At 45.1% G+C, this 143873-nt stretch overlaps 5 protein-coding genes, 1 long non-coding RNA gene and 1 pseudogene across 13 annotated transcripts; 4 read left to right on the top strand and 3 right to left on the bottom strand.

Moving 5' to 3' along the window:
- Positions 1 to 11990: 11990 nt before the first annotated feature.
- Positions 11991 to 13179, bottom strand: LOC133160869 (uncharacterized). Its single transcript, XR_009715962.1, has 2 exons — positions 12814 to 13179; positions 11991 to 12732 (listed from the first exon to the last, which is right to left on the bottom strand). It is a non-coding gene; the product is annotated as an uncharacterized LOC133160869 (long non-coding RNA).
- Positions 13180 to 15155: 1976 nt separating this feature from the next.
- On the top strand, positions 15156 to 20387 carry LOC133160868 (metaxin-1-like). The gene is made up of 8 exons (XM_061288943.1): positions 15156 to 15287; positions 16278 to 16347; positions 16419 to 16498; positions 18571 to 18663; positions 18746 to 18928; positions 19220 to 19296; positions 19458 to 19603; positions 19691 to 20387. The coding sequence occupies exons 1-8, from the start codon at positions 15207 to 15209 to the stop codon at positions 19909 to 19911; spliced, it is 951 nt and encodes a 316-aa protein (XP_061144927.1). The 5' UTR covers positions 15156 to 15206; the 3' UTR covers positions 19912 to 20387.
- A 189-nt stretch (positions 20388 to 20576) lies between these two features.
- Positions 20577 to 31422, top strand: thbs3a (thrombospondin 3a). The gene is made up of 23 exons (XM_061288942.1): positions 20577 to 20796; positions 25088 to 25285; positions 25415 to 25671; positions 26248 to 26347; positions 26417 to 26443; positions 26512 to 26594; positions 26755 to 26806; positions 26885 to 27033; positions 27100 to 27237; positions 27479 to 27553; positions 27630 to 27782; positions 27870 to 27980; positions 28047 to 28154; positions 28265 to 28424; positions 28501 to 28619; positions 28690 to 28742; positions 28811 to 28992; positions 29078 to 29256; positions 29363 to 29411; positions 29490 to 29686; positions 29915 to 30087; positions 30242 to 30381; positions 31207 to 31422. The coding sequence occupies exons 1-23, from the start codon at positions 20592 to 20594 to the stop codon at positions 31266 to 31268; spliced, it is 2970 nt and encodes a 989-aa protein (XP_061144926.1). The 5' UTR covers positions 20577 to 20591; the 3' UTR covers positions 31269 to 31422.
- Positions 31423 to 49055: 17633 nt separating this feature from the next.
- Positions 49056 to 105213, top strand: LOC133160418 (acidic leucine-rich nuclear phosphoprotein 32 family member E-like). 8 transcript variants are annotated; one of them, XR_009715887.1, is made up of 8 exons: positions 49056 to 49247; positions 50377 to 50526; positions 51212 to 51334; positions 51405 to 51558; positions 51911 to 52002; positions 52083 to 52176; positions 52916 to 52985; positions 53046 to 53125. XR_009715887.1 is itself a non-coding variant. In XM_061288042.1 (7 exons), the coding sequence occupies exons 1-7, from the start codon at positions 49194 to 49196 to the stop codon at positions 53120 to 53122; spliced, it is 720 nt and encodes a 239-aa protein (XP_061144026.1). In that variant the 5' UTR covers positions 49057 to 49193; the 3' UTR covers positions 53123 to 53365. The 8 variants fall into 8 exon arrangements, 2 of the variants coding, with proteins under 2 accessions (XP_061144025.1, XP_061144026.1); XR_009715886.1 differs by lacking the exon at positions 52083 to 52176 and adding an exon at positions 92691 to 103481 and having other exon boundaries at positions 49057 to 49247; positions 53046 to 53181; XR_009715885.1 differs by lacking the exon at positions 52083 to 52176 and adding an exon at positions 62631 to 62771 and having other exon boundaries at positions 49057 to 49247; positions 53046 to 53181.
- LOC133160414 (uncharacterized) lies at positions 56295 to 60676 on the bottom strand. The gene is made up of 2 exons (XM_061288035.1): positions 60371 to 60676; positions 56295 to 60074 (listed from the first exon to the last, which is right to left on the bottom strand). Exon 2 carries the CDS (start codon positions 58040 to 58042, stop codon positions 56405 to 56407), a length of 1638 nt encoding a protein of 545 aa, XP_061144019.1. The 5' UTR covers positions 58043 to 60074; positions 60371 to 60676; the 3' UTR covers positions 56295 to 56404.
- si:dkey-23o4.6 (retinol dehydrogenase 13) lies at positions 87694 to 111168 on the bottom strand. Its single transcript, XM_061288043.1, has 7 exons — positions 111030 to 111168; positions 107791 to 107982; positions 107529 to 107690; positions 107329 to 107448; positions 106547 to 106751; positions 106109 to 106254; positions 87694 to 88205 (listed from the first exon to the last, which is right to left on the bottom strand). The coding sequence occupies exons 1-6, from the start codon at positions 111160 to 111162 to the stop codon at positions 106149 to 106151; spliced, it is 918 nt and encodes a 305-aa protein (XP_061144027.1). The 5' UTR covers positions 111163 to 111168; the 3' UTR covers positions 87694 to 88205; positions 106109 to 106148.
- Positions 111169 to 114671: 3503 nt separating this feature from the next.
- LOC133161614 (5S ribosomal RNA) lies at positions 114672 to 114790 on the top strand (annotated as a pseudogene).
- Positions 114791 to 143873: the final 29083 nt, after the last annotated feature.

The following is a 143873-nucleotide window of genomic DNA, read 5'->3' as shown; positions in this document are numbered from 1 at the left end:
ATTATTGCGATTCGGATCCCACAGGGGAACCGTCGCAATTCGGACAGCTTGTGCGGCAGCCCACGCTCGCACTTAGAAAATATTCTGAAATTCTCACCAACTTCCGTGGTGGAGAGGCCGAATTTTCGCGATTCGGATCCCACAGGGGAACCGTCGCAATTCGGACAGCTTGTGCAGCAGCCCATGCTGGCACTTAGACAATATTCTGAAATTCTCACCAACTTCCGTGGTGGATAGGCCGAATTTTCGCGATTCGGATCCCACAGGGGAACCGTCGCAATTCGGACAGCTTGTGCGGCAGCCCACGCTGGCACTTAGAAAATATTCTGAAATTCTCACCGACTTCCGTGGTGGAGAGGCCGGATTATCGCGATTCGGATCCCACAGGGGAACCGTCGCAATTCGGACAGCTTGTGCGGCAGCCCACGCTCGCACTTAGAAAATATTCTGAAATTCTCACCAATTTCCGTGGTGGAGAGGCCGAATCTTCGCGATTCGGATCCCACAGGGGAACCGTCGCAATTCGGACAGCTTGTGCGGCAGCCCACGCTGGCACTTAGAAAATATTCTGAAATTCTCACCGACTTCCATGGTGGAGAGGCCGAATTTTCGACATTCGGGGCCGACCGGGGAACCGTCGGCACTCGGACAGCTTGTGCGGCAGCTCACGCTGGCACTTGGAAAATATTCTGAAATTCTCACCGACTTCCGTGGTGGAGAGGCCGAATTATCGCGATTCGGATCCCACAGGGGAACCGTCGCAATTCGGGCAACTTGTGCGGCAGCCGACGCTGGCACTTAGAAAATATTCTGAAATTCTCACCGACTTCCGTGGTGGAGAGGCTGAATTTTCGACATTCGGGGCCGACCGGGGAACCGTCGGCACTCGGACAGCTTGTGCGGCAGCCCACGCTGGCACTTGGAAAATATTCTGAAATTCTCACCGACTTCCGTGGTGGAGAGGCCGAATTATCGCGATTCGGATCCCACAGGGGAACCGTCGGCACTCGGAAAGCTTGTGCGTCAGCCCACGCTCGCACTTAGAAAATATTCTGAAATCCTCACCGACCTCCGTGGTGGAGAGGCCGAATTTTCGACATTCGGGGCCGACCGGGGAACCGTCGGCACTCGGACAGCTTGTGCGGCAGCCCACGCTCGCACTTAGAAAATATTCTGAAATTCTCACCGACTTCCGTGGTGGAGAGGCCGAATTATCGCGATTCGGATCCCACAGGGGAACGGTCGCAATTCGGACAGCTTGTGCGGCAGCCCACGCTGGCACTTAGAAAATATTCTGAAATTCTCACCAACTTCCATGGTGGAGAGGCCGAATTTTCGCGATTCGGATCCCACAGGGGAACCGTCGCAATTCGGGCAGCTTGTGCGGCAGCCCACGCTGGCACTTAGAAAATATTCTGAAATTCTCACCGACCTCCGTGGTGGAGAGGCTGAATTATCGCGATTCGGATCCCACAGGGGAACCGTCGCAATTCGGACAGCTTGTGCGGCAGCCCACGCTCGCACTTAGAAAATATTCTGAAATTCTCACCAACTTCCGTGGTGGAGAGGCCGAATTTTCGCGATTCGGATCCCACAGGGGAACGGTCGCAATTCGGGCAGCTTGTGTGGCAGCCCACGCTCGCACTTAGAAAATATTCTGAAATTCTCACCGACTTCCGTGGTGGAGAGGCCGAATTATCGCGATTCGGATCCCACAGGGGAACCGTCGCAATTCGGACAGCTTGTGCGGCAGCCCACGCTCGCACTTAGAAAATATTCTGAAATTATCACCAACTTCCGTGGTGGAGAGGCCGAATTTTCGCGATTCTTGTGCGGCAGCCCACGCTGGCACTTAGAAAATATTCAGAAATTCTCACCGACTTCCGTGGTGGAGAGGCCGAATTTTCGGAATTCGGGGCCGACCGGGGAACCGTCGGCACTCGGACAGCTTGTGCGGCAGCCAACGCTCGCACTTAGAAAATATTCTGAAATTCTCACCGACTTCCGTGGTGGAGAGGCCGAATTTTCGACATTCGGGGCCGACCGGGGAACCGTTAGCACTCGGACAGCTTGTGCGGCAGCCCACGCTCGCACTTAGAAAATATTCTGAAATTCTCACCGACCTCCGTGGTGGAGGGGCCGAATTTTCGACATTCGGGGCCGACCGGGGAACCATCGGCACTCGGACAGCTTGTGCGGCAGCCCACGCTCGCACTTAGAAAATATTCCGAAATTCTCACCGACCTCCGTGTTGGAGAGGCCGAATTTTCGCCATTCGGATCCGACAAGGGAACCAGCGCGCCTTGGATAGATTGCGTGTCAGCCCTCGGTGACACTTAGAAAATATTCGCAAAATTTGATTGGACCTCCAGGACCGCTTTTTCACCGTCGCTGTCCGACCGGGGAACCGTCGTAGCTCGGACAGTTCGTGTTCCAGCATCCGCTGGCACTTAGAACAATTTTAAAAAAGAAAATAAAGTCTTCTGCATATACGTGCCGACCATATATTGCGATTAGGGGGTGTTGTAACTTTAAGTTGCTCATCATACATTTATTGATTTGCAGGATTGGAATTTATGTGATTTTATTTTGACACACCGGAAGTGTTTTATTTCGAAGGTGTTTTTTGCGGAAATGTTTGCATTCCAATTTGTCTATTGTTATCTGAGAACATCGTGTCTTCCCTTTTCGTTCCATACAATAAAAAGAACAGTAAAACGAACAAAAAAGTTTATCAGAGCCTCCGTCATCATTGAAGAAGCCGTCACTACGTAACATTTTGGTGCCGAAACCCGGGAAGTAAGGAATTAACCTGTGCGTCGAACGAAGTGAACAGCTAACGGCTCTGTAGAGTAGTAGCCGTGATGACGGAGGGAATGGAGCGATTGAAGAGGAAGCGAGCGACTATCCGCGCCGCTACAACGAAGCTGTTTACCCGTCTCGAAGAGGAGATGGGAAAGGAAATACCAGATACTAACAAGCTGCGTGAGCTACTGGCAGTTTTATCATCGAAAGAGGAATGTTTACTGGACTTGGACAAGGGCATAGAAAATGAAACGCCCACAGACGATCTGGACACTGAGATTGCAAACACGATGGATTACATGGACCGGGTTCTCACGTGGAAAGTCCGCGGCACCTCCTTCATCGGGTCGCAGGAGAACATCAGAGATGTCCCGAGGATGCGTGTTAGCGATGTAAGCACGGGCTCATTTGCGTCACACTCCAGACAGACTGTTAAACTTCCGAAGCTCATGATAGACAAGTACGATGGTGAAATAAGCCAATGGCAGGAATTCTGGTCACAGTATGAAACAGCTATTCACAAGAATGATGCACTATGCAAGACAGATAAATTTACCTATCTCAGATCCTACCTGACTGGAGCAGCTGCAAGAACTATTGCAGGGCTCACAATAACAGAAGCTAACTATGATGCTGCAATAGAGCTACTCCAAAGCCGTTTTGGGAGAACGGACATTGTTATAAGTGCCCACATGTCCAAATTACTGAACTTGACACCTGTTAGAAAATCCTCTGATGTTGCTGCTCTGAGACATTTATATGATGAATGTGAGATCCAGATACGCAGCTTGGAGTCTCTGGGAGTACAGAGTGACACCTACGGCTGCTTGCTTTGTCCAGTGCTTTTACAGCTTGTACCAGAGGACATTGCACTTGCCTACACTCGCCAACCAAACTCCACCAACGACTGGAAGGTACAAGAGTTGATTCAGTTTCTGCAAAATGAAGTGCAAAGCAGAGAACGGGCGCTTCAGCTTACAAGACCTGGCCAAAGCTCCAAAGACTCTAGCCCACAACACAAACATGTGGGCAAGTCATCCTACGCCGACAAACCCAGAAAGTGGAGCATTCCGTCAGCAACCGCTTTGCATACAGCCAACACCGTGCCCCGGACCTGCATGTATTGTGACAGTAGCGAACACAAGCCAGAGAACTGTCCTGAATATACTGTAAGTGCACGTAGGGATAAGCTGAAAAAACTTGGACGGTGTTATGTCTGTTTAGGCCCAAAACACATCGCAAAATACTGCAGAGTGAAAGTTTTGTGTAGCCTATGCAACCGTAAACACCACTTGTCAGTGTGTGAGCAGACTGAATCCAAGACCGATATTGATACTAACAAAGGTAATGAAAATACGGAAGCTGTGTTGTCTTCAGTGGCGAGTCCTGTAAAGGTCAAGACAAATACTGTACTGCTTCAGACTGTTAAAACATGGACTGTAGGGCCAAAAGAGAGAAAGATAACTCGTTGTCTGTTAGATGGAGGCAGTCAGCGTAGTTTCATTCACAGAAGTGTCGTCAGAGCTCTGGGACTGCCAGTTATAAGACAAGAGACACTAACCCTCCATGTCTTCGGTTCCACTACTCCAGTAACGGAGAAACGTAATGTTGTAAAGGTTGAGCTAGAGAATATGTGGAACACTGAACGGAGACTTGAGATTGAAGCTGTAGAGACTGCTCAGGTGTGTACTGCGGTGATAAAGGTTCCGAGTGAGCCCATTCAAGAAGAAATAAAGAAAGGAGGATTGCAACTTGCAGACTTCCTTCTAGAGGGCGCAAACGACCAAGAGTTGCAAGTGTTAATAGGAGCAGACTACTACTGGCAAGCAGTTACTGGTAAAGTCCAAAGAGTCACAAATAAACTGGTGGCGGTTGAAAGCATTTTTGGATGGGCTTTACAGGGACCAGTGACTACCTCCAGTGTTACAGATGCCACTTGCATGCACATTAGTTTGTCTGAAGACACCCAGATCTCAAAGCAGTTGCATGCATTCTGGGAAGTGGAGTCCTTGGGCATTATAGACAAACCTGCAGAAAGCCCAGAGGACACAGATGTCCGACAAAACTTTGAACAGACAACAACATTTGACAATGGACGCTACCAGGTTGAGTTACCGTGGCGATCTGACAAAGACCGACTTCCAGATAACTTCAGGGTAGCTACGAGACGCTTTGAGAGTCTTAAGAGAAAACTGAAAATGGATTTAACCTTGTATTCTAGGTACAACAATGTAATACAAGACTATCTAGAGCAAGGGATCTGTGAAGAGGTTGACAAGGAGAAGGTAGATAACAAAGAGACTGTAAAATATTACATGCCACATCACGCTGTTTTGCGAGAGGACAAGTCCACGACAAAACTTAGAGTGGTATTTGATGCTTCCTCACATGACGGAGACAGCCCTTCTCTTAATGACTGTTTGCACACTGGGCCTAACCTAAACCCAAACCTGCTGGATGTGCTCATCAAGTTCAGATTATATGAGATAGCCTTCACTGCAGACATAACCAAGGCTTTTCTTCAGATTTCTCTTGCGGAAAAGGATAAGGATGCTGTTAGGTTCCTGTGGATGCACGGACCTCCAACCAAGGACTGCAAAGACGAAGTTCGCATCCTGAGAATGAACAGAGTTGTTTTTGGCGTGTCTCCCAGCCCATTCCTGCTTGCTGCCACCATTAGGAAACATCTCCAAGGGTTTGAAGCAGAGCAACCAAAGGCAGTACAAACAATCAGTGACTGTCTGTATGTGGATGATTTTATTTCAAGCGCACCCACTGTACAGGAAGCTCTATATGTGACAACTGCAGCAAAGGACATTCTTTCTCAGGCAGGCATGAATCTTTGCAAATGGGTCACCAACTCACCTGATTTGAGTGCTATGTGGAAGGAGACTGGAGCAGAGTTCACTGGAGATGCAGAGTCCTGTGGAAATGTGCTCAAGGTACTAGGTCTTGTTTGGAGACCTGAGAATGATGATTTTGTTTTTGATCAAAGAGGACTAATGGACATTTTGAAAAACAGGCAAGACACAAAGAGAGGCGTCCTACAGACATCAGCCCGTATATTTGACCCCATCGGGTTTCTCACTCCATTTACTGTCAGAGTTAAGTGCCTTTTTCAAGAAATGTGGGAGAGAGGGCTCAGTTGGGATGAACCATTGCCTAATGATCTTACTGAGAAATGGGAACAGTGGTGTTCAGAGCTACCACTTCTCCACCTGTTGGCTGTTCCCAGGTGGTACCATATTGAGAAACACCAAGAGTCACACACTGTAAAGCTGTACGTTTATTGTGATGCAAGTGAAAAGGCTTACAGTGCCGTGGCATATCTACATGGACGAAACAAACAAGGAGAAACTGTTACCAGTTTGTGGCTTCTAAGTCACGAGTTGCACCACTGAAGAAAATGACACTGCCTCGTTTGGAGCTGATGGGTGCACTTATTGGAGCAAGACTGGGACACAGTCTTCTCAATCCGCTGAACATGGAGAAGAACCAGCTCAACATGAAGACTGACTCAATGATCGCTCTTCACTGGATCCGCAGCCCAGCTCAGCGATGGAAGCCGTTTGTCGCCAACAGAGTGACTGAAATACAAGAGCTCACTAACCCGGAGTCGTGGTCCCACTGTGCTGGCAAAATGAATCCAGCTGACTTGCCAACACGAGGTCAGCATGCGAAGAGCCTCATTGAGAGCCAGCTGTGGTGGAGTGGACCCACTTCACTGCATGCAGCTGACACAGCCCAGGACATTGACAATGAGCACGTGGTAGATGAGGTGAACACTGAACTGAAATCTAAGCATCAAGCTGTTGTCCAACTTACCAGTGCTGAACAGACTGAAACTTTGTTAAACTTAGAGAAGTACAGCAGGCTCAAAACTGTGTTAAGAATCACTGCATGGGTAAAACGATTTGTTACCAACCTAAGGTCCAGTCAGAAGGTTCAGGGAGCATTAACTGCAGAAGAGCTAATTGCAGCTGAAACCCAGTACTAGGGAAAGCATCCCTGAACTTTGAAGAGCTCACAACTGTACTTTCTGAGGTTGAAGCAGTGTTGAATTCTAGGCCTCTGTCCTATGTACATAGTGATGCTTCAGAACCCCAGCCACTTACTCCTTCACACTTCCTGGTTGGTAAACGCCTGACTTCCTTGCCACCAAAGACTGTTTCTGTACCAGCCCATGTGAGTACTGCCAATCGAGAGGAGCTCGGTAAAAGGTGGAAATATCGGCAGAGACTTTTGACCAGCTTTTGGAACAGCTGGCGCAGGGACTATTTGATGAACTTAAGATCAGCTCACAAGGTGGACACTCCTACCCCAACAACCCTTAAAGTAGGAGATGTGGTTTTGATCGGAGAGGATAAAATACCCAGACAGATTTGGAAGATGGGAAGAATTGTTGATGTTTTTCCAGGCAGAGATGGTCTTGTACGTTCATGCAATGTTCGCACTTCAACAGGCAGTTTATTAAGAAGACCTGTTCAGTTATTGTATCCCTTAGAAGTGTGTTAAAGATTAGCCCAAATTGATGAACATTTGTTCATCGGGCGGGAGGATGTTGTAACTTTAAGTTGCTCATCATACATTTATTGATTTGCAGGATTGGAATTTATGTGATTTTATTTTGACACACCGGAAGTGTTTTATTTCGAAGGTGTTTTTTGCGGAAATGTTTGCATTCCAATTTGTCTATTGTTATCTGAGAACATCGTGTCTTCCCTTTTCGTTCCATACAATAAAAAGAACAGTAAAACGTACACAAAAGATTTTAGAGCCTCCGTCATCATTGAAGAAGCCGTCACTACGTAACAGGGGGTAAAGGGGATGAGTACAGTAACTAGGGGGACCAACTCATCGTACTCTGGCGCACCAACAGACCAAAGCTGGTACTGAGCTTACCCCTGGTACCTGAACGCTCGCCCCTGGTACCTGAGCGCTCTCCCCTGGTACCTAAGAGCTACCCCGGCTGCCGCGAGCGATGCCCGGCGAGGCTTCCAGAGCCTCGGCTAAGCATTTTTAACAGATTATGGAGCTTTTTTGGGACCTCCAGGTGGAGCTCCAGGGCCGCTCCGCCTAACTTTTTACGCCCGATTAGGCTTCCAGGGACGCGGCTAAGCATTTTTAACCGATTATGGAGCTTTTTTGGGACCTCCAGGTGGAGCTCCAGGGCCGTTCCGCCTAGCTTTTTACGACCGATTACGCTTCCAGGGACGCGGCTAAGCAATTTTAACCGATTATGGAGCTTTTTTGGGACCTCCAGGGCCGTTCCGCCTAACCTTTTACGCCCGATTGGGCTTCCAGGGACCCGGCTAAGCATTTTTAACAAATTATGGAGCTTTTTGAGGACTTCCATGTGGAGCTCCAGGGCCGTTCCGCCTAACTTTTTACGCCCGATTGGGCTTCCAGGGATGCGGCTAAGCATTTTCAACAGATTATGGAGCTTTTTTGGGACCTCCAGGTGGAGCTCCAGGGCCGTTCCGCCTAGCTTTTTACGACCGATTAGGCTTCCACGGACGCGGCTAAGCATTTTTAACAGATTATGGAGCTTTTTTGGGACCTCCAGGTGGAGCTCCAGGGCCGTTCCGCCTAACTTTTTACGCCCGATTAGGCTTCCAGGGACGCGGCTAAGCATTTTTAACCGTTTATGGAGCTTTTTTGGGACCTCCAGGTGGAGCTCCAGGGCCGTTCCGCCTAGCTTTTTACGCCCGATTAGGCTTCCATGGACGCGGCTAAGCATTTTTACCGTTTTTTTCCGTGTATAGTGCGCCCCCATGTATAGTACGCACCCCTAACAATGGCATGCTGATGCTGGAAAAAAGCTTGTACCCATGTATAATACGCACCCAATTTTTATGAATTTTTTAAAAAAAAATTTAAATTTTTTTTTTTTTTTTTTTTAAAGTCCCAAAGATCGTCACACACGCAGGGAGGCAATGGGTCCCATTTTTAAAGTCTTTGGTATGGTCTTAACTAGGCTGGATGTCATTTTTTTTGTTGGCGTTGATTTCTCCGACTGCCCCTAAACGCACCACCGCGCTCCGTGCGCAGGGGAATGAGGCGGCTCTGTATGGGAGATACGTTGAAGAGGAATAAAAACAACCTTGGAAACCAAAACTTGCCCCTCGTCGTGACTCGGAGCCGCAACAAATATTTCGGATTTGTGTAGGGTACATTGTGACAGACGGCAAACTAGCAGGTGATCGAGCGAGCGTCTGATACAAGAGCATTGCGGTCGTATGGAGCGTGTTTGAAATGAACAGCAGAGACGAAAGGAACAAGGCAAAGTGTTGTGAAATAAAATATTACCTGTAATACGCATTTTGTTATTTGCTGATTGAAACTGCTAATTAAACTGTGAATTGAAACTAATAGGTGGAGAACTGAACTCTCGCTCTTTATATAGCTGACGTGTCTTGCGCAACCGTTCTGCGCATCTGTAATGGCGGCCTCCGTATGACGTCCGGTCCGCGATGGAGATTAAAAAACAAACAATATTTGACAATAACACACCATCGAGGACTGCACCATCGCATCAAACGATGTGTCGTCAATTATGAATTTTACTAAGTGTGTTGGGCAGGATGGCTGAATGCGATGCGCGATTGACAACAAACAAGAAGAAAGGTGAGTTTTATTTCGGGGGAGATTTGTCATGTCTCGTCCCCAGTTTTGCTATGTGTCTAGGTTGCCATAGTTTCTGTTCGTGTCACCCCGCTCTTCCTGTGTCACCTCAATCGATGTAACGTGTTTTGTATTTAAGTCCTGTCTGCCCCTCGCTCACCGTTGGATCATTGCATGTGTTACTGTCATTCTATTCCTGTCTTTGGTAATGTCACCCTGTCTTTTTGTTCCACGACTTTGTCGGTCAGTCCTGTTGTTGGTTTTGTTGTACCATGACTTTATTTAAAAAAAAAAAAAAAAAAAAAAAATTAAAACATTTTTTCTTTGTACCCATGTATAATACGCACCCCAGATTTTAGGACAATAAATTAGTAAAATATTGCGCACTATACACGGAAAAAAACGGTAACCAATTATGGAGCTTTTTTGGGACCTCCAGGTGGAGCTCCAGGGCCGTTCCGCCTAACCTTTTACGCCCGATTAGGCTTCCAGGGACGCGGCTAAGCATTTTTAACCGATTATGGAGCTTTTTTGGGACCTCCAGGTGGAGCTCCAGGGCCGTTCCGCCTAGCTTTTTACGCCCGATTACGCTTCCAGGGACCCGGCTAAGCATTTTTAACCGATTATGGAGCTTTTTGCGGACCTCCAGGGCCGTTTCGCCTAACCTTTTACGCCCGATTGGGCTTCCAGTGACCCGGCTAAGCATTTTTAACCAATTATGGAGCTTTTTGAGGACTTCCATGTGGAGCTCCAGGGCCGTTCCGCCTAACTTTTTACGCCCGATTGGGCTTCCAGGGCCGCGGCTAAGCATTTTTAACCAATTATGGAGCTTTTTGAGGACTTCCAGCTGGAGCTCCAGGGCCGTTCCGCCTAACTTTTTACGCCCGATTAGGCTTCCAGGGACGCGGCTAAGCATTTTTAACAGATTATGGAGCTTTTTTGGGACCTCCAGGTGGAGCTCCAGGGCCGTTCCGCCTAACTTTTTACGCCCGATTACGCTTCCAGGGACGCGGCTAAGCATTTTTAACAGATTATGGAGCTTTTTTTGGGACCTCCAGGTGGAGCTCCAGGGCCGCTCCGCCTAACTTTTTACGCCCGATTAGGCTTCCAGGGTCGCGGCTAAGCATTTTTAACCGATTATGGAGCTTTTTGCGGACCTCCAGGTGGAGCTCCAGGGCCGTTCCGCCTAACTTTTTACGCCCGATTAGGCTTCCAGGGACGCGGCTAAGCATTTTTAACCGATTATGGAACTTTTTTGGGACCTCCAGGTGGAGCTCCAGGGCCGTTCCGCCTAACTTTTTACGCCCGATTACGCTTCCAGGGACGCGGCTAAGCATTTTTAACAGATTATGGAGCTTTTTTGGGACATCCAGGTGGAGCTCCAGGGCCGTTCCGCCTAACTTTTTACGCCTGATTAGGCTTCCAGGGACGCGGCTAGGCGTTTTTAACCGATTATGGAGCTTTTTGCGGACCTCCAGGTGGAGCTCCAGGGCCGTTCCGCCTAACTTTTTACGCCTGATTAGGCTTCCAGGGACGCGGCTTAGCATTTTTAACCGATTATGGAGCTTTTTGCGGAACCTCCAGCTGGAGCTCATTCGCGCGAGACCGAAAGAAAAAAAACGGCATGAAAATGAAGAATCGAAAAAGCTCGATTTTTTTCAACTGGGGCGCAGGGAGTCCTAACCGGGGCGCCGCCCCGGCTCGCCCCGGCTTGGCTATGCCTCTGGAAAGAAGAAATTACGACGTTGCGGGAAAGATACACATCGTACATAAATCAAGCAAATTAGATCCAGAGACGCACCAAAAATTCACATTGCAGAACCTGCACTAACGTCAGAAACTTAAGTTTTAGAGTAATTACCGTTTTTTTCCGTGTATAGTGCGCCCCCATGTATAGTACGCACCCTAAGAATGGCATGCTGATGCTGGAAAAAAGCTTGTACCCATGTATAATACGCACCCAATTTTTATGAATTTTGTAAAAAAAAAATTTTAATTTATTATTATTATTTTTTTTTAAGTCCCAATGATCGTCACACACGCAGGGAGGCAATGGGTCCCATTTTTATAGTCTTTGGTATGGTCTTAACTAGGCTGGATGTAATTCTTTTTGTTGGAGTTGATTTCTCCGACTGCCCCTAAACGCACCACCGCGCTCCGTGCGCGCATGGGCTGCGGACGTGAAAAAGGCGGCTCTGTATGGGAGAGACGTTGAAGAGGAATAAAAACACCCTTGGAAACCAAAACTTGCCCCTCGTCGTGACTCGGAGCCGCAACAAATGTTTCGGATTTGTGTAGGGTACATTGTGACAGACAGCAAACTAGCAGGTGATTGAGCGAGCGTCTGATACAAGAGCATTGCGGTCGTATGGAGCGTGTTTGAAGTGAACAGCAGAGACGAAAGGAACAAGGCAAAGTGTTGTGAAATAAAATATTACCTGTAATACGCATTTTGTTATTTGCTGATTGAAACTGCTAATTAAACTGTGAATTGAAACTAATAGGAAGAAAACATATCTTGCTCTTAATATAGCTGGCGTGTCTTGCGCATACGTTCTACGCATCTGTAATGGCGGCCTCCGTATGACGTCCGGTCCGCGATGGAGATTAAAAACAAACAATATTTGACAATAACACACCATCAAGGATTGCACCATCGCATCAAACGATGTGTCGTCAATTATGGATTTTTTTGACTAAGTGTGTTGGGCAGGATGGCTGAATGCGATGCGCGATTGACAACAAACAAGAAGAAAGGTGAGTTTTATTTCGGGGGAGATTTGTCATGTCTCGTCCCCAGTTTTGCTATGTGTCTAGGTTGCCATAGTTTCTGTTCGCGTCGCCCCTCTCTTCCTGTGTCACCTCAATCGATGTAACGTGTTTTGTATTTAAGTCCTGTCTGCCCCTCGCTCACCGTTGGATCATTGCATGTGTTACTGTCATTCTGTTCCTGTCTTTGGTAATGTCACCCTATCTTTTTGTTCCACGACTTTGTCGGTCAGTTCTGTTGTTGGTTTTGTTGTACCATGACTTTCTTTAAAAAAAATAAAATGAAAAAAAATTAAAGAAAAAAAAATTAAACATTTTTTTTTTTGTACCTATGTATAATACGCACCCCAGATTTTAGGACAATAAATTTGTTAAATTTTGCGCACTATACACGGAAAAAATGGTAATTAACAATCCATGGAGTAAGGATTTGACATCTCTAGAAAATAAAAGTAGTAGTATTAAATAAATGACAAATTGAATGATTCACTGAACGCCAAAAATCCTTCCCGGTGTCCGTCTTCATTCAAAACTCTGGACAACAATACAGGCAAGGCTCTGTGTTCAGGTAATGTTACTCACAGCTACAATCTGGGAGAGTTTGTGTGGACTGACCTTGGTAGCAGTTGCAAGGAAGTTGCCTTGCTTGAATTTCCCTCCAGTCTGGAGCTAAAAGAGAAGACCTTTACTTTGAGAGCAGTCATTGGCTTTGAACCAGGACTGACCCAGGATTCTCTCGGGCATTATGTGGCATACTGCAGGAGGACTGCATATGCCTGGGAGATCTATAATGACCTGGGAAGTGGAGTGAAAGCAGCATCAGTAAATACTAAGATCTTCCCACATGCTGTGTTCTACACAGTGCAGTGATGCATTGTTTGAATTGTTGGAAAAAAATGTTGATAATGTTCCCTTTGACAAAGAAAGTTATTTTTTCACGTTTTCAAGTTTCTTTTTCTGGCTGTCATCAACTTCACATACATGTATTAATTGTTGCATTAATTAATGTTTTGGAGCAGACATAGACTCATCAGGGTATTAAGTTGCGGTGAACCTTTTGCATGTCAGATGTAATTGAAAAAAAATGATCACATAGGCTTATTGAAAACAAGGAAATTAATCAATGAGCACGATACAAACATAATTACAGAAATATCCTCGTACTAAAAGCCATTCCCCGCAGTGAAAGTTTTCTGTAAGATAAAAAGAAAAGAAAAAAAGGCTAAGAACATATTTACCTTGTATTTGTCCTGCATCAGGAGCATTCCAGGAGCTTGAAATTCGCGACAAAATACAGTGACGTGGGGCTGGGTGACGTCTTCGCTATGAATTAAATGTGTAATATCTGCAAAGCCGTAGCAGCCGGCACAATCGGTACAACTTTTGCAGCACAAACCAGCACAAACGAACGAACGGCACTATTTTGGGTCGTTTGGAAGTAAACAAGGGTGCGGGGCTACCAGACGTCATCGCTATAAAATAAATGTGTAATATCTCCGAAACGGAAGCAGCAAAAACGAAACCTGCACAAACGAAGCACAAACGAACGGTACCATTTTGGGTCCATTTGGAGACAGGTGGGGGGCTGGGTGACGTCATCGCTATAAAATAAATGTCTAATATCTCCGAAACGGAAGCAGCACAAACGAAACTTTTTGCTGCACAAACCAGCACTAACGAAGCACAAACGAACGGTACCATTTTGGGTCCATTTTGAGCAGATGGGGGGCTGGGTGAACTCTGGATGACCTATAAAAGAATCGTTCATAACTAAAAAACCATCGCAGCACAAACGAAAATATTTGCTGCACAAACCTGCACAAACGAAGCACAAACGAACGGTACCATTTTGGGTCCATTTGGAGACAGGTGGGGGGCTGGGTGACGTCATCGCTATAAAATAAATGTCTAATATCTCCGAAACGGAAGTAGCACAAACGAAATTTTTTGCTGCACAAACCTGCACAAACGAAGCACAAACGAACGGTACCATTTTGGGTCCATTTGGAGACAGGTGGGGGGCTGGGTGACGTCATCGCTATAAAATAAATGTCTAATATCTCCGAAACGGAAGTAGCACAAACGAAACTTTTTGCTGCACAAACCAGCACTAACGAAGCACAAACGAACGGTACCATTTTGGGTCCATTTTGAGCAGATGGGGGGCTGGGTGAACTCTGGATGACCTATAAAAGAATCGTTCATAACTAAAAAACCATAGCAGCACAAACGAAAATTTTTGCTGCACAAACCAGCACAAACGAAGCACAAACGAAACAGACTATTTTGCTTAAATTTTGCGGGGGGTGGGGGGCCAAGTTCACGCAGGTGTGCTGACGCCGTACGACATCGGGTTTTGCTTTCCAAATAAGGCGTGCGCGCTCCCGCGGCAGGGGGAACAAAATCTCACGGAGGAACCAAATCAAGCACAACACCTGTTGCCGCCCTCTTGCCTGCTCAGAGCAGGCGAAAGGAGAGGGCTGCTCTTCTGACACGCACGTACGCACGAAGAACCCAGACACAACACGACTCTCAGCAGAAAATTGACATCACGTGACAATAAGGGCGCCCCAGTGCCCACTGGAAAGGTTTGAGATGAAACTGACTGAGCAAGAAAGCTGGCGATATTTTTTTTCTTGAGAGCGCTAGTGCTCCCGTGGATTGCGCCCTGGGCGCTCGCCCATATTGCCCATAGCAAAAATCGGCCCTGCAACTCTCATTTTTCACCGAGCCTGTTGTGAATCAAAGCACTTTCAGAATGACCAAAGTATTTGGACTTTCTTCCTTAGTCATAAAGTTCGTTATTACCAGATTTACCCGATTGTGTTACTAGTTACTTCATATTTATTTGATCAACGCATAGCTTTGTTTTCAATATTTTATGTCTCATCAACAAATAAAGTCAACACAAACGGGCAAAAAAACCGTTGCCAAACAGGACACAAAACGCGATCGATCAATCGACGTTGACAGTGACGATTTGCTCGTCACTTCCGGCGGTGGGCAAGATGGCGGCGCCCGAAGAGCTGTTCGTGTGGGAAGGAGACTGGGGGCTGCCGTCCGTCAATAGCGATTGTTTGGTAGTTTTGGTCGGTTGCATTTTGTCTCGTTTTATGTAGCAGCAGTCACGATGAGAGTTCAGCATGCTTGCGAGTAGAGGCAGAATCAAAGCGCCAGTGCGATCGGGAACAAACAAGTAACGATCACGTCAGGATCTTGCATCAGAGGTGTACCTGAAATCATCCACAGTTTACTAGAGCTGCTATTTTTTTTTAATTGAGCGTTTATTTATTATTATTAAGGGCATCAACAAATTCAAATTTGCAATGGCGACCTCGCTGCAAACAGCGGAGTGAACCAAATCAAAACAATCTTCTGTACAACAGTGTTTCCGAAGCAAGCGCACGTAAGCAAGCACATTGCTGAGCGGGGGTTGTAACATTTCATAATTGACTTCCCGTGTCGTGTGTCAGTTCAAGCAAGTGTCCCCAAAAAGCGTAGATGACAATGTATTTCTGGGATTTCATGTTTAAATGCCCGTGTGGTGTCCTCGATAAGACGTCAGGCCTCGCTAAGACGTCACAATTCTCTGAGACGTCCTGACACTTGATAGGAGCTTTTATTGTCAAAGTTTGGCTTTAGTGTTCGGCAGAGCGGAGTCAAAGCTACCTTTAGTTCTTGTTCTCAAGTTCTTCGTCGCGCAGCGCATATATCACTCGAGCCCCAACCATACTTCCCGCTTTGAATTGCTCGCGCCAAAATAAAAGCATGGTTTTCAAAATAAGCCCTACCCGTTTGTGGTTTCAAAGTGGGGTCCCCACACGGCAGCAAAGCGAGCCAAAATTGGAACTTACCCGAAAGTGGTTACTCGTCTCCGTTGTCTTCCCTCTGCTCTTTTTGATTCCAATGTTGTTGTCACGTCACCGTGTCTGCTTTTGTCTTTAATGAAATTTTAAAAACGCTGGTTGCGGAGGCTGACAGAAGCTGATACAACTTAGGAGTGCCAGCAGTCTCTGTTCGGAGGCAGCAAACAAACCGAAAACGCCTTTCAATGTTTGCCAAACATGTGTTCGTGGCAGGCGTACGCTCAATTTTCCGGTGCTCCTCTCAAAGTCCACAAGTTAAGCAACCCGTGGAGATGTCCAGGAGGTGAGAAAAACCCTTCGCGATTCCCGCACCCGCCTGCAGGGGGCGCCTCCTCACCTCTCCTTTGCATTCAGGTACCATTCCCGCACTGAGGACTGCCCACAAGGAGGCGCTGTGGCGACCCTCTGACATCATCGTCCACCTCCAAAAACAGGTACCGTGTTTTTCCATGCATAATGCGCCCCCGTGCATAATACGCACCCTAAAAATGGCATGTCGATGCTGGAAAAAAGCCTGTACCCATGTATAATACGCACCCAAATTTTGACTCTTACTTAAGTCCATAAACGTAAAATTATTTCAGAAAAAAGATCATCTTTGGGAACAACCGGATGTTATTCTGCCGGTCAGTATCACTGCGCATGCGCTAGCAAACTCGATAGCAAAGAAATGTTTCGGATTTGTGTAGGGTACATTGTGACAGCAAACGGGCAGGTGATCGAGCAAGCGTCTGATACGAGAGCATTGTGTTCGTATGGAGCGTGTTGTGAAATAAAATATTACCTGTAATACGCATTTAGGTAGAGAACTGAAGTCTCGCTCTTTATATAGCTGACGTGTCTTGCGCATCCGTTCTGCGCATCTGTAATGGCAGCTTCCATATGATATCCGGTTTGCGATGGAGATTAAAAAACAAACAATATTTGACAATAACACACCATCAAGGATTGCACCATCACATCAAACGATGTCGTCAATTATGAATTTTACTGATGACTAAGTGTGTTGGGGAGGATGGCTGAATGTGATGCGCAATTGACAACAAACAAGAAGAAAGGTGTGATTTCAAGTTTTATTTCGAGGGAGATTTTCTTCAAAAATTGTTGTACCCATGCATAATGCGCACCCCAGATTTTAGGACAATAAATTACCGTTTTTTTCCGTGTATAGTGCGCCCCCATGTATAATACGCACCCTAAAAATGGCATGCTGATGCTGGAAAAAAGCCTGTACCCATGTATAATACGCACCCAATTTTTATGAATTTTGTTTTATGAATTTTTTTTTTTTTTTTTTAAGTCCCAATGATCGTCACACACGCAGGGAGGCAATGGGTCCCATTTTTATAGTCTTTGGTATGGTCTTAACTAGGCTGGATGTAATTTTTTTTGTTGGCGTTGATTTCTCCGACTGCCCGTAAACGCACCACCGCGCTCCGTGCGCGCACGGGAAAGAGGCGTGCGGACGTGAAAAAGGCGAGAGACGTTGAAGAGGAATAAAAACACCCTTGGAAATCAAAACTTGGTGATTTCAAGTTTCATTTCGAGGGACATTTGTCACGTCTCGTCCCCAGTTTTGCTATGTGTCTAGGTTGCCATAGTTTCTGTTCGCGTCGCCCCTCTCTTCCTGTGTCACCTCAATCGATGTAACGTGTTTTGTATTTAAGTCCTGTCTGCCCCTCGCTCACCGTCGGATCATTGCATGTGTTACTGTCATGATGTCTGTTTGCTTTCTGTTTCTGTCTTTGGTAATGTCACCCTGTCTTTTTGTTCCACGACTTTGTCGGTCAGTCCTGTTGTTGGTTTTGTTTTCTAAAAAAAAAAAATTTTTTTGTACCCATGTATAATGCGCACCCCAGATTTTAGGACAATAAATTCGTTAAATTTTGCGCACTATACACGGAAAAAAACGGTAGTTAAATTTTGCGCATTATGCATGGAAAAACACGGTAAGCAACACAAGGCTCGGTCAGATGCGGCGCGTCGACGGTCAGCAGCAAGTCGACCGTCATTTGTCAATAGGTCAGGGCTGTGGCCAACGACACGCCGCATGTGCAGAAGCAAAACGCTTGTCCACGCTTGTCACATCATCAAACACAGTAAATATGGAAAGCAAGAAGTTGCGAGGACTTTGTCGCCATTTTATTATCGGAATTTCTCGCAACGGCAAATTAGGCTTTTTGTCCAAAATGGCTTTTGAGCATTTTTTTTCTTTCAAGAATGTCTTGCAAGAGGATTGCTGAGATTTTCCTGTCGTCTCCTTTCTGCTTTGCTGTGGTTCTGACCCACATTTTCCGCATCAGAACCCCGACCCTTTCCCGGCAGCTGGAAGTCATTAGCTCTCGCATGCTGTGCGGCCTGAGGCTGGTCATAGCCATGGGGTGCAGGCGGGGGTTTGTTCGTCTGGCAGAAGCGCATGTGGGCGGGTGGTCGTAGTGCCGAGGAGCTGCTTGTGTATTCCTTGTTGCCGGTGTTGTCATGACAACCCAATTTCTTCCTCTTCCAGAAGTACAACGCCGACTTTGACCTGTCGCCCAAGGAGGCCGCAGACAGCCTGGCTTTCGTCGCGCTGGTCCAAGAGAAACTCTCGCCGGCCGTGGTGTGTATGCACGTGTGCGCCTGTGTCCGTCTGCATGTGTCAATGCGTGTACCCGCTCGCTGGTGCCATTTTCCACTTGTAGCTGTATGCGCTGTGGGTGGAGCCCAAGAACTTTGCGGAGGTGACGCGGCGCTGGTACGCCGAGCATGTGTCTTTCCCGCTCGGCCTGGTCTTGCCGGGCCGCATGCGGCGCCAAGAGCTGGACAAATTGCGCCTGCTGCGAGGAGACTCCAGCCTGGAGCCCGGCGACGAGCTGGAGAAGGAGGTGAGCGGCCGGCGCTTTTCAGCTTCTTGGCTTTTTTGGGGGAAACATCGTGACATCCTCCTCACCAAGAGCCCGGGCTGGCCTGTCAGCATGTATTTCAGTGCCACTTCAAGTCAAGCTCAAAGGGGTTCATTCTCCCTGCGCAATTTGTTGAAGGCTTTGCTAATGGATGAAGCGTTGCGAGTCGATGCGCTCGTTTGCAAATCGTTCCCAGGCTCTCCAAGCAAACTGGTAGACAAGAGCTTTTGAAAACTGACCCTTATTACGAAGGCGGCCCTACTTTTCTTCCAGTTGTACGACGACGCCACCAACTGCATGGACCTGCTGGCGCAGCGACTCGGAATGCAAAAGTTCTTCTTTGGAGACTCGTGAGTCCTTTGCCGTTCGGCGCGTCGCTCGCCGCGTCGCTCGCCGCGTCGCTCGCCGCGTCGCTCGCCGCGTCGCTCGCCGCGTCGCTCGCCGCGTCGCTCGCCGCGTCGCTCGCCGTGTCGCTTGGGCTTGGTCGTCACAGTGATCGACGTCTGGTCAGGCCTTCGTCTCTGGACGCGGTCGTGTTTGGCTGGCTGGCCCCCATCCTCAAGTGCGAGCTCCCCAGCGGGAAGTTGCAGCAACATCTCAAGTCACTGGACAACCTGCACGCCTTCTGCGGCAACATTCTGCTGGTCTACTTCCCCCGTCAGGATGCCGCCGTCTGCGTACGTTTCATACCAACCGGGCGCTGTGCTGACCACCGTGCCCGTTTTGCTTTTTGTGCGTCCACAGAGAACGACGGTCCCCGATTGGGGTGTTCGGCCAAGAGCTATGATGTGGAGCACGTGCCCAACCGGCGCGTCAAGCAGTTCCTGTCGGCGCTGGCGGCGGTGGGCGCCATGCTGTCATATGCCTTGCTCACCGGCATGGTGTCCGTCCAGCGCGGCCACAAGGGGGCGCTGGAAGGGCGACAACATTCGGCTGGCCCTGAGGACGACGAAGATGAGGACTGACGTTGGAAGACAAGGACTGACGTAGACCGATTTCGTTGGAAGACGAAGACTGACTTTGCAGACCGCTTCCGTTGAAAAAAAAGGACTGATGTTGCAAACCGCTTTTTTGGAATTTCTCCCGCGTTTCCTTCACGTTTCTCAGCCGTCTTTCCCTGTTTGACATCATCTACCTTTCTTGTTTCCTCTCTTTTGTTGCTCTGATGTTTCCTCTGAGCTCCTGTCACATTTCCTTCCTGCTTCCTCCATGTTGACATGTGAAATGTCATAAGTAGAATCTTTATTTTTTTTTTTTTGCCTTTTTGAAATAGTGTCAGTAACGCTCATGGGAGCTCCGCTCCCTCAGTCTGTACTCCAGCTGCACGCCTGACGCCAAAGCTCAGGAATGTTTGCGTGTGCGTGCTGACGAGCTTATATGGAAGCAGTTTGAGTTGAGCTTCATCATCGGAGACAAAATAAAGGCCCTGTATCCATGGCAACTACGTTGTGTTAATGTTGGAAAGCTGAACAGCCAGCGTGACAGTATCCTCACCTACGACCCTATGCTGGGCCGATTTAAATTGTATTTATTCTATTTGTTTTTATTTTGTTTGTTTCGGGAAGGACAAGACTTGTCGATAAGGTAAACGAGTTGAAGCAATTCTACTCGTCTCGTCCCGACTACAACCAAGGTTTCACTGCCCATGTACAATCAGTCAATAGCGTCACGTGTGGGCCCGCCCCCTTCTCCCACCCCATCACTTCCGGCGGCTCCGCGTTCTCGCAGTCGTGGTCTGTGCGCCCGCGGCTCGTCTTCCAGTGAGCTTGAGAGGATGAAGATGGAGATGATGACTTTTATGCTGTCAATCTCCTTGCTCAGAACGGCGGCACAAGTCCCGGAGCAGCAAGGTAAGACTGCTTTTGTTCTTCCTCGTCACCATTTCTTTCTTGAGTGACAGCAGAGTGGACACTTTTACAGTCGTCATGAACTTTGGGGTGTTCGAGAACAAGCCGGCCGGCATTTGGTCGGGCTTTCGCAATCGTTTGGCATCAAGTAGCGCCGCCAAAAATGACGAACAATCATAGAGTAACATTGTACTGTAGGCCGAAGTGTTCAACAGAAAGCTTTCTGGCTCGTAACATCCGAGTTGTGCTTAAAACCAGAGAAACTACTGAAATCATTCAATGGGGAGTCGCTGATGGAAGCAGATCCTTTGAGATCGCATGACGTCATGAAGTTCACGTTGAATGTGAAAAATTCTCACATTAAAATTTGACTTGCCGACCATCGTGGTCTCTGATGGACGACTTTTCAAAGTCAATTTGCTGCTGCGTAACTCCGCTGCTTTTGGCTATTGCTTCTCTTAAAAAGGAGGCCAAGTGTTTTAAACCAGTGGTCCCCAACCTTTTTTGCCCCACGGAACGGTTACATGTCAGAAATATTTTCGCGGACCGGCATTTATATAAAAAAAATACATTTATATAAATAAATACCGTTTTTTTCCGTGTATAGTGCGCCCCCATGTATAGTACGCACCCCTAAAAATGGCATGCTGATGCTGGAAAAAAGCTTGTACCCATGTATAATACGCACCCAATTTTTATGAATTTTTAAAAAAAAAAAAATATTATTATTTTTTTTTTTTAAGTCCCAATGATCGTCACACACGCAGGGAGGCAATGGGTCCCATTTTTATAGTCTTTGGTATGGTCTTAACTAGGCTGGATGTAATTTTTTATGTTGGCGTTGATTTCTCCGACTGCCCGTAAACGCACCACCGCGCTCCGTGCGCATGGAGCGTGTTTGAAGTGAACAGCAGAGAAGAAAGGAACAAGGCAAAGTGTTGTGAAATAAAATATTACCTGTAATACGGATTTAGGTAGAGAACTGAACTCTCGCTCTTTATATAGCTGACGTGTCTTGCTCATCCGTTCTGCGCATCTGTAATGGCGGCCTCCGTATGATATCCGGTTTGCGTGTGTGCGAGAGCGAGAGAGAGCGAGAGAGAGAGCGCGCGAGAGAACGCTCAACCGTAGCGCGCCGCCGACCGCCCAACTGCACCGGGCTGGTCGATTATTGTGACAGAGCCGTCGCTGAAATTTAGAAGATATTTTTAAAGTCCTGATGTACTTTCTAAAATTTAAGTGGACCTCAGTGCGCACTGCGCAGGGAGCTTAATTTGGTGCGGTCGCGCAACCGCAGCGCGCCGGGCGCTCACTGTCGCATTGCTTAAAGAGCGCCTTTGTGTTTTAGGATGAACAGCAGAGACCAAAGGAACAAGGCAAAGTGTTGTGAAATAAAATATTACCTGTAATACGCATTTTGTTATTTGCTGATTGAAACTGCTAATTAAACTGTGAATTGAAACTAATAGGAAGAAAACAACTCTCGCTCTTTATATAGCTGACGTGTCTTGCGCATCCGTTCTGTGCATTTTATTTCACAACACTTTGCCTTTCTTCTCTGCTGTTCACTTCAAACACGCTCCATGCGACCGCAATGCTCTCGTATCAGACGCTTGCTCGATCACCTGCTCGTTTGCTGTCCCGTGCGCGCACGAAGCGCGGTGGTGCGTTTACGGGCAGTCGGAGAAATCAAGGCCAACAAAAAAAAATTACATCCAGCCTAGTTAAGACCATACCAAAGACTATAAAAATGGGACCCATTGCCTCCCTGCGTGTGTGACGATCATTGGGACTTAAAAAAAAAAAGAAAAAAAAAAAAATTAAAAAAGTATTTTTTTTTTTTTGTACCCATGTATAATGCGCACCCCAGATTTTAGGACAATAAATCAGTTAAATTTTGCGCACTATACACGGAAAAAAACGGTAATACATTTATAATAAGTATATAAATGCTATGAAATAAGATGATACGACTGACATAAAAACAAGTACAAATGACAAAAATAAAACTCCATTACGTACGTGAATTAGTGGGAGCACTGAGTTTGTTTCTCAGAAACGAGCCGGTCCCATCTAGACGTAATTGGAGACAATCACACCCGAAGTGATTAAGGTTTGTCTTTTATTGCAGGATGCTTGGTATCCATGTGTTAAAGCAGTTTTGAATGCTTCATTGCCTGGTTAGTTAGCCTGTCGCCACATATTAGCTTTGCGGGCTCGACTGGGGAAACATGTCACGTGACCGGGACGAGTGTCTTGACCTGAATTAATTGATCGTCGACAAAAAATTAAAAAAATTCTGTGCGGCTTGGCGGCCCGGTACCAAGTGACCCACGGACCGGTACCGTTCCGCGGCCCGGTGGTTGGGGACCACTGTTTTAAACGACGACGCGCGCGTACCCTCCCTCCGCCGTCGGTCACAGAAGCCGAAGCAATTGCTGCCTTAGTTTGCCAGAGGCTGACGTCAAATTTTACGTTAAGTAAACGTTACAATGTGATCACGTCACACCATGTCAAGTGTACAACCGCGCGGTTGGCAAGGCTGGCTGGCTGGGCCGTTGCGACCTCGAGGGCCGACGTGTCTCCAACGCACCTGCTTGAATCGGTGTGTTGCATTTTGGCACGAGCAACCCCCCAAAAAAGAATTGTGCCGCAAAGCGGTTTTAGCACTGTTTATCACTGTGTGGGGAATTGGCAATTTAGCGCCCACTTCAGCTGCAGATCGGGTGGCCGTGCTTGCTAAGAAGTTGATCACAGAAACTGAGTGACAAGGGGAAATACCAGGGAAGGGGGCGCGCGGGGGACAATTCACCTGTGACGATAAGTGGTGATGAAAAGGTGGGATCCACTGTAGTGCAATTTTATTAGTGGGCTAAAGTCAATCACACCTCAATATCTTCCCAAAAACACACGTTATGTATAATATTATAAATAAAGGCCTAAAATTCCTGCACATTTTCTGAATTGTGTCAAATGGGTGATGCAAAGCTATAACGTCACCCACAAGTTACGTGAAATTGGTTTACCGTTTTTTTCCGTGTATAGTGCGCAAAATGTAACGAATTTATTGTCCTAAAATCTGGGGTGCGCATTATACATGGGTACAAAAAATGTTTAATTTTTTTTTTTAATTTTTTTTTTTTTTTTTTTAGAAAACAAAACCAACAACAGGACTGACCGACAAAGTCGTGGAACAAAAAGACAGGGTGACATTACCAAAGACAGGAACAGAAAGCAAACAGACATCATGACAGTAACACATGCAATGATCCAACGGTGAGTGAGGGGCAGACAGGACTTAAATACAAAACACGTTACATCGATTGAGGTTACACAGGAAGAGAGGGGCGACGCAAAGAGAAACTATGGCAACCTAGACACATAGCAAAACTGGGGACGAGACGTGACAAATGTCCCTCGAAATGAAACTTGAAATCACCAAGTTTTGGTTTCCAAGGGTTTTTTATTCCTCTTCAACGTATCTCCCATACAGAGCCGCCTTTTTCACGTCCGCACGCCTCTTTCCCGTGCGCGCACGGAGCGCGGTGGTGCGTTTATGGGCAGTCGGAGAAATCAACGCCAACAAAAAAAATTACATCCAGCCTAGTTAAGACCATACCAAAGACTATAAAAATGGGACCCATTGCCTTCCTGCGTGTGTGACGATCATTGGGACTTTAAAGAAAAAAAAAAAATCATAAAAATTGGGTGCGTATTATACATGGGTACAGGCTTTTTTCCAGCATCAGCATGCCATTTTTAGGGTGCGTATTATACATGGGGGCGCACTATACACGGAAAAAAACGGTAGTATCCTCTTCACCTCTGAGTGACAATGTTCGGAGATGGGAAAGCTATCGACTGTTTTTCTTGTCGAGGGCCAAATAAATTGGAGATGGTCTTGCCCAAAAATGAGCGGTTCAAGATCAAATGCAAATGCATTCTTGAAAGTGGAATTCAACAAAATTTATTGTAAAAATTGAATACACTTGTACACATTTATAAAAAGCTACTCTGATCAAAATAAACAATCGTACAAGTTTCTTTTCAACTCTGTTTGATTGCATTTCATGTTTCAAACGTAACTTTGGACTTGTTTCGCGGAACAAATCTGGTGATTCTTTTCATACCACAAAAGGGAGTCCACACAAGTAGCCCACTTTGACAATTGCTGCATTGCAAGTTCACCTCATCAGGCTCTACTCCAGAGCGCCAATAAGTCCATCCGAAGAAACCACGCCCCCAGACGGCATCGCCAAGCATTGCTACGGTAACCGTCCTGTCTCCCTGCCAGTGATGGATGTGCTGAGCGCTCAGGACTCCAAGTGGGCGGGTGAAGTTTGGGGCGGCGCCAGTGCGCCAGCCGATGTCTACGTGGCGGCAGTCATTCGCTTGCCGCCCAAGGTGGGCGGCGGTGTCCTCTTTGGTGTGTATGGGAAGCACGACAACAAGAAGTACCTGGAGGTTGCCGTCATGGCCAAGATCAACAAAGGTGCCCAACTACTTGCTCCTTCTTCCTCTTTGTTTGGTCCACTTTTGACTTTCTCCTTGGACAATTCCAAGTTGACTTGCTGTTTGTCTTTGAGCTGTTCCTGATGGCTGCCTGTGTGCGTGCGCGCAGTGTCGCTCCGCTTCTTGCGTCCGTCCGATGGGAAGGTTCACACGGTGAACCTGGCGAATGCCAATGTGTCAGATGGGCACCGCCGTTCGCTGGTGGTGCGTCTGAGTGAGCTGCGACGCGCCAGCATGAGGGTGGAGCTCTACATAGACTGCCGATTAGCCGACGCGGCGGAGGGCGCTCCCCACCTGCCTCCCCTCCCTCGGGAGCCGGATGCCATGGAGATCCGACACGGACAGAAGGCGTACACGCGCATGCAGGTACACCTGGCCACGGCCCCTAGTGGCTCCCTCTTGCATATTTGTGACCAAAGCTCACCATATCGTCATTCATATCCATATTTGTGACGAAAGCTCCGTGATGGCGTGTGCAAAGCTCCCTGTCCATAATGGTCACTATATCACCATTCGCTTTACGTATGTGGTCTCACTCTCGGCGGGTGAAAGTTTCTGTTTGCCACCAGTGCTAATTGTACCCACACTAGGCCGCCACAAATCGCCCCCAATCGTCTCGCAATGGAGGAGACTGGAATGAGCAAACGATTGCCAAGGAAACGACAGCGGCGTTTGGAATCCTTCGCTCGGTGCACATTCCCCATTTTCAGCAACAGAATAGCAATCCCTACAGCGCGGTTTCCCGGGGTACGGCCCCCGTGAGCCCCGTTTCGGATGGGACCCCGTTCTCACACGCCCGATTCAAATGATGGGGACACTCCTGCAGCAAAGCTTGACGATGGTTTGAATCGGGCACGCAGGAGCCGGATGGGGAGGGGAGAGTCCCGGCCGCGGTTTGCACCGTTGCGTTTGAGTGACGCCGCCTAGTTGTTTGCCACTCAGGGCGCCGTGGAAATCCTGCGTGTGGCGGTTGGGGGCAGTGTGGTTCAAGCCGGCGCCTTGGTGGACTGTCCTTTTCTAGGCGACTCCACCCACAACCTAGGTGAGTGACACATCTGTGGCAGTACACGTGACTTCGCCCTTCTTGAAGCGTAACGCTTTGTGCGCGCAGCGAGCGGCGGCCTGCACGCTATCCTCGGTGAGTGCGTCCGATCCTCCGTAAAGAAAGAGGCTGTCATCTGGTGACTGAGCTTTGCTTCCTGTCAGCTGATCACGCCAAAGCGCTGATTGGTCAGATGCTCCTCTTCAATCAGATGCTGGCGGAACTCCGACAGGATGTCAAGAAACAGGTGAGGTACCCTTCACACCAGGGTGACTTGCAACAGAGACCACATTATTGCTTATCGTGGAACAGCCAAGAGTTGAACCGAAGAAGGCCACTGCTACCTACTGTCGTGGGTGTGCAATTACGCGCCAACAAAATGGCAAGACGTGTGCGCGTGCGTGCAGGTAAAGGAGATGTCTTTGCTGAGGAACGCCATCCTGGAGTGTCAAGTTTGCGGTGAGTGGGGTTGCCACTCGCACGCTTTGTGTCAGGATGCCGCTGAAGCCACATGTGTGTGTGTGTGCTCAACCGCAGGTTTTCACGAGGCGCGTTCTCACTGCTGGCCCAACCCATGCCACCGGGGCGTGGCCTGTGCCGAAAGCCCACACTTCCCTGGCTTCACCTGCGGACCGTGCCCGCCCGGCACCCTGGGAAATGGGACGAGCTGTCGTGACGTGGATGAGGTCAGCGCACGCACGCGCGCACGCACCCAGGACGATGGCAGCGAGTGACGATGCCGTCCCCGCCAGTGCGAGGCGCAGCCGTGCTTCCGACCGTCGGCCTGCATCAACACGGAAGGCGGCTTCCGATGCGGCCCGTGTCCTCCCGGCCTGCGGGGGCCGCCGCTCTCCGGGACCGGACTGCACTACGCCAAAACGCACAAGCAGGTCACGCGCGCACACGCACGCATGTCCAAAAGGCTTCTGCTGCACGTGTGACTTTCAGGCTTCTGAGTTTCAGTTGGATGTTTGCTTTGTATGTTTGTACATGTGTCTCATGTTTGTATTTTGTCTCTGTGCATGTCATTGTGAATTTTGAATGCGTACTTAGGTGTTTTCGTGTGTTGCTGGTTTTGTTTGTGCATATTTGTATGCACGCACACGTACGTGTTTATGTGTTGTTTTTCAGGTGTGTGTAGACATGGACGAGTGCGTGGAGCTTCCCGACGCTTGTGTGCAAAACTCGGTTTGCACCAACACAGAGGTGAGTCGCCGGTAAGCCCCGCCCCCTGCCTCCCTCCGTCGCCCAGCGTTGTTATCGTTGTTGTCTTTGGGATCAGGGCTCCTTCCGCTGTGGCGGCTGTAAAGCTGGATACCTTGGCAACCAAACGATAGGCTGCTTCCCCCGCAGTTCTTGCGCCTCCTTGACCTTCAATCCTTGCGACGCCCATGCCCGCTGCAACATGGAGAGGAACGGCGTGCCGTCCTGCACGGTGACATGCGCCTGCACGCGCCCACCACCAAGATGTGCTGCATGTGCCGCTTCTCGCTAACGTGCTAGCGTGTTTGTGTGCGTGCAGTGCAATGTGGGTTGGGCGGGCAATGGAAACACGTGCAGCGTGGACACCGACCTGGACGGCTACCCCGACCGGTCACTGCCCTGCCTGGATAATAACAAACACTGCAGACAGGTCGGCATCCTCCTCGCCGTCCTCTTCATCATCCTGGCATCAGATGACTAACGTTGTGTCCGTCAGGACAACTGCGTGTCAACTCCAAACTCGGGTCAGGAGGACGCCGACAATGACGGCATCGGAGACCAATGTGACGACGACGCCGATGGAGACGGGATAAAAAATGTGGAGGTGCGTGAGCGCTTTGGACGTGGCTTGTGGTCATGTGACGTGCGTCCACATGCCACACGGGCACCTGGGCTCGGTCCGATGACAAGCGTGTTGCCTCGCGTGTGGACCAGGACAACTGTCGCTTGGTTCCCAACAAGGACCAGCAGAATTCCGACAGCGACTCCTTCGGCGACGCGTGCGACAACTGTCCCAACGTGTCTAACAGCGAGCAGACAGACACGGACGGAAATGCCAGAGGGGACGCCTGCGACCTGGACATCGACGGAGATGGTACCCGAGCGCAATCGGCGAGCCGGGGTTGGGCTCGTATTTTACTTGGCTTGTGCGTGTTTGTGTGCGCGTGCAGGCATTCCAAACGTGCTTGACAATTGTCCCAAGGTTCCTAATCCCATGCAGACAGATAGAGATCATGATGCCATCGGAGACGCCTGCGACAGTTGCCCTGAACTCAGCAACCCGACTCAGGTACACGCACGCATGCAGCAAGCTTTTCTACGCTGTTGGGGTTTTCATTGAGCATGTTTTTGTTTTTCAGACGGACATGGACAACGATTTAGTGGGAGATATTTGTGACAACGACCACGACATGTACGACACACGCACACATGCACACACCTCGGCCAAGAGAAGGTGATGACATGGTGCGCTGCATTCAGGGATGGCGACGGCCACCAGGACAACCGGGACAATTGTCCCGACATCGCCAATGGTTCTCAGTTGGACTCCGACAACGACGGCCTCGGAGACGACTGCGACCAGGATGACGACAACGACGGCATCCCGGATCACAGGGACAACTGCAGACTCATTGCAAACCCTCACCAGCAAGACTCGGACTGTAAAAAAAATTGAGTGCCACCCCTGAACGTGTGTGCATGCGCATATTCACGCGTGTTGATGTGCCTTCATGTGAATGTGTAAAGTGAACGGCATTGGCGACGTGTGCGAGCTGGACTTTGATGACGACGCGGTCCGGGACGCCCTGGACGCCTGTCCTGAGAGCGCTGAGGTGACGCTGACCGACTTCCGAGCTTATCAGACGGTGGTTTTGGACCCCGAAGGCGACGCCCAGATCGACCCCAACTGGGTGGTCCTCAATCAGGTCAGCCGGCAGCGCCCCGCGGCGGTCAGCTTCATCTGTGAGATTCTCGGCCATCGCTAACCTCCTCCTCTTGCTCCTCCTCCTCTGTCTTCTTCCCACTCTCTAGGGGATGGAGATTGTGCAAACAATGAACAGCGACCCGGGCCTGGCCATCGGTGCGTTGGTCGCACAAGCATGGAACTCCATTGTTGCCATATTGCAAGCCAATGATCTCCGTGCGTGCATCCATGCAGGCTTCACGTGGTTCAACGGGGTGGACTTTGAGGGAACATTCCACGTGAACACGGTGACGGACGACGACTACGTCGGCTTCGTGTTCTCATATCAAGACTCGTCAAGTTTCTACGCCGTCATGTGGAAGCAAACGCAGCAAATCTACTGGCAGACACAACCGTTTAGTGCCGTGGCGAGCCCCGCCTTGCACCTCAAGGTACTCGCACCGCACTCCACTTTGGCACAACTTGGACTCTGGTCTTTCTACCCTGACGGCTCTGCTCTCTCCGCCTTTACTCTGTTCGGATTCGACATAAGTTTGAAACAATTCTGCGCGGACTCTTTATTCTACCCAACTCGTTAGTCTCTGCTGCCGAAAACGGGCCCGGTGGTGTCCTCTGGCCTTGCGCTGTTTGCATGATCCGTATGTGCATGTGCCGGTCAGGCAATGAAGTCGAGCACGGGTCCTGGCGAGTATTTGAGGAACGCACTGTGGCACACGGGCGACACGAGCGGTGAAGCCACGCTCCTGTGGAAAGATCCCAGGAACGTGGGCTGGAAGGACAAAACGTCATATCGGTGGCAGCTCAGTCACCGCCCGCAGGCCGGATACATCAGGTCAGTCCAACAACATCAAGATGTTTATGATGTCATTCACCCATGCTATGCTAGCGCACTCATCATTAGTCATGGGATACATTGATGTTAAGCTTGGACTCAAAACAAATACCCTAATGCTAAGCTGGCGCGCGGGTATTGCACTCCACTCCAGGGTTCGTCTGTTCGAGGGCTCTGACATGGTGGCTGACTCGGGCGTTGTGATTGACAGCACTTTGAGGGGGGGCAGACTGGGGGTCCTCTGCTTCTCCCAGGAAAACATCATCTGGTCCAACCTGCGCTACCACTGCAACGGTAACAATGCCCGCGCACACTGGTGCAATGTATCGCTAGCACTGGCACTTAGCCTTAGCAGCCAAAGCCTGCGGCGTCCTATTTTGATACCCTCCAAAAATAACGACTGACCTGGGGGGCGTGCCCACAGAGCGTTTTCCAAGCTTTGCCCATCGATCACAGCAGGATGCCTTAGTCTACCAGCAACCATTGAAGGGGGACCCAGCAGTGTCACGAACGGTGTGGAAATGGAGCAGGGCAACCAAGTGCAGCTTGGACCAGGGTTTATTGGCGGAACTCAAAATACAGACTTGGTAAACTAAGATAACTCTCTAACAAAACCAACCACAGGACTGACCGAAAAAGACGTAGAACAAAAAGACAGAGTGACATTACCAAAGACAGGAACCAAAAAGACATGACAGTACACATCAACAATGATCCGACAGTGAGTGACACACAGACAGGACTTAAATACAAGACAGGTAACAAGAGGCAGGTGAGAATGATCACACTAATCATGGGCACACAAGAGGGGAGGGGCGAGCACACAGACAGAAACCACGGACATGAGCACACAGGAGGGGAGGGGCGAGCACACAGACATGATCGGGGACGAGTCGTGACAAGCAGATGACACAAGCCAAAACCTGACTCGCGTTGGCAGGAATAGCGGCAATGGAAGAGGGCTTTCCTCCTCTCGCTCAGTCCAGGTTACTCTAAATAATATTCCACGGCCGGTTCAGTCTGATTGGGGAAGTAAAATTGGCTGAATGCGAATTCCCACAACTGCTGCAATCCCGTTCGGACCTCTAATTCGCATGAGCTCTGCTGTCGTGCTTCCAGACACGCTTCCTGAAGACTTCCACAAGCACGGCCAACAAGTGGTGATGCACGTGCAAGTGTGAGCGCAGATGGGTGACGTAGCCAAAGGTGGGGGCTAAGCCAGATGCAGGACCACACCTGAGCCATTGGCTGTCAATCGAAGGACACTCTTGAAGACAAAAAGTGGAGCGAATGGTGTTAAAACTCCCTTCAAAGAATAAAGCCACAGATCATGTTTGTCAGTCTTTTATTACAAACATCATTTGTGACATGAAAGAATTGAGTGAAATGGCACGCACTTTGATGGACATATGTGAAGAGCTCACGAGACAACTTTTGAGGTTAAAATAAGCAACCAATTTGATTCACATCTTGTCCAGACAAACACGTAAGATGGGCCAATAATAATTGCGGCTCCCCGACTAGGGAAGGACCCAGGTGCAATCGAGTCACAAAGTGCAGTGGACGCGCGTGTGATGTGAGGTGGAAGCTCCGCCCCTCACTTCTTGTTTGACGTCATCACACGGCGCCCTAGACGATTTGGTTGTCGGAGTCAGCCTCACTGTCCTCGCACTCCTCGTGGCCAAAAGTCCTCCAGAGTTGCAGCACCAGCGCCTGCTGCAGGACCTGACGGGAAGCGCACGATGACGGCTTATGGGAAGAGCAACAATGACGGCTGACGGAAAGCGTACAATGACGGTCAGTGATGGCCCTGAGCAATTTGGTACCCCAGGCGAGATTTTTCCTGGAACCTCCTGGCCGTGCTGTGCGGTGTATGCACCACGCAGACTCGCGGAGGGCTTGACTATATGGCTTAAGGTTGCAGGTAGGGGTGTAAATCGCGGGTTTTGCCACAATACGATATCATATCGATACAAAGAACTACGATACGATATTTGCCGATATCTTAAAGCTTGCTGCGATTCATTCACGATATATCACGATATAGTGCTCTACGACCGATATATATATTTTTTTAAATAAAAAATATAGAACAATATCCTGATTTATAACAATTCATATGCAAAATCAACAAGGTACTGCAAACTCTTTATTTAGGAAATCACAAGAGTATTGTAGTATACAAAGTGCTTACTTTAACACTGAACTTTGATGTCGTGTTTTTTCTTTAAATGTGCGGCGAGATTTTTGGTCCCTGAATATTTGCTCACCGCATGGCAGGATTTACAAACTGCACATGTCTTGTCCGTTGAGCCATCTTTTCTTTGGAATCCAAAGTGCTTCCAAACGAATGACCTGAAGCCTAAAGGGGAGCAAATTTCCTCGTCTTTTTGGACACTAGCCATAGCACCAACCCAGGAGCCGCGTACTAGTTGTCGCCTCCCCTTTCACGTGCGTGCTCTGCTCACAACACAACAACGCCGGGCGCACTCCTCCCGGAAAGAGGAAGCGAGCAACAATGAACTGGATTTCAAAATAAAGTCGCGTCTAATGTCCGAGGTCAAACACGGCGATATAAATCGATGTTTACCTTTAGCATCGATGCCAATAAATCGTAGAGCATTATATCGATTAATCGATGTGTATCGATGTATCGTTACACCCCTAATACCAGCACAGCAAGCACAGGAGCCAAAAGCTTCAACAGCAACTGCCACCAAGCGCCAGAGAACAGCCATGAAAAGAAATCCCATTGACGTGGGATTTTGTCCTCCGACATGGCCTGCTGTAAATTCCTCAGTGAGTTCATGGCTTCCTTGATGTGCGTGTCGTTATCTCCTGGAATGTATGTGCAACAGGAAGTCCCGATGATGTGGCACACACCACTTTGTGCTGCCGTTAACAAGTCCAGAACCATCCTGTTTTGCTAGACCATTAGTCTAATAGCCTGGATCTCTCTATTTTGTCCATCATCGACTTGCAGTGAGAGGTTCACAAAGGATTGAAAACGATAGTTCAGTGTCTCGATGAAGAGAGATTGTTTTCAAACTCCGATCCAAGGAAAAAGCGCATGAAGAACTTTGTTTCCGACAGGCCATATTTTATGGTCGTCCGGAACATTCGCACCCCAGACAGGGTCATGGGGGTCAAAGGTTTTAATCGCCCTGCGTCAACGTCCAGTAGAGTTGTGTGCTGTCGTCAGCTGACGATGTTGTATCCTGTAAGTGTGGTCTGTCACCCACACTAGTGCACACACTCCTGTCCAGTTGGCGGGCAGCATCGGATAAACCTTGTGACCACAAAGCCACCAGCCATTCCGTATGAAGTACGTTCCGTTTGATGGTGCAGCCATGTTGGTCGGAGAGCCCTCACCACCTGAAATGGCTCTCTTATCCTGACACTCGGTGGCGATGTCCAAAGCTCCCATCCAGTTCCCTCCTGGAGAGCAGTCACTGTCAATGCATTTGTGGGTCTCGCTTCCTTGGATGTAACACGTATAGTTCACTCCAGGTGGCCGCTCTGTGTAGGCCACCTGCGGCAATGTTCGTCCTTTAACAGTCACATTGAGATTTGTCCAGAAAAGCTGATCACAGGTACCTTCTGCAAGTCCAGGGCGGGAAGGGTCGGCATCACTGACTGTGACAGCATGGTGTTGATATCCAACTCCTCCCATGGATGCCATGCATTTCGCTTCGGTGACATTCATTGCTCTGGCCTCCAAGTGAACTTGTGTAGAGGAAGGAGGAAGTTTGGAACACACATAGCAACCCTCCTGTGTGTGCGACCTTACAGTGAATTTGACGTAGCGGTACCAAGTGTTGGTTTCGTATGGGTTTCTGGGGTCCCATGACCAGTCCTCAAAGTTCTCATCGTGTGACCATCGTCTTCCACGGTCAACATTGTCACTTGGTCTGTTCAGTTGAGTCCATAGACCATAGCACGCTCCAACCACAACGCAGCAGAGGATCCACCTGGCATATGGAGCCCCGTTGCTACTTGGATGACAGGGACTCCGAGGCATACCCTCGCCTAGCGGAGTGGGTGTTGTTGTTCTCTTCACCAACATTGAGACGTCTAACCCTAAACGATGAGGCTAGTTTGAAATCAGGCTTCCCAACCACTCCGAATTAGGGGTTCAGCACTCCTTGTAGCTTGCAGTGGCTGAGGTGAATCCAGCTGGGCCGTTCAGCGATCTTTACTGCAGTGGGGGTAGTCAGCAAGGCTTGGAATGGTCCCTCCCACCGTGGGCTGGCCCAGTTCTTTCTTTTGATGACTTTGATGTAGACCCAGTCTCCCTGCTTGATGGTGTTGTCGACCTGTGAGGATGAAAGATCAGGCGGCAGTAAATTTGCATTTGACACCTGTCAGTCTGAGCGTCCTGACCATGTAATCTGCCAAAGACTGTTCTTCATCTGCCTTTTGTAAATCTGCATGGAACACAGGTAGTCTATATGGCCTCCCGTGGATGATTTCAAAAGGTGTTAGCCCTTCTGAAGTGGGAGTAATTCTCATATAGAGCTTCACTAAGTCTAGGCACTCTGGCCAAGGTCTGCCTGTTGTTTCCATGCATTTTTTGAACCTGCTTTTGATAGTATAATTTGCTCGTTCAACCAGGCCAGCGCTGGAAGGGTGATAAGCGCAGTGGTTTTTCAACGTTATCCCAAGGTGTACAGCCATGTTCTGTACCACTTGGTTCACAAAATGTGGACCATTGTCACTGTAAATGGTTTGAGGAATGCCATGAGTCGGTATGACGGCTTTGCAAATGGCTTTTGCCACTGTTAAGGCATCTGCATGTTTAGATGGAACTATTTCCACCCATTTGGAAAATGCGTCAATCATCACTAGGCAGTATTTGTGAGGTCCACTTTGCGTGAGCTCAATAAAATCCATGTGCATGATTTGAAATGGGTAAGACGGTTTTGGAAATGAGCCTCTCTTAGGTCTCATGTTTCCTTGTGGATTATGTTTTACACAAACGGGACATGCTTTACAAAAAATTTTTAAGTAAACATCCAAACCAAAGGTAGTGAATTGTTGATGTATGATGCACCTCATCCCCCCTGTCGACACATGGCACGGCCCATGTGTCGCAATCGCTGCTGCCTTAAAAAGTGATTTAGGTAAAACAGGTTTGTCATTAATGCGGAGGATATTATCTGTATCCGCTATTGCACCTTTTGTTGTCCACATTCGTTTTTCCACCATTGGAGCATTGCCCTGCATATCTGTCAGTATAGTCTTATCTATGAGTTGCGTGTCCTCTGAATCTATTGAAAAAAATTCATGGCCATGTTTCCCTGCCGCTGCTTCTTTAACAATTCTATCTGCTAATCTGTTTCCATTCGAGGCTTCATCTGTGCCTGTGGTGTGAGCAGCACATTTACACACAGCTAGTTTAGCAGGTAAATGAATGGCCTGTAACAAGTCTTTTAACAAGGAGGCATGGGTAACCGGCTTACCAGTTGATGTTGTCATTTCCTGCGCTCCCATTGTTTTGCAAAATAGAACAGAGTAGAAAACGCATACTGACTGTCTGTGTATACAGTGACTTCCTTATCTTCCGCCAATTCACAAGCTCTTGTTAGTGCAATCAGCTCGGCAGCCTGCGCTGACCTGTTGTATGGAAGCTTCTCTGCTTCAACAATTTGGTCTGGCAATCTCACAATTGCATACCCACTTTGATTGTTCCCTCTAGGATCCTTTGAACATGACCCATCCACAAACCACTTTTCCCCTTTGTCAAGTGGTGTGTCAATTAAATCCTGTCTGGGCAGCTGTAGATGTTCCGTAGCATCCAAACAGTTATGTGGTGTACCATCCCCCGGCAACGGAATCAACGTTGCTGGGTTAAGGACTGTGTACCTCTTTATCACAATGTGTGGTTGTGACAGAAGCGTAGCAGTGTAGGATAGGTGTCTGGCAGGTGACAAAAAGTTCATCTTGCTTTGCAGTAGCAACACATCTACAGCATGTGGAACTAGCAGCTCCATTTTGTGAAAGAGCACCACATCTGCAGATTGTCTCACTGCAAGCGCTGCCGCGCATACTGCTTGGACACAGTCTGGCAAGGATTGAGCCACTGGATCCAATTTTTTTGAATAAAATGCAATTGGTCGTAGTTTGCTGCTATGACTGCAGCAACACTGAGGTCATAAAACCATTCCTGCAGTCTGCTGTTTGTACAAAGGTTTTATTGTAGTCTGGCAAGATAAGAGATGTAGTCTCCATCAGAGCCTGTTTCAGCACTACAAAAGCATCGTCTGCTTCTGGAGTCCACATTATTTTTTCTGTGATTGCCATGGGGACTCCATGCGCAATATCTAACAGCGGTTGCGTCTTTTCCGCATAATGTGGGATCCATGCTCTGCAGTAATTGCAGAGCCCCAAAAATGACATACCGTTTTTTTCCGTGTATAGTGCGCAAAATTTAACTAATTTATTGTCCTAAAATCTGGGGTGCGCATTATACATGGGTACAAAAAAAAATTACATTTTTTTTTTTTTTTTTTTTTTTAAGTCCCAATGATCGTCACACACGCAGGGAGGCAATGGGTCCCATTTTTATAGTCTTTGGTATGGTCTTAACTAGGCTGGATGTAATTTTTTTTTGTTGGCGTTGATTTCTCCGACTGCCCGTAAATGCACCACCGCGCTCCGTGCGCGCACGGGAAAGAGGCGTGCCGGGCGCTCACTGTCGCATTGCTTAAAGAGTGCCTTTGTGTTTTAGGATGAACACCAAAGACCAAAGGAACAAGGCAGTGTTGTGAAATAAAATATTACCTGTAATACGCATTTTGTTATTTGCTGATTGAAACTGCTAATTAAACTGTGAATTGAAACTAATAGGAAGAAAACAACTCTCGCTCTTTATATAGCTGACGTGTCTTGCGCAGCCGTTCTGTGCATTTTATTTCACAACACTTTGCCTTGTTCCTTTTTTCTCTGCTGTTCACTTCAAACACGCTCCATGCGACCGCAACGCTCTCGTATCAGACGCTTGCTCGATCGCCTGCTCGTTTTCTGTCTGTCACAATGTACCCTACACAAATCCGAAACATTTGTTGCGGCTCCGAGTCACGACGAGGGGCAAGTTTTGGTTTCCAAGGGTGTTTTTATTCCTCTTCAACGTCTCTCCCATACAGAGCCGCCTTTTTCACGTCCGCACGCGTCTTTCCCGTGCGCGCACGGAGCGCGGTGGTGCGTTTACGGGCAGTCGGAGAAATCAACGCCAACAAAAAAAATTACATCCAGCCTAGTTAAGACCATACCAAAGACTATAAAAATGGGACCCATTGCCTCCCTGCGTGTGTGACGATCATTGGGACTTAAAACAAAAAAAAAAAAAAAAAAAAATGTTTTAAAAATTCATAAAAATTGGGTGCGTATTATACATGGGTACAGGCTTTTTTTCCAGCATCAGCATGCCATTTTTAGGGTGCGTATTATACATGGGGGCGCACTATACACGGAAAAAAACGGTAACTGTCTCCCATGTGGTTCTTGCAAAATAAGTTAGAGTGAGCACCACCCTAACATTTTGGTGCCGAAACCCGGGACCCTCATACCCACCATCTGGCTGACGGAGGACGACACGCTGTACACCGTCGACGGGCCAGCGTCCATTTAGCCGGACCTGGTAAAGAAAGACCTGGGAAGGGAATTCTTCGCTGGGCCAGCATCTTAGGTCTGCCTTCGTCCGACAGATGTGGATTGACGGGACCCGGCTGAACAGCGAATCAAGGGGACAAGTAAGTTAAAGCCCTAAAGTTGTGTGATTGTGTTGTTGTAAGACACGTAAAAAGTTAAAAAGGTGCACGAGATACGGCTTTGGTTTGTCCGAGCTATGAGATACGGCTTTGGTTTGTCCGAGCTATGAGATACGGCTTTGGTTTGTCCGAGCTATGAGATACGGCTTTGGTTTTTCCAAGCTAGGAAACAGCTGGGATTCTAGTCCTAGTGGAAGGAACGGGCTAAGAAAAAACAGAGGGTTTTTTTTCTTAATTGAAGGAGGGCGTAGATTCTCTTTTTGTCCGTTTTTCCAAGCTGTTTGGAAGGGTTTTTCATCCATCCTGGATAGGCCTAAAAATAAAAAGCGCTGGGGTTTGTGTGATTGAGAGTGACTGGTAGGATAAATTGACTAAATAGCAGTTCTAGCATTGATCCACGGAAATAATACAGGCTAGTAATTGTTGAAAGGTCAATTTAAACTTGCATTGAGGATCTTCAAAGAAAAAGAATACATTTTTAAGAAAAAAATTGTATAAACCTAAAATACCAAATTAAGATGGGAAATAAAAACGGTAAATCCCTAGCTCTTGACGGAGATGAGTGACTTTGAGTGGAAGAAAAAGTATGGAGTAGAAGGGAAGTTGAAAGTTGAAGTGTGGAAGATAGTGGTTGATGTTTTGGAGGAGAGTGTGAATAGGAAGTCAGAGGGACTGAAAAAGAAAAGAAAAGAGAAAGAATTGATTTGTGCTAGAATATGGTTGAATGCTTCACAAGAGAGAAGAGAACAAATCCAAAAGACGAAAGATGGAAAGATGAAAAGTGATGAAGCTGCGACCATGTTTGTCAGGCCGGAAGACAATGACGCCACAGTGCGCAGGCGCACTGTCCCGGATGCAGCACAAGCAGAGGAGCAAGAGAGGCTCTCCGCTTGTGCGCAAAACTTGTATCCAAGCTTAACAGACCTGCGCCCTCCCCCATATAACAGCAAAAAAGGTCAGGGTCAAATGATTAGAAGCCCTGTACAAACAAGAGGTTTGACCACTGCTGCTAGATTTTCCCAAACCTTAGACAATGTTGATGTGTGCCCAATGATCCAAGTGCCGAACCCTATTGTAGGGGAAGGCCAACCTCTACATACATATGTTTTTCGGCCATGGACTTTGGAAGAGGCAAGGAAAGCAGTTGAAAGGGTTACCCCTGTTGCTGGAGACCCAGAAAAATGGGCAGAAGACATGGCTGGAATCATACATTCCTATAGACTAAATGGGCATGAGGCAGGAGAAGCTGCAATGTCTTCCTTGGGAAAAGACTGGGCAAAGGTTAGAGGAAATTACACAGGTAGAAATAATCAAGGGCCTTTTCCCTATCCCGTTGAGAGAAATCAATTGGGAGGGGAGTATGCAGCACCATGGAATGATCTTGTGCAAAGAGTGCGAACTATATTTCAAAGACGAGCGAATTATGGTCATTTGGCAGGAATAAAACAAAAGCTTGGGGAAGATACTGATGATTTTCGCTTGAGATTTGAAAAAGAATTCAGGGTGCATAGTGACATCCCATTCAATGATGCAGCTGAGAGTGCTTATCAGCAACAGTTTAAAAATGCGCTCCTTACTAATTTCCGCCCTGAAATAGGCAACTGGGTGAGGAAACATTTGGTGGAAGTAGATATTGCAAGTGTGACAACAACTATGCAATGGGCCAGACATGCTGAAAAAGTGATCAAAAGAGTCAAAAGTTCTGATGTATTTCATCTAGGCAACGATGATGATGATGATGACCTAGATGAAGATACAACAGGGTTCTTCCAAGGGTCCCAGAGGGGCAGAGGAGGTAGAGGCCAACAAGGTCGAAGGCCACCATACAATTCACAACCCCCACCAGATTCTGGCAACTGTTGGAACTGTGGGAAACGAGGACACCTTGCAAGAGTGTGTCGTTTTGCAAAACAAAACCAATCAAGGGGGAGAGGGAAAGCCAAATTCTCAGGATGACTAGATTGCCCCCCCTATGACCTCTTGTGCTCCTACAGAGGAGGAAATAGTAGATGTCCATACAGCATGAGACATTCTGAATGCATTAAAAGAAAAACCATATGTTACCTTAAACATTGGAGGAAGTGAAGTAGAGTTCTTGTGTGATACCGGAGCTTGTAAAACCGTAATAAAAACTAAAGTCCCTAATCTGAAGGCATCCCAAAATACAATCTGGGTCAAATCTGCTGATGGGCAGGTACACAAGGAGAGTATCTCCAATCCAGTTGTAGTGAGAGATGATGAAACAGGAGTCATAGCTTCAGTCTCGATTGTTCTATCGCCAAAATGTCCCATAAACCTGCTGGGACGAGATCTGATGACTCCGTTGGGAATTGCAATAATTCCAGTAAAGGATGGCATGCGAGCATGTAGAGCAGGGGTGGGCAAACTTTTTGACTCGCGGGCCGAACTGGGTTCTAAATTTGGACCGGAGGGCCGGACCAGGAGCAGATGGTATAGGCGTTGTGTGAAGTCATATAAGCGACCTGTAAAGGTCATTGCATAGAAGATCTTGGCCTTTAGTAGGTAGTAAAGCATGGATATTCCAAACAAGTTTTTTGAAAACAAATGCATTTATTAACAGCATTAAAAAAAATAATAATTCACTAAAAAACTGCTATCAGTGATTCTCATAAAATACGACACTGTTATTATGAATAACAATCTCCATCACTTCAGTGCCTGCAGGTCAGATTAATGAAAGATGTTTATCTTATGGGATCACATCAAACGGCAAACATTCTGACCAAATATATCATCTTGAAGAATCGGTGAAAGCATACATCCAAATAAAGTAATCAAAACAGCAACACGGTGAGGGGTATCTGAAAATCAGAGCAGAGTTTTAACTCGCAAACACCTGGTAACAGAGGTGAGGAAACGGGAAACACTTGCTTAAAGTAAGCCTTAAGAACTTTACAGGTTAAGATTAGTCGCAAATAGGTGGTGCATCAATGTCCTTGAGCATCCTGCATTGTTTGAAAATGAGAATGGTCGCTAGTTTCAATCCCTGCTATGTGTACAAATCATATTCAAAATGCATTTTTTTACAATAAACTTGAGAGCCTCCCGTTCATTTTCAGTGGGAACAGTGTTGTTGGTGTCCCTTTTTTGCTAGTGCGTCATAGTCTGGAGTAAAATTTGTTGTGGCAATTCTTAGGCGAGATCCGAGGTGTTGGTCCGTTTACCTTGATCTGTGACGGGTTGATGTTGATGTGGCTGAACGTCACGTCGCGTACGTCGAGCCAAATTGGCCACTCTTTTTTAAACACTCGGCACTCACTTCTTTTTTTCGGGCCACTCATTTTAATGGAAGGATTCCAGGGGAAGGTTTGTGGGTGGCTTTAGTGCAAAACTGCATCTGAAAGCTCAGCGCGCGAATTATAAGAATGCTGTCGTCAAAGCCCACGCTCTAAATTCGGGACTGATACGAATAGAGCGAGAGTGCGCCAAGTCCGTACTACTGAATACGTACACGCACTTGTGAGTGTGCACCGAGCTTTCTGACACGGCTTCCGGTAGTAAATGCGCAGGCGAGCGCTTCGCCATCTACTGGGGAAACGCAGTCATTGCAGGCAAAATGACAAAAAAAAAAAAGTTTAATAATACAATTTGTTCAGGGTTGGCGGGCCGGATTAAACGGTCCCGTGGGCCGGATGTGGCCCGCGGGCCGTAGTTTGCCCACCCCTGATGTAGAGTGAGAGATGTAGACTCATATGCTGCACAAGCAGGTGAACAGATTTCCTGCTCCTATGACATCACTCCCGAACGGAATCTCAAGCTACCAAGCAGATTGCTGAGTGAAGCTCGAAAACAATTGTCACAACCTGAATCAGAAATGACTTGTAATCAATTACATGTCACCATGAATATCCTCACTGATCCACATGATGACTATATTGAAAGTTTTCTCAGTGACACAGAAGTAACTTTAACAATCACTACTCTGTACACAGATCGTGGGTCATTTGCAGCTGCTGCTGTGCTCCTGCCCGCTCCTCAGAAAGACAAATCCAAGTTGTCGGCTGTACCCATTTCATTGTTCAAATCTCACAGCATAACATGGGCAGATGTGGGTTGCCGAATTAAACTTGCTGGATCTGTCACTGATTATGAGGACAAAGGTGATTGGTGGAGCTACAGTACCAGTTGTGACATGTGGAAGCAAACAGTGTGTGAAGTAGCTGTTGGTAGGGCATGCGCTTGTGCGCTAACCTGACTAGTTGAAATTTGTTTGAATGAAAAGGAGGAGGAGGAATTGGCTGGGCTTTCTGAAAAACTGTGGACAAAGGGCCCATCTGATGTAGGACTTTTAACGTCCATTCCACCAGTACAGATCAAACCAAGATCAGAGTGGCGTCCAAGAGTTAAGCAATATCCTTTAAAACACGAGGCAATAAATGGGATTACCCCTGTTATAAATGACCTTTTGACAGGAGGAATCATTAGGAAGTGCTCGGATTCTCCTTGCAACACTCCTATTTTTCCAGTCCAAAAGGCCAATAAAATTGATTGGCGAATGATACAAGATTTACGAGCAGTGAGAGCTATATAAAGAGCGAGAGTTCAGTTCTCTACCTAAATCCGTATTACAGGTAATATTTTATTTCACAAAACTTTGCCTTGTTCCTTTCTTCTCTGCTGTTCACTTCAAACACGCTCCATGCGACTGCAATGCTCTCGTATCAGACAAGGCTTGCTCGATCACCTGCTCGTTTGCTGTCCCGTGCGCGCACGGAGCGCGGTGGTGCGTTTACGGGCAGTCGGAGAAATCAACGCCAACAAAAAAAATTACATCCAGCCTAGTTAAGACCATACCAAAGACTATAAAAATGGGACCCATTGCCTCCCTGCGTGTGTGACGATCATTGGGACGTAAAAAAAAAAAAAAAATACTTTTTTTTTTTGTACCCATGTATAATGCGCACCCCAGATTTTAGGACAATAAATTAGTTAAATTTTGCGCACTATACACGGAAAAAAACGGTATTTAGGTCACACTTTGTCAGCTTCTGGAAGACAGATACAGAGAACCAGAAAGCAGATCATTGCAGATGCACCGAAACCTGAAACAAAAAAACAAATGATGTCATTTTTGGGGCTCTGCAATTACTGTAGAGCATGGATCCCACATTATGCGGAAAAGACACAGCCGCTGCTGAACATTGTGCATGGAGTCCCCATGGCAATGACAGAAAAAATAATGTGGACACCAGTAGCAGATAATGCTTTTGTGGTGCTGAAACAGGCTCTGATAGAAACTACAACTCTTATCTTGCCAGACTACAATAAAACCTTTGTGCAAACAGCAGACTGCAGGAATGGTTTTATGACCTCAGTGTTGCTGCAGAGTCATGGCAGCAAATTAAGACCAATTGCATTTTATTCCAAAAAATTGGATCCAGTGGCTCAATCTTTGCCAGACTGTGTCCAAGCAGTGTGCGCGGCAGCACTTGCAGTGAGACAGGCTGCAGATGTGGTGCTTTTTCACAAAATGGAGCTGCTAGTTCCACATGCTGTAGACGTGTTGCTACTGCAAAGTAAAATGAACTTTTTGTCACCAGCCAGACACCTGTCTTACACTGCTACACTTCTGTCACAACCACACATTGTGATAAAAAGATGCACAGTCCTTAACCCAGCAACGTTGATCCCGTTGCCAGGGGATGGTACCCCACATAACTGTTTGGATGCCACAGAACATCTACAGCTGCCCAGAGAAGATTTAAGTGACACGCCACTTGACAAAGGGGAAAAGTGGTTTGTGGATGGATCATGTTCAAAGGATCCTAAAGGAAACAATAAAAGTGGTTATGCAATTGTGCGTTTTTTACTCTGTTCTATTTTGCGAAACAATGGGAGCGCAGAGGGATGACAACATCGACCGGTAAGCCGGTTACCCATGCCTCCTTGTTAAAAGACTTGTTGCAGGCCATTCATTTACCTGCTAAACTAGCTGTGTGTAAATGTGCTGCTCACACCACTGGCACAGATGAAGTCTCAAATGGAAACAGATTAGCAGACAAAATTGCTAAAGAAGCAGCAGCAGGGAAACATGGACATGAATTCTTTTTAATAGATTCAGAGGACACACAACTCATAGATAAGACTATACTGACAGATATGCAGGGCAATGCTCCAATGGCGGAAAAACGAATGTGGACGACAAAAGGTGCAATGATGGATACAGATAATATCCACCACATCAATGACAAACCTGTTTTACCAAAATCACTTTTTAAGGCAGCAGCGATTGCGACTCATGGGCCTTGCCATGTGTCGACAGGAGGGATGAAGTCTATCATACATCAACAATTCACTACCTTTGGTTTAGATGCTTACTTAAAATTTTTTTGTAAAGCATGTCCTGTTTGTGTGAAACATAATCCACAAGGAAACCTAAGAGAGGCTCATTTCCAAAACCGTCTTACCCATTTCAAATCATGCACATGGATTTTATTGAGCTCACACAAAGTGGACCTCACAAATACTGCTTAGTGATGATTGATGCATTTTCCAAATGGGTGGAAATAGTTCCATCTAAACGAGCAGATGCCTTAACAGTGGCAAAAGCTATCTGCAAAGCCATCATACCGACTCATGGCATCCCCCAAACCATTTACAGTGACAATGGTCCACACTTTGTGAACCAAGTTGAACAGAACATGGCTGTACACCTTGGGATAACATTAAAAAAACACTGCGCTTGGCATCCTGCGAGCGCTGGCCTGGTGGAACGAGCAAACTCCACTATCAAAAGCAGGTTGAAGAAATGCATGGAAACAACAGGCAGATCTTGGCCAGAGTGCCTAGACTTAGCTCTATATGAGAATTACTCCCACTTCAGAAGGGCTAACACCTTTCGAAATCATCCATGGGAGACCATATAGACTACCTTTGTTCCCTGCAGATTTGCAAAAAGCAGATGAAGAGCAGTCCTTGGCAGACTATATGATATGGACGCTCAAACTGAAAGATGTGTCAAATGCAAATTTACTGCCGCCTGATCTTTCCTCCTCACAGGTCGACAAACCCATCAATCCAGGAGACTGGGTCTACATCAAGGTCGTTAAAAGAAAGAACTGGCTCAGCCCACGGTGGGAGGGACCATTCCAAGTCTTGCTGACTACCCCCACCGCAGTGAAGATTGCTGAACGGCCCAGGCCCAGGTGGATTCACCTCAGCCACTGCAAGTTGCAGAGAGTGCTGGACCCCTAATTCGGAGTGGTGGGGAAGGCTAACTTCAAAGGGGTCCTATCGTTTAGGGTGGGACGTGTCAATGTTGGTGAAGAAAACAACGATCCCCACTCCGCTAGGCGAGGGGATGTCCCGGTGTCTCTGCCATCCTAGTAGCAACGGGGCTCCATATGCCAGATGGATCCTCTGCTGCGTTGTGGTTGGAGCGTGCTATGGTCTATGGACTCATTTGAACAGACCAAGTGACAATGTTGACCGTGGAAAACGATGGTCACACGATGAGAACTTTGAGGACTGGTCATGGGACCCCAAAAACCCATACGAAACCAACACGTGGTACCGGTACGTCAAGTTCACTGTGACAGCCCACACACAGGAGGGATGTTATGTGTGTTCGAAACTCCCCCCTTCCTCCACGCAAGTTCACTTGGAGGCCAGAGCAATGAAAGTCACTGAAGCAAAATATATAGCATCCATGGGAGGAGTTGGATATCAACACCGTGCTGTCAAAGTGAGTGATGAAGACCCTTTCCGCCCTGGACTTGCGGAAGGCACCTGTGATAAGCTTTTCTGGACAAATCTCAATGTGACTGTTAAAGGATGAACATTACCGCAGGTGGCCTACACAGAACGGCGACCTGGAGTGAACGTTACGTGTTACATCCAAGGAAGTAAGACCCACAAATGCATTGACAGTGACTGCTCTCCAGGAGGCAACTGGATGGGAGCTTTGGACATCGCCGCTGAATGTCAAGATAGGAGAGCCATTTCAGTTGGGGAGGGCTCTCCGACTAACATGTCTGCACCATCGAACGGAACATACTTCATACAGAATGGCTGGTAGCTTTGTGGTCACAAGGTTTATCCGATGCTGCCCGCCAACTGGACAGGAGTGTGTGCACCAGTGTGGGTGACGGACCACACCTATAGGATACGACATCGACAGCTGACGACAGCACGCAACTCTTCTGGACGTCAACGCAGAGCGGTTGCAACCTTTGACCCTCATGACCCTATCTGGGGTGCGAATGTTCCAGACGACCATAAAGTATGGTCCGTTGGAGACAAAGTTGTTCATGCGCTTTTTCCCTGGATCAGAGTTGGAAAACATTCACTCTTCATCGAGACACTGAACTATTGTTTTCAATCCTTTGCGAATCTCTCACTACAAGTCAACGATGGACAAAATAGAGAGATTCAGGCTATTAGGCTGATGGTCTTGCAAAACAGGATGGTTCTGGACTTGTTGACGGCAGCACAAGGTGGTGTGTGCCACATCATTGGGACTTCCTGTTGCACATACATTCCTGGAGAAAATGACACACACATCTACGACGCCATGGCTTCACTGAAGAACTTACAGCAGGCCATGTCAAATGACAAAGTTCCACAACAGTGGGGTTTCTTTTCATGGCTATTCTCTGGCAACTGGTGGCAACTGCTGTTGAAACTAGTGTCTCCTGTGCTTGTTGTGCTGGTGTTGTTGTGCTTGTTTACGACCTGTGTTATCCCATGTTTGAAGTCTGCTGTGACGAGGGTCGTCTCTTCTACCGTAGCACACGTAAATATACAACTTCTTAGTCGTGACGGATGTGATGACCATGATGAAACGCGGATTGCGTAGGTGCTATTATACTGAGCGTGTTTTACAGAAACTTGATGATTTGACCGTCGAAAATGCTTCGCAAGTGATGGATACAATGATGTACTGTTTCTGTGTTTTTCTTTTTATTTTTTTTATTGATATCATTCTGGTCACCTAAGGCAGAGGGACCGTGTGAGACTTTTACTGCATATTAACATCGGCCAGCAGGTTTTTAGATCACACAATAAGTTTGAACTGGAGTATTGAGGAAAGTCCTCATATTCACTGGAAGTTGTTGCTATCATTGTTTGTTGTTTTTGTCGTGTTTCACCCTACTCGTTCCCAACCCGTTCGCTGTCATCTCAGTTTTTTTATCGATTTTTTTTTATTATTGTTTTTACTATTCTTCTTTATATTTTCTTACTTATGTTTGATTGGTCGGGTTCACATAATCGTATGATAAAACAGGAGGGATATGTCAGGGTTTTCCAAAACTATCTTGATCATATGATTATGTTGGAATGTATGTAACCAGTAATAAATAACCTTGGTAGATTAGTTTTATGCTTATGTTGGTGTGTAACCAGTAATAAATAACATAGCTTGTTCCATCCTACACAATGTCGTAAAACATCCCCTGGTCTGCCAATCTAGAGGTCAAGGGCTTTTTAACTTATCTATTCAGTCTACTGTCACCCCCACCCTTTTCCTCTTAATAAAGATGCTCTTGTGGGAAGCGAGAGTCAGATGTCATTCGATTATTGCTGTACGCACAGTGACGAATGGACTCTCCGCCTGCAGGTGCCCAAAAAGACTTACCGTTTATTTCCGTGTATAGTGCGCAAAATCTAACTAATTTATTGTCCTAAAATCTGGGGTACGCATTATACATGGGTACAAAGAAATTTTTTTTTATTATTATTATTATTTTTTTAAAGAAAGTCATGGTACAACAAAACCAACAACAGGACTGACCGACAAAGTCGTGGAACAAAAAGACAGGGTGACATTACCAAAGACAGGAACAGAAAGCAAACAGACATCATGACAGTAACACATGCAATGATCCGACGGTGAGCGAGGGGCAGACAGGACTTAAATACAAAACACGTTACATCGATTGAGGTGACACAGAAAGAGAGGGGCGACGCGAACAGAAACTATGGCAACCTAGACACATAGCAAAACTGGGGACGAGACATGACAAATCTCCCCCGAAATAAAACTCACCTTTCTTCTTGTTTGTTGTCAATCGCGCATCGCATTCAGCCATCCTGCCCAACACACTTAGTAAAATTCATAATTGACGACATATCGTTTGATGCGATGGTGCAATCCTTGATGGTGTGTTGTTTTTATTGTTTGTTTTTTAATCTGCATCGCGGACCGGACGTCATGCGGAAGCAGTATGACTGCGCATGCGCGGAAGCAGTATGACTGCATGTGCACTATGGGTCAGCTGCGCAGAACGGATGCGCAAGACACGTCAGCTATTTACTAATTAGCGAGAGTTCGGTTTAATTAGCAGTTTCATCAAAATGGATAAGAGAGCAAGTTATACTGTAGCATTTCGAAAGAAAGTCATTGAAGTGGCAGAAGAATTAGGCAATAGGGCAGCTGCGCGCCAATTTGATGTCAATGAGTCAAACATAAGACTCTGGAGGAAGAAAAAAAATCAATTTGATACAGCGAAGGCTTCAGCAATATAGTCCTCTTCTCTTCTTGACTGACAATGAATGTGATAGTTTAATACAATCAGCAAATAACAAAATGCGTATTACAGGTAATATTTTATTTCACAACACTTTGCCTTGTTCCTTTCGTCTCTGCTGTTCACTTCAAACACGCTCCATACGAGCGCAATGCTCTCGTATCAGACAAGGCTTGCTTGATCACCTGCTCATTTGCTGTCTGTCACAATGTACCCTACACAAATCCGAAACATTTGTTGCGGCTACGAGTCACGACGAGGGGCAAGTTTTGGTTTCCAAGGGTGTTTTTATTCCTCTTCAACGTCTCTCCCATACAGAGCGGCCTTTTTCAGTCCGCACGCCTCTTTACCGTGCGCGCACGGAGCGCGGTGGTGCGTTTAGGGGCAGTCGGAGAAATCAACGCCAACAAAAAAATGACATCCAGCCTAATTAAGACCATACCAAAGACTATAAAAATGGGACCCATTGCCTCCCTGCGTGTGTGACGATCATTGGGACTTAAAAAAAAAAAAAAAAAAAATTAAATAAAAAATTAAAAAGAATTCATAAAAATTGGGTGCGTATTATACATGGGTACAAGCTTTTTTCCAGTATCAGCATGCCATTTTTAGGGTGCGTATTATACATGGGGGCGCACTATACACGGAAAAAAACGGTAAAATCTCTCGTTGGAGAAGGACGGGATCAGTTGCCGGATTAACCAATGGGACGTGTAGGGGCGTGGTTTGGCGACGAGTATTCAACATGGCGATCTAGCTGAACGTCTATGGTTTTCTTCGAGTTGCAGGCGTCACTTTTACGTTAAATTTCCTTTCTTTTGCTCTCGGTAGCTTTACGGCATTGAATATGGACATGAAGAAGAGAGTCCACTTGGAGCTGAAAAACAGAAGTCCGGCTCAGGTGCGTTTAAAGCGACGACTCGCCGAATTCTCCGTCTGTGGGCTCTTCTCTTAGGAATGTGCGCTAGCGTTACAATGGACTCCGTGATTGTGGACCGTCAACGTTTGTGGTCTTTCGCTTCGCCGCCATTGTTCAAGCTTCACGTTCCCGCTTTGCCGTCTTTGTCACGTGACTGAAAGGCTTAACTTGGCTAGTCTTTGGCGCGAAAACGTCGTGCTCGCTCTGCCGCTTCCGGTTGGGATGCGTTTTCGGGCTTTGTTACCATGGTGACTAGGGGTGTAACGATTCATCGATACACATCGATTAATCGATATAATGCTCTACGATTTATTGGCATCGATGCTAAACGTAAACATCGATTTATATCGCCGTGTTTGACTTCGGACATTAGACGCGACTTTATTTTTAAATCCAGTTCATTGTTGCTTGCTTCCTCTTTCCGGGAGCAGTGCGCCCGGCATTGTTGTGTTGTGAGCAGAGCAGGCACGTGAAAGGGAAGTCGACAACTAGTACGCGGCTCCTGGGCTGGTGCTATGGTTAGTGTCCAAAAAGACGAGGAAATTTTCTCCCCTTTAGGCTTCAGGTCATTCGTTTGGAAGCACTTTGGATTCCAAAGAAAAGATGGCTCAACGGACAAGACACGTGCAGTTTGTAAGTGCTGCCATGCGGTGATCAAATATTCAGGGACCACAAATCTCGCCGCACATTTAAAGAAAAAACACAACATCAAAGTTCAGTGTTAAAATAAACACTTTGTATACTACAATACTCTTGTGATTTCCTAAATAAAGAGTTTGCAGTACCTTGTTGATTTTGCATATGAATTGTTATAAATCAGGATATTGTTCTATATTTTTTATTTAAAAAAAAAAATCGATCGTAGAGCACTATATCGTGATATATCGTGAATGAATCGCAGCAGGCTTTAAGATATCGGCAAATATCGTATCGTAGTTCTTTGTATCGATATGATATCGTATTGTGACAAAACCCGCGATTTACACCCCTAATGGTGACCGTTTCCCGGACTCTGTCCATGCAGCCCTCAAAATTAGCCACTGTTAAGATGGACATACACGCACACGCGCACACACTTTGCTCAAGCATGAGTTGTTGTGTTGTCGTGTAGGTCTGCGTGTTGGCTTTAGACACGTGTCGTTCGGGCGATGGCGAGGTGGACGGTGTGACGGAGGAGTTCTCGGGTCTGGAGGTTCTGCGTATGGGCAACGTCGGCCTCAAGTCGCTCTCCAAACTGCCTTCGCTGCCCAAGCTACACAAGGTTGGCCAACATGGAGCTCACTTGTGCAACCAGGAAAGCCCTCCTTTCAATCTTCGACACGCCGACACAAACGTCTTTCAGCTTAACACCTTAAACTGTGTTGCTTGTACGACTGGTGTGTAGGCTGCGGCCATTCACTGAGTTGCCCCCATTCATGTTCTCACATTTTCTATTTCAAGAAAGACTTTTATGTTTCTTCAAGTTGCACTAAAAGAATTATGTTTTTCACAAAAGAAAACCAGGGTAAATAAGACAAAGTCAATTTAAAATCCCCCAAATATTTATAAAAAAATTAGAAAAACCATGATGCCAATAAAATAGCCCAGTGTGCGGTTAGTTTGTTGATTGGCTCGCAACCCTTTGCTGTTGTAGAGCATGAATAGTGAGAAATGTGATGTGAAAAATGAAATTTATTTATAGCGCATATTTTGTCTCCATCTAAATTAGCATTTTTGCACCATGTGACCCCACGGTAGCACCAGTGATAAATTGCGGCCCCATCCAATGTTGAAGTTGTCATTTCCCATCAAATCAACCATCATCATTTTTGGCACGCCTTCAAAATCAAATGCCGGCCCAACACGAACTGAGAAAATCAAAGTTACTGGATTGCAGCACGTACAACGCTCGCGCGTGACATTTGCCGTCCCACCGCCGCCGACCTCACATGTCGTCCCTTTGTCAGCTGGATTTGAGTGGCAACGGCATCTGCGGCGGTTTGGAGGCGCTCGCCCAAAAGTGTCCCAACTTGACGCACCTCAACATCAGCGGGAACAAGATTGGCGACATGGCCGCCCTGGAGGCTCTGGTGAGTGGCCGTCGATGTCGTGTGACGGGCGTTCTGCTGACGTGAACACACAGCCCCCTTCCGCGCGCAGGAGCCCCTGAAGAAGCTGAAGACTTTATACGTATCGAGTTGTGAGGTGAGCGCTCAGGACGACTACCGCAAGGCCGTCTTCCGCCTCCTGCCCAACATCACCTATCTGGACGGATACGATCGCCACGACAACGAAGCTCCGGACTCTGACGACGGTAACGCTCAAATGGGGGGCTCTGCATTTTGGGACACAAGTCGCTGCTGTTACATTTTTTTCCCACTGGGGGTGCACTGACCGGCATCTCCGTGACTGCAGAATTGGCTGCCACTTGACTGATATTGATGCCAAAGGGTCAAAGTTGTCCCTGCAAACGACTCAAGAGAAACGCTTTGGAGCAGTCGTCAGCGATGACGGTGGGCTGCAATGGCCGCTTGAGCTCTAATGACGGACCCCTCCACTTAAATAACTCAGACGTCAACAAAAACTCTGTATTTACGCTGGACGAGTCGCAAGGAGTGGACATCCCAGGCGTTTTCTGACAGGCTCTGTGGGCCGTTGGGTTACAGACGAGCGCGACGGCGCCGGTCCACACAGTGGCGAAGACGATGAGGACGAGGAGGAGGTGGGGCTGTCATACCTGATGAAGGAGGGTATCCAGGTGGGTGACTTGAATTTGAGAGCACAACAAAATAAATAATAATTCTTTTTAAACTTATTTTATTCCCAATTAATTTGTAGGGCATTTTTCAGAATAGGTATTACATTTATTTCAATGGTGGACCCGTACCTTCCTTCCCTCACAATCCTTTTGTAGTGACTGGAGAGGAGGAAAGTGAGTATAATTTAGTGTTCCCTCCTTTGCAAAAAAATCAGAAAAGAAAATGCTTTGAGTCTGTTTCAGCCTCTCTAAAATCTAATCAAAAGCTTCATTTAGTAAAAATGAATCCAAAAGCACAGCTCATGTTTCACTCATGACCGAAATCAGTCGAATATAAACAAGTGTTTGCGAGATGACCATTGAGCTGTCCTATGTCACATGCGCACCTTGGCCACGTAGGGGCAGTCTGAGCTATCCCACCCATAAAGGTTGAAGTGCGTTGTGCACTGCGCTTTGCCACTCCCAGCAGCCGTGCTCTTTGTTACCATCATATGTTGACTTTGGGCAAAATGGCTTTTCCCGAGTAAGGCGACGCTTTGTGTTGCTTCTCCAGATGCAAGCTCCAATTAGCTTAGGTGGCTGTTGCCTTTTGGAGACACCCTGAGCTCAGATTGGCAGCTGGAAGCTTCTCTTTGGGGCAGTTTGCCAAAGCGCCGCTCGAGTCGACTGCGCGTGCCGGCATGCGGCAGTGGCCCGTCTTGCACTTCGGGAACCGTTCCTTCGGAAACGCTTGGCAAAAAATGGGTTGTGGCAGCAAAATGGTCAACTCTGACTGCCTTTGTAATCAGTGGAGATCCGCTTTCCACTACACAAGCCACTGCCCAAAAAACAAACCATCCCGAGCAGTACACAGGAAGGAAGGATCTGTGTAATGTGTGCAGCCTACTTTTGAGTAATTGCCACTTGTCTTCAGGACGAGGATGACGATGGTGAATATGTGGAGGAAGAAGAGGAAGAGGAAGAGGAGGAGGACGAAGACGGAGGTTAGTTTACACGGGCAAAAGCAAATTCCGACTGAGGCTGACGCTTCATCGGCTTCTCAGAAGACGAGGTGCACCGAGGCGACAAGAGGAAGAGAGACGAAGAGGAGGACGAAGACGCGGACGAAGACGACAAATAGTCGAGCGGGGCTGGGCTGGGCCCCTCTTGTTTGCTGAGCTTGGAGCTACGGGAAACACGGTTGGTGATCAGCTGGTCCTGGTCTTGTATTGGTCCCGCTTCTGGTGTGTAAATACAAGTGAACTTTGAAAGTCCCGTCAGTTTGTCCTTATCCCCCTCCCCCTTTTAACGTTGGTTTTGTTGTGGTCTGACATTACCATGGATCACATTACTCACTGTTTTTCAATAAAACCGCCACCAGCAACATGACTTGTCACACTGATTGACTGGAGTGGTTTTCAGAGCATTTGGATGTTGGAGTTGTCAAGATTATTGTGCATCCAAACGAAACAAAAAGCTGGCTGTCTTTGTGAAAACAGCAAAAACAACACCTACTCTAAGTCCAGACAAGAAGGTGCAATAAAACCGCCACCAGCAACATGACTTGTCACACTGATTGACTGGAGTGGTTTTCAGAGCATTTGGATGTTGGAGTTGTCAAGATTATTGTGCATCCAAACAAAACAAAAAGCTGGCTGTCTTTGTGAAAACAGCAAAAACAACACCTTCTCTAAGTCCAGACAAGAAGGTGCACAGATTGACGCTGGCATCATCCTCCGTCATATTTTGTTACAAAGGCACACTTGCGCTCACTGCCTTTAGCCAAACTGCCCTAACTGCCACTCAGCGCCACCTACTGGCAGCTCCGCATTAGTCACGTCCCAGCCATCGTGACCGCCGAGCGAACGTATTGCGCTGACATTAGATTGGTCCTAGTTAGTTAAGCACAGACGATCTTTACCTTTTATTGATCCCGTCGTTTGGTTTGATCGATGGTGGACATCAGCGCCACCTACTGGCAGCTCTGCATTAGTCACGACCCAGCCGTCGCGACCGCCGAGCGAACGTATTGCGCTGACATTAGGTCGCTCCCAGTTAGCGAAGCACAAATGATGTTTCCCTTTTATTGATCCCGTCGTTTGGTTTGATCGATGGTGGACATTTGAGCGTGAGGTTCAGGTTGAGGAATGGTGCTGGTCTTGGAGACGGTCCTGGGACTGATCCAGCTGGCATTGGAGGTTCCTGAGCTCTTTCACCTCATGCAGGACCTGGAGGGCCTGCTCCAGTGCCTCCAGCGCCTTCTTTAGGAGGCAGGAGGCTTCCACTCTTATTTCCTCCATCGATTGCGTCCCTTTTTTGTCTCGGCCTTCTGGTTGGTCCCGTGCAGGCGGATCTTGCGCGACCGCCAGCAGCTGCTCCATCTGCACCAACTTGAGGCTGATGAGGTGGTGCAGGTGGCCGACGGACGCTAAAGTGTTGTAGAGCGGGGGCACGCCCGGTTCTTATCCGAATGGTGGGAAATCTCGTTCGCAGAGGAGCAGCGGTGCTTTTGGGATGTCCCGCCTTTTTTACCCGATCCGGAAGTCCAGCTGGGACCCGTCTGTTGCCGAGCTACTGGCTACTTCTGCAGTCTTGGCGAGGAGCGCACCATCGGGGCTGGACCCGGGACGGTCCGAGGTGGTCGGGGAGTCTTCTGGATGGCGGCTGTCAGGTTCGCATGGTGCTGGAACGTCTTCCTTGTGAATCAGACCCAAACTCACGGTCTTGTTTGATGAGGACGCCTTGAAAATAGGAGCCAGGACCAACATGGCCTACACAACATAAAGTTTCACAAGTCGAAAGTGGTGACCGACCACAGCCACTAGGTGACCTCGGCTCGGTGGGCGGCGAACATGACAGATCCGGGCTCGGTCTCGTGTCAGGTGACACAGCTGAGCCTCGTCCACTGTCACCTGAAATGCAACCACCAGATTTAAGGAGCTATCGGGCCGCTCCTGTGGTGGCCACCCTTGACAAACGCGCTTGGGTGTCGCAGACTATTTGTTGGGCCGAACCAACCACCGCCGGTTCCACACGGACCCATTTCTCTGACGGACGGATACAAGTTACCGCGGGAGGAGCCGGCGCAGAAGAGCGCAGCGAAGCTTTCTGGACCGGCAGTGGCAGCTTGCCAAGTCTGTTAAGTTTTCCTTGATTAAGTGAGCACAGTCGGCCTCGATCGTTTGGTTGTATTCTGACTTAAATTTGAAGCGTCCCAGACACAGACATCCGGTAGTCTCACTGCGGTAGCAAACTAGCGAGGAGGAGCGCCAGCAGACTCCACTTACTCGCGTGTGTGTGTGCGCGTGTGTGTGTGTGTGTGCATGTGCGCAGTGCCCGCCCGACATAAGATGTGGCATCTTTGGACGTGCGTGGTTTGTGGCTGCCGGCCGCCCGCTCGGCCTCCCGGATTGTAGTCCGTCAGTGAATTTTGGTTCCTTTTTTTTTGCCCAGAGTTGGCAACTCGAATCTCCCGGTTCAAACGGGTGCCCCGATGCACTTTTCCTCGTTAGAAGTCACCAAAGGCGCGTCCCTGCCGCTCGTTTCCCGACCGTAAAACCGACTGTGGCATGGGCTACTACTATACCTGATCCAGGATTTTCTTCTTGGCCCTGGCGATGGCGACGTTGAGCACGCTGATCAATGACTCTTTGTCCTCCGGACGAACTGCCCGGAAAAGGACGCTCACCACCTATTCGCGCAAACGCATACACGCGGACGTAACAGGAGTGTAACTCCCTCTCGTATATAAAAGACAGCTTCTTGTTCTTTTGTTACTGATCCGTTTATCTTGACTTTGACAGACCTTGACAGACCGTGAGAACTGTGTAAACAACAACAAACACAGTGCATTTCTCAACAACAAACAAACATGCTCAAACAATCGCCGTTGGTCTCCTTTCACATCCTATTGCACTACTGCTAATAAACGTCATCACAATAATAATTACAATATACATATATATATATATATCACCACTAACAGACATATTCATTACTACAACAATGCAGCAAACAAGTGGTTATATTAGCTGTAAGCTACAATGCTACGGATAAACAAGGTACATAAATCAAATGCAACTTGAGCAATGAAACACGAAAACGTCACCCTCATTACCTTATTAGCTGCATATACAGGCTTGAGAGGTGGTTGATAAGACATAAGAAACTTATAACTATAACTTGGGTAGTCAACAGCTTCGAGAAACTGGCCTTTCTAGCGGAGATCTTGCTGGTGGTCCGTCACTAAAACGGGTCCGAGTGAAACGACACAGAAAAACGTTCCGCCTCCTTGATCACCATTAATAGGCATGAACAAAAATACTTTAGGCTGAAATACTGTCTCAGATGCAGTTACACTCCCACCGAAACATATCAACTGTACTGAATATGATTTTCAAATTACTACCCTGTGACATTTGTTCTACTTCTGTCTCTGCTGGAGGTTCAGGAGGTATTCCTTCTTCCATCTTGTCCAGAAGTGGTTGGCTAGTAGTGGAACTCGACGCCATCTCTTGTGGAGGTACAGATTGGCCTTGCCCTTGACTAGTGTCTCCTTGTGACTCTGGAGTAGCGGTATTTCTTGCGAGAAAGCTGCTTCCTGAACCATCTCTATTATGGTCAGCTCAGCTTCTCTCCTTTCCTCTAAACTGGTGGCTTCACAGGACCTTGGCTGGAGACCTTTAACTTCCTTCACATGGCGTTTGAGTCTGGCGATAGCTTTCACCATTCTGGACCAAACAGAGAACTTGTGCAATCGATTCAGCACCGACCTAACTTCTTTCGCCTGGGTGTCGAGAACCTGGACTTTCTTAAGTTCTGGGTCGTCGCTTGCAATCTCTCCCACCTTGACTTCTCCACTTGGTAACTCCTTCTGCCAAAAACGATCTGGGCCTGTGAACCAGTTGGAGGATAGTAGCTGCTCTGCTGTGAGACCTCTTGAGGCGTGGTCGGCTGGATTGTCTTCTTCTGGGACCATTTCTGCATCACCACGGCTAATGGTCTCATCCATGAAAGTCTTGTGGTCTTTGTAATATTGATGATTTCCTTTCATTTTCCTTTCAAGGCACTTCAGGCGTTGAATAGCACAGATCTTGTTATCGGGTAAGTTAGGCCTTTCCCTTTTGAATGGCCGCGGCATTTCATAATGTCCGTCGCTCTTTAACTTGATGCCAGTCTCCATTTCTGACAGGAATTTTATATCCTCTTGAGAAAGGGAACTGGCCTCTGATGACCTTTCAATGAAATCAGACTCCAGCATCTTCATGACATCTGCAGGCAAAATAACCTTTTTTATCTGTGTTCTATAGACATAGTGAACTTCACTTGTGAGGTCTGATGAGGACGGTAGCCCTGGCATCACTTGCTTCGCTATCACTTGGTGACTCATCCCAATTGCATCTCCATAGTTGAGACGGGGTTTACCATATCCCACCACACTCCAGCCCAAGTCTGTTCTCTGTGCAAACGGCTGATGCTCTTCCCCAGGCACGACTTGTCTTGGTATAAGGGCCTGAGCACAGTTGTAGCCGATTAACAGGCCGACATCACAGCTTTGCAGAGGAGCAATCTCATCAGCGATGTGTTCAAGATGAGGCCATGCCTTTGCCGTCTCTGGTGTGGGAATATGGTCTCTGTTTGCAGGAATAAACTCTCTTGAGTACGTCACTGGCAGAGGAATAAGCTTGTCCGAATAAAATCCTCGTACTTGTAGACCAGTCAGTTTCTGGCAAGACACGACTATGTTTCTCAAAGCCAGTGTTGAGAGCTTTAACTGAACTGGTGCACTCTTTGTGTTGAGAGCCTTTACTGCCTCCTCAAGGACAAAGGTTGTGTCACTTTGTGTGTCAAGGAGTGCATACACAAGGACTTCACGCTTTGGCTTACTTACAGATGACAGCCACACTGGGATTATTGTGGAAGTATGCGTGTTCGCTGTATTCTGTACAACTCTATTTGTTGTTGCATCATTTAATGGTGTTTCTGCCTCCTCTTGTGGCTGTTCATTTTCCTTCTCTTTGGGCTTGTCACTGTACCTTGATCCATAAGGCTTTGTTGACATTCTTTCTTCCTTGGTGCGATCATCATGAAGGCAAGTTGGATGTCCTTTCTCACAAGTATCACATGTGTTTCTTTCACCACAGTCCTTGGAGCGATGACCAGACTTCAGACAGCCGAAGCACAACTTTCTTTCTTGAACAAACTTGACTCGTTCTCAGATTGTCTTCTGCATGAACCTCCGGCACCTTTGAAGACTGTGTCCGACCTTGTCACAGAAGATACAGTTTGTGGGGACGGCTTGCCCATCTGAGCTGGTTGCAAAGACCTTTGCTTCAGGACCTCTGTTTCCCTTCTCCAAAACTCTTTCCGTTGGTCTCAGAGCATGGAGAGATGTAATAGGACTGCATGCAATTTTGGCTTCACGCGTGAGGAACTTTACAAACTGGCTGAAGCTGGGGAACATGCGAGTTTCTTCTTCTATTTTAATGACCTTTCTGTTCCATCTTGAGGTCAACCAGTCTGGTAGTTTGGAGAGTATTTTCTGGTTCTCGTTGCAGTCATTTAGTATTTCAAGACCTCTGATTTGAGACATGGCAGACTCACAGCTGCGCAGGAAGTCAGCAAGTTCTTGAAGCTCCACACTGCCTTTGGAATTTATCTTGGGCCACGAGTCGATCTTGTCTCTGAAAGCCTTGGCGATTAGGAATGGATTGCCATATCGTTCTTCTAGCATTTGCCATGCTGCATAATAGGCGGACTCAGAGCCCAGCAAGAAGTAACTTTCTATGGATCTTTTGGCAGCTCCACCCACGTACTTGCGAAGATAATATATCTTCTCTTCTGCAGGAATACTCTTTCTGTCAACGAGCGTCTGAAAGGACACCTTCCAGTCATTGAACCTCAGTGGGTCACCATTGAACACTGTGGGTTCAGGTAGAGGAATACGACTCGCACTGATGGATTCTGCAAGTGCTCTGACAAGAGCTGACGTGCTGTCTTCAACTCTGTCTTTTTGCCTTGTTGGAGGACAGTTCTGTGGCGAACTAGTTCGAGAATTAATTTCTCTCTTCACAGAGACACGACGATGTAGAAGCTAATTTATTTCTTCATCTGAGCAGTTGCCCTTAGACACGTGACCTGATCCTTCACTCTGGTCATATACTTGTTGCCGTGCCTTAGCAGCGTTTAGCTTCTTAATAGTCTTCAGTCGTTCTCTAGTTCTCTGCGTTTGGCGTCTACCACTCTTTGTCTCTCTGCATTTTCAGCCTCTTGTTTGGCTTTTAACTCAGCAGCTTCAGCTTCCAGCTTCTGAAGCTCCTCAATACGACGTTCTTGTTCCAGCATGACCTCTAAGGCAGCTTCGTTAGCGGCAACCTCAGCAGCTGCACTTTTCCTGCTTGCAGAGGAGGATTTAGTGTGGATAGAGGTAGTGCTTGTCTCATGTGAGGCTACCGACAGCCTGTCATCGAGTATTTGGTTTTCATGCCTTTGACCTTTAGCCCTTTTGTCTAGAAGGTCCATCGCTTCCTTGACAATTGTCCCTGTCACTACTTCACAGGTGTCAGCTCTACGACGTGTTTCATTGTCAGGAACATCAATGCATCTCCACTCATAGTACACATCATTCAGCCTCTTAGATACATTGCATACTTGAGTGATATATTCATTCAGCTGCTCATCTGAGTAACTTCTATTGTCTCCACGAAGCGCTTGTTTGGCCACTTTGGTTGCATCCTTCCACTTGTCATAGCACACACTGAAACGATGTGCAACTCTTCTTAATTGCTCATCGTGCAGTTCTTGACCCTTTTCTGTCCTATTGCGGACTCTTTGGCCTAGTCGTGGCTCTTCTGAGGTAGTCGGGTTGCTGACCAATGTGCCATCAGTCACTTGTGGCTGCGAGTCTGCGCCCTGCACACTTTCATGCTTTCTGCCACTCTCAGACATCTTACTTGGGTTATGTTGCTCACTGCTGTCTTCTGAAGCAGTAAGTTCTCACTGTAACTCCCTCTCGTATATAAAAGACAGCTTCTGGTTCTTTTGTTACTGATCCGTTTATCTTGACTTTGACAGACCTTGACAGACCGTGAGAACTGTGTAAACAACAACAAACACAGTGCATTTCTCAACAACAAACAAACATGGTCAAACAATCGCCGTTGGTCTCCTTTCACATCCTATTGCACTACTGCTAATAAACGTCATCAAAATAATAATTACAATATACATATATATATATATATATCACCACTAACAGACATATTCAATACTACAACAATGCAGCAAACAAGTGGTTATATTAGCTGTAAGCTACAATGCTACGGATAAACAGGGTACATAAATCAAATGCAACTTCAGCAATGAAACACAAAAACGTCACCCTCATTACCTTATTAGCTGCATATACAGGCTTGAGAGGTGGTTGATAAGACTTAAGAAACTTATAACTATAACTTGGGTAGTCAACAGCTTAGGGAAACTGGCCTTTCTAGTAGGGATGGGCGGATCGATACCAAAATGTCGATATATCGATCCAGGCTGCTCATTTTTGAGTATCGATCTCCCTAGCTAAAATATCGATACTTACAATTATTTAATTATATTTTTCCTCATTTTATTTCTGCTCCAATTTGACGACTTGCACTCATGCTAGCACTACTTTTCCTTCCGCCTGCTGCACCGGCGTGTCCTGCTCTGCTCTGCTCCCGCCCCCTTTTCTCACAAGCCAAGCCCTCCTCCTCCGCCCCCCCCCGTTCCAATCCAAACTAACACAAACAAGCATGGCCACGGCGGCGGCCCAGTCCGAACGCAAGAGAAGTCTGGTTTGGGGATATTATATTTTACTTAATAACAACGAGGCAAAATGTGAAATATGTCACAAAACAATTAAATATTGTGGCAACACCACAGCAAAATTCACCCCACGGTTCATGAAGAGCTGCAGTTGAAACGTGCCGCAGACACTAAGGCAGCGACGGAAAACCCTGCAGCCACACCGAGGCTAAGGTACCAAAGTACCTTAGAACCTTAGAAGCAGCGTTTCAGAAAGGCAAGACATATCCAGGTATCAGGTGCTAACGAAAAATCGTAAGCATTTGTGGTTGATGTGCTATTTGAAGCAATAATTACTACGCTTTAGTCAGTCATTTATAAATAAAGTTTTCCCCTTTTCAATTTGTGGTCGAACGCCATACGTTTTATTTCTAACTCCACTTCCTATAAACAACACTAAAGTATTACAATATTAAATGTAAGTATCCAGTGGCTTTACAAATTGATAGTTTAGCTGCTCATGGCGATTAAGCCCTGCATCTCTGTTGGTACCATGTCTCTTTTTAGATTATATTAAAAGACAAAACTTTTTCCCAACAACAGAGAGAGAGAGAGAGAGAGAGAGAGAGAGAGAGAGAGAGAGAGAGAAAAGTAAAGAATAGCTCCTTTTTAGTAAAGTTATACTATTAATATGCATCTTCCACTAATGCACTAATGTCTAAAAAGGTTAATAATTCATGTACATGACGTAATACTTTTTCCTACAAAATTCAATAGATGACTCCAAGAGCAAGAATGCCACTGCATTTAAATTGTTTTTTGGCGGGAAATTACACTTCCGGTATCGATATCGGATCGAATATCGGGTATTTTGGGTAGGAAATACTTGGTATCGGATCGATTCCAAAATCATTGGTATCGCCCATCCCTACTTTCTAGCGGAGATCTTGCTGGTGGTCCGTCACTAAAACGGGTCCGAGTGAAACGACACAGAAAAACGTTCCGCCTCCTTGATCACCATTAATAGGCATGAAAAAAATACTTTAGGCTGAAATACTGCCTCAGATGCAGTTACAAGGAGCATAAAAAAAACGCGCGTTTGCCGGCGTACCGTGTTGTGCGCCGAGCAGCGTCGTTGAAGCGCAAACTTGCTGAGATTCTTTTTGCTCCGACTTTTCTTTTTGGGGTTGTTGACGTCTTCGCAGCTGCCAAATTGGCTCAGGTCTAAAACCTCGTCAGATCCGGCGCGACGGCCCTGCGGCACACGCAGCCAAAATGGCCTCACTCCTTCTAAACAAGCGCTCGGCCGCTCGCGCGTGATCAAACACATTTTCTCTCACTTTTGTGCAAGTTAGCTTGGTTCAGTCCTTCTCAAATAATGGGGCGCTGCCCCGAAGGAGGGGGGGGGGGTGCGCGATGCCAGAGGGATGCGTGTGACCCCGGGGAACATCCTATTTTTGGCTGTACTAGATTTAAGGGTAACTAGAAAACGCAATTTCTGGAGAAAAAAAGCCCCCTTGGCTCCCCAGTGAATTCCTAGCCCCCCCCAGACACATATGGAAATAAACACCTCTTTCTTGATATTTGGTATGCTGCAATTTGAAAAGAGAAAGGTTAAACACAAATGTGTATTTCACAAATACTAAAACCCAATTTAGTAAACCAATTTATTTTTTAGCAGTTTTAACTGTTTCAGCAACATAGAATGGTAAATAAACATTCCACCAGTAACTTTCATTGTCTCACACTTAATATTAATGGGATGGATGTGCGTGGTGCAGGGACATAAGCTTCTCAACATCAAGCTGGAACTCACTAAGAAGAAGTCGTAGATCCCTGCGGTCAGTAATTTTCAGTCGGTTTCTTTGCTTGGAAAGGAGCAAGGCCCGTTCTACCTGATGCGTCGTCCACTGACTCGTCCTGCTGCACGTTGTCATGTAACGTGGGAGTTGGGGAACAAATGGAGCCGAAAAAGTGAGTATGGATTGCTCCCAGGAATAAATTGGCAGGGCGGACATTCCAAATTCTAAACAGCAGATGGGGCAAAATCGGAGTTAAGTATTAGGGAGTGAATTGGCCAAACTGAAATTCCAAGATTTTCCAAAAGATGGTGCCAAATCGTTGCCAGAAACCAAAATTGAGCGTGGTCTGATCGATGGAACACACACGAGAGCACAAAGGTGGTTTTTATTATTCTTTTAATTGTATTTTATTTTACTAGCTTGGCTGAAATATATTCTGTAACCGCTTAGAGCAATATTATCACAGAATTGGACTAAGCTGCCCACCCTTATGAGAATAGGGGTGTGTTAAAAAGGGTAAAACAAATGAGTTCTTGGTTTTATTATTTCATTTTATTTTTTGTATTTTATTTCAATTGCTTGGCTGAAATATATTCTGTAACGGCTTAAAGCAATATTATCACAGAATTGGACTAAGCAGCCCACCCTTATGAGAATAGGGGTGTGTTAAAAAGAGAAAAGGAAGAAATCAATTCAAAGGCTTTGATTTATTTTGATTTAATGGTTGACCAAAGTCTGACTTTAAAGTATTGATTTTAAAAAAAGGAGAAGTAAAGAAAAGAGGAAGAAGGGTGCCTGCCAAGGGGGTTTCCACAGAATTTCAGTGGAAAGAGTGAGCCGGAAACGAGCTGCCCGGAAAAACCGCAGGGGATGAGCGTGGGAAGCTGGACAGTATAGAAGCCGTAGGCGTGGGAAACTGGACAGTATAGAAGCCATAGGCGTGGGAAACAGTATAGAGGCCAGCGGAAAAGGGAAGGGCCAGAGAAGTCTATAAAAAGGCCACCCTGGCCATCGACAGGGCTCTCTCCTGGACCGCGGTCATAGTGAACAGAAGCCGGTAGGAGTTTCAAGACTTTCAAGACTTTTTCCAAAGCCTTCGAGATTTTTGTGTAAGACGCAAGATTGCTGGCACGGATTAACTTGGATTTACTCAAAAGAATTGGACTGGACAACTTTGCTTGAGAAACTAGGTGAGAGGACCGACTCCTTCTGTATTTCCGTGCGGGGAGAGAGACCGCTATCGGGGAAGTAGGGTCCTCCCGCGACCAAAACTAGTTTCTAAATTAGATTTTTAGAGATAAAATCGAATTGATCACTCGACTTTATTTCCACCAAAAAATAACCCCCAGTTGGTACCCTCATTTTCCTCTTTTCTGATTTAATTGTTGCAGTCAGAATTACTCCAGGATTGAATGATTGTATTTGCAAGGGCATCAGTGAGTGGAATTGTTCAGTTTTTGGAGGGTTGTGATTTGTAATGTTATTTCATGTTTCTTCAATAAAAGAGTTGTATATACTCATTTAATTCGTTGTGCGCTAATTTGTATAATTTATGCAGTCGATTGTTTGTGGAAGGGTTGATAAGCCGATTTATTAACGGGAGATTTTAAGAATTAGAGACTAAAGACTTAGATTTATTTCCAAACTCTGTCTTGGCCATACTTCTGCTGATTTAATTTACTTCCGAAAAAAGAGAAGTAGGTTTGCGGCTTTAGCAAAAGAGGAACGGGGCCCGATCAAAAGTATTTAATTTACTCGGGCCGCGTCAAAAGCTACTTTGAACGATTTTGAGGGGTTAAATTGCCTTCAGAATTAATTACCGGATAATAATAATTCGATTAAATCATCTTGACCCCGTATTAAATAAAATATTATTCCGGTGGAAACAATCGAAGTAGAGAGAGCATTTTTAGAGTAAGTGTTTATATAAATAATGTTATAATTAGTAAATAATGTATTAAACTTATTCTTAAAACACTGTCATTGTCCTACTTCGGCTATTCTGACTTACCCCCGGAAAAAGGGAAGTAGGCTTGCGGCTTTATCAAAAGTGGAACGGGGCCTGAGCCAAAGTACTTAATATACTCGGGCCGCGTCAAAGCCACTTTGGATGATTTTGAGGGATTAATTTGCCCTCAGAATTTATTACAGGAACAATTGAGTGCGAGGAGGTGCTTTTACGGTTAAGTGTTTATATATATATATATCGCTAGGATTAGTTAATAAAGTATTAAATTTATTCTTAAACACTGTAATAGTCTTACTTCTGCTAATTTGACGTGCTCCCGGAAAAAAGGGAAGTAGGCTTGCGGCTCCATCAAAAGCGCAACGGGGCCTGAGCCAAAGTGTTTGATTTACTCCGGCCGCGTCAAAACCTGAGCCAAAGTATTTGATTTACTCCGGCCGCGTCAAAATTACTCTGAATGATTCTGAGGGACTAGATTGCCTTCAGAGTTTATTACCGGATAATAATAATTCGATTAAATCACTTGAACCCGTATTAAGTAAAATATCATTTTGTCGGAAACAATTGAGTGCGAGGAAGCGCTTTTGCGGCTAAGTGTTTATATATACCGTTAGGATTAGTGAATAATGTGATAAACTTATTCTTAAGCGCTGTCATAGTCCTACTTCTGCTATTTGGACTTGCTCCCGGAAAAAAGGGAAGTAGGCTTGCTCCTCCATCAAAAGCGGAACGGGGCCCGATCAAAAGTATTTAATTTACTCGGGCCGCATCAAAAGCCACTTTGGATGATTTTGAGGGGTTAATTTGCCTTCAGAAGTAATTACGCCTGTACGGTTAAGTGTTTATATATATAACATTGGAATTAGTGATTAATGTATTAAAGTTCTCTTTTCAACCCTATCATTGTCATACTTTAGTCAATCTGACTTTCCACTGAAAAAAGGGAAGTAATCTCTTTACTTCCCCAACCCGGCCAGAGCAGGGCCATATTAAAAGTTACTTCGGCGAGAGCAGCGCTACGGGGCGCTATAGACTAACGAATCCCTGAGGCCTTAACAAAGGCATCTAAAAACATCCGTAACGAAATACCAGCATCAAACACCTGAAGGGAGCCATCATTACGGCGTGGTCATACCGGCGACTTGCCTCGAATTGAGTTACTCGGCTTGCGCGTCGGATGATTTAAGCGGGATTGACGTCGTATAGAAGTTGGGTTGATCCCAAGAGGATTAATTTGACTCGGGTGGTCAGCTGCGGACGAGTCCCTTCGCCCCGGCTTATCGAACCCGTTACCGGGGAGCCGGAGGCACTTTATTGGAAAGTGCACGTTTGGCAACGTGTTGTGTACAAATCGTCAAACAAACGTTCAAACATCTGACTTCGGACTGCCGCCCCCCTACCGCCCCTTTCTTCCTCACCGCCCCCACAGATCTTTCCACCGCCCCCAGGGGGGCGGTACCGCCCACTTTGGGAACCACTGCGTTACACCAACGATTCAACATATACCGTAAATTCCGGACTATAAGCCACGACTTTTTTCCAAAGTTTTGAACCCTGCGGCTTATAGTCAGGTGCGGCTTATATAAGTTTTTTTTTGTGATTTTTGTGATGACTTGATCACTTGAAGATTCAAGAGTTTTTTTAATTGCCATGTTTGAGTGTGCCAAACAAGGAATTTGACTTTGGTAAAACACACCCTCTGTTCAACATTTAGGTGACTAACAACACTCAGGACATGTGAAAAATGGCAAAAAATAAAATAAAATTCACTTTTATACACTGCGGTATCTTGAAGAAAAACAACAACAACAAAAATACTATTTTGAAACACTACTATGGCTGCTGCTTATTCTGGCTGTGTTGCTTGTGACTATTATGAGCTTTAGTAGGAATGTACGCTAGGTGACCTGCGTCAAAGGGCTCTAAACCCTTTCTCTTACTCTGCCATGTGACTCAGAGATTACACAAAGCAGTGGCGCTGTTTGGACCATCTGCATTGTATTAAAACCCAATCAATCAGCATTTAAATAAATTCTTCTGACATTTTGCTCATCAAAAACAAGTTGTAATGAACGTGAACTTTTAATGCATTTTATTCAGAAGGTTACTTTGAACCTGGCTTAAATGGCGGCGTGGCGTTTCTATGGATTTTTATGGCCTCCAGGGGGCGCTCTAGCAGGATTGCTTCTTCTTCTTCTTATTATTATTATTTCTTCTTCGTCTGTCAGCGAGACAGAAATAATCCGCCAAGGAAGACGTGCTAGTTTGTGGTTTGAACATTTCACGCATCATGCACACACCCTCATGGAAAACACGAAGAAATGCATTTGATGCAGCTTTTAAGTTAAAAGCAATCGATTTGGCTGTCAAAGAGGGAAATAGAGCTTAAATGGCGGCGCGGCGTATTTATGGATTTTTACGGCCTCCGGGGCGCTCTAGCAGGAAGCAAGAGCGAGACAGACGAAGAAGAGATAATGCGCCGCAGAAGACGTGCTAGTTTGTCAAGACGGTTGCGTCACCCTTTTCTTTATTTCGTGGTCCCGTCCGTCTACGGGAGCTATACGTGTCGCTCGCTAATTTAATGTACCGTTTTTTTCCGTGTATAGTGCGCCCCCATGTATAATACGCACCCTAAAAATGGCATGCTGATGCTGGAAAAAAGCCTGTACCCATGTATAATACGCACCCAATTTTTATGATTTTTTTTTTTAATTTTTTATTTATTTATTTTTTTAAGTCCCAATGATGGTCACACACGCAGGGAGGCAATGGGTCCCATTTTTATAGTCTTTGGTATGGTCTTAACTAGGCTGGATGTAATTTTTTTTGTTGGCGTTGATTTCTCCGACTGCCCGGAAACGCACCACCGCGCTCCGTGCGCGCACGGGAAAGACGCGTGCGGACGTGAAAAAGGCGGCTCTGTATGGGAGAGACGTTGAAGAGGAATAAAAACACCCTTGGAAACCAAAACTTGCCCCTCGTCGTGACTCGGAGCCGCAACAAATGTTTCGGATTTGTGTAGGGTACATTGTGACAGACAGCAAACGAGCAGGTGATCGAGCAAGCGTCTGATACGAGAGCATTGCGGTCGCATGGAGCGTGTTTGAAGTGAACAGCAGAGAAGAAAGGAACAAGGCAAAGTGTTGTGAAATAAAATATTACCTGTAATACGGATTTAGGTAGAGAACTGAACTCTCGCTCTTTATATAGCTGACGTGTCTTGCGCATCTGTAATGGCGGCCTCCGTATAATATCCGGTTTGCGTGTGTGCGCGTGTGTGCGAGAGCGAGAGAGAGCGAGAGAGAGAGCGCGAGAGAACGCTCAACCGTAGCGGGCCGCCGACCGCCCAACTGCACCGCGCTGGTCGCATTATTGTGACAGAGCCGTCGCTGAAATTTAAAAGATATTTTTAAAGTCCTGATGTACTTTCTAAAATTTAAGTGGACCTCAGTGCGCACTGCGCAGGGAGCTTAATTTGGTGCGGTCGCGCAACCGCAGCGCGCCGGGCGCTCACTGTCACATTGCTTAAAGAGCGCCTTTGTGTTTTAGGATGAACAGCAGAGACCAAAGGAACAAGGCAGTGTGAAATAAAATATTACCTGTAATACGCATTTTGTTATTTGCTGATTGAAACTGCTAATTAAACTGTGAATTGAAACTAATAGGAAGAAAACAACTCTCGCTCTTTATATAGCTGACGTGTCTTGCGCAGCCGTTCTGTGCATTTTATTTCACAACACTTTGCCTTGTTCCTTTCTTCTCTGTTGTTCACTTCAAACACGCTCCATGCGACTGCAATGCTCTCGTATCAGACGCTTGCTCGATCACCTGCTCGTTTGCTGTCTGTCACAATGTACCCTACACAAATCCGAAACATTTGTTGCGGCTCCGAGTCACGACGAGGGGCAAGTTTTGGTTTCCAAGGGTGTTTTTATTCCTCTTCAACGTCTCTCCCATACAGAGCCGCCTTTTTCCCGTGCGCGCACGGAGCGCGGTGGTGCGTTTACGGGCAGTCGGAGAAATCAACGCCAACAAAAAAAATTACATCCAGCCTAGTTAAGACCATACCAAAGACTATAAAAATGGGACCCATTGCCTCCCTGCGTGTGTGACGATCATTGGGACTTAAGAGAAAAAAAAAAAAAATTTAAAAAAAAAAAATTTAAAAAAAAAAAATTAAATTTTTTTTTGTACCCATGTATAATGCGCACCCCAGATTTTCGGACAATAAATTAGTTAAATTTTGCGCACTATACACGGAAAAAAATGGTAATTTAGCTCTTCGTGCATGAATAAAATTAACATGAAAAGACCCTCATCACACTCGAAGAAATGCATAAAAGCGACGACGAAAGAGAGACTGAGAAAGTGTGAGGCGAAGGATATCTAACGCTATTCCAATCGGACGCTGAGGAGGAAGACTTCGATGGTTTCACCATTGCACAGGAGGAAGATGAAGACGATGAAGCTCTTTTTTTACTTTTACTGGTATGTTTTTTAACGAGCCCTGTTGGTGCTGTACTACCGTGTTGCTGCTGTGTTACCGCCGCGTCTCAGTGACTTTTACCGGGTATGTTTTTTTTTAATCCAGCCCTATTAGTCTTGAGTTACTTCCGTGTTGCTGTGGTATTACTGCCGCAGCACGGGCAGTGTTTGGAAAGAAATGTTAAGGTATGTAACTTTAAAAAAGCTTTCTGTGTCCAGTCTTCCTTTGTTAATAACTCGCGTTGGAAAGAAATGTTAAGGTATGTTATTAAAACTTTAAAAAAGCTTTCTGTGTCCAGTCTTTCTTTGTTAATAACTCGCGTGCACACTTCCGTGTTGCTGCGGTACTACTGCTGCGTCACAGGCAATGTTTAGAAAGACATGTTAAAGTATGTTATTAAAACTTTAAAAAAGCTTTCTGTGAACGGTCTTTCTTTGTAAAAAAACGAGTGTGCACGTGCGGTTTATAGTCCGGTGCGACTTATAAAAGAAAAAAACTAAAATATCCCCCAATTATAGCTGGTGCGGTTTATAATCCGGTGCGGCTAATAGTCCGGAATTTACGGTACTGTAATTCTACAACAGAAAGCAAGGAGACACACTTTCACACTTATTTTTCTGTTTCATTTTTACTTGTGTGTAGCCCTTTGGCACTTTTAGCCTTTGTACCCGCTAAACAACATATTTTTGTACATTCTTTTAAACTGGTGGATATTTGAACTTTGCTTGAGTTCCTCTCTTAGATTGGTCCATAGTTTGACCCCGGTTATAGTTATACAGAAACTTTTTCAAGTTGTTCTTATGTTTAAGATCTTGAAGTTGTGATTCCCCCTTAATTTATAACCTCCGTCCCGATTCCTAAATAAGTTTTGGATATTTTCTGGTAGTTGTTTTGCTTTTGCCCTATACATGATGATTGCTGTTTGATAAAATACTATGTCAGTGAATTTCAATAGTTTGGATTGAATGAAAAGTGGATTTGTGTGTTCCAAGTAGTTGACTTTATGAATAGTCCTTATTGCTCTTTTCTGCAAAATGATAAGTGGCTGTAGTGAAGTTTTATAAGTATTCTCCCAAACCTCAGCACAGTAATGCAAATAAGGCAAGACAAGAGAACAATAAAGTCTACGAAGTGAATGATAATCCAGTAATTCTTTTGCTTTGTATATGAGTGCCTTGCTTCTCGAAATTTTAGAATTTACGTTTTTAATGTGTGGCTTCCAACTCAGCCTGTCATCTATTATAACCCCAAGAAATTAGTTTTTCTGCACCCTTTCAATTTCAGTCCCATCTATTTCTATTCGTATCGTTATGTTCGCTTTGCCAAATACCATAAACTTGGTCTTACATTTAATGATCATTTGTTCCAGTCGAACCACTTTTTTTTTTTTCCTCATTCAACACTGATTCCACTTGTTATCACCTGCACAAAAGATATTTGTGTCGTCTGCAAAATTGACGAGTTTTAGTTCTTTAGAGACTTTGCACATGTCATTTATATACAAAATAAATAATTAGGGCCTAAAACTGACACTTGTGGAACACCACAAGCTATTTCCAAATATCCAGAACAGTGATTACCCAACTTTACATACTGTTGCCGTTCTCGCAGATAATCCTTTATTCAGTCTAATACTAATCCCCTTATCCCATATTTTTCCAATTTATTGAATAGTATATTATGATTAATTGTGTCAAGGTGATTAGACCACCTGTCAGGATGGGTTTGGAGTCTGTTAAGCTAAAGTTAACTAGCGCTAGGCTAGACTTTCAGCATGCACATAGCTCCTCGTGTAGAATAGAGCGTGACAGTTTCAATAGTGCTACAGTACACATAAACACACTTTCTACTGGGGTAGTAGACAAATCCAATTGCTCCACCCCGACCGGTTTTGCTGATGAAACGGTGCCTGTTTCAGATAATTTTACATGTGTAACAAATATTTACTATCAGATTCCCACGGTCGTATCGTCCCACCGCGCTAACAAACATTCGAGAGGTGATGTCAGGCCTAGAGAACACAATCTTACTCGGATCTCGTTTAAATATCCTTCGATAGATACGCACTCTGATCGACCGATTACACTTAAACTCGGTTTTATGAATATTAGATCGCTTCATACGAAAGCAGTTCTCGTTAATGACCTCATCACGGAACATAATCTATACGTTTTTGGTCTCTGCGAGACCTAGTTAAAACCTAATGAACTGCTGCCGCTTAACGAGGTCTCGCCTCCAAAATTTGTGAGCTTGCATGTGGTGCTTCCTCGAAAAAAGGGTGGGGGTGTTGCCCTTATCTCGAATTCTGAGCTTTGATTTAGGCCTCATTCGACCAACGTATTTAAAACATTTGAAGTTCTCACTGTCCGATCCACTGCTCTACCGTCATTTTATCTTGCTGTTATTTACCGTCCACCTGGGGCTTACTCTGGCTTCCTGGATAAATTATCAGAATTCGTGGCTGATCTAGTAACCAATGCGGATAATATAGTTATCATGGGTGATTTCAACATCCACATGAATTTACCGTCAGAGCCACTTACTTCGGCGTTTCAGACTTTAACTGATACGTTTGGTTTTACGCAAGCCGTACAGGCAGCAACGCATAAGAATGGAAATACCATAGATCTGGTATTATCCTGAGGACTTGCAACCTCAAATATAGCAGTACTGCCATACACTACTGTTATGTCTGATCATTATTTAATAAAATTTTAAATTCTAGTTCCTTGTCAAAGAGAAGAGAGCAATCAGAATTATAGGAGCCGTAATTTTAACTCTGACTGCAACTGCGCTATCTGAGTTACTGTCGCCGGCAACCGCCATATTTCTCGCATACACCGGCTCTATTGATAATCTTACAAATGAATTCAATGCGACATTGTTAAATGCCATTGACTCTGTGGCGCCGTTACATCTGAAAACTCGCCGTAGATTGCCTACTCCGTGGTTCACAGATGAAACGCGTACGCTTAAGCAATTATGTAGAAAGCATGAGCGCAGATGGCGTCTAACCAAACTTGAGGTTTTCCATCAGGCATGGCAGGATTGCCTCCTGAAATATAAAGATGCGCTTATCTTAGCAAAAACTCGGTATTTTTCGCAAGTGACTCTATGCCAGCCGACCCCCAATAGTTCCTGTTAGAGTGGTGGTCACTCCAACTTATTTTGCAAGAACCACATGGGAGACAATTAAGTCTTTTCAGGCACCTGCAGGCGGAGAGTCCATTCGTCACTGTGCGTACAGCAATGATCGAATGAAGTCTGACTCTCGCTTCCCACAAGAGCATCTTTATTACGAGAAAAAGGGTGGGGGTGACAGTGGACTGAATAGACAAGTTAAAGCCCTTGACCTCTAGATTAGCAGAGCAGGGGATGTTTTACGACATTGTGTAGGATGGGACAAGCTAGGTTATTTAATACTGGTTACACACCAACATGAGCATAAAACTAATCTACCTAGGTTATTTATTACCGGTTACATACATTCCAACATGATCATATGATCAAGATAGTTTTGGAAAACCCTGACAGTTCCTTCCACTCAGCTGACGAATTCATGAAGTTTTTTGCTCAAAACATTGAATCCATTAGGGACGAGATTAAGAATACCACTCCAATCGCTCAATCAAGCCCGCCGTTTACCAACGCTGATGATCATGCAACAACCCTCTCAAATTCTTGTTTTTATTTTGTGTCGTTTACTTGTATGTCTATCGTGTGCTGTGTCTCGTCACCGTGGGATAGAGGAAACGTAATTTCGGTTTCTTTGTGTGTCTTGACATGTGAAGAGATTGACAATAAAGCAGACTTTGACTTTGAAATTTTAAAAGCGTGTCCCTTGAAAGGCTTACACAATTGGACCCTCTTCCAGCCTACATAAAGAATTATTTCAAATTTTAGGACCGTCCGTCTTATGTAAATATAATCAATCTGTCTCTCTCCTCTGGGATAGTGCCAACAGCCTTTAAAACCGCTATCATTAAACCGTTACTTAAGCGACCAAATCTTGACCCGGACTGTCTCAGTAATTATAGGCCAGTTTTAAACCTCCCATTCATAGTAAAACTTCTTGAAAAAGTAGCGCAGCAGCTTATTGATTACATGGTTGCCAATAATCGATATGACTCTTTTCAGTCTGGTTTTAGAGCTAATCATTCCACTGAGACAGCACTTGCTAAAGTGACTAACGATCTCTTCATAGCTATGGATTCAAACACTTCATCTGTACTGTTACTACTCGATCTTAGTGTTGCCTTCGACACTGTAGACTTCGATATTTTATTAGGGCGTCTTAAAAGTTGTGTTGGTATTTCAGGGTCAGCACTAGGCAGGTTCCATTCCTATCTATCAAACAGGACGCACCGAGTGGTCCATGGCAATGCGTCCTCGGAGCTCTATAATGTTATGTGTGGTGTCCCACAGGGATCTGTTAGGGTTTGCAGAATATCTTCATCGTATGATTATGTTGGAATGTAACCTGTAATAATTTAACTAGCTTGTCCTGTCTTAACAAAAGTAGTAGACCAAAGTGCTAAGATCTTTTCAACTGATTGACTAGCTGCAGAGGAAGCAATCAAAGTTGCTTTGTTTACAGAACGTCGTAAAAGGCCCCCTGCTATGCTTTGATCAGCAGGGGAGCGGCTTCACCCCATCCTGTGTTCCCACACCCCCACTTTCAACCCCACTCTGTTTCTCTCAATAAATATGCACCTGAGAAGGCCTGGGTCAGACTTCATTTGACCATCGCTGTAAGCACAGCGACGAGTGAACTCCGCCTGCAGGTGTCTGAAACGACTAACTTGTCTCCAGTGTGGTTCTTGCAAAATAAGTTAGAGTGAGCACCACCCTAACATTTTGGTGCCGAAACCCGGGACCCTCATACCCGCCATCTGGCTGACGGAGGACGACGCGCTGTACACCGTCGACGGGCCAGCGTACATTAGGAGGACCTGGTAAAGAAAGACTTGGGAAGGAAATTCTTCGCTGGGCCAGCATCTTCGGTCTGCCTTCGTCTGACAGAAGTGGATTGACGGGATCCGGCAGTGCAGCGGACCAGGAGACAAGTAAGTCATAGAAAAAAGCGGTGATACGGCTTTGGTTTGTCCAAGCTATGAGATACAGCTTTGGTTTGTCCAAGTTATGAGATACGGCTTTGGTTTGTCCAAGCTATGAGATACGGCTTTGGTTTGTCCTAGCTATGAGATACAGCTTTGGTTTGTCCAAGCTATGAGATACGGCTTTGGTTTGTCCAAGCTATGAGATACAGCTTTGGTTTGTCCTAGCTATGAAACAGCTGGGATTCTAGTCCCAGTAGAAGGAACGGGCTAAGAAAAAAACAAACAAAACAAAAAACAGAATTTCTTTCTCCTAATTGAAGAAGGGCATAGATTCTTTTTTTGTCCGTTTTTCCCAAGCTGTTTGCATGAAAGTTGTGTGGTTGAGAGTGCGACTGGTAGGATAAATTGACTGCAAAGAGAATTTGGTGGAAGGTCAATTTAGACCTGCATTGAGGATCCTCAAAGAAAAGAAAAAGGAAATAAAAAATTGTATAAACCTAAAATACCAAATTAAGATGGGAAATAAAACCGGTAAATCCCTAGCTCTTGAAGGAGATGAGAAGTACATGGCGAGTAAATTTCTTAATTGTATGCAATACATGCCGAAGTGGAAGAAAAAGTATGGAGTAGAAGGAAAGTTGAAAGTGGAAGTCTGGAAGATAGTGGTTGATGTTTTGGAGGAGAGTGTGAATATGAAGTCAAAGGGACTGAAAAAGAAAAGTAAAGAGAAAGAATTGATTTGTGCTAGAATGTGGTTGAATGCTTTACAAGAGAGAAGAGAACAAATCCAAAAGACAAAAGATAGGAAGTTGAAAAGTAATGAGGCGTCTATGTTTGTCAGGCCGGAAGACAATGAGGCCACAGTGCGCAGGCGCACAGAAATGCAGCTCAAGCGGAGCAAGAGGGATCTTCCGCTCGTATGCAAAACTTGTATCCAGGTTTAACAGACCTGCACCCTCCCCCATATAACAGAAAAAAAAAGTGAGGGTCACATTACTAGAAGTCCTGTACAAACAAGAAGTTTGACCACTGTTGCTAGATTTTCCCAAAATTTGGACAATGTTGATGTGTGCCCAATGATACAGGTGCCAAACCCTATTGTAGGGGAAGGCCAACCTCCACATACGTATGTTTTTCGGCCATGGACTTTGGAAGAGGCAAGAAAAGCAGTTGAAGGGGTTACTCCTGATGCTGAAGACCCAGATAAATGGGCAGAAGACATGGCTGGAATCATACATTCCTATCGACTGAATGGGCATGAGGCAGGAGAAGCTGCATTGTCTTCTTTGGGAAAAGACTGGGCAAAGGTTAGAGGTCATTATACGGGTAGAAATAATCAAGGGCCCTTTCCCTATCCCGTTGAGGGAAATCATTTGTCCTGTCTAGACAAAATTAGTTTACCAAAGTGCTAAGATCCTTTCAATTGATTGACTAGACGCAGAGGAAGCAATCAAAGTTGCTTTGTTTACAGAAAGTCGTAAAAGGCCCCCTGCTATGCTTTGATCAGCAGGGGAGCGTCTCCACCCTATCCTGTGTGTTCCAACACCCCCACTTTCAACCCCACTCTGTTTCTCTCAATAAATAAGCACCTGACGAGGCCTGAGTCAGACTTCATTCGACCATCGCTGTAAGCACAGAGGTGGATTGACGGGGACCCGGCAGTACAGTGGACCAAGGAGACAAGTAAGTCATAGAAAAAAAGCGCTGATACGGCTTTGGTTTGTCCTAGCTATGAGATACAGCTTTGGTTTGTCCAAGCTATGAGATACGGCTTTGGTTTGTCCTAGCTTTGAGATACGGCTTCGGTTTGTCCTAGCTATGAGATACGGCTTTGGTTTGTCCAAGCTATGAGATACGGCTTTGGTTTGTCCTAGCTATGAGATACGGCTTTGGTTCTTCCTAGCTATGAGATACAGCTTTGGTTTGTCCGAGTTATGAGCTACGGCTTTGGTTTTTCCGGGCTATGAAACAGCTGGGGTTCAAGTCCCAGTGGAAGGAACGGGCTAAGAAAAAGAACAGAGCTTCTTTTGTCAGGGATACAGAACAGGGATAGGGCAAAGGTTAGAGGTCATTATACGGGTAGAAATAATCAAGGGCCCTTTCCTTATCCCGGTGAGGGAAATCAATTGGTAGGGGAGTATGCAGCACAATGGAATGATCTTGTGCACAGAGTGAGAACTATATTTCGAAGACGAGTGAATTATGGTCATTTGGCAGGAATTAAACAGAAGCCTGGAGAAGATACTGATGATTTTCGCTTAAGATTTGAAAAAGAATTCAGGGTGCATAGTGGCATCCCATTCAATGATGCAGCTGAGAATGCTTATCAGCAACAGCTTAAAAATGCGCTCCTTACTAATTTCCGCCCTGAAATCGGCAACTGGGTGAGGAAACATTTGGTGGAAGTAGATGTTGCAAGTGTGACAACAACTATGCAATGGGCCAGACATGCTGAAAAAGTGATCAAAAGAGGCAAAAGTTCTGATGTATTTCATCTAGGCAACGATGATGATGATGACCTAGAAGAAGATACAACAGTCTTCTTCCATGGGTCCCAGCGGGGCAGAGGAAGAGGTAGTAGAGGCCAGCAAGGTTGCAGGCCACCATATAATTCGAAATCCCCATCAGATTCTGACAACTGTTGGAACTGTGGGAGACGAGGACACTCGGCAAGAGCGTGTCGTTTTGCAAAACAATACCAATCAAAGGGCGGAGGAAATGGCAGAGGAAAACCCAAATTTTCAGCATGACTAGATTGCCCCCCTGTGATCTCTTGTCCTCCTACAGAGGAAGAGATAGTAGATGTCCATGCAGCATGGGACATTTTGAATGCATTAAAAGAAAAACCATATGTTACCTTAAATATCGGAGGAAGTGAAGGAGAATTTTTGTGTGATACCGGAGCGTGTAAAACCGTAATAAAAACTAAAGTCCCAAATCTAAAGGCCTCCCAAAATACTATTTGGGTCAAATCTGCTGATGGGCAGGTACACAGGGAGAGTATCTCCAATCCAGTTGTAGTGAGAGATGATGAAACGGGAGTCATAGCTTCAGTCTCGATTGTGCTATCCCCAAAATGTCCCATAAACCTTCTGGGACAAGATCTGATGACTAGATTGGGAATTGCAATAATTCCAGTAAAGGATGGCATGCGAGCATGTAGAGTGAGAGATGTAGACTCATATGCTGCACAGGCAGGTGAGCGGATTTGCTGTTCTTATGACATCTCTGCTGAACAAAATCCCAAGCTACCAGGCAATTTGCTGAGTGAAGCCCGAAAACAATTGACACGACCTGAATCAGAAATGACTTGTAATGACTTACATGTCACCATGAACATCTTCACTGATCCGCAAGATGACTATATTGCAAGCTTTCTCAGTGACACAGAAGTAACTTTAATAATCACTGCTCTGTACACTGATCGCAGGTCATTTGCAGCTGCTGCTGTGCTCCTGCCCGCTCCTCAGGATGACAAATACAAGTTGTCGGCTGTACCCCACATTTCATTGTTTAAACCTCACAGTATAACATGGGCAGATGTGGGTTGCCGGAATAAACTTGCTGATTCTGTCACTGATTATGAGGACAAAGGTGATGGGTGGAGCTACAGTACCAGTTGTGACATGTGGAAGCAAACCGTGTGTGAAGTAGCTGTTGGTAGGGCAGGCGCTTATGCGCGTCCCTGACTAGTTAACATTTGTTTGAATGAAAAGGAGGAGGGGGAATTGGCTGGGCTTCCTGACAAACTGTGGACAAAGGGCCCATCTGATGTAGGACAGTTAACATCCATTCCGCCAGTGCAGATCAAACCAAGAACAGAGTGGCGTCCAAGAGTTAATCAATATCCTTTAAAACAGGAGGCAATAAACGGGATTGCCCCTGTTATAAATGATCTTTTGTCAGGAGGAATCATTAGGAAGTGCTCGGATTCTCCTTGCAACACCCCTATTTTTCCAGTTCGAAAGGCCAATAAAATAGATTGGCGAATGATACAAGATTTACGAGCAGTGAATGATGCAGTGCAGACAAGAGCACCTAATGTGCCTGACCCACACACACTTCTGAACACTTTGAAACCTAACCAGAAGTTTTTCACGGTAATTAATAGGGGTGTAAATCGCGGGTTTTGTCACGATACGATATAATATCGATATAAAGAACTACGATACGATATTTGCCGATATCTTAAAGCCTGCTGCAATTCATTCACGATATATCGCGATATAGTGCTCTACGATCGATATTTTTTTTTTTTAGTAAAAAATATATAACAATATCCTGATTTATAACAATTCATACGCGAAATCAACAAGGCACTGCAAACTCTTTATTTAGGAAATTACAAGAGTATTGTAGTATACAAATTGCTTACTTTAACACTGAACGTTGATGTCGTGTTTTTTCTTTAAATGTGCGGCGAGATTTATGCTCCCTGAATCACCGCATGGCAGGATTTACAAACTGCACGTGTCTTGTCCGTTGAGCCATCTTTTCTTTGGAATCCAAAGTGCTTCCAAACGAATGACTTGAAGCCTAAAGGGGAGCAAATTTCCTCGTCTTTTTGGACACTAGCCATAGCACCAGCCCAGGAGCCGCGGACTAGTTGTCCCCTCCCCTTTCACGCGCGTGCTCTGCTCACAACACAACAACGCCGGAAAGAGGAAGCAAGCAACAATGAACTGGATTTCAAAGTAAAGTCGCGTCTAATGTCCGAGGTCAAACACGGCGATATAAATCGATGTTTACCTTTAGCATCGATACCAATAAATCGTAGAGCATTATATCGATTAATCGATGTGTATCGATGTATCGTTACACCCCTAGTAATTAATCTTAGCAATGCATTTTTCTCAGTGCCAATTCACCCAGACTCACAGTTCTGGTTTGCGTTCACCTTTAAAGGGCAAAGTTATACGTACACCAGATTGCCACAGGGATTTGCTGATAGTCCAACTATTTTCATGCAAGCTATCATGGCCTGTTTGGCTGATTTTCAGATGTCAAACAAAAGCCAACTTCTAGTTTATGTAGATGATCTCCTGGTGGCCTCTGAAACTGAAGCTGCTTGCAAGGAAGACTCCTTAGCATTATTACGCTATCTCTGCAAAACAGGGAATAAAGTGAACAAGAACAAACTCCAAAGGGTCAGACAGGAAGTGAACTATTTAGGTCACACGTTGACGGCTTCTGGAAGACAGATACAGAAAGCCAGAAAGCAGATCATTGCAGATGCACTAAAACCGGAGACAAAGAAACAGATTATGTCATTTTTGGGGCTCTGCAATTACTGCAGAGCATGGATCCCACATTATGCGGAAAAGACGATACCGCTGTTAGATATTGCGCATGGAGTCCCCATGGCAACGACAGAAAAAATAATGTGGACTCCAGCAGCAGATGATGCTTTTGTAGTGCTGAAACAGGCTGATGGAAACCACATCTCTTATCTTGCCAGACTACAATAAAACCTTTGTACAAAAAGGCAGACTGCAGGAATGGTTTTATGACCTCAGTGTTGCTGCAGAGTCATGGCAGCAAACTACAACCAATTGAATTTTATTCAAAAAAATTGGATCCAGTGGCTCAATCCTTGCCAGACTGTGTCCAAGCAGTATGTTTTTTCTCTAGTTAATTATCACTCCAAAAGCAACCATTACTTTTCTTTTGTCAGTTTTTTTTTTTTTCTTAGCATTTAACTTAAATTTCGTTGTACGTGTTACAATGACAAATAAAGATCTACCTATCTACTCAAAATCACTCTTCCTTCAAAGTCGCTCGACTAATTTTCCATGGTAGCCTCCAACAACTTCAAAAGCTGTATTTTCCTTTCAGTCAGGCATTCAGTCATCAATGCTCATTTGCATCTCACGCACAGCCTCCAAAAAGGAGTCTTTCCATCACATTGGTCCCAATTCATCCAAGCACTCCACACAACATTCACATACCATTTTCAACTCAAGGTTCCTGATAGAACAATCCACCAATCCAAAAAAAACTCAACACAAAAAAAACTGCTGGCAAACTAATCAGGATTTTTTTATTGTTTTTAAATTTGAAGAACTCAATCTCTCAGGTTCAGCTCGCATATAGAAGTTTGTATAATCTTATAATCTTATAACACAACCGGTCAACTATTTCTACTAAATGTCAATGTCTTAAATTCACAATTTTGATTCTTCCAATTCCTGAAAGCATGTTCTGTCGTTTCTTACTTAACATGCACTAGTGTGGATCAATTTTCTGCTCGCAAACAGATTTCTCTCTTTTCCTCTCATTCTTATCTTTCAATTGTTTCTGTTCTGCGGTGCAAATTGGATAGACCACAGTCTAGCAAATTTCTTTATACTAAAAGTTTAGCCAATTTTCATCGTTTTAACACACATGCACAGCTCTCGCGCGCGCAAGGTAGATCCCAGCACCAATGATTCGTCACAGGCTGGCCATTTCCTGTGGTCGATCATGAGCTAGTCCCTCCCATGCACGCGAGGACAGCACATTCTAATTTTTCATTTATCTTCTCGAAGCAAGTTGCATTTATTTACCACTTGATTTGCAAATTTTAACTTCAGTGTACACACACAATTTGATCTCTGGTCATTTGTCATTGGGCATACAACAGCATTGCCATACTTCTCGTATGGACAGGAGCTCTAATAATCTAAAAAACGTTCTAATAATCTGACAATGACATGTTCTGCTGTCATATGGACATCTGTTACTTCTTTCTCTGCATGAGCATGAGGGGTCAAAGTGGAGGAAGCTTGTCATGCTGTAAATGTGACTTTTCCTCTGCCCCTTCCCCCACCCCTTGATTGGTTTTGTCTTGCAAAACGACACGCTCTTGCCAAGTGTCCTCGTCTCCCACAGTTTCAACAGTTGTCAGAATCTGATGGGGGTTTCGAATTATATGGTGGCCTGCGACCTTGCTGGCCTCTACCTCTTCCTCTGGCCCGCTGGGACCCATGGAAGAAGACTGTTGTATCTTCTTCTAGGTCATCATCATCATCGTTGCCTAGATGAAATACATCAGAACTTTTGCCTCTTTTGATCACTTTTTCAGCATGTCTGGCCCATTGCATAGTTGTTGTCACACTTGCAACATCTACTTCCACCAAATGTTTCCTCACCCAGTTGCCGATTTCAGGGCGGAAATTAGTAAGGAGCGCATTTTTAAGCTGTTGCTGATAAGCATTCTCAGCTGCATCATTGAATGGGATGCCACTATGCACCCTGAATTCTTTTTCAAATCTTAAGCGAAAATCATCAGTATCTTCTCCAGGCTTCTGTTTAATTCCTGCCAAATGACCATAATTCACTCGTCTTCGAAATATAGTTCTCACTCTGTGCACAAGATCATTCCATTGTGCTGCATACTCCCCTACCAATTGATTTCCCTCACCGGGATAAGGAAAGGGCCCTTGATTATTTCTACCCGTATAATGACCTCTAACCTTTGCCCTATCCCTGTTCTGTATCCCTGACAAAAGAAGCTCTGTTCTTTTTCTTAGCCCGTTCCTTCCACTGGGACTTGAACCCCAGCTGTTTCATAGCCCGGAAAAACCAAAGCCGTAGCTCATAACTCGGACAAACCAAAGCTGTATCTCATAGCTAGGAAGAACCAAAGCCGTATCTCATAGCTAGGACAAACCAAAGCCGTATCTCATAGCTTGGACAAACCAAAGCCGTATCTCATAGCTAGGACAAACCAAAGCCGTATCTCATAGCTTGGACAAACCAAAGCCGTATCTCATAGCTAGGACAAACCAAAGCCGTATCTCAAAGCTAGGACAAACCAAAGCCGTATCTCATAGCTTGGACAAACCAAAGCTGTATCTCATAGCTAGGACAAACCAAAGCCGTATCAGCGCTTTTTTCTATGACTTACTTGTCTCCTTGGTCCACTGTACTGCCGGGTCCCCGTCAATCCACCTCTGTGCTTACAGCGATGGTCGAATGAAGTCTGACTCAGGCCTCGTCAGGTGCTTATTTATTGAGAGAAACAGAGTGGGGTTGAAAGTGGGGGTGTTGGAACACACAGGATAGGGTGGAGACGCTCCCCTGCTGATCAAAGCATAGCAGGGGGCCTTTTACGACTTTCTGTAAACAAAGCAACTTTGATTGCTTCCTCTGCGTCTAGTCAATCAATTGAAAGGATCTTAGCACTTTGGTAAACTAATTTTGTCTAGACAGGACAAACTAGTTAAATTATTACAGGTTACATTCCAACATAATCATACGATGAAGATATTCTGCAAACCCTAACAATATTTATGTATTACGTATGTCCCCAAGCGGAATCATATAAATATTAAAAAGAATTGGTCCGAGAACCGATCCCTGTGGGACACCACACGTAACATTATAGAGCTCCGAGGACGCATTGCCATGGACCACTCGGTGCGTCCTGTTTGATAGATAGGAATGGAGCCAGCCTAGTGCTGACCCTGAAATACCAACACAACTTTTAAGACGCCCTAATAAAATATCGAAGTCTACAGTGTCGAAGGCAGCACTAAGATCGAGTAGTAACAGTACAGACGAAGTGTTTGAATCCATAGCTATGAGGAGATCGTTAGTCACTTTAGCAAGTGCTGTCTCAGTGGAATGATTAGCTCTAAAACCAGACTGAAAAGTGTCATATCGATTATTGGCGACCATGTAATCAATAAGCTGCTGCGCTACTACTTTTTCAAGAAGTTTTGCTATGAATGGGAGGTTTGAAACTGGCCTATAATTACTGAGACAGTCCGGGTCAAGATTTGGTCGCTTAAGTAACGGTTTAATGATAGCGGTTTTAAAGGCTGTTGGCACTATCCCAGAGGAGACAGACAGATTGATTATATTTAAGACGGACGGTCCTAAAATTTGAAATAATTGTTTAAGTAGTTTGGCTGGAAGAGGGTCGAGTAAACATTTTGTTTGTTTAGCCGCACTAACCAATTGTGTAAGCCTTTCAAGAGACACGCTTTTAAAAGTTGAGAGGGTTGTTGCATGATCATCAGCGTTGGTAAACGGCGGGCTCGACCGAGCGATTGGAATGGTATTCTTGATCTCATCCCTAATGGATTCAATCTTTTGAGCAAAACATTTCATGAACTCGTCAGCTGAGTGGAAGGAACTATCGGGGTCGGCTGGCGCAGAGTCAGCTTTGCCACTGTATCAAATAGGTGTTTCGGATTGTTTTTATTGAGATTAATAACTTGCGAAAAATACCGAGTTTTTGCTAAGATAAGCGCATCTTTATATTTCAGGAGGCTATCCTGCCATGCCTGATGGAAAACCTCAAGTTTGGTTAGACGCCATCTGCGCTCATGCTTTCTACATAATTCCTTAATCGTACGCGTTTCATCTGTGAACCACGGAGTAGGCACTCTACGGCAAGCTTTCAGACATAACGGCGCCACAGAGTCAATGGCATTTAACAATGTCGCATTGAATTCATTTGTAAGATTATCAATAGAGCCGGCGTATGTGGTAAATATAGTGGTTGCCGGCGACAGTATCTCAGTTGCAGTCATGGAGTTGAAATGACGGCTCCTATAATGCTGATTGCTCTCTTGTCTTTGACAAGGAACTAGAATTTCAAACTTTATTAAGTAATGATCAGACAAAACAGTAGTGTATGGCAGTACTGCTATATTTGAGGTTGCAAGTCATCGGGATAATACCAGATCTATGGTATTTCCATTCTTATGCGTTGCTGCCTGTACGGCTTGCGTAAAACCAAACGTATCAGTTAAAGTCTGAAACGCCGAAGTAAGTACAGAGGAAAGAAAAGCGCGCGTAAGCCACGTCGTTTGGAAACGGATCGAATTAGAAATGTTTGCGGGTTACAAGGCTCCTCGATTTAAACGCTGGTGCAAGAAAATGACAGGTAAACCCGGTGGGCTGTCATTTTTCGAATATCGAGGCAGCTGGTGCCTTTTTGCGACAACGGTCCGATCCCGATTTGTCGAGGCGTAGAGGCGTACTGTAATAGCATGCACGTCTGTCAAAGTTCGATAAATTTGAGCCTGCGACAAACCGCTATTGGACGAAGGTTTTGTGCGGCTTCTGTGTGAAAATGGAAAACGTGGAAAAGAGGCCTCTGGGGGGTTTAATATTGATATACCATGGGAAAAAAAAGTAATTTGTATGCACACTTAAGTTAAATTCTGCAGAATAAAGGGGAAATACACAGCTCTATTCGAAACGAAACGAAACATAAGTTAAGTAAGACGTGCGTATTTGTCAGTGCATCTGCTCTGATGACAGTTAAAACGACCAAACTGCTCAGCAGCAGTTGGAAAGAAGCAAAATGTGGAATGGGTTTGAATCTCGTTGTATGTCTTCTGTCTCCGTGTGCAGTTTTTGTGAACTCTGTCAGCTTACTGTTGTCTGTTTGAGCTTGCGCGCGAAGGGACGCTTGAAGTGTGTGTGGGGCCCCCGTAAGTAAGTGTGTGTGTGTGTGTGTGTGTGTGTGTGTGTGCGTGCGTGTGTGCGTGAATGGGAGTGTGTGCGTGCATGCTCGTGAGTGCATGCGTGTGTGTGGTTATGCTCATGAGCGCGCATGGGTGTGAGTGCGTGCTTGTAGAAGCAGCAAAAGGAACGGATAAGGATGGTGTGCTCTCGTTGCTTTGGGGCGCGTGCCCGCCTGCGCTGCACGCGCGGGGAGGGGGATCCGGCCCCCTGGGCGGCAGAGTGGCAAACCTGTACCTGCCCACTGTGTTTCAGGCTGGCCCCTCCCCGCGCGGGTGACGTCGGGGCGGTGCAAACGGCTGGAGTTGTGCCCATTTTAGGGGCCTGCGCGGCTAGCAGCAAAAGGAACTATGACAACATGATGGAAGACGGAATGCTGAAGGAGCAAAAGAATGCATGACCAACAGGAGAAATAGGAGCATGCGTGTTAACCAATACGACACCAATATAGATTCTTATGCGTTGCTGCCTGTACGGCTTGCGTAAAACCAAACGTATCAGTTAAAGTCTTAAACGCCAAAGTAAGTGGCTCTGACGGTAAATTCATGTGGATGTTGAAATCGCCCATGATAATTATATTATCCGCATTGGTTACTACATCAGCCACAAATTCTGAAAATTCATCCAGGAAGCCAGAGTAAGCCCCGGGTGGACGGTAAATAACAGCAAGATAAAATGACGGTAAAGCGGTGGATCGGACAGTGAGAACCTCAAATGTTTTAAATACGTTGATAGAACGAGGCCTAAAACTAAGCTCGGAATTCGAGATGAGGGCCCTTTTTTCGAGGACGCGCCACATGCGAGCTCACAAAATTTGGAGGCGAGGCCTCATTAAGCGGCATCAGTTCATTAGGTCTTAACCAGGTCTCGCAGAGACCAAAAACGTTTAGATTATGTTCTGTGATGAGATCATTAACGAGAATGGCTTTCGTAAGAAGCAATCTAATATTCATAAAACCAAGTTTAAGTGTAATTGGTCGATCCGGGTGCGTATCTATCGAAGGATATTTCTACGAGATGCGAGTAAGATTGTGTTCTCTAGGCCTGATATCACCTCTCAAATGTTTGTTAGCGCGGTGGGATGATACGACCGTGGGAATCTGATAGTAAATATTTGTTACACGTGTAGAATTATCTGAAACAGGAACCGTTTCATCAGCAAAACCGGTCGGGGTGGAGTGATTGGATTTGTCTACTACCCCAGTAGAAAGTGCGTTTATGTGTACTGTAGCACTATTCAAACTATCACGCTCTAGTCTACACAAGCATGTGCATGCTGGGAGTCTAGCCTAGCGCTAGTTAACTTTATCTTAACAGACTCCAAACCCATCCTGACAGGTGGTCTAATCACCTGTGACCCGGTTAGGGTGAAGGCCGTCCTTCCTCAGCAGGTCGGGGCGGCCCCAGAAGGAAGGCCAGTTATCTATAAAATACAGTCCCTGCTTCTTACAGAACCCAGCAATCCATCGATTAAGGGAGACTAATCTACTAAACCTCTCATCAGTGCCTCTCCCAGGCAGGGGGCCAGAGACAAATACTCGATGCCGACTCATCTTTCTGGCGAGATCACAAGTCCTCGCTATGTTTCTCTTTGTGATCTCCGATTGCCTCATCCTAACATCATTGGAGCCGACGTGTATCACTATGTCCGAGTAGCTAGTGTTGGTGGAACTACGCTGTTGACTGGACCTATTGCGAGTCAGCTCCCTAAGATTAGCTTCTATGTCGGTTGCTCTGCCCCCAGGAATACACATTATCGTGGCTGGATTTTTAAGCGTAATATTTCGGGTAATGGAGTCACCTATGACCAAAGTGCGAGGGCCAGTAGACCGAGATGACTTTGGACGGCTATGCGTCTTATCTGGCTCATCGTGATTAGCAAGCCGCTTGGGGCTAATGCTAACTGGGCTAGCGGGCTGACTACAGTCCGCGTCTGTATCCGCCACATCTACAGTTATCGCGCAATTCTGCTCTAACTGGCGGACACGTCCCTCTAGCAGGGACAACCTCTCTAAGAGAAGGGTGCAGTTGGTGCACGAAGCCGCACAAACCTCTTGATCCGCAGCCATACTTTGTGTCCGATGATCGACAGCAGACAAACGGCCACTAAGCCTCCGCTCTCCCAGGCACTCCGGCTGTGAAAAAAAAAGATCGACAGTGTAACAAAAGATTCAAACTTACTTTAGAGCAGTGCTTCTCAATTATTCTCTGTTACGCCCCCCCCCTAGCAAGAAGAAAACTATTCGCGCCCCCCACTCCCCACCGTGACTATCCATCTCTGCATCACATTTTATCCTTATTAACATTAAAGAAAAAAAGAAAGACATATGGTCAAACTTACAAAGAATAACTTTATCAAATCGTGTTTTAAGTCTGCAACAGAAAAGATTTTAAGTGCATCAATGCCTGAAATTAAAAATAAATAAATCCTTGTTTAAACTGTAAACATGTTTGACCAACTAATTGCACCATTGCAAAATTAAATCAAATCAATAAATAATATTCTCCAACTGTACTCACAGTGAAGCCAAGCGCTAAATACGCTTCGCCGTATTTCCTCGTCTTAGCTTTCGGCTGACTTTCTTTTGTTTCATTATCTTTGTTTCTCCGCTTTTCTTTTCATCCCTGTTAAAAACTTTTTCATGTTGGTGGTTGTTATGTTGAATAACGGAGGCTATAGACGGGACGCAGTCGGAGCTTTCTGTTGACTCAACACTGCTAACCAAGGCAAACCTGTTGTCTTGTAAGTCGTAAAATGTTTCACTGTCGCAAACGTGACAGAAGTAACAATGAGAGCGCCACTGCCGCCTACTGTAGTAGATGCGCAATTACACTTTATTCTAGTACTACCAAAAAAATAAGCCTGTTCCCCAGGGTCACACGCGCCCCCCCAAGGGCCAGAATCGTCCAAGCCTGAAGAGTATTGGTAGTCTGGGCTGAGAAGGAAGAGGGCGTCCGGCAGAGAATGGTGCCTCTCCCGTTACTCTGGGTAGGTTGGCACAGAAAAAAGCGCTCTCGGGTGCCTCAGAGTGCAGAGTCCATCACTGCGCACGAAGAAAATTGATTGATTGAAAACATTGATGTTCTCTTCAATACATTTACCTTTGTGTAGCTCCAGGATGTTGTGAAAATGCATTTGATCAGTGATGGTCCAGGGTGTGAACATTTAAACATTTAATTTTTAATACAGAAATAGGTTTCAGTAACAGTCATACTTATGTTACCTGCAGATATAAATACACATTTTTTAATGTTAAAATTAACCAAAACGATAATTGAACCTAAATAAATACATTTTTTTACATTATCCAACCATCACAAATATAAATGTGCAATGTTTTTAAGTCACATGTTTAAAAATGTAAAACTATCCATACAGTTTTAAAAAATGGGGGCTATTTAGTAGAACAAAACTACTACGTTACAATATAACTATATACATGTTTTATGTAGGACATATCAAACAAAACAACCAGCTCAACACAACAATATAAACATCACTCTCTTTTGGGCTTTTGATAGCCCCCTTTGCTACTCAGCGCTGGAGCCCGTTTTAATTTTAAAGCCATTGCGGTCCTTGTTTCATCATCCGTGCCCTCTGTGCGTGTCGCCAACAGCTTCTACAAAGATGAACTCGATGTACATCAGGCACCACCCATTGTAGACCTGGGATTATTCTGTAAAAGAAATATGAATATGGGAAAAAAACACACGACTACCTGTAAAATTGTTTTTCCTTGATGCATCTCATGTCAGTCACACATTTTGAACATGAAGCAATCGCACAGGAACGAACAGAAACTTTTTTAATTTTTTTTTATTTACCAGCGCTATCAGAGCAGTCTTCCTGAGGGCTTTCTGCACGAGTCACACGAGCACGCATATTGAACGTTCCCATTGTCATTTGTGTAGAGCAGGGGTCACCGACACGGTGCCCGCGGGCCGTGAGGACCGCATGAGTCGCCCGCAGGACTGTTCTAAAATTAGCTCAAATTGCGTAACTTGTCGGTGAGCTGCATCTATTTATTTTACAGTCAAACCTCGTTTTTTCGAACGTCCCGGTTCTCGAAATAATTGGAATTCAAACAAAAAAAATCGAGATTTCTTTGCTTCGGTTGTCGAACAAAATTCGGAGGTCGAACCTCGCAAGATGAGTCGGGAGGACCCGAGAAAACCCGACCGCGCGGCCCGGATGCTGACTGACTCCGTTGTTACTGTAGTTTCGTTACTTTGATGATTGTGTTAACCCCTAATCATACTGAGGTAAATTTTGGATTCTGTATGTCACCTTAAATGGTGACCTTGCAGCAGTGAGAAGACCCTAAGCTATTTTTGCGGTACAGAGAAGCTCTAGTTTCAGTAATGTGTAGGTACTTAGAATATGGAAGGGCCATTCGTCCATGACCAGGAAGACCTATGTCCATGCCCTTTTAAGGGCATCGGAAGTAACCAGTAGAGTGAGACTCAAACCGCAGCTGTTGTCTTACGAGGTACAAATGATGGGGGAGAACGGATAGAGAGAGGGCGTAAGGGGCAAGAGCAAGAAGCGCGAGGGCCTTTTTGGGGTGAATATCTGCGCTGTCGAGAGCTGAAACATCTTTGCTCCTGGGGCCACTCTAACTTTTAGAGAGACATCACTTTGACATCGGTTGAATAAATCTTTTCCCAATCAGCCGTGTGTCACCGAAGTGCTTCCTTACCCGGACCAGTGAGGTCCACCGAGTGTTTTTTTGGAGACCAGCGAAACAACAAAGACCATTCACCACATCTTTGGCGTCACGAACAGGATTCGTGTTCCCCGGGGAATTCCCGCCCGCTTCCTGAGCGAGAATCCAGCGGTCGGCCAGCGGCTGTCATTAAAGTGAGATTCTTCGCCCACAGTTGCTGCGATATGCTCGATTCTTGGAAAGGTGGGGGGTTGGCCCCTTGAGGGGGGCAGTTACAACCGGATCTGATGTGGCCATGAGCTGTCCCGGGAGTAAGTTGTCTCTCCTAGTCAAAAGTCGTCATTATTCGACTTTTGAAGGGGGAGTGGCCCCCAAATAGAAACAGCAAAAGTAAAATAAAAATAGAAAAAATAAATAAAAAAAATAAAAAGTGAACAGTAACTTTAAACTTAATGGGGAATGTGCACAGCGGAGTGAGTGACATGTCTGGTGAGAATGATGAATGATGAAAAAGAAAAGCCAGACAGAATGTGGCTCGTGACGGGACAGGATGTCTTATGACATTGCTGTTGGCCGTCACAATAAAAGAATAGCAGAAAGTCCCATAAAACGTGGACTTGAGTTTGGCGAGTTTTAGCTGTGTGAATGACGCGAAAACACAGATACGATTGAACACTGTTGCGACAAGAGGCAGTCACCCGCTTAGCCCCCAGACGGTTAAAATTCCTGGGACAAGCCGGGACACTGCAGTCGCACCTAATGGCCGTACGGGCCAAGTGCGGTTGTTGAGATGTTCGGCGGCTGTGGGAGTCTTTGTCAAAGTCGAACGAAAAAGGGAGGCTTGCGCTGACCGCGTTTAGCAAATAGGAAAAGTGCGCAGCCTTGACATCCGTAACTGTGAGCATGAATGTGGAAGTGACCCGGTCAGACCTTTTTTTAAGGGTGCCGAAGTGATCCGGCCAGACCCAGGTATGGGTGCCGAGATCCGGTCAGATTTTTTAAGGGTACCGAGGAAAAAAAAGCGCGCGTAAGCCATGTCGTTTGGAAACGGATCGAATTAGAAGTGTTTGCGGGTTACAAGGCTCCTCGATTTAAACGCTGGTGCAAGAAAATGACAGGTAAACCCGGTGGGCTGTCATTTTTCAAATATCGAGGCAGCTGGTGCGTTTTTGCGACAACGGTCCGATCCCGATTTGTCGAGGCGTACTGTAATAGCATGCACGTCTGTCAAAGTTCGATAAATTTGAGCCTGCGACAAACCGCTATTGGACGAAGGTTTTGTGCGGCTTCTGTGTGAAAATGGAAAACGTGGAATAGAGGCCTCTGGGAGAATTAATATTGATATACCATGGGAAAAAAAAAGTAATTTGTATGCACACTTAAGTTAAATTCTGCAGAATAAAGGGGAAATATACAGCGCTATTCGAAACGAAACGAAACATAAGTTAAGTAAGACGTGCGTATTTGTCAGTGCATCTGCTCTGATGACAGTTAAAACGACCAAACTGCTCAGCAGCAGTTGGAAAGAAGCAAAATGTGGAATGGGTTTGAATCTCGTTGTATGTCTTCTGTCTCTGTGTGTAGTTTTTGTGAACTCTGTCAGCTTACTGTTGTCTGTTTGAGCTTGCGCGCAAAGGGACGCTTGAAGTGTGTGTGGGGCCCCCGTAAGTAAGTGTGTGTGCGTGTGTGCGTGCGTGTGTGCGTAAATGGGAGTGTGTGCGTGCATGCTCGTAAGTGCGTGCGTGTGGTTATGCTCATGAGCGCGCATGGGTGTGAGCGCGTGCTTGTAGAAGTAGCAAAAGGAACGGATAAGGATGGTGTGCTCTCGTTGCTTTGGGGCACGTGCCCGCCTGCGCTGCACGCGCGGGGAGGGGGATCCGGCCCCCTGGGCGGCAGAGTGGCCAACCTGTACCTGCCCACTGTGTTTCAGGCTGGCCCCTCCCCGCGCGGGTGACGTCGGGGCGGTGCGAACGGCTGGAGTTGTGCCCATTTTAGGGGCCTGCGCGGCTAGCAGCGAAAGGAACTATGACAACATGATGGAAGACGGAATGCTGAAGGAGCAAAAGAATGCATGACCAACAGAAGAAATAGGAGCATGCGTGTGTTAACCAATACGACACCAATATAGATGTATCTAAAGAAAAACATGCTGGGACGACAGCAAGCGGTGGCAGAAGAGTGTGGCCCCCTCGTAAATAATGGGGGATCCCACTAAGACCAGCTGACGCTCCTTTTAACATTCTGAGAGGAATGGGAAATTGGATCTGAAAAAAAGCTCAACTTATTAATTCAAATTGCTGAAAGGATGACAAAATTGAAAACAAATTATTGATACTCATTTCTTTGGGACTCTCCTCAATATTTTTAATTTTCTGTTACATAAAAAACCTGAGACGGCGGATACATCCGTTGTCTCCAGGAGGACATAGAGACACAGCATGAACTTAGAATTAATGTTTAACAGCCGTCTAACAGGTGGAGTAGGAGCATGCGAGGACTAACCACTACAACACAAATATAGGTGATTTGAGTGTCTAAAGAAAACTCAACCGGTCAACACTAATTTATGAGAGCAAGAGAGGTATCAAGTGAGGGCCACAGCGGCAGCTGGAATTAAAGGAATTCTTTGGATTTAGACATAGGACTGAATTGTATGCATGGAGAGCCGGCTCGTAAATTGCATTGGCCCGACAAGGCTGACCAGTGCCCACTGTAGCAAGACGCACAGGTCAAAAGCAGCAAGTTCAAAATAGAGGACGAGATGCCAACGAGGAGAGATTGGATTTGGTAGTAATCTGTTGGTTCTTTTAATACTCTTGTAAAAGTATGCTCGGTACAAATAAATTAGCGATAGGAGCAATTCAGAAGTCCAAAAGTAAGAAACACAAATGAAAATCACATTCTAGATTCGAATAATGGAGCCTAACTGGAGCATGGGAAAAGTGAACAGCTGAGAAGTAGCCTTCGATGTAGTGGCGGAGAATTAAAAATTCAAGATAGTCCAGTAATATCGGTAAGTGAGCATAACACCAATAATACCAAGGTCAAACCAGAGATGATCCTATGTTTGGAACCTGACTTAATTATGAATAATGTACATTCTGTACGCAAAATTGGGAAACTTTACCTGAAATTGAAGGCTCAAATCAGGAAAGGTGAAAAGATGATAGAGAGGATTGCATAAATCAAAGGCAGGAAAACAAACAATAGAACGTAGCCTGAAATTAGGATGAGCTTCTGGAAATCACAGTATAATTGAGAGAAATCACAGTTAAGACTTGAAATTTTAAGTTTGGGGTAATCTGCCGCTTTAAAATTGTTCAAATAAGGTCCATCACAATACAGCCGAGAGCTCATGAAAGAAAGGCAACGTTTTTCTCAATTAAATTGTTGTTAATAGGAGAATTGGAAGTTTGATTAACAGAAGGTACTAGGTATTTAATGGCTAATTGGAAGACGATATTTAAGTTTGGTTTCCCGGTCTGTCTTTTCCAGTATCCAGCAGTGACCCTGAAACTCGATCCCGAGACTCCACCGACAGCTGAGAACAACAAGAAAACGGTGCAAGGCTCTGAAGCGCCTTTGACCTTTTGCAAGAGCAAAGAAGGACTATATTTGTGCTGGGGGGGAGCACAACGCTCCGGAAGAAAACGACATCCTCTGAGGCAGGGGTGGGCAATTCCGGTCCTCGAGGGCCGGTGTCCTGCATGTTTTATAGGTCTCCCTGCTGCAACACACCTGATTCAAATGATCAGGATTGTTATCTAGCTTCTGCAGACCTTGCTAATTATCCGACCATTTGAATCAGGTGTGTTGCAACAGGGTGACATAGAAAACATGCAGGACACCGGCCCTCGAGGACCGGAATTGCCCACCCCTGCCTGAGGCGAGAGTGAAGAAACTTATAAGATGTGAATGGACTCAGTTGAAAATGGACTCATCCGAAAGTGAGGTATGAGTTGGCTCTGAGGCTACAACTAAAGACAACAACTTGACAATGAGGTGCGGCGAAAGGCCCATGAGACCTGAAATGTGCAACAAGCAAACTGGACTCCTTGCTGAGGCGTAACCAAATTTGGTGGGGCTTGAGTCGAAGTGAATGGAAGTTTGCTTGGGCACTGAACTTGACACAACTGAGGAGTCTTGATAAAAGATAAATAAATAAATCAGGAACAAAAGGTGTAGTGTTACAGAAAAAGTAAAAGCATCATAATCAGAGGATAAATTTGGATAAAACAGATAAGCTAAATTGTATGAAATAAGAGTAGGATCACATTTAGTCCATCCAGCTTAACAACTAGACATAGAGTCATTGACAAATTGGAGATGAAAATAGGACATTAGGACCCAATAAGATGCAGTCAAGAGGTGGCTAGATTTTTCAATGGACCTGATTATTATTAATTAATAAAATTAGAAGTTAATTACACCTCACTGGGAATTCTGGTGTCAGAAAGTCCGATAAGTTCAAGGAATAACAGCCATGGAAACTTTTGACGGTTAAGAATAATGCGGCATAAGAGTCACACAAAATGACATCTTCGGAGGCGAGAGTGAAGAAACTTACAAGATGTGAATGGACTCAGTTGAAAATGGACTCATCCGAGAGTGAGGAATGAGTTGGCTCTGAGGCTACAACTAAAGACAACAACTTGACAATGAGGTGCGGCGAAAGACCCATGAGACCTGAAATGTGCAACAAGCAAACTGGACTCCTTGCTGAGGCGTAAAGGGAAATGTACTTTCGGCAGTTTGCAAACACATTTGATTAAGGCTGCGTTAGACACATATAATCATATCAATATAATTTCTAGTAGTAGTGTGGTCGCTTAATAAGTGGAAAGGAATGTGCAGACTACATGAATTTGTTTTCTTCAAAGTATTGTGGAACAGGATGTCCAGAAAGGGTGGATATCTCAAGGCCGATGGGGAACGCAAAAAACAACTCGTCTTTGTGGTCCAGACACCTGTGCTGAGCAGGTGAAAACCCAAACGAGGAGGAGATGACCATCGACCAATCACCACACAATAATTTGCATGCTTGAATATTCATATTGTGTTTCTTTAAAACTGGGCAACCCGGAAGAATGTCTTGTCTTTTCTGGTCACGAAGGCACACGAGTTTTTGTCTTAAGGACCCAAGACCCAGGCGCCTGTATTAGCTTGCTTTGTCAGGATTAAACAATTGGTAAATTCGGCCTAATTGATCTACTGGTCTTCTCTTTGACAGAACGAACTTGCAAAATTGTTAGGTGCGCCAGTGTGTGGATTAGAACATATCAATTCTTGTGTTAAGTGTTGATCACAATTTGGAGTCAGATCAATAGCTAAAATCCGTATCCTAACAGGCGTAACCAAATTTGGTGGGCTTGGGTCAAAGTGAATGGAAGCTTGCTTGGGCACTGAACTTGACACAACTGAGGAGTCTTGATAAAAGATAAATAAATAAATCAGGAACAAAAGGTGTAGTGTTACAGAAAAAGGAAAAGCATCATAATCAGAGGATAAATTTGGATAAAACAGATAGGCTAAATTGTATGAAATAAGAGTAGGATCACATTTAGCCCATCCAGCTTAACAATTAGACATAGAGCCATTGACAAATTGGAGATGAAAATAGGACATTAGGACCCAATAGGATGCAGTCAAGATTAATTAATTATTAATTAATAAAATTAGAAGTTAATTACACCTCACGGGGAATTCTGGTGTCAGAAAGTCCGATAAATTCAAGGAATAACAGCCATGGAAACTTTTGACAGTTAAGAATAATGCTGCATAAGAGTCACACAAAATGACAGTTAACGAGATGACGAACGTGATAGGACTCAAATAACAAATGCATTGACAAGGCAAAGTGAAAACACCATAGTGGAGTAGACTGTCGGAGGGACCCTTTTGAGTATCTTTACCCAGCGGTTTGATCAGAATGATTGATTAGGATAAAATTATTTACGGACCATCTGAGGCTGCTTCTTTCTCCATGCTCACCCTTGAACAGGCTCAGCAGTAGAAATAACTGAATTTGTTAGGCATTTAATTGATAGTTTTACGGTAAAAGTGAGGTACGATTGTATGAAATATTTAATTGAGAAGAACATCCAGAAATTCACTGATTGCCTACTCACTTACACATACTAAATTTGTTTGGTGTGGAATGAGAGCTGAGCGATGAAGGTGACTGAATTGGCACTTGTGTGGTTAAGAATGTGTATGTGTGTCTGGGACAGGGTGAAAGGCCAAAGTATTTTGGAGTTGGGGTGAAAGGGTCACAGTTAAGGGTAAGATTCCTCTCACATGAGACTGGAACACCCAAGTTTGATGAGTGATGAGTTGTAACCTTAACCAACAGCTGATGGTTAATCAGAGGCACCATGAACAACAAAATAATTCATGGAGAAGGCCAATTTCAGCAACATGGATGGACAAGACAGGACTAATATCAAACACTAGGACAATGGACGATATGACATGACAGACTTGGACTCATGGGATGACTGACTATGTGGATGACAACCAAACATTTGAAACTTAAGATGGCTTGTGGCAAGTGCAAGCTTTGCTTTGTTTCTGTGCGTCACTTGACTTATTGCAGCATCAACCACCAGCCAAGGAGCAGATTGCTGGCTGTTTTATAACTTGTAATAATTTTGCAGGTTGGCGATTGCAGTCTTGGAGAGTTTATATTGAATGCACGTGAAAATGTTAACCCTAACCCTTTTGATTTTTGTGATGATTGAGGATTTTCAGGACAGAATCCCCGGGCGCCATGATTCGTTGTGTGTCTATGTTTTATTTTGATACTCGATGCCTGTGTACTTTTTGTGAGCTCATGGGTCCGCTGTCAACAGGGCTGTATGCTCACTGGCAGGAGTGCGATGATTTTTGTTTGTGTTGCCGAGTGTGAGGTGAACAGTCAATTTTCAGGAACTTGGGGATGACGGTTCTGGATGAGTGAAAGGTTCGACAAACTGGCTGCAAGGCATATGACGATGCGGTAGGACGTTTTGCCGCTTCCTTTTTGAATGCCTGCTGACACATTGAGTGAATGTGTCAGAGGGGGGAGTTACATTTAAATGAGTAAGGAGATATAAAAGCTATTCAATGTTTTTTCGGACTCAATTATTTTTGAGGCTTTAACAGGACGTGCCAGAATTCAACAGGCAGTGATGGAAGGAGCAGAAGAAGCATCTCGAAAGGAAAGGAGTTAATGGGAGACAACAATCTGGAATGGATGCAAAGCGTGGTAACAATCTAGCGACAGTAACGGTTAAAGTGTTCCAACGGAAAAGCACGAATGATGACAAATCATACAGCTAATAGGGATTAGACTGCAGCGCAATAGACAACAAATCAAAGTCAAAGTCAAAGGCAAAGTCAGCTTTATTGTCAATCTCTCCACATGTCACAACACACAAAGAGACCGAAATTACGTTTTTCTCTATGTAATGTTTCAAAGGTAATTAAATAAAATAGGAAACTGGACCAGAAACAAGGAATAGGAAAAATTTCTTAACATATGAATGCATTAAAGCTGCTATTAAAGGGAAAGTATTTAAGAACACATGTTAAGAGGGTTAATTTGCATAACAAATGTTGAAAAGAGTTGAATAGTTAAATCATTTTGGGAAGATTACAGGTCCATTCAAAAGGGCGACTGATTTGAACAGTAAGATGACTTGAAGGGGAGACAAAGATAATGTACATCAACAAATTGGGTGAACAAAACTGACGGGACTGATACCATTTGGGAAGACTGAGAAAAATTTGAATCAAAGAGAAAATTTGGAGTAAAAAATAATATTTGGACTGGGAAAGAGCGATTGCAAAGACTGATTGACAGGACTTCAGACAGTGACAGCTGCAGCAGGAAAGGCTAACTTGAACAGGCAAAAGTTACTCTGTTACAGGAGGGATCTTGCGAGACTGACAACACGACGAGAAATAAGGGGGATTATTCATAGCTCCTAGGGGGAGTGTTTGTTTGTTTGTATTAGAATAATTAGTTTTGCTGAAGCGCTGGTCGGCCTGAAACCGGAGGTCACATATCTTCGCTCAAGCCAACATATGTGCCAGCCAGCCTTGGGGAGTCCTTATACTCCCTTCCTTGTCTTATCTGTGAGAGGCCCTCACTAGTTATCAACAGAACACCTTTTTTCTTTGTTAGTTTAAGAGAAGTCCTTTCTCTTTTGATTGTTTTTGTCCAAGACAGTTTTTTAGTTATCCCATATTTACTCAATGTTTGTTTAAGTAGACTTCATGCAAATTATCTCACATCCCTTCTGGGCCTTCTACTTAATTCTCCTCGCGAGCAAAAGAATACTGGTTGTCTTCTCCTCTTTGTTTCCAGCGTGTAAATAAATGTCTGATGGTATTTAGACCTGACATTTTATTGGTCCTTCGAGCCGGATGCCAATACACCTGAGGATTCCAGCGGGCGTCAGCAGAGATCCAGAAAGACCGCGCGCGGCAGGACCTCCCTAGGTGGGGTCCTAGAATCCTTTTCAAGGGCTGTCTGTCTGCTCGTCAGCTGGGATCTAAAGGTTGAAGGCATTCCGAGGTGCAGGGGTGCAGAGAACCAGAGGGTGAGATTTTTTTTTTTAAAAGAGTGGTGCGGCCGAGGGCTCATCGTGCCCTATAAAAGTCCTAGGACAGAACGGAGAGGTCCGTTCTAAAGGTACCAAAACGGAGAGGTCCGTTGAAATAAAAGGACAGAGGTGTCCAAGAAAAGTTACAAAACGGAGATGTCCGTCTAAAGTAACAAAACGGAGAGGTCCGTTGAAATAAAAGGACAGAGGTGTCCAAGAAAAGTAACAGAACGGAGACGTCCGTCTAAAGGTAACAAAACGGAGAGGTCCGTTTAAATAAAAGGACAGAAGTGTCCGACGGAGAGGTCCGTCTAAAAAGGTCAGCGGAGTCCACGTGAAGCCGAAAATTCCGTAAAACTGTGTGAATGAGAGTGTGAATGGGAATACATATCACTAGATATAGTATTCCATATTAAAGCAGTGGGGAACACATAACGTGGGTCTGTGGACGCAATAGGCAAGGATTCTCCACCAGAACGCTGGTAGAAGTGAGAATCACCACAGGATCTTTTCGTTATCCCGCTGGGAACACCCGACTTTAGAAACCCCTATGGTTTTACAGTTGGGACCAAATTGATTAAAATGGGGAACTTGCAGACCAAAAATAAGATCCGAGATGCACTTAAATGTAAGGATTGGAAAATAATTGAAAGGCAGGATCCTGACCGACTTAAAAATCTTGATAAATGGGTTAAAAAATATAAATTTGAGGGTCAACTGAAAACAACCAAATTGACCGAACTTAGAGGTGCCATAAAAGAAAAGACAAAAAGAAACCCCAAAAAGATGAAGGAGGAGGAGGGGGATGAAGATGTAGTGTTTTGGTTGAAAGTAGCAGGAGAGAGAGAGAAAAAGAAAAAAAAACTCAGAAAGCGCTGTATTGCAGGCAGGAAGATGATAAGACGGGGCCTAACAGTAGGCAGGCAAGAGAAAAACAAAATTTACAGAGAGCTAGAGAAGAAGGGGGAAGTCTAGAGAAAGTTGAGAAGCGCGTAGAGAAAACACATGCTACAAATTCAAAACTAAAGATCATAGCGGGAGGAATACATCAATCACGCCCTCCATGCAGAAAGAGTAGTAATAGACAAACAAAAGCGAAAACAAATGAAAGCTTCAAAAGACACTTTTCTGGTAAGACCAGGATAGTGACACTTTTTACCAAAATGAAGGCAGAGGACAGAAAGGCCAGAGAGGGCGAGGATAGTCCAACAGAGAAGGCTTTAGAGGCCGAGGAAGAGGAGTTGTGCAACTTCCAATAGAATGCTGGAGTTGCGGGGAAAACGGTCACATGGCACGTGACTGCACAAATGAACAAAGACAGTTATGACTAGGCCAAAATCAAATCAGATTTCCATGTAATGAAGTGGGAATCTGGCTGCCAAAATTAAAAAGAAATTAGGTTAAATATACAGGAGATATTTGTGTTGAAAGGATAAAGTAAGATAAAGAAACGCTGAAGTTAAAATTTGCTAAATAAATGGAAAAGAATTACAAATAGTTTCTAAAAGTGAAATAGAGAATAAATCAGAAAAGTAAGACAAACAAAAGGTGTGTTAGTGAAATCTATGTGGTTATAAATGTTGTGCGTCATCCTTTTTTGCTGGTGTGTGTGTGCGTGTGCGCGCAGAGGATCCTCATGAATGGGTGTCTGTGATGTGTGTTCTATGAAAGAAATTAGTCATGAAGAATGTTCAGGAGGCTGTTGAGCGATAATAGGGAAATCGAGAAGTGGACAATAATGTGTTTAAGTTGGTTGGAGAAACTGAGATGAGCAAGGTGTGTGCAATAGAGAAAAAAGGCGTGTGTGGCAGAGAGTTACGAGAACGGTGGCTTGATAGGATGGGAATAAGAGACAACAAATGTTGTGTAGAAGACATTGAAAAGATGTTGAATGTGAACATGGCGAAGGGCGCAACAGCAAAGTTCGCCTGCCCTTTGAGAGGGTGAGACTGATAAGCGTGCCTGCGCTCGTGCGTTGTAGCGGGGCGGGGCTGTGCGCGTGGGCCTGTGCTTTGCTCGTGCGGGCGGTGGGCCGGCATCATGTTTGTTGCAGGAAATGGCCAGCCTGTGACCAATCAACATTGATGCTACGCCCCCCCCTCGCACAAGGGGTGCGATGGCTGCGGGCGGGGCAGGGACAGTGTGACTTTCTCAGAGAGTGATGCTTAAGGAAGATGTGACATTTGGATGAAGGATAAAAGTCACTGATGAGATAAAAATAAATAAATGGGTATAATCAAAACGTCAAAATAGAGGATGACGTTTGCGCAGCGTTGTGTGTTGGTATTGTTTGTGAGCTGTGTCTCTGCTGTAAGTTTTTGTGTTGTCTGTGTGCTGTCAGTGTTATGTGTTAAAAGGATGAAATTGGCTAATGTAGGTGCACAAAAGAATTGATTTGCACCGCAAAACAAAAGCAATTTTGAAAAAATAAGAAGAGAAGAAAGGCAAGCAATTTTTTGTGGGCAGAAACTGGTCCATACTGCATTAATGCCTAGCCCTGATGAAGCAAAATTTGAGAGATGGAAAGAACTTGCTTTCTGGAATTGGATGAAGCAAAATTATTAAATAACAACATTTCAAAGCTAAATTTAGAAGAAATAGTCGATTGGTTGTGTCAAGACTACACTAGTTTTTACATTTGAGAATAAGAGAGTGATTGAGTTAGTTAAAGTTAAGAAAAAACAATTGACTATTATAATTATTTACTGGTGGTTATTTTGTTGGTTTTTATCTTTTATCTTGATTGGTTTGACACCTTGAGGGAGGATAGATTAGGATGTGGAACACAAGTTGAGACAACCAGTTACACACACAGAACGTGTGCACTGGGACACTGAGAATCATTTTAAAAGGGGTGTCAAATTAAATGATGATGAAATCATATGTAGTAATACAACACATTACTACATATAGATTCTCTAAATCATACAATTGAGTGAAATAAAACCTAAATTTAAGTTTTATTCAAATTTCTAAGATTCTTGTGATAAACGATGGGAAAAAGATTGAAAAGTAACCACAGAAACTACAAAAAAGTGAAAATGTCTGATCATTTGCTAGCTGAGTCGCTCCACATTCGGGGAGGCCATCCATTTACTTGCTAAGCTAGTTGTGGAAACAGTCCAATTGCCACAAAAAGTAGCTATATGCACGTGTGCAGTGCACACACACGAGACTGATAAGGTGTCAAGAGGTAACAAGCTTGCGGACAGAACCGCAAAAGAAAAGCGCAAAAGACACTTCAAATCTTATACACACAAGAAGCAGATTAAATCACTGACACATTTTTAAAGATGTGCAGCAACAAAGTCCATAGACTGGAATTCAATTAGGGACGAAAAGAGGGGCAAGAGTAGTGAATGGCATCCATAAATGACCAGAAGACAGACCTATCCTACCAAAGAACCTATACAAATGGGCAGCAATATTGAGCCACAGTGCGTGTCACATGGCTCAAAAGGAGGGATAGTGGGGCAGGTCAGTCAGCTTTATACAACATTAAAATAGCAGAAAGGTCAGTTGAGGTGGTCCTAGCAAATTACAAAAGGGTAATTTCTTTTGAGGTAACGTTCAATCGGAAAAAGTGACCCAAAGGAAGCCTTACCTCTTAGAGAAATGCCGGGAACAAGAAAATAGAACAATGACGTTATTGCATTTTGGGTGGCTATCTTTGTTGCCATTTTGTTAACTTCAGCAATATGGTATTTGTGGGAACTAAGTCATAATGAGTAGGGGAGAGATGAGTGAACAACTTATATTGATCACTCCCAAATAATTATGCTGCATTGTAGCAATTTAAAAGATCAATTTGATCTTTGCAGGATGATCTGCTGTGTCGGATCTGGACTGCCATGAAAGTATGATGTTTATATGTGTACTTTGTCAACAACTGCTGTAGATGTTAAAGAATGGGATGAATATATCTAAAATGAATGTGGATAATATGTTTCAGGTAACTATAAGAGTAACTGAAAACTGAAACAATTGATTGCTAATGGCAAAACAAGCTGTAAAGACAAACAAAAATTGAATATGTCATAGGTATGGGTTTGCGACCATTGCTTTCAGAGAATGTAGTCAAGCGAAATTGTATATGCATCAACATGCCAAGATCTGTAAAAAACAAAAGAAAACAAAAAAAAAAACCTGGTAAAAACCAAAATATTTTTAAATTTGAGAGGCGACGACGATCTGACCGAAATGTATGCAATTGGAGTCCCTAGAGGAGTTCCTGATTAATAAGAATTAATTGACCAAATTGCAGTGCGACGGGAGTCCTCCATTTGCTGTTGGTGAGCGGTGAACAAGAACATAGACAGAATAAATTACATCCACTACAATGTGAAAAAATTGGGCAATTGGACACAAGCGGGGCTTGAGGCAGTGCATGAACAGCTAGCCACAACCTCCCTAATGGCATTCCAGAACCGTATTGCTCTTGATATGTTGTTGTCTGAGAAAGGAGGGGTCTGCGCAATGTTCGAAGAACAATGCTGCACCTTCATCCCCAACACCGCCCCTGATGGGAGCCTGACGAGGGTGATTGCAGGCCTGCAATCCCTCAATGCGAGGATGAAAGAGCACTCTGGTGTGGACACATCAGTGTGGGACAAATGACTGGATGTTTTTGGGAAGTATAAAGCCCTTGTGTAATCGATTTTGATATCAGTTGCAGTATTTGCTGCTATACTCACCTTGTGTGGATGTTGTTGTGTTCCTTGCCTGCGTGCTCTGTTTAACCGTCTCATCACTACAGCAATATCGCCCATGGAGGACAAGATGGCTCGGATGTATCTAATGTCTGAGTGACAAGATGATGATGATGATGATGATGATGATGATGATGATGATGATGATGATGATGATGATGATGATGATAATAATGATGTTGATGACTGGATTCGTGCACTGACGTTACAAAACTTTTCCCCCGATCCATGCGATTCTGAATGATGACGACGCGACATTTATCTTTTGAGTGTAAACACATTTGTTTTCATAAATGTGATCCGACAACTGAAAATCGAGAGAAGTGGTTGTTTACGGTGATGTGAGGATTTGAGCAAATGTGTGATAAACAGGAGGGAAATGTTAGAATCATTAGTTTTGCTGAAGCGCTGGTCGGCCTGAAACTGAAGGTCACATATCTTCGCTCAAGCCAACATATGTGCCAGCCAGCCTTGGGGAGTCCTTATACTCCCTTCCTTGTCTTATCTGTGAGAGGCCCTCACTAGTTATGAACAGAACACCTTTGTTCTTTGTTAGTTCAAGAGAAGTCCTTTCTCTTTTGATTGTTTTTGTCCAAGACAGTTTTTTAGTTAGTTAATGTTTGTTTAAGTAGACTTCATGCAAGTTATCTCACATCTACTTAACGTTTATTGGAGTGTATGCACAAGAGGGACACGGCATCCAGGTTTGGAGATTGCAGCCGGGAACGAGGCTGCCAACCATCTAAGAACAGAGTCTGCATTCCTGGGGTCACGGATCGGCCAAGGCCATGCGGCCTCGCACCACACAACATTATTAGCTAGCTGAACAGCGTTGCTACAGTCACACTCTCCCCTCCCTTTAGTGTAGCAACGCATCTTGTAACCAGGGCAACCCAATATAAAAAGAGGAGATGACGGTAGGGCAGGTCAGAATTGGTGGAGGACTGTGAACTGGGCCTTCTACCTAATTCTCCTCGCGAGCAAAAGAATAGTGGTTGTCTTCTCCTCTTTGTTTCCAGCGTGTAAATAAATGTCTGATGGTATTTAGACCTGACAGTTTGTTTGTTTGTTTCAGGAATCACGTGGGCCTCTGGATCATAGGAGTAGATGCCGAGAATGCCTCGGAGGTTCTACTGAGCACTTCGATGAGACGACGACCACCAGTCGTCCCCGTGCCCCAATCAACCCCAAAAGAGAAGATTTAGTTTGCAAACGACTGGTTATGGAGATGTCGTCCACTAGGTGTGACCAAAGGGGGCGGGGAGTACTTCCGGCCTACGCTGGGCATAGCTGCTTTTTTCATTGCAGCTCAAGGTTTTGTGCTGTTGTCATCGTTAAATACTGGCAGTGGATCCTGATTATTGCAGACCCCGTGGACGCTGACCGGGGCCTGGAAAGAGACTCTGAGGACGGTGAAGTGGACAAAGATTTTGGATGGACGGCAGGCCCTGAGCAGTGATCCCGGCGCAAATTCACTACTGAGCATTCAGTGGACTGGACTTTGCATCGACAGGCACTTACATATGCAAGGGGGGCAACACTGAGGGCGCTTCAACGTTTCAGTATGCTGTGATATTGCGTCAATATTTTATCAATCAGTACTTTATCTGATGTCTACATGCTGCAATTACTTTATCTCATTCATTTACCTTGTCACATGTTAACATTGACAATGCAGTTTGACTGTTTAGCAGTCGGTGAACTTGTCATTTCTTTTCCTTCTGTTTTGTGAGCTCATACTGTTTTGTGGATTGTGATATGTGCCATGACTCCTTGTACCTGACTGACGCCAGGTGGAGGGAATCACTGAGGATGTTGGAAAGGGCCTCCCTCTTTTTCCATGTCATTAGACTGGCAGGGTTTTTTCTCGAGGGAGGGCCGGCAACTTTTTGAGGTTCCCAACGGACCACGCCAAATTCATTACTTCGCAAATTATCGACGGTATTGAGATATTACCTAAGGGGGGTGGTTATCGTCACTTGGATAATGTGGACTTCAATTTTCTTTGTTTGTGGTTCCTGAGAGGCCTCAGATTGCTGTCAGGGAGCAATTGGATACCAAAGTAGTTTGAGCTTTCCTAGTTAAAATAACCTTAAGTAGCATGCCTCGAGCGTGATATAGGGTGTGCAGGTATAGGCCAAATTGTAGACGTGATCAGAAAATTTGTTTGGGTGAAGATTTTTGGATGTTTACCGATGTCATCTCTTTTTGGACCGTTTTCGGGACATTTATAAAGTCCCGGAGGGGGGAATGAGGTAAATTTTGGATTCTATGCGTCACTGTATGTCACCTTAAATGGCGACCTTGCAGCAGTGAGAAGACCCTAAGCTATTTTTGCGGTACAGAGAAGCTCTAGTTTCAGTAATGTGTAGGTACTTAGAATATGGAAGGGCCATTCGTCCGTGACCAGGAAGACCTTTGCCCATGCCCTTTTAAGGGCATCGGAAGTAACCAGTAGAGTGAGACTCGGATCGCAGCTGTTGTCTTAGGAGGTACAAATGATGGGGGAGAACAGATAGAGAGAAGCGCAGAAGGCGCGCAGAGGCGCGAAGGACAAGAGCAGGCGCGCAAGGGCGCAAGGGGCAAGAGCAAGAAGCGCGAGGGCCTTTTTGGGGCGAACATCTGTGCTGTCAAGAGCTGAAACATCTTTGCTCTTGGGGCCACTCTAACCTTTGGAGAAACATCACTTTGACATCGGTTGAATAAATCTTTTCCCAATCAGCCGTGTGTCACCGAAGTGCTTCCTTACCCGGACCAGCCAGCGTCCACTGAGTGTATTTTTGGAGACCAGCGAAACAACAAAGACCATTCACCACACCTGTTTGAAACGAATTAATTCAATCCAATTCAATTTTCAGGTTAGTTTTTGGTTTAATATTTCATATTTGATGCATTTAATTTTGTCGCCTATTTTAAGTCTATGTGTAGACCTAAAATAGATGTCTATTTTAGGTTATTCTATAGACCTAATATAGACGTCTAAATTAAGTCTATGTGTAGACCTATTATAGACATCTAAATTAGGTCTACAGATAGACTTAAACTAGACGTCAATTTTAGGTCTATATATAGACGTAATTTAGACGTCTATAAAATAACCTAAAATAACCTAATATAGACATCTATTTCAGGTCTATACACAGACGTAATTTAGACGTCTATAAAATAACCTAAAATAGACGTCTATATCAGGTTACAGAAATAACCAATTCACATGTACGGATCAATATGCTTGTTAAACACAAATCCAAACAACTTTTGTTCATTATTTATACAACTTACAGCTGGTTCAGACATTAAAGTTTCGAAATATGATCATATTCAATGTTTTTAATTTAGACGTCTAATTTAGGTCTATACCGTAACCAGTTTTAGACGTCTAAATTACGTCTTTACGAGACCAGACGTCTAATAGACGTCTATGGCTGACAGCTGAGTTTGACCAATTAGTTTTTAACCGCAACAGATGCCACATGACATAATTGTTCTTCAAATGTTTTTTTATTACCTCTGCAGGTTTTAACTTCATTTTGGATCTTAGCTTGTAAACTTAATTTGAGTTCTGACCTTCATTTATGATCTTGCAATTGACAAGTGCATTAGCGACATGGGCTACCTTGCTCGCTCGAGGTGACACCATTCCGACGCGGGTCAGCTCAGCACGTCTCTTTGATTCCAACCAATCGCGCGCTCTCCCTCCACAACCTGCCGGCCGCCACATCGTCCTGCCCCTCTGGTGCCGCCTCCTTCACGGCGCAGTCGCTGAACACAAAGCAATAAAAACAAAATGGCCCTCGTGGGTTTGGCTTGGCTCCGATATGGCGGACGGAATGCATTTCGAAGATTGGGAGCAGGTAACCTTGATATTATACTCATATTTGATAAGACACAAGCCGTCATTCAGCCTATTTTTTGCTTTGACGCATGAAATGAGTGCATGACCCCAGATCCACAATCTCAAAATCCCCTTACGATGAGTATTGCTATTCCGAACTACAGCTAAAGCGTTTTGACATTGCTGATGACGTACAGTCACAAGCCCCTCGCCCCGTACCTGAAGTAGCTCCCTGACTGATCCTCGAGGCCCGGGGTGACGGCACAGTACAAACTGGTCTGGCTTCCTTGCCATGGCGTCTTCATGAGCAGCATCGCCGGCAGCCTCAGCAGCGCCCCCATCAGGGGAAACCGACCCTCCACGTGACGGCCCAGCTCGGTCCGAATGACACCAGGGTGCACGCAAAACGAACTCACTCCCGAACCTGAGCAGCAAACGCATAGCGTCACCCCAAGTCACAGCGTGCCAGCTAACGTGGCGCTAAACCGTCAAGTCCAGTAGGCGTGCTTGAAACATTTTGATCATGTCATGTGTGCTATTTTTAAGCCTCTTAACGCCAATTGCCTGTTAGCTTCTGTTCAAGTTGAAGTGAAAATAAAAAGGCCATTTAAATTTGGACACAGCACAGAGTGGTGCCTTGTCAATAATTGCACCAAATTTGAATGTATTGAGAAACGAATCTCTGACGAGATAAAATGAGGCTCCAAAATCTTGAAGCATTTGTCCAGGAGTTGCTCCAAAGGAAATGTTGTCGGAAAGGACATCCAAACTGCATTGGACAAAGGCTGAGGTGGCAAAGCCAAAGTGGCGCACACCTGTTGGCTTGACTTTTCCCAGTCCAGCCGTGACATTTGCTGGCTGCTAGCTTCTGAAACCATTGCTCAGCACCCATTAGCTTCAGCTGGTTGCGCGGAGCTGACGGCTTTGACCTTCTTTGAGTTGCCAAACACTGATACTATTCGGCAGGTGTGGAAAGCCATGAGAAAGTGCACGTGCGTGACCTCTGAGGCGGCCTGCTAGCTCTCTGCTAAATAGCACATTGGCAAGCTTGCTCTGCCGGTAGCTCTGCAGCGGACTGTACGGGCGAGAGCTGAAGAACAGATCGGAAAAGTCGATGTGACCTGAACACAAACATGCGGGACAAACATGGGCTCAAACGGCAGCAAAGCCACTCGGGAAGCTAAACGCTCAAAGATCGTACCTCCCCGGTGGGCGACGGACGACACGGTGACCACACGGCTGGGGGCGGAGCTCTTCAGTTTCGGGAGAAGCAAATTGGTCAGAAGGAAGTGGGACAGATGATTGACAGCAAATTGAGTCTCAAAGCCGTCCTCCGTCAGCCATTTGGGACACATCATCACACCTGGACATGCACACAGACAATGGGGTAGACGGACAGACTGCGGGGCAGATGTCCAGGTGTACAGACAATCAGCCAGACACCGTGAGCCGGGCGGCCGTACCGGCGTTGTTGACGAGAACGTCCAGTCTGTCCTCGCTATCCAGGAAGTCTTTAGCAAAGCTTCGGACGGAGTGGAGGGAGGCCAGGTCCACATGTCGGATCACCACGTTGCCGTTGCCCGTGGACTTGCGAATGTCCTCGGCCGCCCGCTCGGCCCGAGAGAGGTCCCTGCATGCCATCACGATGCGGGCACCTACGGGGACCCGCATCACGGCATAACGCTAACAGCCCGAGTCTTCACTCGAGCGGCGCCGTAGCCGAAGCTTGCTCGGAACTCAAACTGCGACCCACGAAACAAAGCAAAGAAGAGCCTAGGCGAAAGGATGAGGCAGCCATGAATCTAGGCGCCGCCGTATACGTATGTCACCGGCACAGGGAGAGGAAGTAATCAATTTCATAAAGACTGTTAAAGGCTACAAGAGGAAGTCTTCATTTACATTATCAGCTTACGCAGCTTTGCTGAGCCTCACAGCAACCTCTGACCTACGATGCTTTAAGAATATATGTACCGTAATTTTCGGACTGTAAGTCGCTGCGGAGTATAAGTCGCACCAGCCATAAAATGCCCAAGAAAGTGAAACAAAACATATACCGTTTTTTTCCGTGTATAGTGCGCAAAATTTGACTAATTTATTGTCCTAAAATCTGGGGTGCGCAGTATACATGGGTACAAAAAAAAATTTAATTTTTTTTTTTAAATTTTTTTTTTTAAATTTTTTTTAAGTCCCAATGATCGTCACACACGCAGGGAGGCAATGGGTCCCATTTTTATAGTCTTTGGTATGGTCTTACCTAGGCTGGATGTAATTTTTTTTGTTGGCGTTGATTTCTCCGACTGCCCCTAAACGCACCACCGCGCTCCGTGCGCGCACGGGAAAAAGGCGGCTCTGTATGGGAGAGACGTTGAAGAGGAATAAAAACACCCTTGGAAACCAAAACTTGCCCCTCGTCGTGACTCGGAGCCGCAACAAATGTTTCGGATTTGTGTAGGGTACATTGTGACAGACAGCAAACGAGCAAGTGATCGAGCAAGCGTCTGATACGAGAGCATTGCAGTCGCATGGAGCGTATTTGAAGTGAACAGCAGAGAAGAAAGGAACAAGGCAAAGTGTTGTGAAATAAAATGCACAGAACGGCTGCGCAAGACACGTCAGCTATATAAAGAGCGAGAGTTGTTTTCTTCCTATTAGTTTCAATTCACAGTTTAATTAGCAGTTTCAATCAGCAAATAACAAAATGCGTATTACAGGTAATATTTTATTTCACACTGCCTTGTTCCTTTGGTCTCTGCTGTTCATCCTAAAACACAAAGGCGCTCTTTAAGCAATGCGACAGTGAGCGCCCGGTTGCGCGACCGCACCAAATTAAGCTCCCTGCGCAGTGCGCACTGAGGTCCACTTAAATTTTAGAAAGTACATCAGGACTTTAAAAATATCTTCTAAATTTCAGCGACGGCTCTGTCACAATAATGCGACCAGCGCGGTGCAGTTGGGCGGTCGGCGGCCCGCTACGGTTGAGCGTTCTCTCTCGCACTCTCGCTCTCTCTCGCACACACGCGCACACACGCAAACCGGATATTATACGGAGGCCGCCATTACAGATGCGCAAGACACGTCAGCTATATAAAGAGCGAGAGTTCAGTTCTCTACCTAAATCCGTATTACAGGTAATATTTTATTTCACAACACTTTGCCTTGTTCCTTTCTTCTCTGCTGTTCACTTCAAACACGCTCCATGCGACCGCAATGCTCTCGTATCAGACGCTTGCTCGATCACCTGCTCGTTTGCTGTCTGTCACAATGTACCCTACACAAATCCGAAACATTTGTTGCGGCTCCGAGTCACGACGAGGGGCAAGTTTTGGTTTCCAAGGGTGTTTTTATTCCTCTTCAACGTCTCTCCCATACAGAGCCGCCTTTTTCACGTCCGCACGCGTCTTTCCCGTGCGCGCACGGAGCGCGGTGGTGCGTTTACGGGCAGTCGGAGAAATCAACGCCAACAAAAAAAATTACATCCAGCCTAGTTAAGACCATACCAAAGACTATAAAAATGGGACCCATTGCCTCCCTGCGTGTGTGACCATCATTGGGACTTAAAAAAAATAAATAAATAAAAAAAAATTTTTTTTAAAAAAATCATAAACATTGGGTGCGTATTATACATGGGTACAGGCTTTTTTCCAGCATCAGCATGCCATTTTTAGGGTGCGTATTATACATGGGGGCGCACTATACACGGAAAAAAATGGTATAAGTCGCTCCGGAGTATAAGTCACATTTTGGGGGGCAATTTATTCGACAAAATCCAACACCAAGAACAGACATGAACGAGCAACAACAGGCTAAACGATACGGTATGCTAACGTGACAAACACAAACGAGGAGCTGAGAACGGGCCTGACGTAACATTCAGTTATTTAAAAAAAAACTATTCCATAAATAACACGTTTATAAAACCATCTGTGTCACTCCAATTCATTAAATCCATCGATCGTCCTTTGTCAACAGTGCCGTCTGCCGCGCCGCAGTTCAAATTATTCCACAGACCCATACAACGATATATAAACTATATTTTAAATATCACATAAACAACAATATTATCAAACCATTTGTGTCACACCTAATCATTAAATCCATCGATCAAATTTCTCGTCTTTTATCAATCGTCCTTTATCAACAATGCCGTGTGTCGCGCCGCAGTTCAAATTATTCCACAGGCCCATACAATGATATATAAACTATATTTTAAATAACTATCACATAAACAACAATATTATCAAACCATTTGTGTCACTCCAAATCATTAAATCCATCGATCAAATTTCTCGTCCTTTATGTCATCCTGGTGACAGAGGACATGTCCAGAGGATAAGGCGCTTTAAAGTGTTAATTACTTTATTTGATTTTGTCTCTCTATTTTTCATGTTTTGAATATGTTCAAGATAAAGATATCAAAGCATGTGAAGTGATCAACTATACTAAAAATAACATGTGAAGTGGTCAACTGTACTTGTAAGTAAGTGATGTGTTAATGATCAAGTAAATATTTGTGAAAAAAAACATATATAAGTCGCTCCTGAGTATAAGTCGCCCCCCCCCACCCAAACTATGGAAAAAAACGCGACTTATAGTCCGAAAATTACGGTATATGTGTGTGTCCACCTTGCATCACCGTGATGCGTCAAGTTCCCGCTAGCGGCTAAACCTTCACAAGTTGTCCAGGCGCCCCCCGCCTGCTCACCTCGCCTTGCCAACTCTCGGCACGTCTCCTTGCCAATGCCCGTGTTGGCGCCTGTCACCAGCACCGTCTTGCCGTCCAGACGCTCACCACTGCGGCAAACGCCACCACCGATCCACTTGCGCATCGCCGCCATGCCTGGGCGCGCCGCACACACGCAGATTGTTAATAAGGAGATGAAGTAAGGTTATCTGTAATGTAGAGGCAACGAGTGATCTTCTCACAGATGACCAGGACTGCTCCAAGTAGGGCGCCACCCCGGAGCAGCATGCCCTCCCGGGGCTCAGAAACTTCTGCGTCTGACCCAACACCGGGCCATGGCAGAACCAGGAAACTAGGCCCGGCTGTCATGACACTGTTCTGCTCCACAGAGTGTTCCTGTCAACAAAGTGTTCCAGTCCACACGTTTTGCTTTCCAGACTGGTCAGCTACACTACTGTGTTATTGGCTCCACAGTATTCTGATCCACAAAGTGTTCCAATCAACAGAGTGTGACGGTATACAAAATGATCCGGAGCTCCACAGTATTCAGGTCCACACAGAGTGTTCCAGTCCACAGGATGTTGTTGTCCACAAAGTGTAGGGGTCTACAGAGAGTTCAGGTCCTCGGAGTGTTCGGGCCGACACTGTGTTTAGGTCTATAGAACGTTCCGGTCCATAGAAGGTTCTGCTTTTTACAGTTCTGGTGTGCAGGACATAAAACGGAGGGGGTGGGGCCAGATTAAATCGGATTGGAAAGGATTAAAAACCGCACATGCCGACGCTAAACACAACTTCCTGTTAAATAGGACAGCATGTGTGTTACTCTCTACTGTACATAAATTCTTTCATATAAATATTCAAATTGCTCTTACTCTGTTGTTTACCTGGAGCATGTAAGGAATTTAATTTTCAATAAAATAAAATAATGTCATGTCAGTCGGTTGAACGCCAAACTTTGAGTCATTTCCTGTCAATTCGCATTTCGTTTTTATTTTTGGTCTCACACACATACAGACACACTCACACACAGTCATATGCGGGAATCAACTCATGGTGTTGGCACACAAGACAGGCAAGTGTACCCCTGCCTACACCATCAGCATCAAATGATTTTTTTTGGTCACACACATGCACACCGTCATGCGGGAACCGAATTTAGGGTGTCGGCACACAACACAGGCGAGTGTACCCCCCACAGGTGTCAAACTCAAGGCCCGGGGGGCCAGATACGGCCCGCCACATCATTTTATGTGGTCCGCGAAGACATATTTGCATCAAATTTGTGTCATTACTAAAATTGCAAATTGTCTTCCCTTTTAAAAAAAATCTTTTTAAGATATATAAGTTTTCACTAGTCTGATTTGAAAATGAATTATTTGTCAGTTTGTCTTGTTGCTAACACTGTATACAGTGTAAGACTGTACATATACAGGACTGTCTCATAAAATTAGAATATTATGATAAAGTTCTTTATTTTCTGTAATGCAATTAAAAAAACAAAAATGTCATACATTCTGGATTCATTACAAATCAACTGAAATATTGCAAGCCTTTTATTATTTTAATATTGCTGATTATGGCATACAGCTTAAGAAAACTCAAATATCCTATCTCAAAATATAAGAATATCATGGAAAAGTATACTAATAGGGTATTCAACTAATCACTTGAATCGTCTAATGAACTCGAAACACCTGCAAGGGTTTCCTGAGCCTTGAGAAACACTGAGCTTGGTTCAGTAAACTAAATTACAAGTATGGGGAAGACTGGTGATCTGACTCTCATCATTGACAGCCTCTATCAGGAGGGTAAGACACAAAAAGAAATTCCTCAAAGAGCAAGCTGTTCACAGAGTGCAGTTTCAAAGCACATCCACAAATAGGCAATTGGAAGGGGAAAATGTGGCAAGAAACGCTGCACAACCAAGAGAGATGACAGCAGTCTTAACAGCATTGTGAAGAAGCGTCGCTTCCAGAATCTGGGGGAGCTTCAAAGACAGTGGACTGAAGCTGGAGTCCAGGTACCAAAAGCCACTGTTCACAGACGTGTTCGGGAAATGGGGTACAATAGCCGTATTCTGAACTCAAGACAACGGAAGAAGTGTCTAACTTGGGCTATTGAAAAGAAGCACTGGACAGTTGCAGAGTGGTCCAAAGTCCTCTTTTCAGATGAAAGCAAGTTTTGTATTTCATTTGGAAGTCAGGGCACCCAAGTCTGGAGAAAGGCTGGAGAGGAGCAAAATCCAAATTGCTTGAAATCCAGTATGAAGTTCCCACAGTCAGCGATGGTTTGGGGAGCCATTTCAGCTGCTGGTGGTGGTCCACTGTGTTTCTTCAAGTTAAAGTCAAAAAGTCAAAGTCTGCTTTATTGTCAACGTCTTCACATGCCGAGACACACAAAGAGATCGAAATTACGTTTTCTCTGGAGTATGAAGCTGTTTGAGAGTCTGGTGGTGCGGGAGCGCAGGCTTCTGTACCTCTTCCCAGAGGGCAGAAGCTCGAACAAAGAGTGAGCGGGGTGACTTACATCACTCACAATCGTGGTCGCCTTGCGGGTGAGATGGGAGGTGTAAATGTCCTTCAAGGAGGGGAGAGTAAATGCAGATTTTAGAGCACGACATGCTTCCGTCTGCTGAAAAGCTCTATGAAGATGATTTCATATTCCAGCATGATCTGGCACCTGCCCTACAGTGCCAAAACCACCAGTAAATGGTGTATTGACCATGGCATTACTGTCCTCGATTGGCCTGCCAATTCCCCTGACCTGAACCCCATAGAGATTGTTTTGGGTATTGTGAAGAAGAAGCTAACAGACATCAGATCCAACAATGCAAATGAGCTAAAGGCCGCTATTGAAGCATCCTGGGCATCCATAACATCTCAGCAATGCCACAGGCTGATTGCCTCCATGCCACACCGCATGGGTTGCAGTAATCCGTGGAAAAGGATTCCCAACCAAGTACTGAGTGCATTAATGGACATTTTCAAATGTTTGATTTTGTTTTGCTGTTATAATTTTTTTTTACTTGGTCTGAGGAAATATTCTATTTTTTTGAGATAGGATTTTTGAGTTTTCTTAAGCTGTAAGCCATAATTGGCAATATTAAAATAATACAAGGCTTGCAATATTTCAGTTGATTGGCAATGAATCCAGAATGTATGACATTTATGTTTTTTTAATTGCATTACAGAAAATATAGAACTCTATCACAATATTCTTATTTCATGAGACAGTCCTGTATGTACAGTGAATAAAGAGCATGGCTCCGTGTGAACTCAAAGCAGCAGTCTTTCCTTGTAATAGAACCCAACACAACACATTGCGCTTCCATGAAGTGTTTTGACCTTTTTCATGATATTTATTTTGATACAGCAAAATGCAGGTTGGAACGGCAAATTCGTGCTACCACATAAAAAGCTGTCAATAACTTTTCATGATCGCCATGTTTCCATGAAACACCAAAAGTCTTGGAACAAAGCCTGTTTCGGACCTGGTTGTCACATGGATGGGAGACGTTCAGGGAATACCAGGTGCTGAAAGCCTTTTTTTCCCACGTCAATTGTGAAAGGGAACTTTTACAACAGCCATCAAGTACCGCCGCTGCTTGGCAGGGTTTCAGGGGCGATTGTGTCCATAAAATGCAAAATTTTGAGTTCCCTCGAGGCTTATGACCATACTACCCTGAGAACACCTGATCTCGTCCGATCTCGGAAGCTTGGCAGGGTCGGGCCTGAATAGTACTTGGATGGGAGACCGCCTGGGAATACCAGGTGCTGTAAGCTTTTGTTCCTATTGTGCATTTCAATCGTTTAAGCAAAATTTTTTACAACACCCATCACGAATGGCATTTGGAAACTGCAAGCCCAGTTTGAATTCCGACATTGAAACTATAACTCGAGTTTGAAACCTATATTGTGTGGTGACATCCATAGCATTGTAGTTCACGTTTTTAACGCTAGAGGACAGACTATGTACAGTGAATAAAAATCATGGCTCCCTGTGAACTCAAAGCAGCAGTCTTTACCTGTAAAATAACCCAACACAACACATTGTGCTTACATGTAGTGTTTTTACCTTTTGGATGACATTTATTTTGATACAGCAAAATGCAGGTCGCAGTGGCAAATTTGTGCTACCACACACAAAGCTGTCAATAACTTTTTCATGATAGCCATGTTTCCATGAAACGCCAAAAGTCTTGGAAGAAAACCTCTTTCGGACCTGGTTGTGACATGGATTGGAGACGTTCAGGGAATACCAGGTGCTGAAAGCCTTTTTTTACCACGTCGATTGTGAAAGGGAACTTTTACGACAGCCATCAAGTACCGCCGCTGCTTGGCATGGTTTCTGCTATGGCCATACTACCCTGAGAACGCCTGATGTCATCCGATCTCGGAAGCTTAGCAGGGTTGGGACTCGTTAGTTCTTGGATGGGAGACCGCTTGGGAATACCAGGTGCTGTAAGCTTTTTTTTATATCCCGGCCTTTGTTATTCTGCGCGAATTATGTACCGTTTTTTTCCGTGTATAATGCGCAAAATTTAACAAATTTAGAAAATCATGGTACAACAAAACCAAAAACAGGACTGACCGACAAAGTCGTGGAACAAAAAGACAGGGTGACATTTCCAAAGACAGGAACAGAAACCAAACAGACATCATGACAGTAACACATGCAATGATCCGACGGTGAGCGAGGGGCAGACAGGACTTAAATACAATACACGTTACATTGATTGAGGTGACACAGGAAGGGAGGGGCAACGCGAACAGAAACTATGGCAACCTAGACACATAGCAAAACTGGGGACGAGACATGACAAATCTCCCTGGAAATAAAACTTGAAATCACCTTTCTTCTTGTTTGTTGTCAATCGTGCATCGCATTCAGCCATCCTGCCCAACACACTTAGTCAGTAAATCCTTGAAGGTGTGTTATTGTCAAATATTGTTTGTTTTTTAATCTCTATCGTGGACCGGACGTCATACAGAGGCAGTATGACTGTGCATGCGCACTATGGATCCGATGCGCAGAACGGATGCGCAAGACACGTCAGCTATATAAAGAGTGAGAGTTGTTTTCTTCCTATTAGTTTCAATTCACAGTTTAACTAGCAGTTTCAATCAGCAAATAACAAAATGCGTATTACAGGTAATATTTTATTTCACAACACTTTGCCTTGTTCCTTTCGTCTCTGCTGTTCACTTCAAACACGCTCCATACGAACGCAATGCTCTCGTATCAGACGCTTGCTCGATCACCTGCTCGTTTGCTGTCACAATGTACCCTACACAAATCCGAAACATTTGTTGCGGCTCCGAGTCACGACGAGGGGCAAGTTTTGGTTTCCAAGGGTGTTTTTATTCCTCTTCAACGTCTCTCCCATATAGAGCCGCCTTTTTCACGTCCGCACGCCTTTTTCACATGTCCGCACTGATCGCGGTGGTGCCTTTACGGGCAGTCGGAGAAATCAACGCCAACAAAAAAAATTATATCCAGCCTAGTTAAGACCATACCAAAGACTATAAAAATGGGACCCATTGCCTCCCTGCGTGTGTGACGATCATTGGGACTAAAACGATTTTTTTTTTTTAAATTTGGGTGCGTATTATACATGGGTACAGGCTTTTTTCCGGCATCAACATGCCATTTTTAGGGTGCGTATTATACATGGGGGCGCATTATACACGGAAAAAAACGGTAAAGTCCTACTCCCTCCTGTAGGTGGACTTACTGTGCATTCTTTTTAAGTTTTCTTTAATATTTTCTCCACATGAATTGCATGAGTTATGAACTCTTTTAGAGAAGCGATGGGGAGCGAGACCATATTTTGTTCTATCCATGCCTTTATCTGTGTTGCAGGCCATTAAGCATTGCTTGTTTGAATCGTTGATTAAAAGGGCCTCTTCTGCAATGCCACTAAATCGGATACAGTCTCGGTCTGTATTCTTGCACAGACTCATTTGTGAGTTCAATCCAGTCCAACCCAGCGGCGCCTGGAAAGTGGACTTTAAACCGATGATGATGATGATGAGACTCCTTTGTGACTTGTGTAGTTTGGCTAATTACTGCATAATTTGGGTGTTTGATGAACATTCGCCACATGTTCCCAAAAACAGAATTTGGATGGTTCAAACTGTGTATAACCTCATTTACAGGCATGATGATGTCCGGACACACTTGAATTATTGTGTAAATTTGCGATGATACACACGGCCCGCTTGGCCATCACCGGCTGCAGATGATCATGCTACACCGCTTGGCCAATCAGCGCTGCGGGGAATTTAGTGCGTACTCAGTAGTCAACGTGTGACTGTTGTTGTCGTACGTCGTGTGATTTCTTTCAAATTTTATCCATACTAACTATGTCGGGCAAAAGAAGAAAGTGGTCGGACGAATATGTAAAACATGGATTCTCATGTATCACGGAACGTGATGGGAGTGCGCATCTGCATGATTTGCAACGCCAAGTTGAGCAACTCTAGTCTCGCACCGGCAAAACTAAAGGAACACTTCTTGAAGCTGCATGGAGACGGGGAATACAAGAACACAACACTTGCTGAATTCAGGCTGAAGAGAACCAGATTCGATAAAAGGGACACTCTGCCTGCTCTTGGATTTGTACCTGTTAACAAACCGATCCTGACAGCATCGTACGAAGTTGCTTACCTGATCGCAAAGCAGGGCAAGCCACACACCGTTGGTGAAACACTTGTGAAACCAGCTGCATTAAAGATGGCAAATCTGATACTCAGAACAGCGGCCGAAGGTAAATGTTAGAAACATTTATATATATATATATGTTATCATGCGTTCTTTAGTCAATGCTTTACCGCAATATTACCGCAATATTACTGCAATATTACTGCAATATATGCTTGCTGTTTGGCTTTGCTGTTTTTATGATGTACCACAGAAGAGAGAGGTTACTGGGTCAGACAGGTCGCAGCTGACCACTCAGCAAAATGAAGACATCTACCAAGACAGTTCTTTTTCAACAAAGAATGATTGCTGATCACTCATGTTTCCTGAATTCATCACAGACACAAAGAATGATTGCTGATCACTCATGTTTCCTGAAATCATCACAGACACAAAGAATGGTTGCTGATCACTCGTACTCTTTCTCACACTGTTCCATATCAGTATGTAACACCTTGTGATTTTTCTTCTTACGAGACATAGCCCACGTGCTTCCCTCCTCCCCTTTTAGAGGGCTTGTCTCATTTTTGTGGGTAGGGCAAATCCAAATAAAAAGAGCAGGAGTGCATACAGATAATTAGTGTAGTGAGATTGTTGTAAGCGATCTGTACTCCACTCCTCGCGAGAAAAGAGTTAATATTCCGTCTCACTTGTGGTTTGTTTGCTGTTGCTCTTCTCTAAATAGTTATTCAGTCAGCGAATTAAACCTGACAGAAATTGGGGGCTTGTCCGGGATCTCGACACACCTGGCGGGTCCAGCGGACTCTTCGACGCAGGCAAAAATCCTCGGCCGAGGTAAACAAAAGCCCTTTGACGGGACTGTCTTAATCAGTCCGGCTGGACACCGGGAGGGTTGACGAGATCGTCCGAGGAGGAGAATCTGTAGACCGTGAGTAGGAATATTAATTCTACTAAAAAGGAATGAATGAGCTGTGACAAGAGGTCACTTAATACGAGCGGTGACAAGAGGTCACTTAAAAAATGAATGAGCGGTGACGAAGTCACTTAAAACGAGCAGTGACAAGAGATCACTTAAAGACCTTGAGAATTCTAGACCCTATCAAGTGCAATTAGAAACAGTTAAATTCCGCAGGGGCGGTGTGGAGCCCCCTAGCTTTCAAGCTAGTTAAATTCCGCAGCAGGAGGGGCGGACTCCTCTGTTATTAAAAAAATGCACGTGGTATGCTTGTGTATGGTTTGACTGAGAGTGATCTCATTTGAGCTCTCTATATAAACACACAGGATTGCAAACAGTGGCTTTGTGTGGGTGCAGAGGCAAGAACTCTCCGCTCCCTTCGGGGAGGTGAAAGGAGACTTACCACACATCGAATTTTTAACCACTGTCCTGTGAATAAAGTTGGTTTTAGGACACTGTAGGTGCCATTCAAAATACCAACTCCAAAATTTAGAAAAATAAACCATGGGAAACTTAGATAGTAAGCAAAAGTCCCTACCCCAACATGAACTAAAATGCAAAGATTGGAAAATAACTGAAAGGCAGGATCCCGACCGACTTAAAAAAGATTTTGATAAATGGGTTAAAAAATATAAATTTGAGGGAGAACTAGAAGCACTACAAGAGCGGGAAGAGAAAACACATGCTACAAATTCAAAACTAAAGATCATAGCAAAGTTGTATCCGCAAATACATGACACACAGAAAATTGAGGAGTCACCACCTCCTTATGCGTTGACGGACAGAGCCACTAGACAGAAAAGCCCGCTTGAAATTTATTGGTCAAAGGAAATCAGAGCAAATTATACAGAAATAGGGAGAACAAAGCAAAATGATAATGAAACCTTTGATGAGTATCGAGTGCGCATGACCAAAGTGCTTAAAACACACAGTGGACTGGTGGAAGATAATGCGCCCCAAGGTGCTTATCAACAGCAATTAAAAAATGCCATCCACGCAGGGTCCAGACCAGCAATACAAGGCTGGGTGATCAAACATTATATAGGCATGAACACCGGAACTTTGCAGGAATACATAAATCATACCCTCCATGCGGAAAAAGTAGTAATATACAAACAAAAACGAAAACAAATGAAAGCTTCAAAAGACACTTTGGTAGACCAGGATAGTGACACTTTTTACCGAAATACAGGCAGAGGGTGGAAAAGCAAAAGAAGACGAGGAGGATCGAATAGAGGAGGCTCCAAGGGCCACTGGAGAGGGTTTGTACCTTATAGTGAACGAGAACGTTGGAATTGCGGAGAAAACGGTCACATGGCACGTGACTGCACAAATTAACAAAGACAGTTATGACTAGGCCAAAATCAAATCAAATCAGGTTTCCATGTAATGAAGTGGGAACCTGGCTGCCAGAATTAAGGAGAAATTAGCTTAAATATATAGGAGATATGTTAAAAGGATAAAGTAGGATAAAGAAACACTGAAGTTAAAATTTGCTAAATAAATGGAAAATAATGACAAATAGCTTCTAAAAGTGAAATAGAGAATAAATCAGAAAAGTAAGACGAACAAAAAGGTGTTCTTAGTGCGTTCTATGTGTTCTTATATGTTGTGCGTCATCCTTTTGTGCTGGTGTGTGTGTGCGTGTGCGCGCAGAGGATCCTCATGAATGTTGTAAATATGTGTGTGCGAGTGAGATGTGTGTCCTATGGAAGAAATCAGTAATGGAGAATGTTCAGGAGGCTGAGAATGATAGGGAAATTGAGAAGTAGACGATGATGTAAGCGTGCCTGCGCTCGCACGTAGTCGCGGGGCGGGGCTGTGCGCTTGGGCCTGTGCTATGCTCGTGTGGGCGGTGGGCCGGCATCATGGTTGTTGCAGGAAATGGCCAGCCTGTGACCAATCAACATTGATGCTGCGCCCCCCCCCCTCGCACGAGGGATGCTGTGGCTGCGGGCGAAGTAGGGAAAGTGTGAGTTTCTCAGAGAATGTTTGAATATTTGAAGCAGGGTGATGCTTGAGGAAGATGTGACAATATTTGCATGAAGGATAAAGGGCACTGACGAGAAAACAAAAGTATAACCAAAACGTCAAAATAGAGGATGACGTTTGCGCAGCGTTGTTTGTTTGTATTGTTTGTGAGCTGTGTCTCTGCTGTAATTTTTTGTGTTGTCTGTGTGCTGTCAGTGTTATGTGTTAAAATTGGCTAATGTAGGTGCACAAAGCAATTTGCTAGACTGTAGTCTATCTGATTTGCACCACAAAACAAAAGCAATTTTGTAAAAATAAGAAGAAAAGAAAGGCAAGCAATTTTTTTTGTGGGCAGAAACTGGTCCACACTGCATTAATGCCTAGCCCTGATGAAACAAAATTTGAAAGATCGAAAGAACTTGCTTTCTGGAATTGGATGAAGCAAAATTATTAAATAACGTTTCAAAGCTAAATTTAGAAGAAATAGTCATTTGGTTGTGTCAAGACTACACAAGTTTTTACATTTGAGAATAAGAGAGTAATTGAGTTACCGTTTTTTTCCGTGTATAGTGCGCAAAATTTAACTAATTTATTGTCCTAAAATCTGGGGTGCGCATTATACATGGGTACAAAAAAATATTTAAATTTTTTTTTTAATTTTTATTTTATTTTTTTTTTTTTTAAGTCCCAATGATCGTCACACACGCAGGGAGGCAATGGGTCCCATTTTTATAGTCTTTGGTATGGTCTTAACTAGGCTGGATGTAATTTTTTTTGTTGGCGTTGATTTCTCCGACTGTCCGTAAACGCACCACCGCGCACGGGAAAGAGGCGGCTCTGTATGGGAGAGACGTTGAAGAGGAATAAAAACACCCTTGGAAACCAAAACTTGCCCCTCGTCGTGACTCGGAGCCGCAACAAATGTTTCGGATTTGTGTAGGGTACATTGTGAGACAGCAAACGAGCAGGTGATCGAGCAAGCCTTGTCTGATACGAGAGCATTGCGGTCGCATGGAGCGTGTTTGAAGTGAACAGCAGAGAAGAAAGGAACAAGGCAAAGTGTTGTGAAATAAAATGCACAGAACGGATGCGCAAGACACGTCAGCTATATAAAGAGCGAGAGTTGTTTTCTTCCTATTAGTTTCAATTCACAGTTTAATTAGCAGTTTCAATCAGCAAATAACAAAATGCGTATTATAGGTAATATTTTATTTCACAATACTTTGCCTTGTTCCTTTGGTCTCTGCTGTTCATCCTAAAACACAAAGGCGCTCTTTAAGCAATGCGACAGTGAGCGCCCGGCGCGCTGCACCAAATTAAGCTCCCTGCGCAGTGCGCACTGAGGTCCACTTAAATTTTAGAAAGTACATCAGGACTTTAAAAATATCTTATAAATTTCAGCAACGGCTCTGTCACACTAATGCGACCAGCGCGGTGCAGTTGGGCGGTCGGCGGCGCGCTACGGTTGAGCGTTCTCTCTCGCGGTCTCTCTCTCTCGCTCTCGCACACACGCACACGCGCACACACGCAAACCGCCATTACAGATGCGCAGAACGGATGCGCAAGACACGTCAGCTATATAAAGAGCGAGAGTTCAGTTCTCTACCTAAATCCGTATTACAGGTAATATTTTATTTCACAACACTTTGCCTTGTTACTTTCTTCTCTGCTGTTCACTTCAAACACGCTCCATGCGACCGCAATACTCTCGTATCAGACAAGGCTTGCTCGATCACCTGCTCGTTTGCTGTCTCACAATGTACCCTACACAAATCCGAAACATTTGTTGCGGCTCCGAGTCACGACGAGGGGCAGGTTTTGGTTTCCAAGGGTGTTTTTACTCCTCTTCAACGTCTCTCCCATACAGAGCCGCCTCTTTCCCGTGCGCGGTGGTGCGTTTACGGGCAGTCGGAGAAATCAACGCCAACAAAAAAAATTACATCCAGCCTAGTTAAGACCATACCAAAGACTATAAAAATGGGACCCATTGCCTCCCTGCGTGTGTGACGATCATTGGGACTTAAAAAAATAATAATAATATATATATATTTTTTTTAAAATTCATAAAAATTGGGTGCGTATTATACATGGGTACAAGCTTTTTTCCAGCATCAGCATGCCATTTTTAGGGGTGCGTACTATACATGGGGGCGCACTATACACGGAAAAAAACGGTAGTTAAAGTTAACAGACAACGACAATTGTCAATTATATTAATTTACTGCCGGTTATTTCGTTGGTTTTTATCTTTTATCTTGATTGGTTTGACACCTTGAGGGAGGAAAGATTAGGATGTGGAACACGGGTTGTGACAACCAGTTACATACGCAAACGTGTGCACTGGGACACTGAGAAGCATTTTGAAAGGTGTGTCAAATTAAATGAAGATGAAATCATATGTAGCAATACAACACTTTACTACATATGGATTCTCTAAATCATACAATTGAGTAAAATAAAACATACATTTTGATTTTTATTCAAATTGCTAAGATTCTTGTGATAAACGATGAGAAAATGATTGAAAAGTAACCAAAGAAACTACAAGAAACTACAACTAAGCTAGTTGTGGAAGCAGACCAATTGCCACGAAAAATAGCTATATGCACGTGTGCAGGGTACACACACAAGAAGCTTAATAAATTCAAGAGGTAACAAGCTTGCAGACGGAACCGCATAGCTGTGGTGCAAGAGATGCTTCAAATTTTATACACACAAGAAGCAGATTAAATTACTGAAACGTTTTTAAAGAAGTGCAGCGACAAAGTCAATAGACTGACATTTAATTAGGGACGAAAAGAGGGGCAAGAGTGGAGAATGGTATCTATAAATGACCAGAAGACAGACTTGTCCTACCATAGAACCTATACGAATGGGCAGCAATATTGAGCCATAGTGTGTGTCGCATGGCTCAAGAGGAGGGATAATGGGGCAGTTCAGTCAGCTTTATACAACATACGGATTTGATTCATATTCAAAACATTTTCAAACAAATTTTTTTTGTGGAGCTCTTTTAACATGCGCTAAACACAATCCACAGGGTTATACTGCCTGGTCATAATAGATATATTCTCAAAATGGTTTGAATTGGCTTCAACAAAAACACTGAATGCCGTAACAGTAGGGGTGTAACGATTCATCGATACACATCGATTAATCGATATAATGCTCTACGATTTATTGGCATCGATGCTAAACGTAAACATCGATTTATATCGCCGTGTTTGACTTCGGACATTAGATGTGACTTTATTTTTAACTCCAGTTCATTGTTGCTTGCTTCCTCTTTCCGGGAGCAGTGCGCGGCGTTGTGTTGTGAGCAGAGCAGGCACGTGAAAGGGAAGTCGACAACTAGTACGCGGCTCCTGGGCTGGTGCTATGGCTAGTGTCCAAAAAGACGAGGAAATTTGCTCCCCTTTAGGCTTCAAGTCATTCGTTTGGAAGCACTTTGGATTCCAAAGAAAAGATGGCTCAACGGACAAGACACGTGCAGTTCGTAAATCCTGCCATGCGGTCATCAAATATTCAGGGAGCACAAATCTCGCCGCACATTTAAAGAAAAAACACGACATCAAAGTTCAGTGTTAAAATAAGCACTTTGTATACTACAATACTCTTGTAATTTCCTAAATAAAGAGTTTGCAGTACCTTGTTGATTTTGCGTATGAATTGTTATAAATCAGGATATTGTTCTATATTTTTTATTTAAAAAAAATATATATGACAAAACCCGCGATTTACACCCCTACTATTGACCTAACAATTTGTCAAGTCTGATCTGATAACTTGTTCAGGTGTCTCTCACCGTTAAAATGACCAGTTAACCACACACAGATGCAATTTCATCTATGAGTAATGGCTGTTGACCTAACAATTTGTCAAGTCTCATCTGATAACTGCCTCGTGTCTAGGTACCAAAATTAAAGGTTATCTTACGCTTAGGGCCTGCGCTGTCTCTTTCAGCTCGGATGGTGACTAGGACCTGACCCGGGATGGCCCAAGGAGACTAGCTTCACAACTGAGGACTTCCGTATTTACCTGCTGTGCACAGACTTGTAGTTGTCCTTGCTCCTCCCTTGTCCGACCCCGTCATCACACTGACCCTTTTGTTTCATCCTGGAATTGTCATTAACAGGCCACCTTTCTAAACTAAAATAAGCTTGAGTACATTAAACAATAACACGGGATATATAACTTGCCTAAATAGGATGTGATTAAACATATCAAGTACGTCACACTTGTCACACAACACTTGTTTATATGATTGAAGATATACTTGAAACATTACATACAAACATAACATAATGTTAACGTGATTACATATGATTGAAGATATACTTGAAACATTACATTTGATAATATGGTTATATAGAACTTCCTTCTCAGGGGAGCAGGGGTGGCTTGGCAAGTGTGCCTCATCGCACGCTTTGCTGGACGATGTTGTGTGCGCTGTTCCTCTATATGATCCACTCCCTGCGAGGAACGGGAGCGCAGAGGTCTCGGCAGGAAGCGAGTTCCTCCAGTGAAGAGGGGTTGATATGGCATCTCTTCAGGGTGGTTTTAATTTGATCTTTGAACCGCTTCTTCTGCCCACCAGCACTGCGTTGGCCCAGGTGTAATTGACCATAGAGGATTCTGCGTGGGAGTCTATTGCTGGGTATTCGGATAACATGCCCCAGCCACCTGAGTTGACGTTGGGCCATGATGCACTCCATGTTACGGCTACTTGCCCTGTTCAGCACTTCTGTGTGTGGCACTTTGTCCTTCCATGTGATGCCAAGGATCTTCTGGAGGCATCTCACATGAAAGGTCTCTATGCTTCTCACATGGTGGCTGTAAATAGTCCATTCCTCACATCCATACAGTAGAGCAGTGATGCATACTGCTCTGTAGACCAGCACTTTGGTGTGGAGTTTGAGGTTGCTGTTCACAAAAACCCTTTTCCTGAGGCGACCAAAAGATGCTGATGCTTGCTTGAGGCGATTTTGGATTGAAAGATTAAGCAGGTGTCAGACATTATGCTCCCCGGGTATTTGAAGGTGGGCACCATGAGCAGCTGTTGCCCTGCTGCTGTGAAAGTTATTGCTGGGTTTTGTAAGAGGTCAGCACTGGACTGACAGAGTATCTCTGTTTTCTGGGTGTTGATTGTCAGCCCCATTCTGGTACCGTACTTTTCGGACTATAAGTCAAGTTTTTTTTCATAGTTTGGGTGGGGGCGGGCGACTTATACTCAGGAGCGACTTATATACGGTATTTTGCGCCCTATTAGGCGCACCGGGTTATAAAGCGCACCTTCAATGAACGGCCCATTTTAAAACTTTGTCCATATATAAGGCGCACCGGACTATAAGGCGCATAAAATAGAAGCTTTACTGCAACAAACTGAGGTTGACTAGGGTTGCAGTATGCACCCACTAGCCAATAACCAACGAGCCCTCTGTAAACAATCGCGTTTCTCAAACGATCTCCTATAAAATGATTGGAACTGACTAAAGTTCGATCTAACGCATTGGTACTACTTACCTATGTTTCCCTTCCATATCGATCCGTAGATTTACTCGAAACATTAACAGAGCAGCCTATTTTGACATGAAATAGCCTCGCGCGTACAGCAGCTATCGTTATAGCAGCTATCGTTATAGCATTAGCCATCCGCAATATCCTATGAGCCTCAGCTCGATATCTCCCATGAGCCTCAGCAAAGTGTAAACAATCGCGTTTCTCAAACGATCTCCTATAAATGATCAGAACTGACTAAAGTTCGATCTAACACATTGGTACTACTTACCTATGTTTCCCTTCCATATCGATCCGTAGATTTACTCGAAACATTAACAGAGCAGCCTATTTTGACATGAAATAGCCTCGCGCGTATAGCAGCTATCGTTATAGCATTAGCCATCCGCAATTTCCTATGAGCCTCAACTCGCAATCTCCCATGAGCCTCAGCAAAGAGTAAACAATCGCGTTTCTCAAACGATCTCCTATAAAATGATCAGAACTGACTAAAGTTTGATCTAACGCATTGGTACTACTTACCTATGTTTCCCTTCCATATCGCTCCGTAGATTTACTCGAAACATTAACAGAGCAGCCTATTTTGACATGAAATAGCCTGGCGCGTATAGCAGCTATCGTTATAGCATTAGCCATCCGCAATTTCCTATGAGCCTCAGCTCGCAATCTCCCATGAGCCTCAGCAAAGAGTAAACAATCGCGTTTCTCAAACGATCTCCTATAAAATGATCAGAACTGACTAAAGTTTATCTAACGCATTGGTACTACTTACCTATGTTTCCCTTCCATATTGATCCGTAGATTTACTCGAAACATTAACAGAGCAGCCTATTTTGACATGAAATAGCCTGGCGCGTATACCAGCTATCGTTATAGCATTAGCCATCCGCAATTTCCTATGAGCCTCAGCTCGCAATCTCCCATGAGCCTCAGCAAAGTGTAAACAATCGCGTTTCTCAAACGATCTCCTATAAAATGATCAGAATTGACTAAAGTTCGATCTAACGCATTGGTACTACTTACCTATGTTTCCCTTCCATATCGATCCGTAGATTTACTCGAAACATTAAAGGAGCAGCCTATTTTGAAATGGAATAGCCTCGCGGGTACAACAGCTATTCGGTGACGCCCCCTGACTACAGTTACCGTAATGTTGGGAAGCGATGCGACCTTGTAATCTACTAGTCGTACTAAAACGTACTAAAACATTTTGGCAGAACACTGTGTACAACCAGTATGGATCAACAAATTCATCACTTGATCCATATATAAGGCGCACCGGGCTATAAGGCGCACTGTTTACTTTTGATAAAAATTTAGGTTTTTAGGTGCGCCTTATAGGGCGGAAAATACGGTATATATATATTTATTTTTTTTAATCCGGAGGCCGCCATTACAGATGCGCTTTCTACTCTGCTGTTCACTTCAAACACGCTCCACACAATGCTATGTTGCTCGTATCAGACGCTTGCTCGATCACCTGCTCGTTTGCTGTCACAATGTACCCTACACAAATCTGAAACATTTCTTCGCTATCGAGTTTGCTACCGCATGCGCAGTGATACTGACCGGCGGAATAACATCCGGTTGTTCCCAAAGATGATCTTTTTTCTGAAATCATTTTACGTAAGTAGGAGTCAAAATTTGGAAAGTATTATACATGGGTACAGGCTTTTTTCCAGCATCAACATGCTATTTTTAGGGTGCGGACTATAAGGCGCACTGTCAACCTTTGATAAAAATTTAGGTTTTTAGGTGCGCCTTAAAGGGCGGAAAATACGGTATGTTTTTTTTCACAAATTTTTATTTGATCATTAACACATCACTTACTTACAAGTATAGTTGACCACTTCACATGTTATTTTTAGTATAGTTGATCACTTCACATGCTTTGATATCTTTATCTTGAACATATTCAAAACATGAAAAATAGAGAGAAAAAAATCAAATAAAGTAATTAACACTTTAAAGTGCCATATCCTCTGGACATGCCCTCTGTCACCAGGATGACATAAAGGACGAGAAATTTGATCGATGGATTTAATGATTTGGAGTGACACAAATGGTTTGATAATGTTGTTGTTTATGTGATAGTTATTTAAAATATAGTTTATATATCGTTGTATGGGCCTGTGGAATAATTTGAACTGCGGCGCGGCACACGGCATTGTTGACAAAAGACGATCGATGGATTTAATGAATTGGAGTGACACAGATGGTTTTATAAACGTGTTATTTATGGAATAGTTTTTTTTAAATAACTGAATGTTACGTCAGGCCCGTTCTCAGCTCCTCGTTTGTGTTTGTCACGTTAGCATACCGTATTTTAGCCTGTCGTTGCTCGTTCGTGTCAGTTCTTGGTGTTGGATTTTGTCTAATAAATTGCCCCCCAAAATGCGACTTGTACTCCGGAGCGACTTATATATGTTCTTTTTCACTTTTTTGGGCATTTTATGGGTGGTGCGACATACCCCGGAGCGATTTATAGTCCGAAAATTACGGTATATGCAGTTACGGTTGCCGAGAGGATGTTTTGCAGAGCCTTTGGTGTGTGAGCAACCAGGGCACAGTCATCGGTGTATTGAAGCTCAATGATTGTCTTCGTCGTCAGCTTGGTAGTTGCCTGTAGCCTCCTGATGTTAAAGAGGTTGCCATCAAGTCTGAAGTCAATAGTAACTCCAGCCTGCTCCTACATCCTCCTGCGTAAGTGTTGTGACACAGACAAGGAAGATGTTGAAGAGAACTGGAGCCAGCACACAACCTTGCCGCACTCCAGTTGTCACACCAAAGGGCTCTGAGCTGTGTCTTCCTACTACCACTCGGGCCATCATCTCAGAATGGAACTGCTCAAGGATGGTGAGAAACTTAGGTGGGCATCCAAATTTTGTCAGGGCTTGCCACGGTAGGTCCCTGTTCACTGTGTCAAATGCCTTTGAGAGATTGACAAAAGCAATGAACAAGTCCTTTTGCTGCTCCCAACATTTCTCTTGGAGCTGACGTGCCACAAAGATCATGTCAACTGTTCCCCTGTCCTTCCGAAAACCACACTGCGACACTGGGGTGACCCGTTCTGATATTGCCGAGATGAGTCTGCAGAGCATGACCTTGGCAAGGACCTTTCCAGCAGTGGCCAACAGAGAGATACCCCTACAATTGGAGCAGATGGATTTGTCTTTGTTCTTGTACGTAGATGGTCACAATGTTGGCATCTTCCCACTGTTGCAGGACACATTCTCGTCTCCACACCTCTGAAATAAAAAGATGCAGTGTTCGTATACAGAGGTAGGCTCCTACGTAACCTCCCAATACACTTAGGTACCAAATGGTCAGATGACGCTTTTCTGCATTTTCCGTACAGTATAACACCTTCTCACCTGGAGAAAGGGGGTTGTTGTTTCATCTGCTGCCGTGCCTCATGTAATGGCCGCCATTAAACAACCCAAGATCTTGCCAATAAAGAATCAACTGTTACTCCACATCTTTGTTTTCCTTGCTCAACAATGGACATCTCAAAAAAACATGCAACATCAGTCACCCTCACATGGCACAATCCTCAAATAACCATTGAACTGTTTATTCTTTAAAAATGACCTTTGACGATGTTATAGAAGGCAGTCTTTTTAAAGGCCATCTTGCCATGATGGCCACCACCATGCATATTGAAATGGGACATTACGTCATTAGTGAAGAGTCTGCAACAGGAGAAAGAAAAATGCGCCACCACATTGTTACCGTCCACTGTTGTCTGTTCTAATATATGGTATATATCTTAAACTCGTATGTGTATTCAAACCATAATCTATGATCTTGTTTGTGCAAGTTCTCAAGTCCTTGTCACCAATCTGACACAGCTTTCTAATCAGTATATTACAAATTATGAACAAAAATTCTGATATGAATTACAGTACATTACATCCCAGTTGAAAACAAATATCCCCCCCCTAGAATTTTTTGGAACATTTCATGAGTAAAAGAGACCATAACATCCAAAAGTGTTCACAAACACTGATTCAAAGCGTTATTATTTACCTATGATCGTCGTATTTGGAGTCGTTGTAGTTCTTTCTCTTTTGCGGCTATGGCTTCCGAGGACGTCCGGTCAGAGGAGGCAAGGGCCGTGCCTCCCCTGCCATCATTAAAAGGGGAAAAAACAAATTCAATTGTTTTTATTACAAAGTAATTTTCCTTTCAATTTCAGTAGTTTTGTATCATTTTGAACCAACATCGCTGAATATTTTTAGTTATGTTAAAACCAGACAAGTCGCTCGAAACAGGCAACTTCAGCGGAGATCTGTGATGTTGTGGTTGAGGTGCTTTGAGAATACAGACTGGGAAGCTCTCTGTAGCCCCCATGGCAGTGACATTGACAGCATGACCCACTGCATTACGGACTACATTAATTTCTGTGTGGAGACCACTGTGCCCTCAAAGTTGGTCCGGTGTTTTCCCAACAACAAACCCTGGGTGTCCTCCGAGATAAAGGCTCTGCTTAACGAGAAGAAGAGAGCCTTTAGTTCGGGGGACGTGGTGGAGCTACGTAGAATCCAGAAGGAACTCCGGCTGAAGATCAGGAAGGGGAAGGAGAACTACGGGAGAAGGCTGGCGAAACAAACACATTGAGGAGTATACTGACTCTGTTTCCTCCTACATCAGCAAGTGCATTGATGATGTGACCCTCTCAAAATCCATCGTCACTCGGGCTAACCGGAAGCAGTGGCTGACAGGTGCTGTCTTCAGGCTGCTGAGGGCCAGGGACAAAGCCTTTAGAGCGGGGGATGAGGCTGGCTTGAGGACTGCGAGGGCTGACCTGTCCCGGGGCATCAAAGATGCAAAGAGGGCGTTCTCGTGCAAAATTACCGCCCACTTCAAGGACAGCAGGGACGCACGGAGCCTTTGGCAGGGCATTCAGACCATCACGGATTACAAGCCCGCGCTGCAGAGCTGTGAAGGCGACGTCCGTCTGATCAATGACCTCAACCGCTTCTTTGCTCGCTTCGACGGTCAGAACAACACTTGCCCGCTGAAGGCCACTCCCCCTTCACACGAGCTGCCCCTGTGCCTCTCCGCCGACAGCGTGAGGAGGGCGCTTGCCGCTATCAACATCCGTAAGGCGGCGGGCCCTGACAACATCCCGGGTCGAGCGCTGAAGGACTGCGTTGGTGAGCTGACGGATGTCTTCACAGACATCTTTAACACTTCCCTGCAGCAGGCCATCGTCCCGTCGTGTTTCAAAGCTGCCACCACCGTACCTGTGCCGAAGAAACCCGCTCCGTTCTGCTTCAATGACTACCGCCCCGTGGCACTTACGCCCATCATCATGAAGTGCTTTGAGCGGCTTGTCATGGAGCACATCCGATCCGTTCTCCCCCCCACCATTGACCCCTTCCAGTTTGCGTACCGAGCCAAACGGTCCTCTGAGGATGCCATCTGCTCTGCCCTCCACTCGGCCCTCACCCACCTGGAGAGAAGGGACTCGTATGTGAGATTGCTGTTTGTGGACTTCAGTTCTGCCTTCAACACCATTGTGCCACAATGTCTCATCAGCAAACTTGACACGCTGGGCCTCAGTACCTACCTCTGCAACTGGCTACTGGACTTCCTCTGTCAGAGGCCACAGGTAGTACGTGTTGGCGACAAAATCTCCGCCAGCATCACGCTGAGCACGGGGGCCCCCCAAGGCTGCTCTTCACCCTCCTGACGCATGACTGCACTGCAACCTACAGCGACAACCGTATAGTGAAGTTTGCTGACGACACGACTCTGGTGGGGCTCATCACCAAGGGAGACGAGACTCAATACAGGCTGGAGGTTGACCTTCTGACCACGTGGTGCAGGGACAACAACCTCCTGCTGAACGTCGACAAGACCAAGGAGATTGTTGTGGACTTCCGGAAGGGTCACACCCAACACCTGCCGCTGACCATCAACGGTGCTGTGGTGGAGAGAGTGAGCAGTGTCAAGTTCCTGGGGGTGCACATCAGTGAGGATCTCTCCTGGTCCACCAACACTGCATCACTGGCAAAGAAAGACCAGCGCCGCCTGTACTTCCTGCGGAAACTCAGGCGAGCGAGCGCTCCTCCGGCCGTCATGACTACATTTTACCGCGGCACCATTGAGAGCGTCCTCTCCAGCTGTATTGCTGTTTGGGTGGCGGCTGCACTGACTACAACTTGAAGGCCCTGCAGCGCATAGTGAACACGGCTGGTAAGATTATTGGTGCTTTGCTCCCCTCCTTGAAGGACATTTACACCTCCCATCTCACCCGCAAGGCGACCACGATTGTGAGTGATGTGAGTCGCCCCGCTCACTCTTTGTTCGAGCTTCTGCCCTCTGGGAAGAGGTACAGAAGCCTGCGCTCCCGCACCACCAGACTCTCAAACAGCTTCATACTCCAGGCTGTTAGGATCCTGAACTCGCTTCCCCGTTCTGCGTAGCGTCCTGTACTTTTACTGTCTGTATGCACACTGGCTCTTATTTGTTGTGTTATTTGTTTATTTATTATTTATTATTACTCTTATTATTTATTGTTTGTGCCTTCTTGTTTTTTATATTGCGTCGTTTACTTGTATGTCTATCGTGTAATATGTCTTGTCACCGTGGGATAGAGAAAACGTAATTTCGATCTCTTTGTGTGTCTCGGCATGTGAAGACGTTGACAATAAAGCAGACTTTGACTTTGACTTTGACTTTGACTTTAACAACGCCAGGAACATCTGGAGGTGTCTGCAATCCATCTCAGGCCATGGTAAAGGGGTCGATCGGAAACCAACTGGCGGGGACAAGGACTGGGTGGATCTGTTCTTCAACAGATTTGATTCTGATCCCCCCCCCCCCCGCCCCTTCACCCCTCACCTTTCCCGGCCTGCTCCCCCCCCGCCACACCTCAGCCTGCCCCCTTCAACTCTCCAGCCCCCCCGCCAGCTCACCAACCCCCTCTCACCCCCCCGAAGACACTCTTCAGTCTTCACTCCCCCACCGCAGTCTTCCAACACCCCCTCTCCATACCGGATCTTCAGGTTAGGATCCAACTCAGAAAAATCAAGGCAGGGAAGGCCCCAGGCCCAGATAACATCTGTCCGAGACTGCTCAGGGACTGTGCGTACTAGCTGAGTGGCATGGTCATGTACCTGTTCAACTTGAGCCTGAGTCTGAACAAAGTTCCAGCCCTGTGGCAAACCTTCTGCGTGGTCCCTGTACTGAAGGTGTCGTGCCCCAAGGAGCCTAACCACTTCAGGCTTTGACTTCCCACCTGATGAAGACTATGGAGAGGATCATCCTGGGTTACCTGCCTTCACTGGTGGGAGCGCAGCTGGACCCCCTGCAGTTTGCTTAGCGGCCTGGTGTTGGGGTGGACGATGCAGAGATTTATTTACTGCACAGATCACTGCTTCACATGGAGGACATAAGGGACAACTGGGAGGATCATGTTCTTTGATTTCTCCAGCACTTTTGACACCATCCAACCGTCACTGCTCAGGGTGAAGATGGAGAAGGCATGAGTGGACCAACGCCTGGCTGCATGGACTACAGAGTTCCTCACCAACAGGCCGCAGTACGTGAGGTTACATCGCTGTGAGTCTGACTTGATGCGCTGCAGCACAGGTGTCCCCCAGGGTATGGTGCTCTCTCCTTTCCTTTTCACCCTTTACACTTCGGACTTCACCCACGACACCACACACTGCCACATCCAGAAGTTCTCCGACGACACAGTCATTGTTGGGTATGTTTCTGAGGGGAACGATCTGGAATACAGGAAATTAGATGATTGTGAGCTTCGGGAAGACACCAACCCACTTCACTCCGGTGAACATCCAGGGATCGGACTTTGAGGTAGTAGAGAACTACAAATTCCTGGGTGTTCGCCTTAACAACAAACTGGACTGGACTGATCACACCCACGCCCTGTACAAGAAGGGCCAGAGTCGCCTCCATCTGCTGAGGAGACTGAGGTCCTTCGGTGTGTGCAGGGCTCTCCTCAGGACATTCTATGACTCTGTGGTGGCCTCAGCCATCCTCTACGCCAGGGGTGGCCAACCAGTCAGAGACTAAGAGCCACATTTTTTACTGGTGTCATCGCAAAGAGCCACATCATACACATGAGCACGCATGAACATCCCCCCCACACACATACTCACACACACGCACACACACGCACACACACACACACACACACACACATTCACACTCACACACACAAACGCGCGCACGCACACACACACACCTCTGCTCAGCCAAATTTATTGTGTGATATTATCATGTCACGCACCAACATAATAATGACAAATTGACTCCTACAGTACTAAATGTTAGAATAATTAGTTTTGCTGAAGCGCTGGTCGGCCTGGAACCGAAGGTCACATATCTTCGGTCAAGTCAACATATGTGCCTTATGAGCCTTGGGGGAGTCCTTATACTCCCTTCCTTGTCTTATCTGTGAAGAGGCCCTCACTAGTTAGAAACAGAACACCTTTGTTCTTTGTTCTTTGTTAGTTTAATAGAAGTCCTTTCTCTGTTAATTGTTTTTGTCCGAGACAGTTTTTTAGTTATCCCATATTTACTCAATGTTTGTTTAAGTAGACTTCATGCAAGTTATCTCACATCTACTTAACGTTTGTTAGAGTGTTTGCACGAGAGGTATCTGATTATTTACTTATTATTATTACTATTGTGTGAAATGTAGCAAGAAAGTCTAGAGCATTGTTTTACAGAGACACGGCATCCAGGTTTAGAGATTGCAGCCTGGAACGAGGCTGCCAACCATCTAAGAACAGACTCTGCATTCCTGGGGTCACGGATCGGCCAAGGCCATGCGGCCTCGCACCACACAACAGTATTAGCTAGCTGAAACAGCGTTGCTACAGACACACTCTCCCCTCCCTTTAGTGTAGCAACGCCTCTTGTAACCAGGGCAACCCAATATAAAAAGAGGAGATGACGGTAGGGCAGGTCAGAATTAGTGGAGGACTGTGAACTGGGCCCTCTACCTAATTCTCCTCGCGAGCAAAAGAATACTGGTTGTCTTCTCCTCTTTGTTTCCAGCGTGTAAATAAATGTCTGATGGTATTTAGACTTGACATTTTATTGGTCCTTCGAGCCGGATGCCAATACACCCGAGGATTCCAGCGGGCGGCAGCGGAGATCCAGATAGACCGCGCGCGGCAGGACCTCCCTAGGTGAGGTCCTAGAATCCTTTTCAAGGGCTGGCTGTCTGCTCGTCAGCTGGGGTCCAGAGGTTGAAGGCAATCCGAAGTGCAGAGGTGAAGAGAACCAGAGGGTGAGTTTGTTTTTGTTTAAAAGTGTGGTGCGGCCGAGGGCTCGTCGTGCCCTATAAAAGTCCTAGGACAGAACGGAGAGGTCCGTTCTAAAGGTACCAAAACGGAGAGGTCCGTTGAAATAAAAGGACAGAGGTGTCCAAGAAAAGTTACAAAACGGAGATGTCCGTCTAAAGTAACAAAACGGAGAGGTCCGTTGAAATAAAAGGACAGAGGTGTCCAAGAAAAGTTACAAAACGGAGATGTCCGTCTAAAGGTAACAAAACGGAGAGGTCCGTTTAAATAAAGGGACAGAAGTGTCCGACGGAGAGGTCCGTCTCAAAAGGTCAGCGGAGTCCACGTGAAGCCGAAAATTCCGTAAAACTGTGTGAATGAGAGTGTGAATGGGAATACACATCACTAGATATAGTATTCCATATTAAAGCAGTGGGGAACACATAACGTGGTTCTGTGGACACAATAGGCAAGGATTCTCCACCAGAACCCACCAGAACGCTGGTAGAAGTGAGAATCACCACAGGATCTTTTCGTTATCCCACTGGAAACACCCGACTTTAGAAACCCCTATGGTTTTACAGTTGGGACCAAATTGATTAAAATGGGGAACTTGCAGACCAAAAATAAGATCCGAGATGCACTTAAATGTAAGGATTGGGAAATAATTGAAAGGCAGGATCCTGACCGACTTAAAAATCTTGATAAATGGGTTAAGAAATATAAATTTGAGGGTCAACTTAAAACAACCAAATTGACCGAACTTAGAGGTGCCATAAAAGAAAAGACTAAAAGAAACCCCAAAAAGATGAAGGAGGAGGGGGATGAGGATGTAGTGTTTTGGTTGAAAGTAGCAGGAGAGAGAGAGAAAGGAAAAAAAAAAAAAAAAAAAAAAGAAAACTCAGAAAGCGCTGTATTGCAGGCAGGAAGATGATGAGACGGGGCCTAACAGTAGGCAGGCAAGAGAAAAACAAAATTTACAGAGTTAGAGAAGAAGGGAGAGGTCTAGAGAAAGTAGAGAAGCACGTAGAGAAAACACATGCTACAAATTCAAAACTAAAGATCATAGCGGGAGGAATACATAAATCACGCCCTCCATGCAGAAAGAGTAGTAATAGACAAACGAAAACGAAAACAAATGAAAGCTTCAAAAAACACTTTTTGGTAGACCAGGATAGTGACACTTTTTACCAAAATGCAGGCAGAGGACAGAAAGGCCAGGGAGGGCGAGCAATACCCAACAGAGAAGGCCTTAGAGGCCGAGGAAGAGGAGTTGTGCAACCTCGAATAGAATGCTGGAGTTGCGGAGAAAACGGTCACATGACACGTGACTGCACAAATTAACAAAGACAGTTATGACTAGGCCAAAGTCAAATCAAGTCAGGTTTCCATGTAATGAAGTGGGAACCTAGCTGGCAAAATTAAAAAGAAATTAGCTTAAATATACAGGAGATATTTGTGTTAAAAGGTTAAAGTAATATAAAGTAACACTGAAGTTAAAATTTGCAAAATAAATGGAAAGGAATTACAAATAGCTTCTAAAAGTAAAATAGAGAATAAATCTGACAAGTAATACGAGCAAAAAGGTGTTCTTAGTGCGTTCTATGTGTTCTTATATGTTGTGCGTCATCCTTTTGTGCTGGTGTGTGTGTGTGTGTGCGCGCAGAGGATCCTCATGAATGAGTGTGTGTATGAGTGTGAGTGAGATGTGTGTCCTATGGAAGAAATCAGTAATGGAGAATGTTCTGGAGGCTGTTGAGCAATAATAGGGAAATTGAGGAGTGGATGATGGTGTGTTTAAGTTGGTTGGAGAAACTAAGATGAGCAGTGTGTGGCAGTAGAGAAAATAAGACGTGCGTGGCAGACAGTGACTAGGATGGTGGCTTGATAGGACGAGAATAAGAGACAGCAAATGTTGTGTAGAAGACTGAAAGATGTTGAAGGTGAACATGATGGGGGAGGGCAACAGCAAAGTTGGCCTGCCCTTTGAGAAGGTGAAACTGATAAGCGTGCCTGCGCTTGCGCGTTGTCGCGGGGCTGTCCGCGTGGGCTTTTGCTATGCTCGTGTGGGCGGTGGGCCGGCATCATGGTTGTTGCAGGAAATGGCCAGCCTGTGACCAATCAACATTGATGCTGCGCCCTCCCCCTCGCACGAGGGGTGCTATGGCTGCGGGCGGGGCAGGGACAGTGTGATTTTCTCAGAGAGTGATGCTTAAGGAAGATGTGACAATATTTGCATGAAGGATAAAAGGCACTGATGAGAAAACAAAAGTATAACCAAAACGTCAAGATAGAGGATGACGTTTGCGCAGCGTTGTTTGTTTGTTTGTATTGTTTGTGAGCTGTGTCTCTGCTGTAAGTTTTTGTGTTGTCTGTGTGCTGTCAGTGTTATGTGTTAAAATTGGCTAATGTAGGTGCACAAAAGAATTTGCTAGATTGTAGTCTATATGATTTGCACCGCAAAACAAAAGCAATTTTGTGACAATAAGAAGAAAAGAAAGGCAAGCAATTTTTTGTGGGCAGGAACTGGTCCACACTGCATTAATGCCTAGCCCTGATGAAACAAAATTTGAGAGATGGAAAGAACTTGCTTTCTGGAATTGGATGAAGCAAAATTATTAAATAACAACATTTCAAAGCTAAATTTAGAAGAAATAGTCGATTGGTTGTGTCAAGACTACACAAGTTTTTACATTTGAGGATAAGAGAGTGATTGAGTTAGTTAAAGTTAAGAAACAACAAGAATTGTCTATTATATTAATTTACTGGCGGTTATTTTGTTAATTTTTATCTTTATCTTGATTGGTTTGACACCTGGAGGGAGGAAAGATTAGGATGTGGAACACGGGTTGAGACAACCAGTTACACACGCAAAACGTGTGCACTGGGACACTGAGAAGCATTTTGAAAGGTGTGTCAAAATTAAATGAAGATGAAATCATATGTAGTAATACAACGCTTTACTACATATGGATTCTCTAAATCGTTTGAGTAAATTGAGTAAAATAAAACATACTTTTTGATTTTTGTTCAAATTACTAAGATTCTTGTGATAAACGATGAGAAACTGATTGAAAAGAAACTACAAGAAACTACAACTAAGCTAGTTGTGGAAGCAGTCCAATTGCCACAAAGAGTAGCTATATGCACGTGTGCAGGGCACACACACAAGAAGCTGATTAAATTCAAGAGGTAACGAGCTTCCAGACGGAACCGCATAGCTGTGGTGCAAGAGATGCTTCAAATTTTATACACACAAGAAGCAGATTAAACTCCTGAAACGTTTTTAAAGATGTGCAGCGACAAAGTCCATAGACTGAAATTCAATCATGGACAAAAAGAGGGGCAAGAGTAGAGAATGGCATCTATAAATGACCAGAAGACAGACCTATCCTACCAAATAACCTATACCAATTGCAGCAATATTGAGCCATACGTAGTGCGTGTCACATGGCTCAAGAGGAGGGATAGTGGGGCAGGTCAGTCGTCAGCTTTATACAACATACGGATTTGATTCATATTCAAAACATTTTCAAAACAATTTTTTTTGTAGAGCTTGTTTAACATGCAATCCACAGGGTTATACTGCCTGGTCATAAAAGATGCATTCTCAAAATGGTTTGAATTGGTTTCAACAAAAACACTGAATGCCTTAACAGTGGCAAACACGTTATGCAAAGAAATAATACAGAGATATGGGATTTCGGAGATAAATTCTCATGATAATGGGGGCACTTTGTAAATCAAGTAATGAGGAGAAGAAGCACAATGTTCAATAAAGATTTAAAAATCATTGTGCACACCATCGCCGAAGTGCATGGAAGAAACTGGAAGATAATGGACAAAATGTTTAGACCTGGTCAAACTGTACATAAATATTACAAGTATTGTGGGTTTAACCCCGTATGAAAAATTGTTTGGGCGACAATATAGATTACAATGTTTTAAAACCAAGTGGGAAACTAAGGATGATTCAAATTTGGCATTTACATTCTATATTTATAATTAATATTTTAAAGGCAAAAAGAACAAAGCACGTTCTCATTAAGAGCATTGAAAATGAAACACTGGTGTTCTTCCAAAGGGGAAGGGCCACATTGAATATTGATAATTACGTCAACTGCCATTAAAATAGCAGAAAGGTCAGTTGAGGTGGTCCTTGCAAATTACAAAAGGGTAATTTCTTTTGAGGTAACGTTCAATCGGAAATAGTGACCCAAAGGGAGCCTTACCTCTTAGAGAAATGCCGGGAACAAGAAAATGGAACAATGACGCTATTGCATGTAAGGTGGCCATCTTTGTTGCCACTTTGTTAACTTCAGCAATATGGTATTTGTGGGAACTAAGTCATAATGAGTAGGGGAGAGATGAGTGAACAACTTATATTGATCACTCCTAAAAAATTATGCTGCATTGTAGCGATTTAAAAGATCAATTTGACCTTTGCAGGATGATCTGCTGTGTCGGATCTGGACTGCCATGAAAGTATGATGTTTATATGTGTACTTTGTTAACAATCGCTGTAGATGTTAATGAATGGGATGAATATATCTAAAGCGAATGTGGATAATTTGTTTCAGGTAACTAGTATAAGAGTAAACTGCTAAACGAAACAATTGATTGCTAATGGCAAAACAAGCTGTAAAGACAATTGAATATGTCATATGTATGGGTTTGCGACCATTGCTTTATGTTGTACCGTCACCATTGATCAAAGACTGTGTGAAATCTATCTATTGGATTGTGAAATGTGTGACAGAACATTCTATTGAGCATCCATTAAGAAAAAAAAAAAAAAGAAGAAGCCATTGCTTTCAGAGAATGTAGTCAAGTGAAATTGTATATGCATCAACATGCAGATATCAGGAAAGAAAGCTAGTAAAAACCAAAATATTTTTAAATTTGAGAGGCGACGATGATCTGACCGAAATTGATGCAATTGGAGTCCCTAGGGGAGTCCCTGATTAATAAGAATTAATTGACCAAATTGCAGCGCGACGGGAGTCCTCCATTTGCTGTTGGTAAGCGGTGAACAAGAACGTAGACAGAATAAACTACATCCACTACAATGTGAAGAAATTGGGCAATTGGACACAAGCGGGGCTTGAGGCAGTGCATGAACAGCTAGCCACAACCTCCCTAATGACATTCCAGAACCGTATTGCTCTTGATATGTTGTTGTCTGAGAAAGGAGGGGTCTGCGCAATGTTCGGAGAACAATGCTGCACCTTCATCCCCAACAACACCGCTCCTGATTGGAGCCTGACGAGGGCGATTGCAGGCCTGCAATCCCTCAATGCGAAGATGAAAGAGCACTCTGGTGTGGACACATCAGTGTGGGACAAATGGATGGATGTTTTTGGGAAGTATGAAGCCTTGTGTCCTCAATTTTGATATCAGTTGCAGTATTTGCTGCTATACTCACCTTGTGTGGATGTTGTTGTGTTCCTTGCCTGCGTGCTCTGTTTAACCGTCTCATCACTACAGCAATATCGCCCATGGAGGACAAGATGGCTCGGATGTACCAAGTGTCTGAGCGACATGATGATGATAATAATAATGATGTTGATGACGGGATTCGTGCACTGACGTTAGAAGACTTTTTCCCCGATCCATGTGATTCTGAATGATGACGACGCGACGTTTATCCTTTGAGTGTAAACATATTTGTTTTCATAAATGTGATCCGACAACTGAAAATCGAGAGAAGTGGTTGTTTACGGTGATGTGAGGATTTGAGCAAATATGTGATAAACAGGAGGGAAATGTTAGAATAATTAGTTTTGCTGAAGCGTGGTCGGCCTGGAACCGAAGGTCACATATCTTCGGTCAAGTCAACATATGTGCCTTATGAGCCTTGGGGGAGTCCTTATACTCCCTTCCTTGTCTTATCTATGAAGAGGCCCTCACTAGTTAGAAACAGAACACCTTTGTTCTTTGTTCTTTGTTAGTTTAATAGAAGTCCTTTCTCTGTTAATTGTTTTTGTCCGAGACAGTTTTTTAGTTATCCCATATTTACTCAATGTTTGTTTAAGTAGACTTCATGCAAGTTATCTCACATCTACTTAACGTTTGTTAGAGTGTTTGCACGAGAGGTATCTGATTATTTACTTATTATTATTACTATTGTGTGAAATGTAGCAAGAAAGTCTAGAGCATTGTTTTACAGAGACACGGCATCCAGGTTTAGAGATTGCAGCCTGGAACGAGGCTGCCAACCATCTAAGAACAGACTCTGCATTCCTGGGGTCACGGATCGGCCAAGGCCATGCGGCCTCGCACCACACAACAGTATTAGCTAGCTGAAACAGCGTTGCTACAGACACACTCTCCCCTCCCTTTAGTGTAGCAACGCCTCTTGTAACCAGGGCAACCCAATATAAAAAGAGGAGATGACGGTAGGGCAGGTCAGAATTAGTGGAGGACTGTGAACTGGGCCCTCTACCTAATTCTCCTCGCGAGCAAAAGAATACTGGTTGTCTTCTCCTCTTTGTTTCCAGCGTGTAAATAAATGTCTGATGGTATTTAGACCTGACACTAAAACCACAAACCAAAGACCACATTTTCAACAATGAACATTGTGTGCATTGTCTCACACAGACAAACTCTCAGTTTAACAAATTCCACAAGCAAAAACACAAGTTTTTTCACTTACTATGTGTGGCGGGACAGACCATTCGTTTTAGTTTGTTGTTTTCAGGACACAAGATTTCAATAACGTCACTGAGGCATTTTTTAACAAACTCCACTTCATTGTATGGCTTTTTAGCCCGTGCAATGTTCCAAGCCAGTTGAAGCAATGCGAGCGTGACAGTCTCTGAGTGCTTAGTAATTTTTTTTAAAAACTGTACCTATTTTTCTGCCTGACTTTTCAAAGTGTCCAAACTTGTGCTCGCGAAATTCAGTCCCTTTTGGAAAGTCCTTATTGATATTGGCATGAAGTGAGCTGAAGTGGCGCTGAGCATTTGAAGCTTTCAAATGCGCTAATGACGTCTGACATATCAGGCAGAATGACTTGCCATTGCGTTCAACAAAAAACGACTTTAACTCTGTTAAAAACGTCCTGTGTTCATCGTCATATATTCGTTTAGCTGTGCATTTTTTCCTTGCCATTTTGAGAGCAAAATTGACACTCCTCAAATGGGTTTGTTCCTCCTCCTTTGCGGGATTTCACCTCACGCGCATGCGCGTTTGACCAAAATACCATATTGAACTCAAGCGAAGCAAATACGCACAAAAAATAAACACAAATGTTGATATGAACGTAAAAGAGCCGCATGAAACCAGCCAAAGAGCCGCATGCGGCTCGCGAGCCACGGGTTGGCCACCCCTGCTCTACGCTGTGGTCTGCTGGGGTGGGGGCGGTATGGACCGGGATAGGGGGAGACTAAATAAGAAGGTCAGGAGAGCGAGCTCTGTCCTGGGCTGTCCCCTGGACGCCATAGAGGTTGTGGGTGAGAAGAGGACGTTAATTAAGCTGAAATCTATCATGGACAACACCTCTCACCCCCTTCATGACATTGTGCGGTCCCTGAGCTGCTCCTTCAGCAGCAGACTATTACACCCACGGTGTACGAAGGAGAGATTCCGCACGTCCTTCATTCCCACTGCTGTCAGTCTCTACAACATGCGGGGCACCTGAGCAATGTGTTTTGTCTCAACCGCTATTAGTGGTACTTGTCTTTGTCCTTGTCTATTATTTATCCATTTTTACATTTGGCACTTGTCTCTTATATTCTTCCACTCTTGTACGCTGCTGTGACAAGTGAATTTCCCCGCTGTGGGATAAATAAAGTTGTCACGAATGAGGTGAGCCAGGGCGACCAAATGCAGCTTGGACTTGGATTTATTGAAGGGAAAGGGAGTGGGAAGGGAGTCAGGTGGGGAAACGAAGACACAAACGGGATAGAGACTCACGGCCAGAAAACAGACAGAAATCTTCTTGGAAACTTGGATACATGGACACTTGGACAAGGATAAAACTCTGACCGTGAGCCTCCAGACAGACCGTGGAAAACCAAACGACAGGAACACTGGGCGCGGACAGGGACGGATCACAGCAGTAGACACCGACAGGGAGAAATACACGGGCAGGGCTTAAATACACAGGGTAACAAGAGGAACCAGGTGACAGACATTACGGTAACGAAAGGGGTGTGGCCGAGGGAAGTGCAGGCAGCCCGTGCTCTGGCACGGTTGTGACAGTACCCCCCCCCACCAGGGACGGCTCCCGACGTCCCAAAAATCCAATCCCTCACGACGGCACGCGGGGGGGCGGGTGGGCAGAGAGCCGCCCTCGGGCGGCGACTAGGGGCAGAGAGCCGCACTCGGGGGGCGGCGACTAGGGGCAGAGAGCCGCACTCGGGGGGCGGCGACTAGGGGCAGAGAGCCGCACTCGGGCGGCGGCGACTAGGGGCAGAGAGCCGCACTCGGGGGCGACTTGGGGGACAGAACTGCACTCAGCGGAGGTCAGGGGCCCAGGGCCACACTCGC

Source organism: Syngnathus typhle, linkage group LG10 (genome assembly GCF_033458585.1).
Source record: "Syngnathus typhle isolate RoL2023-S1 ecotype Sweden linkage group LG10, RoL_Styp_1.0, whole genome shotgun sequence".
Classification (NCBI taxonomy): domain Eukaryota; kingdom Metazoa; phylum Chordata; class Actinopteri; order Syngnathiformes; family Syngnathidae; genus Syngnathus; species Syngnathus typhle.
The sequence above is the reverse complement of the archived record's forward strand: the minus strand, read 5'-3'. Positions and strand labels throughout refer to the sequence as shown.

Coding starts and splice junctions, on each gene's coding strand:
- LOC133160868 (XM_061288943.1), top strand. CDS start 15,207: ATGGCGGCGCCCGAAGAGCTGTTCGTGTGGGAAGGAGACTGGGGGCTG. Junction 18,664..18,745: donor AGAAACTCTCGCCGGCCGTG/GTGTGTATGCAC, acceptor TTCCACTTGTAG/CTGTATGCGCTGTGGGTGGA. Junction 18,929..19,219: donor GCGACGAGCTGGAGAAGGAG/GTGAGCGGCCGG, acceptor CTTTTCTTCCAG/TTGTACGACGACGCCACCAA.
- si:dkey-23o4.6 (XM_061288043.1), bottom strand. CDS start 111,162: ATGGCGGCGATGCGCAAGTGGATCGGTGGTGGCGTTTGCCGCAGTGGT. Junction 107,449..107,528: donor GTCCGTCGCCCACCGGGGAG/GTACGATCTTTG, acceptor GTTTGTGTTCAG/GTCACATCGACTTTTCCGAT. Junction 106,255..106,546: donor CAGTCAGGGAGCTACTTCAG/GTACGGGGCGAG, acceptor CTTTGTGTTCAG/CGACTGCGCCGTGAAGGAGG.
- LOC133160414 (XM_061288035.1), bottom strand. CDS start 58,042: ATGTCAACAAAGCCTTATGGATCAAGGTACAGTGACAAGCCCAAAGAG.
- thbs3a (XM_061288942.1), top strand. CDS start 20,592: ATGTACAATCAGTCAATAGCGTCACGTGTGGGCCCGCCCCCTTCTCCC. Junction 26,807..26,884: donor CCTGGAGTGTCAAGTTTGCG/GTGAGTGGGGTT, acceptor GCTCAACCGCAG/GTTTTCACGAGGCGCGTTCT. Junction 28,620..28,689: donor AACTCAGCAACCCGACTCAG/GTACACGCACGC, acceptor TTTGTTTTTCAG/ACGGACATGGACAACGATTT.
- LOC133160418 (XM_061288041.1), top strand. CDS start 49,194: ATGGACATGAAGAAGAGAGTCCACTTGGAGCTGAAAAACAGAAGTCCG. Junction 50,527..51,211: donor CGCTGCCCAAGCTACACAAG/GTTGGCCAACAT, acceptor TCCCTTTGTCAG/CTGGATTTGAGTGGCAACGG. Junction 52,003..62,630: donor TGATGAAGGAGGGTATCCAG/GTGGGTGACTTG, acceptor TTGCTTGGAAAG/GAGCAAGGCCCGTTCTACCT.